At 51.3% G+C, this 141,396-nt stretch overlaps 3 protein-coding genes across 6 annotated transcripts; 2 read left to right on the top strand and 1 right to left on the bottom strand.

Moving 5' to 3' along the window:
• The first annotated feature begins 60,148 nt into the window (after positions 1-60,148).
• On the top strand, positions 60,149-61,213 carry XCR1 (X-C motif chemokine receptor 1). Its single transcript, XM_036266083.1, has one exon. The coding sequence runs from the start codon at positions 60,188-60,190 to the stop codon at positions 61,211-61,213; it is 1,026 nt and encodes a 341-aa protein (XP_036121976.1). The 5' UTR covers positions 60,149-60,187.
• A 6,569-nt stretch (positions 61,214-67,782) lies between these two features.
• On the top strand, positions 67,783-140,898 carry FYCO1 (FYVE and coiled-coil domain autophagy adaptor 1). Of its 3 annotated transcripts, none has more exons than XM_036266555.1 (18): positions 67,783-67,875; positions 78,071-78,186; positions 81,511-81,617; positions 83,033-83,158; positions 87,124-87,230; positions 89,329-89,472; positions 92,043-92,133; positions 93,049-95,451; positions 96,696-96,788; positions 97,511-97,629; positions 99,731-99,898; positions 103,538-103,687; positions 104,399-104,610; positions 106,883-107,027; positions 124,564-124,659; positions 132,431-132,641; positions 138,777-138,886; positions 140,655-140,898. In XM_036266555.1, exons 2-18 carry the CDS (start codon positions 78,132-78,134, stop codon positions 140,728-140,730), a joined length of 4,413 nt encoding a protein of 1,470 aa, XP_036122448.1. In that variant the 5' UTR covers positions 67,783-67,875; positions 78,071-78,131; the 3' UTR covers positions 140,731-140,898. The 3 variants fall into 3 exon arrangements, with proteins under 3 accessions (XP_036122448.1, XP_036122450.1, XP_036122449.1); XM_036266556.1 differs by lacking the exon at positions 67,783-67,875 and adding an exon at positions 77,515-77,572; XM_036266557.1 differs by lacking the exons at positions 104,399-104,610; positions 132,431-132,641; positions 138,777-138,886; positions 140,655-140,898 and having other exon boundaries at positions 124,564-124,652.
• Positions 113,590-119,695, bottom strand: CXCR6 (C-X-C motif chemokine receptor 6). Of its 2 annotated transcripts, none has more exons than XM_036266558.1 (3): positions 119,567-119,695; positions 118,345-118,480; positions 113,590-114,874 (listed from the first exon to the last, which is right to left on the bottom strand). In XM_036266558.1, exon 3 carries the CDS (start codon positions 114,851-114,853, stop codon positions 113,831-113,833), a length of 1,023 nt encoding a protein of 340 aa, XP_036122451.1. In that variant the 5' UTR covers positions 114,854-114,874; positions 118,345-118,480; positions 119,567-119,695; the 3' UTR covers positions 113,590-113,830. The 2 variants fall into 2 exon arrangements, with proteins under 2 accessions (XP_036122451.1, XP_036122453.1); XM_036266560.1 differs by having other exon boundaries at positions 118,349-118,480.
• Positions 140,899-141,396: the final 498 nt, after the last annotated feature.

Below are 141,396 nucleotides of genomic sequence, written 5' to 3'. Positions count from 1 at the left end.
TGCCCCTTAAAAAATAACTGCTCCTTCCCCTCCCACCCCACCGCACCCCCACCACCAGGCTCTCATCGAATCATGGGATCATACAGTATTTGTCTTTTTATGACTGGCTGGTTCACTCACGGTAACATCCACAAGGTTCATCCATGTAGTAGCATATGTCAGAATGTCCTTCCTTTTTAAGACTGAATAATATCCCGTTGTTTGTATATGACATCTTGCTTATTCATCAATGGATATTTGATTTGCTTTCACTCGTTAGCTTTGGGAATAATGCTGCTATGAATATGAATGTACAAATATCGCATTGAGACCCAGCTTTCAATGTTTTTGATACACACCCAGAAAGCATCAGCAGAACTTGGGGGTACTACTAACTTACAGGAACTCTGCAAGTCTCTGTTGCTGTCGGTCTCCCAGGAAAGCAGGAGACAGAGTCCCTGAAGGGGACCCGGAAGGGAAAAGGAGGGGTGCCAGTAAATTTCATCTACCCATTTAGTTGTCTATTCACCCATCCAAATGCCACTACCCACTCACACGTTCAGTCAGCCCCTCGTCTGGTATGAGCCCCCTGAGCCAGAGAGCAGGGATATGAAGACCACTGGGGAAAGGGCCTGCCACCCACACCTGCACCAGACCCGTCCATGTCCACAATGGGGCAGGAGCCACAGGCGGGGTCAGTTCAACCAGGGCACATGGGCTTGGTGAGGATGCTTGACCAAAGACTCGGGAGGCCAGCACCTAATCACTCTGTAGCTTTTGTTCAACCCGCACAGCATTTTGTCTGAGCTCTCGATTGAACAAATCTAAAACTCATTTGAAGAAACAGTCAGGCGAGACCATCTAAGCAAAGTGTTGTCCTGGGGGAGACATTGCCTACTTGTCTATTGACCCACAGGATAAACTATGAAATACAAGGATGTTATGCCCCCCCAAAAATGTATGTAACAAACTAAAAACTAGGACCAAGATGCCAGTGCCAACTCCCCTAATGTATAAGGGAACCTTACAAATCAATAGGAAAAGCCACTGGGATTTTCCTATCACATAATTATTCCATAGGCCCAATTATTTTTGAAAAATGAACAGAGATATAAACAGATAGGTCATAGAAGAAATGCAATAGCCATTAATATTACAATATCAACCACATTAGTAATCAAAGACATGCTAATGAAAATGAAATATTTCTTCTGCCTGTTAAGGTGTTAAAGAGATTTCATTACATTTCACTAAGGAAAACCCAGTGCAGGTAAGGATGCAGCAAAGCAGACACTGTCGATTATTTTTGATGGGAATAGAAACTAGTGCCACATTTCTGAAAAGCAATTTGGCACTAGGTATCAAGTTCGTCTGAAAAGCTCACCTGGCAATACTGCTTCTGGGCATCTCCACAGACGATAGTAAGAGTGCAATACCGCCGGCAAGTTCAGTGACGGGGAAGGGTTAACTAAGCATCGGTAAATGTGAGATAGGGCACGGACATGAACGGGTTTTAAAGATTTTTATTGGCATGTGAATATGCTTGTATTGTTAACATCAAATAAACAAGAAAATACATCAAATAACAACGAGGTAGCACCTCACACCTGTCAGAATGGCCGCCATCAACAAATCATCAAAGAAGTGTTGGCGAGGGTGTGGAGAAAAGGGGACTCTAGTGCACTGCTGGTGGGAATGCAGCCTGGTGCAGCCACCATGGAAAACAATGTGGTGTTAGCTCAAAAAATTAAAAATTGAACTGCCATTTGACCCAGTGATCCCACTTCTAGGAATATACCCTAAGAAGCCTGAAACACCAATCAGAAAGAATATATGTACCCCCATGTTTGTAGCAGCACTATTTACAATAGCTAAGTTCTGGAAACAGCCCAAATGTCCATCAGTAGACAAATGGATAAAAAAACAGTGGTACATATACACAATGGAGTACTATGCAGCTGTAAGAAAGAAAGATCTCTTATCCTTTGAGACGACATGGAGGGACCTGGAGAGTTTTATCCTAAGCAAAACAAGCCAAGCAGAAAAAGACAAATACCACATGATCTCACTTATATGTGGAATATAATGAACATAATAGTCTGAGGAATAGGGTAGACCCAGAGACGTAGAAGAAGGGTACAGACTGACAACCCTCAGAAGAGGGAGTGGTGGTGGGGGGAGGGGAGAGATAAACCACAGAACTTATATGCATATACAATAACCAATGGACATGGACAACAAAGCCGGGGATGGGGTGAGGGGGTTGGGGAGGAAGGTGTCAATGGGATAAAAAAGGAGAAACATCTGTAACAATAAATAAATAAATAAAAAGAAAATACAGAACTCGTCTGGTCCTTGTTTATAATAGATATGTAGAATACATAGATAGGAAGAGACTGTATCCCAAATTTCTATGGGATTATGTGTGTATCAATCAGGGTTTGATCAGAGAAATGACATATGATAGGCTAGGGTTACCAAACTGTGTGCCACGGCACCCCGGGGGCCACAGTAAATTCACAGGTGTGAATATTTCCAGTTTGTAAGGGCTAGACACTGATACCTGACATTTCTTGACATCCCGGGATGAGTGTGACAGTTCAGTTCCAATGTTCGATTGTACCCATTCCTTGCAGAGTTTCACAGCTTTGCAGAGGCGGGTGTGGGTGCGTGAGATAACGCAGTGTGGAACAGGAACTGAGGTGACAGTGTCCAGGGGACTCCAGTTCCAAAATAAGGCTGTGCCCAACAGGGGTGTGTATCCCACCGGCACGGATTCTTTTAACATCAAATATTATTTGTTCTTTCACTATATAAGTATTTCAAACAGCTGTATACAAACACACTTAGGTTGTTTAGTCCTAACCACTGAGTAAGTGGAGCGGTTTGGTGTTTCCTTTGGCCTCGGGGCGCTGAGGGAAGTCCTGAGACAGGGGCGCCTCTGGAACAGGGCTTGGTTAGCAGGGGCTGTATGCCCAGGTGGGCGCTGGCGGGTGAGTCCGTGCAGGCTGCCACCTGGCGCCCGGCATCGAGAGGGGCATCCCCACAGGTCAGACACCGGGCAGTCAGGGAGGAAAGCTAGATGTGTCACCAGCAAGGACAAAGTGGGACCTGTCAGGACGCACCACAGCGCATGTGGACAATTGGACCTCATGAAGACAAAGTACCTGGCCAGTGACCTGCAGGGGAAGCTGTTGCACACCTGGCCCAGGGCTCAGGAGCACCAGGGGCGCAATGGGACCTGCAGTGGCCGTGGGTCCAGGGCCCGCCCAGCTCCACCAAGAGGAGCCGGCAGGTGGACAACGGTGGGTGGAAGCCACCGCAGGGCCTGGCGCCTGCTGGCATCGACGGGGCACAACATTGCTGCGTCACTCTCACGAACGGCACACTGCTCATCTCTCCCGCGGACGCCCGCCTGGACCCCGAGGCCAGGGTTTCTGGGAGATGTCGGTCCAGCTTAACCAGACAGACGCTGGACAGAGCCACCACAAAGGGTGACGTTTATTTTCACCTGTGCACGCTTTCAGGGCCATCCTTTTTCTTTTTTTAAACAAACACATCCCAAGAAAATCTATTCTCTGTGAAAAGAAAGAAAGAGAGGGAAGAGGGAAGGGAGAAAGAGGGGGAAAGTTGAGGGGAGAGAGAGAGACACAGAGAAAGAGAAGATGAAAGTTATTTCTGAAAAGAACTAGTTAGGATGACATTTCAGAATGGGGGCTCGGTGTTGTGGACCCAGAAGCACGAGCCCCTCTGGGAACTGAAATGTTTGGTGGGATTTCCACGGTGTGCACGGGGAGCCCTGTGCCCGGGGTTGGGGACTGAGCCGGGAGACGGTCAACAGCAGAAGGCCACCCCAAAATGTTGAGTTTGAGTGTTCTATTTAGGAGGTGGCTCCCAGCACACGCTTTGAACGCTGGCTTTCTAAGACAGGGATTTAGATGCCAGAGACCCTGGGGAACATCAGTCCGAGCCTCACTCTTCATAGGAATAGAAAAGTGTAGTTAAAATAAGGGGAGTTATAAAGACTTGAGATAAAGGCCTTGTTGGGTAGTGCCAACTGCTCAGAACTACACAGTGCCACTGTCCCCTGGACCTCCTGCGGCTTCCTGGTCCCCCAGGCCTCTGCCTCTTTCTTCCTGGGGACAGTGTGCATCAGACTGGGTGGACTGCCACAGAGCTGTAACTGTGTATGAAGACTTCTGCCCCAGAGTGGCCCCTTGTTTTATTTTTACTTCTTACAGTTTTCCTGAAAAGGAAGTTTGAGTGCATTTTCTTTGAAACGGTACACTTCAGTGATTACCTTGCAGTGTCTTGATGCCCAAGACACCTTCAGGAAGCTGATACATTGTGGCCATTCGCACTCGACATAACGGGGGGTCTGTCAGGACAAGGACTGAGCCCTGCAGCATTTGCTGAATTCAGTACCTGGCTCCTGAGAAGGAGAAAGAAAAGAAGAAGTCACCTTCATGACTTAAAGGTCGAGTACGTGTCTGCAAAATTGCAGAAGTTCGGGCAGCTTCGTACTTCTGTTTTGTCAAAACTGGATTTTCTTTGTTTTCACCGGCGAGCAAGGCTGGTCGCTGTCCTGACAGTAAATAGAAGGGCATTGCTAAATGTGGCCCAGAAAGGCTACGTGGATGTTGCCCACAGCTGTGCCCGTTCTGAAAGAGAACCAGACACTTCCTGGAAGACCAGCATTCATTTAAATCAGTGAATAAAATAGACTGCTTCTTCCTGCTTTTGTATGTTGAGGGTAAAAGGGGGAACAAACAAGAAGCAAACAGAAAGCCCCAGGGGACTTGGCAAGTAGATTCGGTAACGATGTGCTGTGGCCGGCTTGTAGCAGTTCACGACATCATGTGATCTCTTCCTAACTCCATGACAAGACATGTGACATTGGTATCTTGAAATTGGACATGGTTAGAATATTTACACCAGAGAAATTGGCAGTGCTACAAATCAGGGCTGGGGTGTTTCTTTGTTTGTTTGTTTATATTTTGTTTTTTGCTTGTTTTGAGAGCCAGCAGTTAAACACTTATTACTCTTATCACTATGAACATTACAGAGGAATGTTTCATGATAAAATAGTATGTGTATGCAAAAGATCAACTTAGACCCTCACCTCACACTACACACAAAGATGAACTCAACACGAAATCAGACTTAGATGTAAGGGCTAAAACAAACTTTTAGAAGACGACACAGAAGAAAATCTTCAGATTTTGAGCTAGACCAAGATTTGCCAGGTGCAATACCAAGACCATGGTTCGTAAATGGGAAACAATGATAAAACAGACTTCATCAGAATTCAAAACTTTTGCCTTCCAAAGATACCATTAAGAAAGTGAAAAGACGAGAAATAGACCAGGAGTACACATTTGCAAAACACATATCGGATAAAAGACTTGTATCCAGAGTTCACAAGGAACTCATACAACCTAAATGTAGTCACAAGTAAGTAAGAGGAGGGTAGAAGGAGATGTGGCTGCTGAAGAAGGCGACGTGACAACAGAGCAGGGACTGGAGTGATGGGATCACAAGCCGAGGACTACATCAGCCCAGAGGTACTGAAAGAGACAAAGAACAGATTTTCCCCTGGAGCCGCCCGGAGGAACCAAGCCTGCCGGCACCTTGATTTTTAGCCTCATAAGATTCATTTCAGACTTCTGGCCTCCACAACTGCAAGAAAACAAATTTGGGCTGTTTTAAGTCACTTAATGTGTGTTAATTTGTTACAGCAACAATAAGGAACTAATACAGACACCAGGGTCCCAATTCCCATCCTTCCTGGAGCTGGTCATTCAATCACCATCCATCGCTTGACTCCGTTCTTATCCAGACACTTGATCCCAAGCTGTTCTCGTGGCATCTATTACTTTTAGTATTTGAAAATTTATTTCAAGAATGTCTTGACAACTGTTGAAGCAAATGTTGCAAGATTAGGGTCAAAACTCGCTCATGACTTTCAGTTCCACATCTGACCCCTTGGGAGGTTGGAAGACTCTTTGGGAGGTCACTTCAGTGTGGGAATATCCCCTGTGATAGGCGAACAGAAGGTCATCCAGCCCCTTTTGCACTCTTCGAGTAACTGGGAACTCGCGTTCTTCTACGAATTTACAGAGAGAGTGTGCTCTTGTTCTGTGCCAGCCAATCTCTAACTAGCCTGAGGCCCAAGAATAGACAACAGATGTTGAGAACAGAGAAGCATCCAAAAAAAAAAGACCAAGATCAGAATTGAGACCTTATTTTTAACCACTACACCTAGAAGAGTTGACCAGCTACTTAGTATGAAGGGGCTGCTGAGTTGTATGTGTAGCCATCATTGTATATATGCTGAAACTGGTTGTTAATTTAACCGGGAAGTAATTTATCCATTGCATTCCTTTGATTCTTCCCCAGTGTTGGAGGGGTGGGAAGGGGGGGGCAGAGTTCATTTGTTTTCTAAGCCCAGAGATAATCAGGTCTTTGCCGGCAATTTTCAAAAGAAGTGCCCCACGGTTGGTTATTATTGACCTAGTCATAAGGTAAGTCTTTTCCACTTACGATCTGGTCACAAAATAGTTTTTTCCCCTGAATTGCTTTCCATCAAAGATCTTACCATCTAGTTCTTATGCATGACTCATGTTGTAAGTATCAGAGCATGAATGTACTTTCTTTCCTATTCAAGCTCATCTTGTTAGTTTTAGTTCAGTGACCCAGTTTATCAAGATCCGTGGGCATCTTCATTCTTGCTGTTCGCCTTTGCTGCAGCCGCAATGACCACGTTCTCCGTCTCGGAACTGCCGAGTTCTAAATGCTTCATGGAACCTGATGCTGTCAGCCGTTATAACATCGGCACCGGAAGAAAACTAAAAATTTGAGCTGTATTCACTTTCTCTTCCTTGAGGAAGCCAAAGATCAGTGCAGCAGAGGTCAAAGTAGCACCAAGTTCCTTGGGCACCGTGGCTCGGGAGCTGCGGGTCCCGCGCAGAGGACCCTGGCGAGTGCTCGCCCGTGGGCACGGTGGTGTGCGAAGAGCAAAAGGCGGAGGGCTTCTGGGGGGCTCGCTACGAAAGGAAGAAAAGAAGGGCATCTGGGAGGGCAGAACGGGCACATCGGCAGGAAGACGGGGAGCGGTGACGCCAAGACTCCTTGAGGTCTCTTGTAACCTCTTCCACACGGTAACGTTATCTGCTCCGTTTTCAGGTCCTGCGGAGGGAAAGAGAGGAGGAGCCTGCCAAGGCCCTTTGCAGAGAGATCGGCTCCTGGAGGGGGGAAGCAGAAGCATGAAAGTGGATGTGGGCAAAATGCAAGGCAGTCGAGGGAGGAAGAGGGCATGTGGCTGCCCAGCTCAGCCCCTTGGGCAGAGCCATTCCTGCCCTGCACAGGGCGGGTGTTTCATCCTCGGAAGCAGGGGCAGCGGGATAGACTAGGAAGCAAAGGTCTCTACATTTTTGATGGCAGGCTGCTGGAGCAACAGTGCTGAGCAAGTCCCTCCAACAGAGGAGTATTGGTTTATCTATTATGACATAATAAATAAGAGTCTCAGTTCCACTTTTCTTAGCTGCATGACCGTGGACAACACTTCACCTTCCCTCCACCTTAGTTTCCTCTTCTGGGCAGTGGGTACTGGCCACTGTATTGACAACAGAGGGTGTGGCGCCTCGGGGAGGGCTCCCAGATCCTTGCTGCACAAGGGGCGCGGGAAGGAGCCCTCACTTCCAGGAAGCCCCGCGGAGCAGCGACAGGGAACATCAACATCTCCTCTGTGTTTTCTTGTGACTTCTTTCCAGCCAGGAAAATGTGATTCTGGTAACCCATGCTTGTTCCCTTTTCATTTTAACCACATTTTGTTATGAAACCAACATGCTGGCCATGATAAAGGGAACTTCCTGACAAGGAAAGAGAACATCCTCCTTCTGTGTTTATTTTGACACGTGCCAGCCTAGCAATGCATTTTATACACTTGAAGCCACTGTGCTCTGTTTTGTCCTCTGCTTTCTCACCTTTTCTAAAATGCGCACTGTTCCCTGTCCCGCCCCTCCACAGAGGACACTCAGGGTAGCGTGCGGACGTGACCCAGCGTGGCTTGAGGGACCCCTGCCTGTCCCTACCCCTGACACGTGGCTCCTGTGCTCCCCTCACCAGGCCACCAGGCCCTTTCTCAGATGTGGCCTTTCCCTCCCACAGATCCACGAGGCCCACGTGTTGAATGTCCCTCAGGGTGGCCTGAGCATCAGCTCCTGATCACCACCTCAGCCCCTCCCCAGACCAGACCGGTCACTCGCTGCTGGTTCCAAACAGCTGCCATCACTCTGTTTTGTAAACGGACTCACATGCCTGCCTCCCCCACTGGACTGTGATTTCCTCGGAGTTTCAATGTCCCCAGCACCAGGCACAGCACATGGAGGTACCCCCAAAAGTATGGGAGTGAATAAGGCAGATGTGAGGTTCAGTATCAGAACCCTTTTACCTTGATTTCACTTCTAAGGCGTGCTCACAACTCTCCTATTTCGAGAATCGTGACATCAGCCTGTGCTCCCTCACATCGTCCCCACCACACTGCACCCCTGATCTGACAGCTCCTTTTTGGATTCTCAGTCTGGTTTACCTTTAACAGAGATTCTTTGCTTGATCAAACTTTAATCCGGCTTCGGAGCCTTCTCCTGGGCCCATATGTGCATTCCTGTGTGAAATTCAGTTCTATCAAGAACCCTGCTGCCCTGGCCGGTTTGGCTCAGCGGTTAGAGCATCGGCCCGCAGACCAGAGAGACCCGGGTTCGGTTCCCACTAAGGGTATGTACCTCCGTTGCAGTTTGTCCCCTGCTCCGGTTGGGGTCGTGTGGGTGGCAGCCAGTCGATGTGTCTCTCTCACATCGATGTTTCTTTCTTTCTCCACCCCTCCCCCGCTCTATCTGAAGATAAATGCAAAAATGTCCTTGGGTGAGGATTAAAAAAAAAAGAACCCTGCTAAGTGGTTTTAGTAAGAGCCTCCACCCTCAGCATCTCATCGCCCTCGACAGCTGAGGGGGTTCCTCGGCCTCCACCACCCACACGCGCACCCCACTGCCCTGACCAGCCTCAGCGAGGACCCTGGCAGGCTGCTTTCGCCAGAACCACCCCATCGCCCGGCATTTCCTCTTAGTAATTTTCCATCACTCCACACCCGGTCCTTGGTTGTAAGTCCCCTCTTGCCCGCACTGCACTCAGAGCTGAGCCCAACCTCGCTGCCCCACCGCAAACGTCAGAGCGGCGGCCCGACCCTACTTTGACAGCGTGAATCCAGTGCTTTCCTGAGTGTTAGTTAGCAAACCGCTTTTTCTCTAACAAACGCCATCTCTCCCGGTGACTCGCTGTGTAAAAAGTGACTTGACCCTGCCCTGGCCGGGTTGGCTCAGCGGTTAGAGCAGTGGCCCACTGACCAAACGGTTGCACGTTCTATGCGGGTCAAGGGGATGTACCTCGGTTGCGGTTCGATCCCAGGCCCTGGTGGGGTCGGGGAGGCAACCAATCAATGTGTCTCTCTCACATTGATGTTTCTTTCTCTCTCCACCCCCCACACTATCTGAAAATCAATGAAAAAAATACCCTTGCAGGAGGAATAAAAATAAGAGACCTAACCCTTCCGCCTTTGAGTCTCGTGACCTCAACCCCTCTAGTCACCCACACTATAAACCTTGTCACATCCAGAATCTGCCTTACCAAGAAATCTCTAACTCAACATCTCCCTCTCTGACCACAACTTCCTACCATTCCTGCGCTCTCTCCCTCCTGGCTTTCACCCCGTCGAGCTCCGGCAGCCTGGACCCGCTGTCTTTTTAAATGATTGTCTTCAGCCCCATGCTGTCTCCGTTGAACTCCTCGTCCAACCAGATGCATGGTCACTGCCTCGGTCCATCCCTTTCCAATGCGCTCTGCACGCTGCCCTCCGACGTCTCTGCCACCAGGAACCCCAACCTGGGCTCTGTCTAGCAATCCCACTTCTATATTTAGCTCAGCCTTCTAGAGAAGTTCATCCAGATGTGAAGACTCCACAGATTCACGGTTTCCCACGTCCACCGGGCCCTCGGCAGCCAAGAGAGCGGACCTAGAATTAGGAAGCATGGGGTCAGGTCCCGGCTCTGCCATTTCGGGCCCTGAGATGTTTGCTTCTTCATCTCTGAAGGGCTTGGTTTCCTCGCCACCGGGTGGGAACCCAGAGCACGTGCCTCTCTGGAGCTTGGGGAGGACTGGAAGTGGCACACGGCACACTTGTCAATGGCGGCGACAGCAGGTGTGGTCACAGCTGATGGCCACCCTCCACACCTGAGCAAGCGGAGGTCCCTCTGAAACTCCTCACAGCTGTTCCGGGCCTTCACCTTCCTTCTCCAGCCCCTCCTCCCCCCTCCCGTGATCATTCACCACTCAGCGGGCCTGGGCGTGCTGTCTCGTTCTCGCGTGTCTGCACCCTCTGCCTGTTCTCATCTCCATTTCCAGGCTGCACCCTTCCCCTGCCCGAGGCGGATTCCCACCCTGGCCTTGGATCCTAGCCTGCCCACTGCCCCGGGCGCCGGCTTCCATCCGCAGATCCTTTGCTCTCCGGCACCGTCCACCCATTCCGTGGCCCCTTCCGTCCAGCAGCTAGTTCCGTGGCCCCTTCCGCCCAGCAGCTAGTTCCGTGGCCCCTTCCGTCCAGCAGCTAGTTCCGTGGCCCCTTCCGTCCAGCAGCTGAAAGCAAGCGCCCAGAGAGACTTCTACCTCTGTGGAGCTGAAGTCTGTGCGCTTTCCTGTTCCCTCCTCGGACACCAGTGAAAACTCGGGACATTCTACGTTGACAAACGTGAGAAGGCTGGGCAAGGTGGAGCGGAGACAGCTGGCTGCTGGTCCAGGGCTAGAGGAAAGGACGCGGTGGTGAGTTACCAGCTTTTCTTTTTGCCTAATATGTCCCCAGACTGGAGCTGAAGAAGCCAGCAGCTGGGAAACACCAGTGGGCAAGGGGAGAAAGGGTCCTGGCCACATGCTCCCTGACCCCCCACTGGGGAGGTGCCAGTGGAGGCCGAGCAGGGACTTTCGTCTCCACTGAGGGAAGGACCTCACACATATTCCTTAAGGATCAGTGGAGACCCTGGGCTTCTACCCCATCCGACAGGACCCAGGTGCCCCTCCCGGTCCCCACCATTCTGGCAAAGAAGTCTCCTTGCAGAGTCAGGACTTACACCATTGCCCAGGGGTAAGGAGGCCCACCCCATCCCCCATGTTGTCAGCAGAGGCCACCGGAACAGTGATGAGGCACCCCCCTCCCCCACCCCACCCCACCCCACCCCCACCCCCCCGGCGGGGAGGCTATCCGTGAGGGTGAGGCCAGGGAGCTGAAACTGCCCCTCTGCTGGCAGTAAGGAGCCACCCAGCCTCCTCCGGGATCAACAGAGGCCTGGGGAGGAGCCTGCGACTCTGCACTCCATGGTGGGAACCCCGGGGCGCCCTCCCCTGGCCAAAGCCAGTTCAAACAGAAGGTTTAAATAAGTCCTCAACTCTCATAACAATGTCCCAGACCTCCAGGTTTTAAAAGTCGTGATAAAATAGACACAAAATTGATCCTTTTACCATTTTTAAGTGTACAGTTCAGTGGCATTAAGTACATTCACAGTGTTGTGCCTCCATCACCAGCAGCATCTCCAGAACGTTTTCATCTTCTCCAACTGAAATTATGCCCATTAACCACTGCATGAAACATCGAAAAGTCCCCATTACCAGCCCCCCGTTAGGACTCTTCTACTTTCTAACTCTGTGAATTTGGCTATTCTAGGTACCCCACATGAGTGGTATCATATAGTGTTATCTTTTTGTGTTTGGCTTATTTCACTTAGTATAATGTCTTTAAGATTCATCCATGTTGTAGCATGCATCAGAATTTGTTTTTAATACTAAATAATATTCTATGGTATCTGTAGACCGCATTTTGTTTATCCATGCATCCAATGCTGGACTTTGGGCTGTTTCTGCCTTTGGCGATTGTAAACATGGGGCTATGAACATGGGTGTACAAGTATCTGTTTGAGGTCCTGCTTTCGATTCTTTTGGATATCTACCCGGAAGTGAAGTTACTAGGTCATATCCAAGTTCTGTTTAATGTTTTTGAGTTCTGTTAATGTTCTGTTTTCCCAGCAGCTGCACGATACGACATTCCCTCCAGCCATGCGTGAGGGTTCCAATTTTTCCACACCCTCCAAGACACCTGTTATTTTCTGGTTTTGGGATAATAACCATGGTGATGGGTGTGAGGTGGCATTCAATATGGGTTTAATTGAAATTTCCCCAAGGATTAGTGAAGCTGGGCATCTTTTCATGTGCTTATTGGCCATTTGTGTATCTTCTTTGGAGAAATGTCTATTCAAGTCTTTGGCCCACTTTTCATCAGTTTGTTATTGTTGAGTTTTAGGAAGTCTCTGTATATTCTGGATATCAATCCCTTATCAGATATGTGATTGGCAAACACTTTCCCATTATGTGGGTTGCCTTCTACTCTGTTGATAATGTCCTTAGATGGATAAAAGCTTTTAATTTTGATGAAATCTAATTTGTCATATTCAAGAAATCATTGCCAAATCCAATGTCATGAAGCTTTTCCCTTATGTTTTCTTCTAAGAGTTTTATAGTTTTAGTTCTTATATTTAGGTATTCGATCCATTTTGAGTTAATTTTTGTATATGGTATAAGGTAAGGTCCAATTTTACTCTTTTGCATGTGGATATTGGGTTTTCCAAACACAATTTATTGAAAAGACTGTCTTATCCTCTACTGAATGTTTGCTAGGGCTGTCATAACAAAATACCACGTTGTATTGCTTGAACAACAGAAATTTATTGTCTCACAATTCTAGAGGCAAGAATTCTGTTCAAGCACCAAGTTTCCTCTGATGTCTCTCTGTTTGACTTGCAGATGGCCCCCCTCTTGCTATCTCTTCACATGATCATCCCTCTGTGCACATGTTCCTCCACCCCCAATACCTTTCTCTTCTTAAAAGGACACCAATCATATTGGATTAAGGCCCCACCCTAAAGGCCTCATTTTAGATTAATTACCTCTTTAGAGACCGTCGTTCCAAATATGGTTGCATTCTGAGATACTGGGAGCGGGGACTTCAACATACGAATTTGGAGGGCACACAATTCAATCTATGACAAATGGTCTTGGCACTCTTGTTGAAAATCATTTGTGAGAGTTAATTCTAAGTTTTCTGTTCTGTTCACCTGATCTGTATGTCTATCTTTGTGCCATTACTATACTGTTTTCATGATCATAATTTGTAGTAAATTTTGAAATCAGGAAATGTGAAAGTTCCAACTTCATTCTTTCTTTTCGGGGGGGCTATTCTGGGTTCTTTGATATTTCATATGAATTTTAGGGTGAATTTTTCTAGTCTTCGAAAAATATCATTGGATTGTGATAGGGATTATATCTATGGATCACTTTGGGTAATATTGACATCTTAATAATATAAATTCTTCCAATCCATGAAAACGGCATATCTTTCCATTTATCTGTCTTCTTTAGTTTTTTTTTTTTCTGTAACATTTGTAGTTTTCATTGTACAAGTCTTTTGTCTACTTGGTTAAGTTTATTCCCAAGTACTTGATTCTTTTTGATGCTGTTCTAAAAGCAATTGTGTTCTTAATTTTCTTTTCAGGTTGTTCATTGTTAATGTATAGATGTGCAACTCATTTTGAGGTGTTGATTTTGTATCCTGCAACTTTGCTGAATTTATTTATTAGTTCTAAGTTTTTTTGTGTGTGGAGGGGATCTTTAGAGTTTTCTACATTTAATATCGTGTTATCTGTAAACAGAGATCATTTTACTTTTTCCTTTCCAATTGGGAAAGAGCCTGTCAACTGAGGCCATTTTTCTTGTTAACTCCATTTATGAAGAGGAACTGAAGCTACTCTGGTAATAAATTATTAGAGACTTTTCTGCGGGCTATGTGCTTCTTCCACATTTTGTGTTCTCATCAGCATGTGACCTTGTTCTGACTAAAGGAATCAGCTGAGATCAAATTATTCATTTATTTCAGCAAAAGAATGAGGAGGTAGCGTGCAGAGAGATGGACCTCTCATTCACCGCTGGCAGAGGTGCGTGGATACTGGCACCCTCTCTAGAGGGTATCTTTCTTTAACTGTATTTTAGATCTTAAAATTGTTCATGCCTGTTGACCCAGGAACTTTGTTTCTAGACATGATCTTAAAGAACTGATCAAGGGTATGTGTGCAAAAATTTTCAACGTTTTACCAACTTTCATATTGAAAAGTGAGAGACAGCTTAATTGCCTCACTGTAAGTGCCTGGCTAGATAAATTATGGTATATCCATGTGACAAACTGTTTGTGATTATTAAAAATTGTTTGAAAGAATTGGGATGATCTAGGGAAATACAATGCCATACTAAGTGAGAAAAATGATAAACAGCTTGATCTCGATTTCACCCCAAAAACCCAGAAGAAAATATTTCACATTGTAAGTGGTTATTGCTGGGTTGTTTTATTGTTTGGTGAAGTTTTGTTTTTATTTTTGCTGTAGTTCTCTACATTTTGGTTAGTAGCTCTGTATTTCTTTCTTAGTAGTTTTAATTTATTATGAAATATTTCAACTATTCAAAAATATAGAAAAAATGAGCAGATACGCATTGAGTCTCTACCTCACACCATGAAAAAGTAATCCAGATAAATTAATTCCAAATTAATTCCCATCGGTGGTACAAAAAATGAAAAGCAAAATGGAGGAACTTGGAAAAGAGAATGTAGAAGACCCTGTCTGATCTCAAGGGAGGGGAGGACTTTCTTTACCAAGACGTGTTATTTCAACATTCCTGTTCCACACGCCAGCCCAAAACTCAGCAGCTTAGAGCAGCGACCATCTTTCCCCGTTGATGATTCTGCAGGTCCGCACTTTGGGTTGGGCTTAGCAGGGCAGTTCTTAACGGTCTTTGCTGGGCTCATTCATGTAACTATGGCCGGCTGCCAGGTAGTGAGGGACGGACGGCTGGCTGGGTGGCAGGGGTGTCTGGGCCACACGTCCTGCATCCAGAAGGCTAGCTCGAGCTCACGTACCTGGCAGCCGGCAGAGTTCAAGGCCTCTGGGCACAAAGCTGCCACAGCCTTGCTTCCACTGAATTCCCCTGGCCAAGCAGGTCCTGAGACCCCGCAGGGTAGGGACAGATCCCTGCTCCCGTCAGAGAGCTGCGCAGACACGTCGAACAGACCAGGAATGCCTGGAAGGAAGCGATCGCGCATCTGTGCGATCGACCACAGGATATAGAATGCACAGACCATAAAGGAGAAGACTGAATACATTAAATGTCTGAATACATTAAAATGTAAAACTTCTGTATGAAGAAAGACACCTTAGATATGTATTACTTTTATAACCATAAAACAAAGTTGAAATAAAGATTTCAGGATACTGCACCAGGCCACATTACTTTTTGTTAAAAAACACGGAAGAAAATATCTATGTAAAAGTCTGAGCTTCCAAACTGGGGAAATGATTGGATCAATCATTTTGTAACAGCTGGATGCTTTCTCCTCAAACAGCCTTTCTCCTACATGGCCAAGCCCACCTGCTACATTGGAAAAGGAACGCCTCCCACAGAGACTCTCATTCCACATCTACACGAGAAGCAGCGCCTGTTTAAAATTGTGTGTCTTCATCTCAATTCTTCTCATTCCAGGAGTCAGTCGCCAAGATCTTGAAGTTCTCCTTTTCAAGAAGCAGAAAAATTGAGGAAATTGAGCTTTTCTGTCTTCAGGAGAGAGTGAGGGGTAAGAAGGGGCTGGGTCCAAGCACTGACTGAGGGGATTACATTTTTCTTTCTGAGTCAGTACTCAGGAGTCTGCCCTTCGCTTTGTGGGACTCTGGATGTACCCCAACACCAGCCCCTGCGGCCCCTGCGGCCCCTGCAAGGCCAGGCAGGAAGTGTGGGGTGAGACCATGCCGTGAGCACCCTAGCGGCTCCTGGCCCGTCACATGTGAACAGAGGGGCCAGGTTTCTCGGGACGTGATCACAGATGCACCTCTGAACAGCAACAAGCCTGCAGGATGTCAAATGACTAGAGAGCACATTTTCAGCTGTGAGAAGCAGCCCGGTTCCTTTCTGGCTTCTACCCTCAGAAGGAAGACCAGCGAGGGGGGAACAGAGAGCAAGTAAGCAGAGGGGCGCAGAATCCTCCGGTGCCTCGACTTCATCTGCCGCCTTCCTATTTACCCACCGCACCAGCCAGCATCCTGGAAAGAGCCGGGTTTAGGCTCAGAGACCTTTAAAGAACAAATGGGTAGTGAGTCACCTCTGCCTTTGAAGGACAAACGAAGGTGACAGCTGAGAGCTGATGTGATCTCTTTACCCAGCTTCCTGCCAAAGTGGCTGGAACACCAGTCACATGCCGTGCTCTCTGCTGGCCCAGCTCTGTGGGGGGAGGGGCGGCGTGGTGCCTGGTCCGTAGGGCAGGCTTGCTTACAGGGACCCTGTAGCGTGGCTAGGTAAGAAATAGGCGATTTCGCCTCTACAAGTGCTTAGCCGTGGGTCAAAGGGCCACGGGAAGGATTCACCAACACTCGGTTTCCCACCGACGTGCTCAGCAAAGGGGCGGGGAAAGGGTCTCTTTCCCTTTCAGCACCAGGAAAGTTCAGTGCTTTCATCTACCCTTCTCGTGGGTGATGGCAGGCACTAGGGCCTGGGCAGGCATGGGCCTCCCGCCCCCATTCTGGGCAGATTCCCCTGCAGCTACCTTGCAAACTTCCAGAAGGAAATGCCAGGGCAGCTGCAATGACCAATGTCTGACAGGAGGGCAATGTCTTCACAGCCTGGGAGATGGGACTGCTTTCCTGCAGGAGGGGCAGGTGCCCCTGGTTGGCTCGGAGGGGACATTTTATCAGGGAGCGTGGCAGAAGCTGTTCGGTGTCGTTCCTGTGAACTGCCCGGAGGTCTCTGCAGCGTCCACAGGCGCCGAGATGCCCCTGAGGGTAGTCAGCGCGCAGGAAGTGCCGGACCACGTGTGAAGCCGACTCTTGTCGCAGGTCTAGCCTGGGGGGACCACTGCATGGGCTCAGACTCCCCTTGGTGGGGCCCCTGTTTGACACCTAAGCCATCCCACCTCTGCGTGGAGTGCAGTCATTTCCCGAAATAGAAAATTGCGGACGTTTCCAAAGCTGCTTCTGCAAATGGCAGATGTTGCCTCTAGTACCCATCCCCCCACCTCAAAGCAGGGGTGGCATGGAGACAGCTGTGACCTGCGCAGGAGAAAACATTCTCTCTGGGAGACCAGGGGATCCCCCACTGTGATTTTGGAAGTCAGTCTATTGCACCCTGGAAACCCCTTCCCAGAAGTGACACAGCCTTGACAGCACAGACATGCAGAGAGAGACTCCAAGAGGACTAGGGCTGAAGAACAGGGGAGGTGTTCAGAAGCAACAGGAACCATCCGTCTGTCCCCCCCCCCCCCCCCTGTTAATTTTGTACCGTTTCAAGGCCCAATTCAAACAGCCCTTCACTGAAGTCTCCGGTGTAACTCCGCCCCCCCATCGTGTCCACCTCCCGGCACCCCCTGCCCAGAGCCTGGGTTTGCTGCTTCTATGGCAGCCTCATAGCAACTGAATAACTCAGTGATTGCAACACTGTAAACACAGTCTGACTTCAGAAGCAAGAAGTAGGCCTTCCAGAACATCTAAAAAAGCACCAAGAATAAAATTTTTTGTTTTAAAAAAGAACAAACCAAACTGAATGTATTGCTTTGTACATTTTCCTCTGTTCTAGAACATCCTTCTGGTGCTTTTGGACCACGGTTTATTTGAGGCAGTAGAACACAGTGGTTAAAAATGTGGGCTCTGGAATTGGACCGCCTGAGTTGAAATCCTAACTCGGTGACTTTCAGCCTCAGTCTCCTTATCTGTAAAATGGGTATAGCCCTGGCTAGTTTGTTGTGAATACAAATACACCTAAAGCACTTCCAACAGAGTCTGGCCCATATAAGCACTATATTAGCATCTGGCACATCCTTGATTGGTTCACAGTCCCCTGGAGCTGAGCATTCCTGCTCTAAGTATCACTGCGGTGACATCCATGGTTGTTATTTTTAGGATAAATGGAATTTCTGCACATTTTAAGGTTTTCTGTATATGTCAAATGGCTTTCTACTGATATGGAACCAGTTTTAAAATCACTAGTGCGTGTGACAGTGCCCAGTGACACTTGGAGGCAAAGGAAGACCTATCAGGTCACACCTAGTACTATTCTAGGTAGTATTTGACTCTAGCTCAAACCAAGACCCCATTTGGGCTAATACCTTTGTGTAAAGAGCGATTAAAAACAAGCAGAACCAAACAAAATAAAGCCAAAACAAACAGTTTTTTTCACTGAAAGTGGGAAATGCATGGGGGTTGTCTGTGCTTTTCAATATTAATTATATGAGGTGGAAGTCAAAACAGATGTCATGTTGTCACCCCCCCCCCCCAAAATACAAATCCAATAAACACCAGAGTTTTGTTGTTTTAAAACAGGCAAAAATACTCCAGTGGTCCTCAATCTAAGGAAGGAACAAATGTCACAATATATACTGCTTTGCAAAGTGCTGTCAACGCAGAATTAGAACATTCCTGATGCCGCTGAGTGGTCACCCCTGGCAGCAGAGTGGCAGCAATGGGTGGGGAGCAGGAGGAAATGGGTCAGAAGCTGAGTGGACAGATTGTGAAAAGCATGACTTCAATCCCCAATTTTCAGGAAGCAGAGGGAATAAGCAGTTTCTAGAGTAGAAACCCTCCTACCAACATATTGAGGATAAACATAAACTCACAAAGAAGCAAGAACAAAGAAGAAAATAAGCATTGTTTGCTCTCTCTCCCCTCACTGGTAACACTAATTAATATGAATATATATGTTTTACACCATTGAAATCATGTGATACATACAATTTTATATCCTTTTATCAGAGTATTAAATCATAGAAATTATCCCCATATCATTAAAAATTGTCCACAAACATAACTTTTAAGAACTATATGGTATTTGTAGGCAATACTATAATTTATTTATTTCTTTATTGCTAGATATTTCCCCCAATTTTTCAATATTATAAATAATACATCAATAAAACCACTGTGTTTTCTCGAGATATACTTCTCTCTTAACTTTTCCTTGTAAACAGCCAGAAGTAACTGTGGCAGATTTTTAAAAAGAGAAAAACCATCCATGTTGTCATAAAAATAGAGGTTAATGGGCTGGTAAAATGCAAAAATATTATATCACATTATTAGAATATAATGTTACCCACAAACTTGAGGATATTTGAAGCATTTAATGATTTCCCAAATTACTTACAATGAATATATGTTACTCTATAACCAAGAATATAACAAAAAGTGGCTAGAAAAAAATATATAGAAAGTGTCCAGCCAGTGTTGCTCAGTGGTTGAGCATCAGCCCATGCACCAAGAGGTCACCAGTTCGATTCCCAGCCAGGACACATGCTGTGTTGTGGGCCCGATCCCCAGTGGGGGGCATGCAAGAGGTGGCCAATCGATGTTCTAGCTCACTGATGTTTCTATCTCTCTCTCCCTCTCCCTTCCTCTCTCTCTAAAATCAATAAAGGAAAAAATAAGTAACATAAAAATAAAACCAACCAATAAGTATGATTTTGTCCAGTCGATGGGATCTAAGAAAAGAAGACTCGCTCGGCCTTGACATTGGCACATTTTCCTCTACAGATCTCAACGTAACACCTGCTTCTGTAGAGAGTAAGAGTCACATCGTCTTTGTACTTTAAATACAGCTTGTTTGTCGGCTTTCAGTGATCAGACCTGGCTTACTGCCAGAACGCGGGGGACGAACCCACTAAAGAGAACGTAGGAGCCACGAACCTTGGCAACAGGAGATGCAGCTCAGAGATACAGCTGAGAGAGCGTGAGGAGCAGAGGGGGGAGCAGGGGGAAGCAAAGGGTTACTCATTTTCTATCTTATCTTAGAGGGGAACCAAGACTTACTACCAACAATTAATGGGTCAGTAAACAGATTGAATTTTATGTAAAATCATAAGGTTAACCATCAGAAGAAATAAAAACACACAACTGTCCATGATTTGGAGGTGGGAGAAGGGGATCAATAAGTGAATACGTTTATCACAGCTAAAAGTCATCGACGGCGCTTAGAGCTGATAACTGAAGGTGTAGGTGTAGTAGGCTACGGAGCAGTATCAAGGTAAATCCCAGAAAGTGAAACCATCAAGTGAAGATACCTGTTAGGAGGAAAAGGAGGAGAGGAGATGGGAAGAAGACTTCCTTTTTATGGCTTTCTATAGGGTTTTCATTTTTATTTCCAGACAATTACATTTTAATAATTAAAAAGCAAAATAAGAAAAACACTCAAGGATTTGAAAATAACAGATACACATCAGGTCAAAAAGATAGAGTAGGTCATTTTTTCCCCCGTATTTTCTATACAATATGTAATGTGGTACTTCTTTTCATAATGGAGAAATTCATGAAGAAAAGAGAGAAATAATGAATGCATTGTTTTTATCACAGAACGGTTAGAAGTTGTAGGACATGAGGATGACAAGGCAAAGAAATGTATCTAAAACATCTGTGGGATGATTCTACAGTGGTCCAGGCGGCCAGGCTATCTGTGTGATCCCGGGTGAATCACTTGGTCCCTCTGGACTTCAGTTTCCACCTCTGAGCACAGAGGAGTTGCCTTTAGAAGCTCTCAGGCCCAGCTGAGCTCCAAGGGCCCATGCATGTCCCGCAGCCGTGAGCATTGCCATGGAGACCAGTGACCCAGGCAGTCTTGACTACAAAAGGGCTGGGTCCTCTTTTCCATTGTTGGGGGGCTTATTTCTGCTTGAAATTTGAACCTGTGAGGTGCTGCAGACCTCGTGTTCTTCCAACAGGATTGCGACTGTTTGCGCCCCAGCAAGTTGAGTCCTAGCCCTGGGGCGTGCTTGGGAAAAGGCCGAAGTCCTTGCAGTGAGGACCCCGGACGTACCCCAGGCCCAAACCCTCGAAGAAAGCTGTCATCACTTAGGTTGTCACTGTTGTGCAAGAAAAGCAGGAAATGTGTTTAAAGACAAAACCACAATAAAACTGCCACGTCAGACCGGGAGGTCTTCTAGATAACCCAGGGAAGCCACACACCACCGGGGCCCAGCTAGGACCCAATCCCGCTGCCTGCCACGTTCGACATCTCTCCGTGTCTCGGCCATTTCATCCAAAATGCAGTTCTGCCTCCTGTAGGTTATTGACAACAGCAGCCACACAGAAACGAGAATAGAAAGCTTGCGGTGAGCTCATGCAACAAGCGGAAATTCACTTGCTTTCTGTAGCACAGTGTCTGAAACTGTTGGGTCAAGGTATGCACACCGAGGGGCAGTCACTGAGGAGTGTCCGCGGGTCTTGAGGAGAGTCGCTGCCGTCGCCATGGGAAGCGTGGTCCCCAGAGCAGCAGCAGCAGCCCGGGGAGCTTTCACATGTGTAGAAGTTTAGGCCCCAAACAGAGCTGCTAATTAAGAGACTGCCTTTTCCCCAAATCTTCAGGCGACACATTTGGGCGATCGAGTTTGAGAGCGAATGGTATACAAGACCTATGAAGTCCGCACACCTACCCACATCAAAAATGAGGGTGTCACTGTGCACCAGATCAAGTCCCTGAGCCCACAAAACTCTCCAAGGAAGATGTTGTTGTTGCTATTGTTGCCGTTACTATTATCATTACGCCTATGTACCAATGAGGAAACACAGGTTAACTTCCACAGTTAGGTGCCAGGGGCTTGGAGAGAAGGCTTAAAGGAGTTAGAAACTTGCCCAAGGTCAGGGGTAGTCAAGGGCAGAAGTGGGATTTGAAACATGATCTCTTTGAGCCCAGGCTCCTGTTCCTCGACATTACTTTCCGTCACCTAGCTGGCGTTGAATGTTTTCAAGGGATTTGTTCGAAACATTGAATCCACTTGATAGCATGTCAAGAACCATGGTCCTTAGGAGCTTCTGGGTAGATGTGGATGATCTGGGAGGGGCCCTCCTCAGAGTGTTGTACCAGAGAGTGTGGCCCTTCTAGGCAAGCGAGTCTGAGTCACAGAGGCACTGGGTGTAGCAACCAGCCCCAGAAACAAGCCTAGAAACGTCTGTGTTTAAAAACAGAAGGCCAAGCCTTCCTGGAAGGATGGCCTATTTTATACCTTAAGGTTTCACAATGACTGTAGGGACCTTTCACCTACCTCCTCTGAGCTAAACACCATCATCTGCCCTTTGACACTCTTGGGTCTAGAGACAGAGGGGAGAGGGTGAAGGCATATGCAGCTGACAGGAACCTTGATTTTTAAGAACCCAGGCCCCAGGACAACCCTGGTCAAGGCTTCCTGAGCCCCTCATGATATGACTTGGGGACATGAGGGTTTTCTAAAAAGTCATGCATGCTTTCCTGGATGCAGGGGAGGAAGAAGCGGGAGAACCCAACAGGGAGTTTCTCAGCAGTCTATTCTTCAGCCCCGTTTTCTTGGTGACCCCACATGGAATTCATCTTTTCTGTTTGCCAGAATTAGATTTCGCTGCGAACAACAGGGATGATGATGATGATGATGATGATGATGACGACGACAGCTTAATTCAATGCTCCTCAAACCATCACGTGCACAGAAATCGCCTGTGAATCTTGTTGAGGTACAGATTCTGATTCAGAAGGTCTGGGGCAGGCCCTGAGGTTCAGCGTTTCTAACAAGCTCCGAGCGAGGGGTGCCCGTGTGCTGGACCACAACGCACACTGAGCAGTGAGGTCTTCAACAAGACGGAAGCTGGGGGCTGGCCCTCCAGGCCCTCCAGCACCCAGCAGCATCGGACGCTCCAGCTCAGAGCTGTCTGCTCCTCCTCTTCAGCACGTGGCTTCCATCCTCAAGATCACCTTGCAATGCAAGATGCATCCTGGAGACCCAGCCTGCTGAGCTGTGCTCCAAGCCGGCAGCAAGAGGTGCGAGTTGCGTCCCTGCTAGCCAAACCAGCTCCGCTGAAAGATTTTCCTTGTGGACCATACTTTGTCCCTTGGCCACCCCTATACTGCAAAGAAACTAAAAATGGGGTCTCTTTTCCTAAAGAAGGAGGGGAGAATAGGGGGCTGAGGAGAAATTAGGATGTCTGCCCATCTCTCCATCCTGCTTGTCATCATTTGGAAACCTTAAGGCAAAGGAACGCAACCTTGACAGCCCCTTTTCCAGAAGTTCCTCTGGGGAGGAAGAAGCCGGGCTCCACTGTGCACAGTCTCGGTGGCTGTGAGCCATGGGTAGGAGCTCATGCCACTGACACCCGGTCTTACCCATTCCTGGGTCCTTCTCCTGCTTCGAACAGAACCTGCAGTGCTCACACCTGCCAGAATCATCAGATGTGGCTGCAGCCAATCCCTCGATGCCTCCGGTATTTTTTTCTTCGCCCAGTGCCCCTTTGGCTGAAACTGCCTGGCATACAGCCCCCAATTCACCTACCCACCCACCTAGCGAAAGCAGTTCTTGGATGACTTTTGGGTAGGGGTGACCACGGAGGGGATCAGGAGTAGGCACCCTACTACAAACTGCTAGTGGTTTACAACGTAGTCTAATGCAAAAGGGAACGGACACAGCCAAGGTGACGGCATTAACTAAGCCAATCAGAGCCCCTCACCAGGGAATTCAACATGAAGCTATAGCACAGAAAGAGTCAGGCATGTGGCTGAGGCTGAGTCAGATTAAGGGTGCCACAAACTCCCATTGTTGATGTCCCAGCTCTCAACACCTCTGAACTTGGAATATCCAACCTGGTGTTTTCGTCCTGCTTGTTATGTAGGAACTCCACGGGTTTTTCAGACGAGCACAGCTGACATTCCTTTCTGTTCATTTAGTAGAAATGATTTGTGACATCGTATGATGTATATAGCCAATGCTGTGCAAGTTCCTGGTTTTGAAGCCTGCCCTGCCATAGTCTATGTCCATTTCTGGCTGACACGGCCCTTCCCATGGCCCTCTACCCAGGGAAGCAGTGATAAACTATTCTCTGTGCAAAGGTGGTCACTGGTTGGCCAAGGGAGCCCAACCATAGGCTTTCCCGTTGAGGCGCTGGCTTGCGCGTTCCTAAATGTAACGGTGGCTCAGCTGCTCTCAGACCCCAGTCACATGGTTAAAACAGATCTGTGTTTACTTTTCTCTCCTGTTGACATCTAAGCTAGTATGGCAGCTCTATTCTGCAAAGGTGTCAGGGGCCCAGGCTCTTTCTATCTTGTTGCTCTTCCAACTCTATAGTGTTGTCCTCATCTGTACTTTCCAAGACGGCTCACAGCATATCCACATTCCAGTAGGAAAGGAAAAAGGACCCCAGAGGATGCCCTGGCCGGTTTGGCTCAGCGGTTAGAGCATCGGCCTGTGGTCCTGAGAGACCCGGGTTCGGTTCCCGCTAAGGGCGCGTACCTCGGTTGCAGTTTGTCCCCGGCCCTGGTCGGTTGTGTGGGTGGCAGCCACACGATGTGTCCCTTTCACATCGATGTTTCTCTCTCTCTCTCTCTGTTCCTCTCCGCCCCCCCCCAACTCTACCTGAACAAAAAATGGAAAAATGTCCTCGGGTGAGGATAAAAAAAAAAAAAAAAGGACCCTGGAGGACATGCCCCTTCCCTTTAAAAGCATAGCCTGGGAGTTGCACAGATAACTTACACTTGTATCCCACTGGCTGAAATGTGAACACATGGCTTCACCCAGGTACAAGGAAGCCTGGGAGATGTTAGTCCTATTCTAAGCAGCTGTGTGCCTAGCTAAAAATCCAGGGTTATATTACATGCTCATCTAAAAATCTGGGCTTATACAGGGTGGGGCAAAAGTAAATTTACAGTTGTGAGTACGTGAAACAGTTTAATCTTGTATTATTATTTATTAATTATTGTATGTATTTCCATGCGAACAACCATAAACCTACTTTCCCCCCACCCTACATTATGTGCCTCAAAGTTCTATTATTTTGAGAGAATGACTAGGAGGGGACATCTCCAGTCTCTGCTGGTCAGACCAGCTCCCTCGAGAATCTGGGGCTAGAGAAACCAGAGATGATTGTTTCTTGAGAGGAAGAGGAGGAGGAAGAGGGGGACATGCAGAAAGAGTCATAGTCATGAGGCCCATGAGAGAATTCGAGAACACGGAGAGGCCCCAAACCGCATGGGACACCAAACAGCTCCCACTCCTGCTCTCCGGGGGGCTGTCCTCTTGGTAAACCCCCTTCTCTTAAAGAGCACGAGGCACTCGGAGGTCTTTGCCGCACATCCAGGGCACTCCGTCCTGCAGGAGGTGAGGTTCGAGCAATGTTTTAGCAGTGGTCCCATTCTCCAGATGAGGAAACTAAACCCTAGGTGCTTCATCATCTGTCCTCAGGCAAAGAAGAAAAAAAATGCATGAGAATCTGCTACTCACAGCCCCCGGATCAGAGGTGGAAAGCAGCCATCGGTACATGATGCTCTCTGGCTTCCTCTGCGTGGAAGCTGCAGATCGAGACCTCGAGGGTCCTGTTTGCCAAGATCACAAGCTCAGGGTAAGTCAGCCATATGATACAGCAACGGATGAGCTGTGAAGCTGGGTGTTCATGTGGGCACTGAGCACCCGACGCACAGGCCTCACCGAGATCCCATCGGTGTGAGGCCTTCCCTGGAGACCACTGTCCAGTTAACCACACTGCACATGGGGGGCCTTGGGACAGTAGGAAAGGAGAGAGGGGTCGGGACCTGGGACCCAGCTAGCACCAGGGGGATAGGATCAGCCTCAGGGTCTGGGGGAGGACGTCCTTCCCAGAAGGCGGAAGTGCTCCTAAAGAGGAGGGATGGCTAGTATGATACCTTCCTTGCCTGACATTATACCCTTCAAAAATGGGAAACCCAAATCACTGGTCAGGCCTTGATTGATTGCAAGGCGCACGATCTGGCTGTGGGCAAGCCCGGAGGTGTGCGCAACCTGCCACTCTGAGAGTGGGCCTCCCGGCCACGCCGGCCACCGCCAGCTGCACCGGAACGCTGCGGCCTCGAGGTCAGGATTCAGACGAGCTGGCAGCACGGGGAGGGCACCGTGGGTGATCACGGTCTGCAGCAGCCCCAGGGCCCCTGCAGCACAGGGCTCCGGGAAGCAGTGAAAGTTTCGTCCTGCTCAGCAACGCCTGACTGTAGATGGTGGAAAAATTAATGAGAAACTTAACCAGCTTGAGCAAAAGGGGAATCTGTGGGCTGCCTAACCAAACCACACAAAGTACAGCACCGGGACCCGGGGACGACCAGGCTCAGAGATTCAGCTGTCGCCAAGGCTTCCTTCCCAGTATGGGCTGCTATGAAAATCACCGTAGACTGGATGGTTTCAACAGCAAGCATTTATTCCTCCCAGCCCTGGAGGTCGAGAAGTCTCAGATCAAGAAACTGGCATGTTCAGTTCTTGGTGAGCGCCAGCTTCCTGGCTTGTAGAAAGCCACCTTCTCACTGTCTCACATGACCTCTTCTCCGTGCAAGTGCACAGGGGAGAGTGGGCTCTGCTGTCTCTTCCTCTTCTATAGGTGTGCTCATCCCATCACAGGGCCCTCTTGACCTCATCCCAACCTAATTACCTCCCAAAGGCCCCACCTCCTAATATAGTCAGATCGGGGTTAGGACTTCAGCAAATGAAGTTGATGATGGGGTGGGGGGCACAAGCATTCAGTCCACAACAACTTACGTCTCTGATTCTCTTTGCCCATTGGATTCATTCTCACAATTTAGCTTTCCCCCACAAAGGTATGATGTGTGCAGCTTTGGACCTAAATACTAGTGAGGAGAGAGAGTGTCCTCACCAACTCTGGGTTGAGAACATCTCCAGGAAATCTCTTGATTGGCTTTGCAAGCCACCTGCCCATGCCTGGACAGTCACTTTGGCCAAAAGGATGAGACCACTATGACTGGCCCAGGCAGGTCACTGATGGTTGGAATGGGGAAGCAGCAGCTTGACCCCAAAATGAGGAGTGCTGTTGAAGGCCCGCCCAACCCCAAATGCCCACGCAAAGGGAGCTGGGCAGGGATGGAGTGGGGCTGAGCTGCGCCCACAGTGGGTGCAGCTGTTGGTGAATCTGTGTGGGGTGCCCGGGGTGCCTACAAATAATTCAGGGGACTTACTTCACGAGGGGGTGCAAACCATGGAATAACATCTTGTAAGCCAAAGGAATGCTGTTTATTAGTATTAATATAGAGATTGGGGTGTTCTGATACTCTGATATCTACAATCGACTTTTAAATACTTCAATACTGTTAAGTGTGATCTAAGTGTAAGTGGTTCCTTTTAATCCATACCCCAGAGGGTACCAGTTACCCTAACCATGGCGACTCCAGGGTGGTCATTAGAGAGTAATCAGAAGGCCATTTATGACCCAGCGATCCCTCTTCTGGTATCTACCCCAAAGTTCTGAAAACACGTATTCATAGAGACACATGTAGCCTGCGTTTGTTTTAGCATTATTCATAGCGGCCAAGACAGGGAGACAACCAAAGTTCCTTCGACAGATGACTGGATAAAGAAGATGCGGTCCAGCCCTGGCCGGTTTGGCTCAGCGGTTAGAGCGTCAGCCTGCGGTCCACAGAGACCCGGGTTCGGTTCCCGCTAAGGGCATGTACCTTGGCTGCAGTTTGTCCCCGGCCCTGGTTGGGTCGTGTGGGTGGCAGCCACTCGATGTGTCCCTTTCACATTGATGTTTCTAAACTCTCTTCCTCTCTCTCCTTCCCGCTCTATCTGAGTGAAAAATGGAAAAATGTCCTCGGGTGAGGATTAAAAAAAAAACAAAAAAACAAAGAAGATGCGGTCCAGTGATCCCACTTCTAGGAATATACCCTAAGAAGCATAAAACACCAATCAGAAAGAATATATGTACCCCCATGTTTGTAGCAGCACTATTTACAATCGCTAAGAGCTGGAAACAGCCCAAGTGTCCATCAGTAGACGAATGGATCAAAAAGCTGTGGTACATATACACAATGGAGTACTATGCAGCGGTAAGAAAGAAAGATCTCTTATCCTTTGAGACTACGTGGAGGGACCTTGAAAGTATCATCCTAAGTGAAACAAGCCAAACAGAGAAAAACAAGTTTCATATGATCTCACTTATTTGTGGAATATAATGAACATAACAGTCTGAGGAATGGGGTAGTCCCAGAGATGCGGAAGCGAGGTACAGACTGACAATCCCCTAAAGAGGGGGGTGGGGGGGGAGAGATAAACCACAGAACTTATATGCATGTATGCATGAACAGTGGACATGGACAACAGTCTGGGGAAAGGGCAGGGAGGGTGGGGGAGGGGGAATCAGTGGGGGAAAAAGGAGAAACATCTGTAACAAAAATTAATTAATAAAATAAATAAATAATAATAAAAAAAAGAAGATGCGGTCCATATGTACAACGGAACACTACTCAGCCACATGAAAATATAAAATACTGCCATTTGTGACAACATGGCTGGATCTTGAGAATATCAAGCAAAATAAGTCTGGTGGAAAAAGTCAAGAACCATATGATTTCACTCTTATATGGGATAGAACACTGAAAGCAACAAATGAACAAACAAGACAAACAAAAACGTATAGACACAGACAACAGTATGGTGGTTACCAGAGGGCAAGGGGGTGGGGTAGAAGAAGGTAAAAGGGGTCACATATGTGGTGAAGGAGGAGACTTGACCTTGGGTGGTGGACACACAATGCAATATACAGATAATGCATCATAGAATTGCACCCTAGAAACCTATATAACCTTATTAACCACTGTCATCCCAAAAAATTTAATAAAATGTTTAAAAAGACGGCCATAGCCCGAGGGGCTCCCTCAAGTACTTCAGCTGTCTTTACCCCTGATCAGCACCAGAGGTCTTGTTAACTAGCAAGTGCCGGAGAGAGAGGGTTTCGCTGGTGAAACATGGAGAAACTCCGCAACCCATTCAAACAGGGTATTAGACTCTCGTGAGCCTTCCTCCTTCCCTAGTTTTTGTTTTTTTCTCTTTCTTTCTTTCTTTCTTTCTTTCTTTCTTTCTTTCTTTCTTTCTTTCTTTCTTTCTTTCTTTCTTTCTTTCTTTCCTCGCCTGAGGACCCCCCCCCCATTTTTGTTCAGATACAGTGGGAAGGGGAGAGAGGATGAGAGAGAGAGAAACATCGACGTGCCTCCCGCACGACCCCAACCAGGGCAGGGTCGGATCGCAGCCGAGGTACGTGCCCTTGGACAGAATTGAACCCGTGACTCACTGGTCCGTGGGCCAGTGCTCTAACCGCTGGGCCAGACTGGCCAGGGCCCTCCTCCTCTCTTAAGGACGATGCCCACGGCCTGCGTCCAGCTGCTGATTCCGGAGAACGTGGGCCAACCTGAGTCTGCCCGGGTGGTGCGCCGATCCCACCAGCAGTCTTACCACTTCTGCTTCGAGTGAAACTCTCTCCCGTGCGCAGAGCGCCTGAAGAACAGTCGGACAAGCTCAGCGAGGGTGGACTGGCTGTGCCTACTTGCTCATAAGTTTGGCGGAAGAATCCAGCCCGAGACTCGCCTGTGTGGACGGAACCTGGAGCACGCGGCAGGGAGGAGCTGGCCTGGCCTCCCGTCACTAGTGGGCGCTGCTGGTAGAAACCACAAGCAGCCTCACGGTTCTACGTGCCCAAACTGGGGGTAGGCGGTGCCCTTGCAAGCCCAGGACTCACCAGTGTTCCTCAGAAAGATCTGTCGCCCATCAGGTCTCGGGGTTCCAGTTGTGGCAGGAACACAACCCCTAAGATGGGTGGAAGGGTATTGGGTACAGGGCAAGACGCACTTAGAGAGACTGAGGAATGAGCAGGGGTCCATGAGGGAGAGAGGAGGAGACCCAAGAAACGAGGCGGAGGCCCAGCAGCCAGAACTGGAGTATGACCTCGAGACCTGAGCACTTGAGGGGCCACCATGAATGTGAACCAGAGTCTGGGGTGCAGCCCCTTGGAGACCTGGCCGAAGGCAGCTTGAGGGTGACGTTGGCTGCGGGAAAAGGAGGCTGTAGAGAGGGAGCCAGACGGGGTCTGGCAGCCCTCCTCCGTCGCAGTGACCACTGGGCCACCAGCAAAGTGCAGACATTGGAACTCGTGATCCCTCCCTCTGTCGACAGCCTCCGGCCGCCAGCCTTTCTTTGCACTGACCAGCGTCTTAAAGCGGATTGCAAAGGCCGTGCAGAAACGTCTCTGTCGCTGCCGGCAGGGAAGGGGCTTTGAGAAGAAAGGGGCTTGGAGAAGCCACTGCTCAGATGGTAGAAAGGGAGTTTCCAGCCTCAGCTTTGAGTTCCTCCCACGTTTTCTGCAGAAAGAAGGGGCTTCTCTGGAACACAGAGGAGGAGGCCTGGAGGGCTGGGTGCCGAGGGCCAAAGGCCAGGGGAGAGAGGAGACGGATGCCCCAGCCCAGAGGAAGCCGCTGGACATGTGTGTGAGGTGGACGCAGTTCCGTGGCCCCGGCTCGCCGCCCCTGAAATCTGCAGCAGGTTGCCCTCCGCTCCTCGACACCCAACCTCCTGCCCCCAATTTAGTCTCCTGTAACCACACAGTTCCTTCTGGTTAATTACCAGCAGCTGCTGTTAGTTCAAGGCGGTGCAAGTCACCTACCCCTCCGCCTTTAACCTCACTCCAGGTCACCAGAAGAGCAAGTCTCAGAATGACATTTGTCAGCAAGCAGGTGATCCTTTCGAGTACAAGGGGATGGTCTGAGGCCACAGAAAGGTGGTGAGGATGAAAAGTGGCTTCGGGCAGAGACAAACACACCTTAGTGAGAAGCTATGTCAATGGCTGTCTGTATACTTACACACACACACCTATTACTTCATTTAAAATCTTACTGGAGGCAGGGCTACTTCGCCTGGGACCCCACTCACCAAGCAGCAGGGGGAAATAGGAGAAGACATGGACAACCTACAAAGGAGACTCGTGCACCGTGAAATGTGAACTATTCTGTTCTGCAAAGGTGTAGATATTGAAGGTGTAAATATGGGCTGTTGTACCTCCCACACCGAGTTGGGAGGTGTCCCCGAGGTGTCCACCAGGAAGGTCTACAAGGAGCCGCTCTCAAGAAGACACAAAGGGAGTGTGGGAGGGGCAGGCGTCATCTGTCCAGCCGCAGGGCAGGGTGCCTGGTGTCTACCTGGCACAACACACTTGAACCAGGTGAGCATCCGGCGCTGGGGTCCAGCCAGCCACACACCCAGAGGGGCAGAACTCGGACTCACCAAGAGGACCCCAGCAGCAGTACCCTCCCGAGTTCAGGAAGACGGCTGGGGCGGAAGGGCACTGAGGACTACAGTAGGTTAAAAGTCCGTAGCCACTGGAGTGGAATTTTGGAGGAGGAGACGACCCAGCACTGTGCAGAAACTGAGGGTAATGGAAAGGACTGAGCCCACGACAGGTAGAGGTGGGGGACAGAGAGCGAGAGAAAGGCGCAGTTATTAGAAACCACACTCGGTCAGGGCACACTGGCCACCCCTGAAGCTTAGGCCTGGAATGTGGAGCTAACTCTCTTTCAATGCCCCCTCCCAGCCTCAGGGCTAATCCCAGCAATAGAAGGAGTATTTGAATTAGGAGGCATTCGGCTGCGAGTAACCGGAAACTGAACTACTGTGGCTTCAACAGTAAGGAGATCACGGACTCACAAATGGGAAGGTCAGCGGAGCAGGCCTGCGGCTGACCGAGTCCAGTGGCCCCAGTTCCGTTCTCCAGTGACTCTCTTGGCTCGGGCTGTCGTGGGATGGTGGCTTCATCTGCAGGCTTCGTCCTGCTGTGCTGGCCTCGGGCGTGGTCAGAGCGGCACGGCAGGGTCAGCTCCCTTCGGGGCTCATGCGCCACGTGGGCAGGACAGACAGCTGCCCAGAACCACTCTGTAATCGCTGCTGCTGCCCTGACCGGCGGTGTGAGCTGGGGGAAGCCACTTCCACTCTCGAGGCCTCAGATTTTTCATCTTCTAACAAAGTGATTAATCTCGAGAACCTTTAAAAGGTGATCTTGGACACTATGAAATGAGATGTTCATGGATTACTCAGTGCAGGCCTTCAAGTGTGGGAAACAATTCTAGTCCTTTGTGGAAGATGATACTTCCCAGAGATGGCCCAGCAACCTACCCTCCCACGCGCCCATCTACAGTGGGACCTGGCCACGCTGCTGTCAGAAAACCGAGTCTAATGCTCATCCCCTTGAATCTGGGCTACCTGCTGACTCGCCTGTACCCAGGGGGCCATAGCAGCGTATGACTAATAAACTATGGAGAAGCCACACTGACAGCCTTTTCCGAAGGCCACGCAGATTCCAACTGCTTCTCTCAGAACCCAAGCCGCAGGAGAATCCAGCACCATGCAAGAAACCCAGCTACTTGAGACCACCCTGCTGGAGTGGCCGTGTGTGGGTGCGCGCGTGGACAACTCAGCTGGCTTCCAGCCCACGGCCAACACCCGCCCCCAGCAGTGAGCGTGCGCCACCTTGGACCTCCAGCCCAGGCTGACCTCCCGAGGGTCGGAACCTCAGCTGACATCACATTGCAGCTCCGCGAGAGATTGCACAGGTGAGCGTCCAGCCGAGCCTGCCCAGAATTCCTAACCCAGAACATCGTGAGCAGAAGCAAACCTTTGCTACTGGACGCCCCTATGTTTCAGAGTGATTTGTTCTGCATCAGTGATCACCAGACTCTTTCTAGAGAGGTGTGGGCAAGCGGGAAACGGGAAAAATTCAGACTCAGCTTGGAGAAGTTCTTTCTGATAGTTGCAAAACATTGAAAATATTTGCAATCCTTGTGGTGGCTCCTTGTGGGGGGAAGTTTCTTTGCAGAATGACCTAGGGGTGTGTTGCCGGGAGGTAATAGCAGTGGGCCTTCACATTTATGCAGCCCTTTGGAGTTTGGGAAGGACAAACGAACTCCTTTGCATGTCAGAACCAAGGGCTAGGTGACAATTCTGTCTCCATCTTTACTCAACCCCTCCTGCAATACCCGAGTCTGTGACCCACCTGTTTGTCTTAGAGAGAATCCTGATGGATGAACAAAACCTCCCTCCAGGGGGCACCCATGTGTAGTGGGCACAATGCCAGCCAGCTTCCTAATTGTCTCCACATTGTACCTTCACATGGGGACAGCAAATAGGGCTGGAGGCCTCTGAGCTACAGTGTCCCAGGTGGCCCCCCCTGTCCTCTGATGGTCCCAGGATCCAGCCTAGCAGCCCTTGCACAGCTGTTTGTAGCAGCTGCTGTCTTGACTCAGCAGGTGCCTTTCTCGGTTAGTGGTTTCTCTTGAAGAAGTGGTACAAACAAAACTTACGACGGCTCTGTGAGGGGACCAGGCCAATGTTATCAACGCTGTTCTGGCAGCCAGCCTTCCAGACGGCCCCAAGACTCGTACCTCCAGGTGTTCACGTCCGCCAAAAGGTTGACAAATAAGATAGAGCTTAACTTTAGAGGCTGTCGTGTGACTTCTGTCTTGGCCTCTCTGATTGCTCACCTGGGGGAGGCCAGCTACCGCTCCAGGGGGACTCTCAAGCATTCCCATGGAGAGACTCCTGCCCACCACCACGTGAGTGAGCTGTCTTGAGAGCAGATCCTGCGGACGACTGCAGGCAGTAGACACTTTGACCTTATCTCATGAAAGACCATGAGCCGAAACCTTGCAACTGAGTCACTCCTGAATCCTGGCCAAGAGAACAGTGCGAGATAACGAATGCTTATTGTTTAAGCTACCAAGCTTGGAAGGAATTTTTAAAAGAGTAACAGGTAATTCATCTGTCCATTGTACCAGTGAGACATTGAGGCTCAGAGACGTACAGTGACTAGCCCAAAGTCACACAGCCAGACCCAGGAAGAGAGCCCTCATTGGTGACTGCTGACCCATCCAGCATGGGTTCTCTTAGCACGTGGCTCAGGAGTTCTCTAATCTGGCTCCAGAGGGAGAGGTGAGGCTGCAGGCACAGGGCAGGGACTGCCCACGCAACCCGGCCAAACTCAGGGCCTAGACCCACACCGGGCATCCAGGGCTAGGGAAGGTGGCTGAGACTCTTGACACCCAGTCTATGACAAGGAGAAACAAGCCAGCATCCAGACCTTCTCACCTGGGCAGATCCACACACACACAGGCTCACACGTGTTCTGGGCCTCAGCCCCCACCACCAGGAAACCACCCCTGAGCCCTGGATGCCGCAGTTCCTCTGGGTGGGGAGGCTCATGCTTAAGATCCCTGACTGCGACCCAGGGTCTGGCCTGGCCTCCCGGTAGCCACACTGCTGACTCATGCGTTTGCTTTAGAGAAGTCACCCCAGTGAGGGGCGCTTTCAGTTCCCATGTGACTCACTGGCCATGTGATTACCGCTCACCCCGCTCGGTGGCCCGCAGCTACGTGAGCTCTCTGCATGACCATGCGTGGTGGTCACACATGGGGCAAGTCTACCCAGCTATTTCCTCATCCTTCCTGCTGGATGGGACTTACTCCAGCAAGAGCTACTGACCCTCCCCACCCCCTCCTCAAGACTAGGAATGGGCACATCAGGAGGGGGGTCAAGACGAGAGGTCCGCAGCGGCTGCTTGCCCTCAGGGCTCAAGTCCAGCCTCAGCACCGTGGAGGCAGCCCCAGATGAGCGGGAAGCAGAGAGGTGCTCACGCGGACAGAGGAGCGGCGGAGAGCAGCCCTTGGCTCTGCAGACTGAGGAAGGAAACAGGGAGAAACCAGAGGTGGTGACACTTCTTGATAAAGGACCTTAACAGCCCAGCAGAGGGTCGTGTGCCTATGACCTGTGTGGCATGCAAGGACCTCCATAATGGAAGAGAGGAAAACAGGGTATAGGGCCCCTGATTCTCATCTGAACTGAAGGTTTTATCACTTGGATGACCTTGGGAAAGTTGTTGGCCAATCTGGGCCTCAGTTTTTCATGCATCAAGCCAAGCAAATGGTGTTCAAACTGGGTTCCCTGGAGCCCTAGGGTTCTGCAGACCACCTTAGAGTTTGCCATCGAGAGGGTTAGCCTCTGAACCAGTGCTGGCAGCAGAACTATAAAGTGAGTCACACATGCAATGGTAAATTTTTTAGTAGTCACATTTTAAAACATCTAAAAATAAATAGGTAAAATCAATTTTAATAGTATCGTTCAACATGTATTCAATTTATTACGTTAAGATAGTTAACCTTCTACTTTGTGTACTAAATCTTCAATATTTGGTGTATAATTTGTACTTCAGCACATCTCAATCCCGACCAGCACTCAAAGCCAGTTGTGTACCTACCTGTGAAAAGGAGGAATCAAGGCTTTAACGGGAGAAGATCTCCCCCTGGTGGACAAAGCGTGAAAGTACAGGAGAGACCGCGCCAAATACCGGAAAGCTCAGAGGAGACCCGTGAGCCTGGGGCACAGGTGGCTCAGTCCAGCCAGAGGGTAAAGGCAGGGGAAGGAGCGCGACAGGAGAGGTCATACATTCATTTGGCTTCCTCCAGCATCATGGGGTTTTCGTGACATCTAGACAACGTCACAATTCCTTGATTCAATGATCGTGTATAAGGTCAGCATCATAGGTAGTGAAGGCCTTTGGAGAGAGCACATGCGAGTCTGCGACGCAGGTCAAGGCCAAAATCCCAGGGGACTTGGGAGTGAGGACTGGTGGCAGACTCCCTGCTGGGAAGAGAGTGGAGGTGGGCTGCTCCCCCAGGCTTCAGAGGATGGGGCATAGACAAGGTGTGCTCAGCAGGGAAGACCAATCCAGACGACAATACAGGCTGCAGAACAATCGCCTCGGTCAAGGCAAAGGGTCAGAGGCATTCAGGGGGCAGGACAGCAGAGCTGGTTAGGAATAGAGTCGGGAGCCAGCTGGCTGCTTCCTGGCTGTGACTTTGGACAACGCACTTACCTCCTGTGCCTCCGATTTCTCCTCTGTGGAATGAAGATGACAGCAATACCTGCTCCTTGTGTTGGCAGAGTGATGAGTTGTGTTTGTGATAACAATAGATTCTTGTCCTGGCCGGTTTGGCTCAGCGGTTAGAGCATCGGCCTGTGGTCCTGAAAGACCCTGGTTCGGTTCCCGCTAAGGACACGTACCTCGGTTGCAGTTTGTCCCCGGCCCTGGTCGGTCGTGCGGGTGGCAGCCACTCGATGTGTTCCTCTCACATCGATCTCTCTCTCTCTCTCTCTGTTCCTCTCTCTCCCTCCTACTCTACCTGAACAAAAAATGGAAAAATGTCCTCGGGTGAGGATAAAAAAACAAACAAACAAACAAACAAAAAACAATAGATTCTTTATTTCCTAACAACGCATGTCAACTGCTGGGAATAGAGGTAAGAGCGTGCCATGGATGAGCTATTATAATTATAGGAATTTCTTTAGAAGGGCAATATATTCTGGGAGTGAGTCCTAACACAGGAGTCAGCCTTTTCCCCAGTGCATCGAGGTTCATGTGCAATTATATGAGACATCTGACTATTCTCTACTTAAAAATGTCCACATTCTCTCAATAGAGGGCAGTGGCCCACAGCGTATCTCTCTAGTTTCTGCAAACCGAAACTGACAGGAAGGCCAGCTTCCAGACCTGGCGGGGACATTCAGGGCCTCTTCCCCCCGAAAGTGTGAGCTTATCAGGATTCACAATTCTGTCCTTTAACTTTGATGCCAATGAACTCAATGGTCTTCTCATTTACAATAATAATACTGACAACAGTGGCTGCGGTTTGTTGAGCCACTGCTAAGAGGCAGTCACTGACCAACATCCCATCGAATCCGCTGACGTCTGCGACACCAGTGTCTCCTATTTTATAGCGGAGGATGCTGAGGCTCACGTGTCATCCAAATTTGCCTAGATTGCAGGATCACCTGGAGAAATTGTCTTACATACAGAATCCGAGCCCCTGGGCAGCGGGCCTCAATCTTGCCGGGCCTGGAACCATTTGGGTGAGGAGATGTGGCAGGGGGACTTTTTTTAAAAACTCCTGGCCGTCCAGGTCCACGGTCCAGGTCAATTAAACCGGAACCTCTGGCTGTGAGACCCAGACATCCGTGTTTTCGAACTTCCCAAGTGATTTAGTGCGCAGCCCAGACGGAACACCACCTTCTGAAGACGGCGATCTGGTTCCTAAACCCGGCCAGTCCTCGGGGTCATGCCTGGAACCTCTTTGCTAGCTGCCTCGGGGCACAGAATGGAATGAAACGTTCTCCTCACTATGGCCTGCTGCCATCATTGGTGGCCCGTGCCAAGCCCTCCTTCTCTTCATTCTATTGTTTTTCTTCTTCGTCACTCATTCCCAGCCCCTCGCGCTCCCAGGCACTTCTCCCTCCGGTGCATTCATGTCTGTTCTGCTGGTCCACGTTCCACGAGGAATAAACATCTTTGCCATCAAGTATCATTTGGAGCGTTTTTTTTATTCGGCATGATCTTTCTGAGCCACACCCGTGTCGCTGTAGTACACGTATTTCCGAGTTCTGCTGTCTTGCTCCTTGTGCCTGTACCATCATTTTATGGGTGCGTTCCCTGGTGACAAGTTGTCCCCAGGCTTTGCCATCAGCAGCCAAGCTGGCCTGAGCATTTCTCACTGTGTCCCGATGGCCGCACCGAGCTTCCCTGGGGAAGCAGCCCAAGCGTGGGGCTGCTGGGCCAGAGCGTATTTCCGCCTTAGCTCGTCCCAGCTTGTCCTCCAGAAGGGACACCAATTCGCTGCCCACAGCCTTGCCTCGAGGGTCCTCACTTTCCCCAAGCTTGTCAGCCCTGGACATGACCTGACTTTCTAATTCTTGCCAAACACGCGCGTAAAAAGTGACACCTGGTAGCTTTAATTTGCAGACACCTACCTGCTCACTATTGAAATGGCCTCTGTCATAGGTCATTCCAGGCTTGAATGCAAAGGGAAGTTTCCAGCCGAGAGCTAGAAACACGACAGTCTGGCTCTGAGCCACCTGCTTTCCCACCCGGTCCTCGGCTCTCCCGCAGCCGCAGCCCCGGGGCTCAGAGGGTCAGGTGACTGACCCCTCGGTTGTCCAGCCAGCCCAGCCCGTTGCCTCGGGAAGAAATGGCCTCTCCGCCCCCCCACGAGAAAGGGGTTCAGACGCAGTGGTGTGATTTTCTGTTCTGTTTCTTTCATCAGCTTTACTGAGGTACATGCATAATGCAGTGCGATGAACTGTGACCAGTGTAACCACCGCCACTCAAGAGGCAAACACACCTGACACCCCTGAAGTCTCCCCTGTGAGTCCCCACCTTCCCAGATGCCCGCCCATCCAGGGACCACTGACCTGCTCTCTGAGTGCTGTTAGCTTGGCCTTCTCCTGCGTTCCTATCACTGTGGATTCGATTGGTCCTTCCCAGGTCTCCCAAAGTGTGTTGGGAATCCTACTCTGTTTCTCGGGGTAGTCTGTGAGACTCCTCCCCCTGCCCCCTCCCCTGTGTTTGCAGTTGGTCCCTTTCCATGGCTGACTCCCTTGCACCGCCAGCCGCACCACTCTTCTCTTGCTGCTGGAGATGTGGTTGTTTCCAGTTGGGGGTGTGTTACAAGCAGAGCTGCTACAGACCTCTGGGTGCAGGTCTCTGTGCGGAGATCAGGGCCAGGACCAGGTGGAGGCACCTAGGTGGCAACATTTAAGGAGGCGCTCAACTCTCAGGTTCAGGAAAGCACCGGCTCTGCACCTCCAGGGGCCTGAGAGTGAGTCCTCCTTAAACGTCACACCCTGCACTGCTGCTGGCCTCCCGTCCTGGAACCAGTGCCGGACAAGCTGTGACTGCGAACTACGTGTTCACGGGCAGAGCCAGAGCCCGCGTTTCCAGAAGTATAAGCTGGAGACCCTCTTGCAGCCTGGACCACTGTGCTGAGCTCAGGACACTGCCCCTCCCGCACCTACTGCCCCGGAATTGGGCTGGGGGCTGGGATCCGCCTATTTCATACAACATGAGTGATACTTAAGTACACAAAATTGTAAAACCACTGAGGCGATGGGAGAATTGTTGAAGCTTTTTGAGCTGAACAATAGCAGGATCATAGCTTTTTTAAAAAAAATTTTTTTTTCTTTAATGAGTTTAGAGAGAGAGGAAGGGAGAGGGAGAGATAAAAACATCGACCCCTCGCCCTCTTACAGGAAAAAAAAAAATCGATGAGAGAGAATATCGATTGGTCGCCTCCTGCATGCCCCCCTCGGGGGATTTGGCCCACAACCTGGGCATGTGCCCTGACCCAGAATCGAACAAGCAACCTCTTGGTGCACAGGTCGATGCTCAACCACTGAGCTACGGCAGCTGGGCAGGATCATAGCTTTTTTGTTTGTTTTTGTTTGTTTAACTTTGCAATAATTGCAGATTTACAGAAAGTTGAAAAAAAGAGCTTAGAGAACTACTCTTCACCCCTTTTCCTCCAGGGGTTGCATCTTGAGTAACTGGAGTGCATGCCAGGACCAGGACTTGGACATTGGTACAGTGCGTGTGCACAACAGTGTGGATGGTTCTGTTTGTTTAATCACATGTGTAGGTTCCTGGAACCACCACCTCAGGCGAGATGCAGAGTAATCGTCACCTGCTGCCTACACAGTGACACCTGCCCCCACCATCCAAGCCCCTGGTAACCGCGGACCTGCTTTATCTCACCGATTTTGTCATTTCGAGAATGTTATGTAAATGACATTGCACACTATGTGACCTTTCAGACTGCATTTGGGGGGGGGGGGGCAATCGCAAAATCCCTGAGTAGTAGCCCCAGTATGGAATTTAGCCATTTACCCATTAAGGGACATTTGGGTTGCTTCCAGGTTGGAGCTATAAACAACAAGTATAGTTAGTTTTTTAAATTTTTTTCTTTTTTTTAAATTTGATTTGATTTTTAAAATTCTATTTTATTTTTTTATCCTCATCCGAGGACATTTTTCCATTCTTGTTCAGATAGAGTGGAAGAAAGAGAGAAAGAGAGAGAAACATTGACGTGAAAGGGACACATCCCTGCCTCCCACAAGGCCCCAACCAGGGCCCCGCGACGAATCGCAACTGAGGTAGGTGCCCTTGACCAGAATCGAACCCGTGGCTCATTGATCCGCAGGCCGATGTGATGCTCTAGCCGCTGAGCAAAACCGGCCAGGGCCAACATGTATAGTTTTTTGTAAAAGCATGACTTTTTAGTTCTCTGTCATAAATACCCAGCAGTGCCATTGCGGGGTCATACAGCCTGTTTTGCTTTTATTTTTTTATTTTTATTATTATTATTATTTTTATCCTCACCCAAGGACATTTTTCCATTTTTTGTTCAGATAGAGTGGGAGGGGGAGAGAGAGAGAAACATCGACGTGAACGGGACACATCGAGTGGCTGCCACCCACACAACCCAACCAGGGCCGGGGACAAACTGCAGCCGAAGTACGCGCCCTTAGTGGGAACCGAACCCGGGTCTCTCTGGACCACAGGCTGACGCTCTAACCACTGAACCAAACCGGCCAGGGCCTGTTCTGCTTTTTAGAGGGCTGCACACCCTTCCCCAGGATGGCTACGCCGGGGTCCATTCCCAGCAGCAGCATGCGCCAGGTGAAGCCCCCCCCACGTCCTTCCAGGACTAGGTATTGCCACTTCTTTTCATTTCAGCTACTCTAATAGCTACGGGGTGGCATCTACCATAGTCTTAAGTTGTATTCCCCTCCTGGCTAGTGATGCTGGGTGTCTTTCCATGAGCGTGTTTGCCATCTGTATGTGCGCTTTGATGAAATGTCTCTCCAAGTCCTTTGCCCATTTTTAACTGAATTGTTTGGGGTCTTTTATGGTTGGATTTTGAGGAACATGTATATATTCTAGACATAGGTCCTTTGTCTGACATGTGATTTGTAATGATTTTCTCCCCGTCTGCAGTTTATCTTAACCAGGTCTTTTGAAGAGCAAGTTGTTGAGGTTGATGAAGGCTAAGTTCCCATCTTGTCTGTGTCATGCTCTTGGTGTAAGGTCTAAGAACTCTTCACCAAGTTTTAGGTCCCTAAATTTTCTTCTCTAGTTTTATAGTTTTACATATACATGTATATCTTTGATGCATTTTGAGTTAACTTGTGTATAAGGTCCAAGATTTAGGTTGGAGTTTTTTGTTTTTGTTCTTGCCAGTGAATACCCAATGTCTTTAGCAGCATTTGTTGAAAAGATTATTCTTCCTCCACTGGATTGCTTTTACACCTTTGTCAGAAATCCGTCGGCCACAGTGCACAGGGCAACTTCTGGGTTTTTTTTAAAATTTATTTTTTATCCTTGCCCGAGGACATTTTTCCATATTTTGTTCGGATAGAATGGGAGGAAGAGAGAGAGAGAGAAACATCGACATGAAAGGGACACATCAAGTGGTTGCCACCCGCACAACCCAACCTGGGCTGGGGACAAACTGCAACCGAGGTACATGCCCTTAGTGGAAACCGAACCCGGATCTCTCTGGTCCACAGGCTGACGCTCTTAACTGCTAAGCCAAACTGGCCAGGGCAACTTCTGGGTATTTATTCTCCTCCAGGAATCTCTGTGGCTATCCCTTTACCAATACCACACGGACTTGGTTGCTACTGCTACATAATAAATCCTGAAATAGGATCGAGTGGTTCCTCCCATTTCTCTCTTCTTTTTCAAAATGTTTTTGCTTTTCTAGTTTCTTTGTCTTTCCATATAAGTTTTAGAATAAATCTATCCATGCCTACAGAAATTCCTGGGGGAATTCTGATAGGAATTGCATTATAACTATATGTCACTTTGGGGAGAATTGACGTTTTTACTACGATGAATCTTCCAACCCATGAAAATGGTGTGTTTCTCCATTTATGTAGATGTCCTTTAGTTTATTTCATCAATATTTTGTCGTATTCAGCATACCTGTTTTGTACATGTTTTGGCGATTTACGCACAAGTATTTCTTTTTTGAGAGAAAGATTATAAATGATATTGTACATTAATGTTGCATTCCACATTTTTATTGCTAATACATAGAAACACAGTTGATTTTTACATGTTGTTCTTGTATCTGCAGCTTTGCTAAATCCACTTACTGTTCTAGGAATTGTTTTAGTTTTAGTTTTTGTTGTTTTTAAATACTCTGTGATATTTTCTATGTAGACCATTATGTCAGCTCCAACAGGGACTTTTTTATTTCTTCCTTTCTAATCAGTACCCTCCCCACCTTTACACTGTCTAGGACTTCCAGCACTATATAGAACGAGAGTGATAACAACGGACTGAAAGGGTTAGTAGTGTTTTAAAGCAGCGGTTCTCAACCTGTGGGTCGCCACCCCTCTGGGGGTCGAATGACCCTTTCACAGAAGTCGCCTAAGACCATTGGAAAATACATATTTCCGATGGCGATTCATAACAGTAGCAAAATTACAGTTATGAAGTAGCAACAAAAATAATTTTATGGTTGGGTGGGGGTCACCACAACATGAGGAACTGTATTAGAGGGTCACGGCACTGGGAAGGTTGAGAACCACTGTTTTAAAGGGTAAAGGTAAAAGTTTGCAAAAGGCAGAAACTGTGAAAATTGTGTTCTTGCATGACCTTTGCTCAGCCTTTTGTTAAGTACAGATAAGGTTTATCTGGATTGTCCCTAAGGCAGTGGATAACCCAGCAGATGCCTGACGAGGTACCAGACCAGCCCTACTGCAAGGTGGACGATGGGCCAGATAAAGTACATCAGCAGAAACTGCCAGAAGCTGAAAGTAGGGGATATAACCGACACCCCAACAGTTATTCGAGGCTGAACCCTTCTCGGCTCAACCCAGGTGTATGCAATAAGGCCATTGGCCTTGTGCTGTGGATGTGATCTCTCTCCAGCTCACACCTTTTACAGACATCCTTGACTTGTTCTCAATTTTATGGTGAAACATTCGTTCTTTCACCATTAATATGACATTAGTTGTAAGGTTAAAATTTTTTTTTTCCTTTATTGATTTTTAAAGAGAGAGGAAGTGAGAGGGAGAGAGAGATGGAAACATTGATGAGCCCTGCTGGCCAGTTTGCTTAGTGGTTAGAGCGTCAGCCCGCGGAACAATGAGTCGCGGGTTCGATTCCAGTCAAGGGCACGTACCTTGGTTGCGATTCATCCCGGGCCCTGGTCGGGTCATACGGGAGGCAACCAGTCGATGTGGCTCTATCACACCAATGTTTCTTTCTGCCTCTCTCTCTCCCTCCCTCCCCTCCCACTCCATCTGATAATAAGTATTCATTGGATGAGGAATAAAAGAACAAACAAAACATCAATGAGAGAGAACATCTATTAGCCACCTCCTGCATGCCCCCCATGGGGATCGGGCCCACAACCTGGGCATGTGCCCTGACTGGAAATCAAACCGGCGACCTCTTGGTGCATGGGTCGACGCTCAACCACTGAGCTACACCAGCCGGACTAGTTGTAGGTTTTTAAATAGATATTCTTTTTTTTTTTTTTTTTTTTATCCTCACCCGAGGATATTTTTCCATTTTTTGTACAGATAGAGTGGGAGGGAGAGAGAGGAAGGGAGAGAGAGAGAAACATCGATGTGAAGGGACACATCGAGTGGCTGCCACCCGCACGACCAACCAGGGCCGGGGACAAACTGCAACCGAAGTACGTGCCCTTAGTGGGAACCGAACCCGGGTCTCTCCGGACCGCAGGCCGACGCTCTAACCGCTGAGCCAAACTGGCCAGGGCTAAATAGATATTCTTTATCCAGTTGAGGAAGTTCCCCATCCCTGGTTTTTCTGAGAATTTTTATCATAAATGAGTGTTGAATTCTGTCAAGGGCTTTTTCTGTATCAATTAATGTGATCATGTGATTTTTCTTCTTTGGCCTTTCAATACAATAATTTACATTGATTGTCTTGGAGTATTGGCAAGCCCTGCATCTCTGTGATAAACCCCATAAGCTATTTGCTAATACTTTGTTAAGAATTTTTTCTGTGTATACTTGTGAGGGACATTGGTCTGTAGTTATATTCATTTTTTACTGTCTTTGTCTGGTTTTGATATCAGGGTACTACTAGTCTCACAACATGAATTGGGAAGTGCTCTCTCTTCTGTCCTCTCAAAGGATTGTGTAGAATATACGTTAACTCTTCTTTATTTATTTTTTAATTTCATTTTTAATTTTATTTTTGTTACAGATGTTTCTCCTTTTTTTCCCCATTGACACCTCCACCCCCACCCCGTCCCCGGCTTTGTTGTCCATGTCCATTGGTTATGCGTACATGCATATAAATTCTGTGGTTTATCTCTTTCCTCCCCCACCACCCCCTTGTTAACCTTCTTTAAACATCTGAAAGACTTCTCCAGTCAAATTATCAGCATCTAGAGATTTCTTGCTGGGGAATTTCAAAGTATGACTTTAGTTTCCTTAACAGTTATCAGGCTAATCAAGTTATTTCATATTACGTGAGCCACGGCAGTGTATGTTTTCTGAAGAATTTACCCACTTCCTCTAAGCCGCAGGGTTGTTTGTAGGATTTGACTGTTCTTTTCCGATGGCTGCAGATCTGTAGTGCTGTCTTCTATCTTATTCCTGAGATTAGTCACTTGTGTCTTTCTCTTCTTTGCCATTCTTTCTAGAGTGTTATCACTTCTATTAATATTTTCAAAAACATACATTTCTGGTCTCTTTTCGCAGTTGTTTTTGTTTTCAAGTTTATTATTTCCACTCTTATCTTTATGTTTTCCTTCCTTCTACTTACTTTGGATTTATTTTGCTTTTTTCCCCTATGTTCATAAAATAGGAGCTTAGGTACTTATGGGAGACATTTTCTCTTTTCTTTTATTTATTTATTATTATTATTATTTTTTTAATGACATTTTCCATTTTATTTGTTTACTGGGACTCCCGAGGACATTTTTTCCATTTTTTGTTCAGATAGAGTGGGAGGGAGAAAGAGGAAGAGACAGAGAGAAACATCGACGTGAAAGGGACACATCGAGTGTTCGCCACCCTCACGACCAACCAGGGCCGGGGACAAACTGCAACCGAGGCACATGCCCCTAGCGGGAACCGAACCTGGGTCTTTCTGGACCGCAGGCCAATGCTCCAACTGCTGAACCAAACTGACCAGGGCTTCTCTTTTCTAATGTAAGCATTTAGTGCTATAAATTTCCCTCTCAGCACTGCTTTAACTATTTCCCTCAAAGTGTGATGTGTTGTAATTTTTATTTCATTCAATATATTTTTTATTCCCCTAGAGACTTTTTTGATGCTTGGATTATTTAAAAGTATGCTATCCAGTTTTCAATAATTCACATGGTGAAGATTTTCGGGCACAGTAAGTTGGTTTACTATTTTATTATATATTTTTTCAGCTGTTGATTTCATAGTGAAGATGTGCAACAAAGAGAACCACATCTTTTGTAATTGAAGAAGCCTGGAACTTTGTGAGCCAACTTTGTTGACATGGAAACATATATGAAACCACACACACATACGTATGCACACATGGCATTCTTATACCCACACAACTGGCAGAGCTCAAACTTGTATTTTGAAAAAACACGGCTGATGGTAGACACCATGGTAAACAAGAAACAGGAAAAGGAAGAAAGAAAGTATCAGGTCAGCACTGCATCTCTAAAAAAATTAAGACAAACCAGAAACCTCCAGGGGAAACATCAGAGTTTGTGCCGACAGTAGACAAGCTGTGTTTCTTGTAGGTCAGCATCACCTGCCTCCAAGCCAATGTCCTCACCTCCTCCCACCTTCACTGTCCCCATCATAACAAGGTCAATCGCTCATTCTGCTTTGCAAATTTGAAAAGAATGAAAGACACTACATTTCATACAACAATGGAATGGAATGGAAATTCCAGGAACTAGAGATGTATCAAATAGAAAGGAAGGTATGTCCTGCAAAACAGTTCAGTGTGTGATAGATGATAATAACTCCCTTCTCAGAGGGCATGTGCTGAGGAGCAGTCATATTCTATTTATGTTTATGTCCAGTATATATAAACATACACATATGCTTATAAAGTCTTTCCCTGTTCATCTGAGAACCATTTCTGTCTCCAGGTTTTATGGCTTCATTTCTCACACTTAAACTGTATAGTATAGCTTTTTTAAAAAAAATATTTTTTCTTTACTGATTTTAGAGAGAAGAAGGGAGAGGGAGAGAGAGATAGAAACATCAATGAGAAAGATTATCGATTGGCACCTCCTGTATGCCCCCCACCGGGGATTAGGCCCACAGCCTGGGCATGTGCCCTGACCGGGAATCAGCGACCTCTCGGTGTATGAGTCGATGCTCAACCACTGAGCCACACCAGCTGGGAACACATAGTGTAGCTTCGTAATGCATTTACTCATCTGGCAGTGCCTAGGGTCACTCAGCAGCTGAGCCATAGAATAGGATCTTTGGGCTCTAGTTTCAAAGGTAGAGTGAGGAAAGGAACTCTATCTTCCCCACTTAAACTAAGGCACCCAGTCAGTTTACACCAGGGCTTTGCAACCTCGGCACTATTGCCATTTTGGTAATTTTCTTTCATGGGAGTTTGTCCTGTTGGGCTCTGTCCTTGGCCTCTACCTGCTAGACGTCATTAGCTTTCCCCCAATTGTAATAACCAGAAATTCCCACAGACACTGCAAAATTGCCCCCAACGAGACCCACCTGTTTAGACATATGCCTCCTCCCTTCCTGCTCTGGAGGCTGTGAAAGCCACGATGCCCGGAGCCATAGCAGCCATCTTGCAATCATGAGGATGATACGACAGAGGTGCTGCGGCTACGGAGATAGAAAGGGCCGTGGCTCTTGGTGACAGTGCCGAGCTGCTGCACCAGCCCTAGCATTTTCTTCCTAAGGGAAATCCGCAGCCTCCCACTGCTGAAGCCACTGTAGGCATGTCACCTGCAGCCAAGGGCATCCGAGTGAATTCGCGGATCACCTTGTTCCTCGGCGTAGAGCCCTTCACTAGTTCTCACTCAGGATGAATGTCACACTCATTAGCTTAGCACCCAAAGGCCTTGGCCTCCCTCTCTCAGTCCCCCTTTTTGAGCCATAATTGGAGTCCTTTGAACAGCCCCAATGTCCACGTTTGCTGGTCTTCTCCTGTTGTCTGCCTGCTCACTTCTACTCACCTTCCAGACTGGGCCATGTCATCTCCCTGGAAGTTTCCCCTGAATCTCCGTGTGTGGTTTTGGAATACGGACCACAGATCGTTTAACATTCCTCTAACTGAGAGAGATCGCATGTTTTCTTGGGCGGGGGGGGAGGGAGGGGCTCACCCATGCCTCTGCAGCTTCTTGTACTCTGAGCACAAGGCAGAACTGACTAATCCAGGGAGTGTTAATCTCTGGCAGACAAGGTGACCTCTGTGGTAAGGATGTGCAGTGCATGAGCTGAGCTGGCCAGGACAGAAGGCTCCGGGAAACCCAACCAAACCAACCAGCTGAGGCTGCTCCTCTCTCTCTCTCTCTCTCTCTCTCTCTCTCTCTCTCTCTCTCTCTTTCAGATAGAACGGGAGGGAGAGAGGGAGGAAGAGAGAGAGAAACATCAACGTGAAAGAGACACATTAAGTAAGACTCCAACCGGGGCCGGGGACAAACCGCAACCAAGGTATGCCCTTAGTGGGAACCGAACCCAGGACTCTCTGGTCCGCAGGCCGATGCTCTAACCCCTTAGCCAAACCAGCCAGGGCGTCATCTTTCCAGCCTCAAACCCTGACAGTCCTGCCTCTTACACATGCACTTCATCTACTCTGAATCACTGGCGGCCCACAGTGTGCACTACAGCATGCATTCCAGCACCTGTAGCTCATCCTTCAGAATGGTCTTTGACATCACCTCCTCCAGGAAGCCTTCCTTGCCTCTCCCTGGCAGGGAGCCCAGAGCCAGTCTCTCCTTTTTTTTTTTTTTTTATCCTCACCCGAGGATATTTTTCCATTTTTTGTACAGATAGAGTGGGAGGGAGAGAGAGGAAGGGAGAGAGAGAGAGAAACATCGACGTGAAGGGACACATCGAGTGGCTGCCACCCTCACGACCAACCAGGGCCGGGGACAAACTGCAACCGAAGTACGTGCCCTTAGCAGGAATCGAACCTGGGTCTCTCCGGACCGCAGGCCGACGCCAGAGCCAGTCTCTCATGTCACACTCACTGAGCTACATCCTCGTCACCCATTTCTACATCTGAGAGCCTAGAGCATCTCAGAGGCAAGGAACATGATGTATTCCTTTCTGAGCCCGCTGCACCTAAAATGATACCGGGCCTGACATAACCTATTCAGTGCGGCGGATGCTGTAATGATCTGCGATTCATATCAGGAAACTGAGGCACCAAAATTACATGGGCACTGAATGCTGAAGTCTGGGTTTGAACCCCAGCAGCCTAATTCCAGAGCCCCTGGTGTTAAATTCCCACTGCCTGACTTTCTCCTCCTGAACTACCCAGACGCCTGTTACAAAGGCCGAGGCCCAGGCCCCCGGAAGAGCTATTTCTCTAGGTCTGGGTAGGGCCTGGGAAATGCCATTCATCATGGCCCCACGTAACAGCGTGTCCACACCAACTTCCCGCTAAGAAACGACAGCTTCCCCAAGAGCATAAGGAGAGCTCTTCAAGGCTCTTCCAGGTCCCGCCAAAGCGCAAACACATCCTGTACTTACTCTCCCCAAATTTTTGTTCTCTCTGGCAGGAATGCTGTCTCCTCCGCCACCCCCAAGCAGTGGAGGGAGTAGAGAAGGCCCTCCCTGTTCAGGATGAGCTGGTACATGCCCCGTGCCCCAGGGATCCCCACAAGCCCCTTCCAGAGGCCCGGAGCAGGCCAAGAGGCCTCAAGCTTCTCAGCTGTCTGTTAGTGGTTGGTGCTACCAGAAACGTGCACAGGCTCCTTCCAGAACTCTCCACGTTTGAGAGCACACCACCAGGGTTCAGGCCTTCACACTGCAAACCGGGGCTGCCCTCCGCAGCTCCTCCCAGAGGGTCCCGATGACTCCAGCGGGCGTTGCTCTGCCTGGCACACGTGCCACCTGGGAAGCAAGGCGACCCCAGCTCTCCGTGTGAAAACCCTCTGACCAGACCCACGCGTGGGCGGTGGGCAGAGCCTGCCCCTACGGGAGAGGCCTCTCCCCGGGCTCAGTGGGTTTGCTGCCACCCAAGGTTGAAGGGCAGCCGGACGAAGATTTGGCAGGTGGCCCAGAACAACTCAGCTGTCACTTGGGGGATTTCCCGGCTGTGCTGCAAGTGGAAGCTAACTAGAGAGGCCACCTGCCGTCAAGCCACATCAAAGGAAAGTTGCTGGAGAGGTAACAGAACTCTGCTGGGGATCGCTTCCTGGGGTGTCGAGAGGCTGGAGGCAGGAGGAGTGGGGCTGGGGATTTCCCCCAAAGCAATATTGCACGTTCTGCTGTGGACCGAGACACCCAAATAGGGAGGCTGACAATGAGCACCATTTTAAGATTTCTCATCATTTTTTGACTCAAGAAGTTGAGCGGGGCGCCTCTGGGTAATCTTTTTTCATGTAGTATCCGCGGAGGTCCCTTGGTGCTGCGAGCTGGTGAGTGGGCCGCTCCGAGCCGGCTCCCTTCGTGGGTCTGGCTGCGGCAGAGGGGGCGGGACAGCTGGGGCCAGACGCCTCCATGTGGTCCCACCCACACGCGGCCTCGTGAACGTGAACCTCCAAAGCTGTGGTTCAGGGCTGCCCCCGAGCATCCCACGGATCCGGCTGAGGGCTGTAGGCCTTCTTAGGACCTAGAAGTCCCAGAGTGTCACTTGCACTGAATTCTGTTGGTAAGCTAGTCACCAAGACCAGCTCACATTCAAGAAGAGAAGAGTCGCCCTGGCCGGTTTGGCTCAGTGGTTAGAGCATCGGCCTGTGGTCCAGAGAGACCCAGGTTCGGTTCCCGCTAAGGGCACGTACCTCGGTTGCAGTTTGTCCCCGGCCCTGGTTGGGTCGTGGGGGTGGCAACCACTCGCTGTGTCCCTTTCACGTTGATGTTTCTCTCTCTCTCTTCCTCTCTCTCCCTCCCGCTCTGTCTGGACAAAAAATGGGAAAATGTCCTAGAGTAGAGTTAACAGTAAAAAACTCATTAATTTCCACCCTGGCCCGTTTGGCTCAGCGGTTGGAGCGTTGGCCTGCGGACCAGAGAGTCCCCGGTTTGGTTCCCGCTAAGGGCACATACAAAAAAAACCCCAAAAAACTGGTTAATTCTCCTACATGAGAAGAGAGCTAGAAAACACTTGCTAGGTTCACTGCGTGGACTTTTTACTTCACACATTCGCTGAGTTCCTAGTATGTGCCAGGCACTGGAGAGAGAGCAGAGAACAAGACAGAACATGGTCCCTGCCCTCACGGAGACTGTACTCTAGACAACAGTCTTACAGATAGTTGCAGTGTCTGGCATATTGTCAGTGCTCAGCACACGCCGCCGCTGGCATTATGATTGTTCAGTAAATCACTGTTGAATTCAAAGTTTGCTGTAAGCAGAGCCACTTTGAGGCATGGCAAGGCACCAAAGAACACACTCAACAAAGAGCCCGCCGGGTTCAGAAGGGTGAAGGTTAAGCCCAGGAGGAAGAGGCACGAGCGAGGGGAGTGTGACCAGGAGCTCTTTCAGGCAGAGGAGACAGGCGTGTGGCCAGGGCGGTGGGCGAGGGGAGCGTGCGCTGAGTGGGGCGGACGGGGATGGACCACCCTTAGCTCTGATGGTGTCTTACGTTCATCCCGCCACGTCCACCTTCTCCACCCTGCCCTATGCTACCCTGAGCAGGCTGTAGCCACAGGCTCCCTGCCTCCTTGCTGGTGCCAGTGGAAGGTACCAGCAGGAGTTTGGGCAGAATAAGAAACAGGTTGGAGTCTTTATTCCCCTGGGTCCCTTTACTGCTGGGTTAGGGGTGAAAGTGCCTCATTCCCCAGCCAAAAGCCACGTCCCATGTCAGGCAGCCCTCCTGGGCTGAAGGTCACACCGGCCTCTTCAGTGGCTCTCTCCTGCACACTGGTAGGTGGGGGTACTTCCCCATTGCTCCTTGCATTCCCCACGCCCAGACCAATGGCCCCAGCTGCCTCCGCCATGCACACCGAGGCCGCTTGCCACTCCCCCCCCCCGCGCTCCCTGCTGCTTGTAGCCAGTGACTGAATTCGGCAGGGTTTAGAGCCCTTTCTTTGCTGCTGGAACCAAAATCCCCCTGTGCTCTCTAGTCTTGAGGTCTTGGTTCCACAGTGAGGAATGCTTCCACCAGGAGACACAGCGAGGATCCCGCTGGACCAGAAGTCAGCCTGCAACCGGGACCCTCGGGGCTCCCCTAGCCTCCGAATCGACAGGCAGAGAAGGAGGGGTTACTGCACTGGCTGGAGGGATTGTGACTACCAAGTGAAATGACCTGCCATTGCACAACAGAAGTAAGAAAGAATACGTCTGGAATACAGGTGAGTCCTTGGTTGTCTCTCAGTACCCCCTGCTGAAATGCTAATGGTCCAGGTTTTAGAAATGAAGGTTTGAATTGCCCATCAGTCAAAGAACCATGACCAGCTCAAGTACTTGCTGAGGGCAACAAGAATACGGAATGAATATGAAAGAAGGTAGCTGTGACCATGTGACCAGATGCGGGAATGAGAACTGTAACTGTGATGAGTTTCTCTTTCTTATTTTGTCATGAATATGTCTATAAACATATGTATTAAGCAAATAAACTTTTTTCCCTCTCTTGTCCTTTAACATAAGATATATTAATTACAAATAACTTTACATTATGTATTCAAGTTACCAGATATCCAGGAAAAGAATGAATATTATCCAAGAACTTTGCAACCTATCTGGGGAGAGGGTTAGCACATGTTCGATTGTATACAAGATACTTGTATCACATTAGGTACAAGTATGACTTTGTTGTTGTAAATGTGTGTATACATGTTATTATAAATGTATCTATAAATGTGTATGTATACTATTAACGTATATATTTATAATTTATATTATATATAAATATATTAATTGATAGTATGTATAAATACACAATTTATAAATATGTATTTGTAAATGTATCTAAATATCATCTATCTGTATGTAGGAATATATACACATATATACATATTTTTTTTTTTTCCCATTCTATTGGTTCTGTTTCTCTGGTAGAATCCTGACTTACACATATCTAAATAAAGTTGAACAAAAAGAAATCTTGGAGGCTACAGTGGTCACGGATGGTTGGACCTTGGCCAAGCGAAAGTGCAAAGTGACCGGGCACCCTTCCTCCTTTTCACTAGAAATGGGAAACGTAAGCTGCGCATCACATGGAAGTGAAAGTGAGAGTCCTGCACCTCTCTGCCCCCAAAGCTGGGAATCGGAGAACTGACGTCTCCCTCCCCAGATCAGTTAGCGAATTCGGTGTGCAGAGGCCGAGATCGGTGGCGCTGAACCCAGACACTGTCGGGAAATAACAGGCCTGAGTGTGGGTGCCCTGCTCTCTCCAAGCGAGCAGTCCTGCCCACTGGGAGGACTCCCTCCGCTGCTGTCCTTGAGGGATGTCCCAGAAAGAAGCTGCAGATCCTCTCCCGCTGGCCACTCTGGGCTGCTATCTGCAGGACATGTAGAACCATCTACAAGCCAGACAGGAGTTTTTCTCCCCCTCGTTCAGCTGGACAAAGGGAGCCTCTCGCGAGGTCACAGTGTGTGGGCTGGAAGGGGGGGCAGAGCAGGGAGAGTAGGGGCCCTGGCATGTGGGCCACCTCCTCGGGCCAGGGCTTGCTTGGTTCTAGCTCAGGCATAATGCCCCATTTGATGACGCTTGCAAGCCCCACAGAGGTGGAAGGGTCGCTTCTCCTGGCTACGTAGGGGGTTCAGCATACCCCCAGCATCCTTGGGATCTTCCCGTATGTTCCCGTTGCAATTTCCAGGATCTTTTTTTCTCACTTCAGTAGAAGACACCCTGCAAGGCTGTGGATTTGATTTGCATTATGAGTCGGCCACTGCAGGTTGAGAGGTGGTTTGGTTTGCAGAAATCTCAGCCTGGTGGCTACAGGAGATAAGATTTCTTTTTTTTTTTTTTTTTTTTATCCTCACCCGAGGACACTTTTGCATTCATCTTCAGATACAGCAGTGGGGAGAGGAGGGGGAGAAAGAGAGAGAAACATCAATGTGAGAGAGACACATTGACTGGTTGCCACCCACATGACCCCAACTGGGGCTGGGGACAAACTGCAACTGAGGTACGTGCACTTAGCGAGAACTGAACCCGAAACTCTCTGGTCCGCAGGCCGACGCTCTAACCGCTGAGCCAAACCGGCCAGGGTGCCTTTGTAAGCATTTGATTAAGAGCACACATTGGCAATATTTTACATATCTCTACTGCCTCATCACATTAAGATAACAAACTTTTTACCCAGAAGTTTCCTCATGACCCTTTATATTCGAACCCTCTCCACCCTCAACCCAGGCAACCACAGATCTGATTTCTGTCACTGTAGATTAGTTTGCATTTTTTACAACTTAATGTAAATAGAATCACCCGTATATCCTCTTTCTTACTTCCTTCACTCAGCATTATTTTGAGATTCATTCAAGTTGTAGTGTGTATTAATAGTCTGCTCCTTTTGCCTGGCCGGTGTGGCTTAATGGATTGAGCATCGTCCCATGGACTGAGAGGTCCCGGTTCAATACCTGGTCAGGGCACATACCCAGGTTGCAGGCTCGATCCCCAGTGGGGGGGTGCAGGAGGCAGCTGATTGATGTTTCTCACATCGATGTTTCTAACTCTCTCCCACTTCTTCTCTCTCTAAAACATCAATACAAACATATTTTTATTTTTTTGTTAATCCTCACCTGAGGATATTTTTCCATTGCTTCTTCGATAGAGTAGAAGGGAGAGAACATCAATGTGAGAGAGACACATCAACTGGTTGCCTCCTGCATGCACCCTGACCAGGGCCGGGGATTAAACCCGCAACCCAGGTACATGCCCTTTACCGGGAATCAAACCCAAGACCCTTTGGTTCACGGACCCAACACTCTAACCTCTGAGCCAAACCAGCCAGGGCTAAAAACATATTTTTTTAAAAAGTGTATACACTGTACGTCGTATATAGTGTATAAGGTATTTTTTGTAATTTCCAAGAAATGCAAGCAACCAAGATGTTCTTCAATAAGTGAAAGGATTTTTTAAAAATCTGTGGTACCTCCATAAAATGGAACTCTCTCTCTCTCTATAAAACATTTTGCAATATTTGGCACCCTTTCATGATTAAAGAAAAACCACTCAACAAACTAGGAATAGAAAGGGTTTTCTTCCATCTGATAAGAGGCATATATTAAAAACCCGCAGCTAACAACACAGTTAACAGAGAAAGAGTGCACGCTTTCCCCATGGTCAGGAACAAGACGAGGATGTCCACGCTCACACTCCTGTTCAGCCCTGAGCTGGAGCTTTCTACCCGCGCAATTAGGGAGGAAAAAAAATGACACCAGGCTGGAAAGGAAGAACTAAAACTATCTCTATGTGCGCATGACAAGATTTTATAGAAAAGCCTAGAGTGGTAAAAAAAACAACAACAACTATTAAAGCTAATAAATGAGTTCAGCAAAGATGCAGAATACAAGATCAATATATAAAAATTAGTTGTATCTTTATACTCTATTAGTGAACAATCTGAAAATGAAAGTAAGACAACTATTTCATTTATAATAGCATAAAATTCAATATTAGGAATAAATTTGAGCAAGGAAGTGTGAAATCTGTATACCAAAAACCACAAAACACCATGGGGAAAAAATGAAAGAATACCTAATATTCATGAATTGAAAAACTAAATATTGTGAAGATAGCAATACTCCCTAAATTGATGTTCAGGTTCAATGCAATACCTATTAAAATTCCTTTTTCATTTCTTGATGGTGTCCTTTGACCCACAACAGTTTTATAGTTTTAGTTCTCACAGTTGGGACTGTGATCCATTGGGAGTTAATGTTTGCGTCTCACATGAGGCAGGAGTCCAGATGTATTCTTTGGTATCTCGTTGTCCCTGCACCATTTGCTAAAACGGCTAATCTTGTACTGAATGACCTTGAAACCTTTGTTGAAGCCATTTGCAACCATATTCCATTTATCTATATTTACCATCTTAAATAGAAGAAAGAACAAAGTTCCAGGACGCATACTTCCTGATTTCAAAACTTACTATAAAGTTACAGTAATCAAAACAGCGTAATGCTGGCCTAAAACAATAATGAAATATAATTAAGAGTTCAGAGTTAAAACTAAAAAACTCTGAGCAGGAAACATAGGTACAAATCTTTGTGACCTTGGGTTAGACAACAGTTTTTTTAATATGACACCAAAACCACAAAAGACAAAAACAATTTATATGGTGGGGGAGAGAGAAACCACAGAACTTATAAGCATGTGTGCATGAACAATGGACATGGACAACAAAGCCGGGGACAGGGCAGGGAGGGAGGGGGAGGGGGGAATCAGTGGGGGGAAAAGGAGAAACATCTGTAACAAAAATTAATTAATAAAAAAAACAATTTATAAATGTATCTTTGTCAAAATGAAAAACTTTTGTGAGTGACAGGACAGTATCAAGTAATTTTTAAAAAAACCACAGAATGGGAACAGTTATTTGCAAATCACATATCTTGTAAGAGATTAGTGTCCAGAATACATAAATAACTCTTACAATTTAATAATAAAAATCCAAATAAAACAAATTTTAGAAAGGCAACAGTTATGCATAGCTATTTCCCCCCGCAAAATACCCAAATGACCAATTAATCAGTTTCTAAATGACATGGGAAGATACTCAACATTGTTATTCATTAAGGAAATGCAAATATAAATCATAATGAGTCACCATTTCATACCCTGCATGTTTTTTAAAGGAAGGAACTAATTAGTGTTGGTAAACATGTAGAGAAATTGAATCCTGGTAGCAAAGTAAAATTGTTCAGCTCTGTGGAAAACAGTTTGTCAATTCCTCAAAGAGTTAAACATAGAGTTACCATACAATCCAGAAAGTTCACTCCTGGGTGTATATCCAAGACAGTTAAAAATATATGTCCCCATAAAACATGTACATTAACATTCAGAGCAGCGCTATTCATAGTAGCCAAAAAGTAGAAACAACTCAAATGTCCTTCAACTGATGAATGGGTAAAAGAATTGTGATTTAACCATTTAAGGGAATTATTCAACCATATTATTTAATCAATTCCTTAACCATGAAAAGGAATGAAGTATTGACACATGCCACACCATGGATGAACCTTCAAAAGATTGTGCTAAGTGAAAGAAGCCAGACTCAAGAGGTCACATCTTGTATGATTCCATTTACATGAAATGTCCAGAAGAGACAAAATCATAAGGACAGAAAGTAAATCAGTGGTTACCAGGGAATGGAGGGAGGTGGGAGCGGGACTATTACTAACAAGGGTGGGATTTCTCTGGGGGGCGATGGAAATGTTCTGAAATTGGATAGTAGTGATGATTGTACATTGTAAATATTCTAAAAACTTCTGAATTCTACAATTTAAAATAGCAAGTTTTATGTTACATGAATTTTATCTTAATTTAAAATAACCATAATTATATATAATTTACATCAATCAAATAATTTTTGATAAAATAAAAATACAATTTAAAAAATACGTTATCCTTTAACATCCCTTCTAACTCTAAACTTGCCTGAATCTACCCTTGGTGGAACCCAGGGCTCAGACGACTCCTACTCTGTCGACCCCGCCTGCCTGTGGAGACATTGGGTAACCGGCTCTTCTCTGTGTGACCAGTGCTACAGTCAAGGTCTAACATGAGGTCCTGGGTGGTAGGTAGCAAGGGGGTTGGAGATAGGTCCAACCAGGAAGTCTGGTGGTGGGAAGAGAAGGGATTAATGAAGACTCCATCCGCCAGTCTGCGCCACAGTTCCCTCTCCTTTCTCCAGCCTATTGGGCAGGGTAGGTGTTTCAGTTTCTTTGAGCAAAATACGAGAAGGACCATTTCTGCCTCGAGACGCATGTAAAGACGTGTAGATATAGGTGAGTTCCTTTTAAACTTATGTTTTCCTCTAATTTTAATAGCTTATGCCAGGAATTCTTAGACCTTGGTGGCCAGCAGAACCACCTGAAGAGCTAGTAAATGTGCAGATTCCTGAGCCCTAGCTCCTGAGGTTTTGATTCCATAGGTCTGGAGATTCCCCCAAACCTGCAATGCTAAAAATCTGGTCAGTGGGTGGTACTCGGAGCTGAACTGTTTTGTATAACACTTTCCTTTTCTTCATGCTAAAGAAAGTAGAGGGGTTTGTTGGTTATAAGTCTTCATGTAAGGTGTTGTTGTTAGGGGCAGTTAAATAATTTAGAACTGTGTTTCTCAATTCAAACTATATTGTGGACCAGAAAGGTAAGTTTGCTCTCTTAGGGTTGAGGGGCCCAAGGAACTGGGGAGGGAGAGCAATGACCGGCAAAGGGAACCAAACTAGAATGCAACTCAGAGTGGTTTGGGGTCTGGCAACATTCTCCTTTGTATCCCCAAGGCCTTCCAGGCCCAGACAGTGAGTACCTCTGAAATTTTGAGCAAATGAATGAATCATCAACAAAGTGGAGTGATTTTTGTAGATGCCCAATATCCCCATTATTTTTCATTTGCTGAGAGTTTATGTAACGAATGGGTATTGAGTTGTGTCCGATGTTCTTCTGCATTTATCAAAAAGGAGCATGCAGTTTTGTCATTATTCTGTTAATATGGTGACTTAAATTAACTGATTTTTCAAATATTAAGCCATCTCATATTTCTTGGATAAACCACTTGGTCATGGTGTATTATCCCTTTTAAAAATATTGCAGGATTTGATTTGCTAATATTTGGTCAAAGGTTTTGTTTCTACGTTCATGAGGGATTTTGGTCTGTAGTTTTTTTTCTTCATTGCAATATTTTTGTCTGGCTTTTGTATCAGGATTGCGCTGGCCTCATAAAATGGGTTGGGAAGTATTCCATCTTATTTTTCAGATAGTTTGTATAAGATTAGTGTCATTTCTTCCGTAAATGTTTGACAAAATTCACTAGAAAAATGATGTACTTCTGGAGTTTTCTTTGTGGGAAAGTTTTATTTTTATTATTTTTATTGTGAATCCTCATCCAAGGATATTTTTCTACTGATTGATTTTTAGATAGAGTGGAAGAGAGGGACAGGAGGAGCGAGAGAAAAACATCGATGTGAGAGAGACACATTGATTGGTTGCTCCCACACGACCCCAACCGGGGCTGGGGATTGAACCTGCAACCCAGGCATGTGCCCTCGATCGGGAATGGAACCCTCGACCCTTTGGTCCATGGGCTGATGCTCTAACCACCGAGCCAAACTGGTGAGGGTGGAAAGATTTTTTATAGTTAACTAAATTTCTCTAATAAATGCAGGACATTTCAGTTTGCCATATCATTTCAGATTGGTTTTAGTAAATTGAATTATTTAAGTGTTTTCCATTTCATTTAAGTTGTTGAATTTAAGATAAAATTAATATAATATTTCTTTGTTATTATTTTAAAGTCCGTAAGACCTGTGGCAATAACCATTCTTTTAGACCTGCTGTTGATGGTTTCTGTTCTTTTTTTGTTTTTGATCTAGCTAGAGTCTTATTACCTTTACAAATATTTTTCAAACAACCAGTTTTGTACATTTTCTCTCTTTTTTATTTTCTATTTCTTTATTTCTTCTTTATCTTTATTATTTCCTTTCTTCGACTTATTTTGGGTTTAAATTGTTCCTCTCCAGTTTCTGAGTCACCACTTTTAGATCATTGATTTTAAACATTTCTTCTTTCTAATTATAAAGTATTTAAAGCTATAAAATTTTCTCTAAGCACTGCTTTAGTTGCATCCAATGAATTTTGATATGTACTACTTTCATTATTGTTCAGTTCAAAATATTTTACAATTTGCCTTGTGATTTCTTTGACTCATGGATTCTTTAGAAGTATGTTTTTGTACTTCCAAATTATTGAGGTTTTTCTAGCCATCTTCTTGTTAATAGATTTTCTAATTTTGAGTCTTTTATGTAATTTTCTTCCTCCCTTTCATTTATTATGAATATTTTTTCTTTTATTCCCTTGAGTATTGTTATAATAGTTGCATTTTCATCCTATTTGCAAATTCTGCATCTAGGTTGTGTCAGGGGCAGTTTCTTGATTGTCATTTTTCTGAGTATGAGCCATATTTTCCTATTTCTTCATGTGCTGAGTAATTTTCTATTGTATCCTGAACATCGTGAAAGTTGTGTTCAGGAGACTGAATTCTGTTTTATTCTTTTGATAAGTATTGATCGTTTATATGTTGCTTGCTTCTGTAGCAGACAACTGACTTGGCTGGCTCAGACTCTAAACTCTGCCTCCCCTGAGGCGGGCAGCGGCTGGAATCTCGGTTCAGTTCCTTCCGCTCTCACTAGTACACTCATGGCGCAGAAGTCAGCTAGACATCTGCACGGCAGAGACACACACGTTTGAGGCTCTTGCTCTCCAGTCCTTTCCTAAGAGAAACATTTGCTCCGTGTCATCTATTCTTGGACCTGTTCCAGGAGGCAGCAAGGTTTTTCCAACAATTCTGCCATCAAGACTTCTACATTTTAAGGGACAAAGGAAAGGAGGGAAAAAGAAAGGAAGGGAGAGAAGGAGGGAGGGAGGGAGGCAGACATAGTAAATGCTCACTAGGTATTTATTAAATTAATGAGGGAGTGACTGGGATCGTTTTATAAATGAGGACCTAAAGTGCAAAAAGATCCAATAGCTTGCCCAGGAACACAGGAAGGGGGCCCAATTTTGATCTCAGGTCTTCGAATCCAGTTTCACTTCTTTAGTCTACACCTAAGACTCAATACTGATCTTCAAGGAGAAAAAGGACTTCCAACAGAAAGTAAATCAATGCATTGTTTCTTTCGTCAAGAAAATCCTGGTAATGCCCTGGCCAGGTGGCTTAGTTGGTTGGAGCATCATCCTGTGCCCCAGAAGGTTGAGGTTTAGTTCATGATCAGGTCACATACCTAGGTTGTGGGTTTGATCCCCAGTCAGGGCACATATGGGAGGCAATAAATTGACGTATCTCTCTCACATTGATGTTTCTCTCTTTCACTCTCTCTCTCTCCCCTCCCTCCCTCTCTAAAATCAATTTTTGTAAAAATCCTGCTGAGAAAAAACTGCTAACCAAACCAAAGAGTATGATTAATGACTGTCTTCTGGTGAAAGTTCCTAATCTCATTATAAATAATTCACCAACTGGTCGCTGATTCATGGACCACACATTTTTGTAACATGAATTCGCTTGAACTCTAGCCTAACCACATGGCCTTAAACTACACGTCCGATATCGTTTCAGATGCGCTCAATGTCTAGATGGAGCCCTCAGGCACCCCAGAGTCCACCACCCATCTTGATTATGATTATAAGAGCTTTATGTGTGAGAACCCAACCTTCACCTTCGCTTCCTTCAGCATCACCATCCTGTACTCCCTGGTGTTCCTCCTCAGCCTGCTGGGCAACAGCCTGGTGTTGTGGGTCCTGGTGAAATACGAGAGCCTGGAGTCTCTCACCAATGTCTTCATCCTCAACCTGTGCCTCTCAGACCTGGTGTTCTCCTTCTTGTTGCCTCTGTGGGCCCTGGTGTACCACTGGGGCTGGGTGCTGGGAGACTTCTTCTGCAAGCTCTTCAACATGATCTTCTGCATCAGCCTCTACAGCAGCATCTTATTCCTGACCATCATGACCATCCACCGCTACCTGTCCGTGGTGAGCCCCCTCTCATCTCTGAGAGTCCACACCTTCCGGTGCCGTGTGTTGGTGACCGCAGCTGTGTGGGCGGCCAGCATCCTGTCCTCCATCCCCGATACCATCTTCCACAAGGTGTTTCATCATCCAGAACCTTCATCAGAACCTTCGCAATGTGATTATTCAGAACTCAAGTGGTACCTCGCCTCAGTCTACCAGCACATCGTCTTCTTCCTGCTCTCCATGGGGATCATCCTGTTCTGCTATGTGGAGATTCTCAGGACCCTGTTCCGCTCGAGGTCCAAGCGGCACCACCGGACAGTCAGGCTCATCCTCACCATTGTGCTGGCACACTTCATCAGCTGGGCGCCCTACAACCTCGTCCTGTTCCTGCAGACGCTGCTGAAACTTGACATCATCCAGGGCTGTGTGTTCCACTGGCAGCTGGATTACGCCTTGGTCATCTGCCGCGACTTCGCCTTCTCCCACTGCTGCTTCAACCCCGTGCTCTACGTCTTCGTCGGGGTCAAGTTCCGCAGACACCTCAAGAGGCTGCTCCGGCACTTCTGGCTCTGCCGAGCACAGGCACCCAGCTCCTCCCCGGTGCCTCCCTCCCCGGGCTCCTTCCTCTATGAGGGCGCCTCCTTCTACTGAAAGGGAGTTTGGTGCCGCAGGTTGAAATGGGCAGAAGAGCTGGAGTGGGAGCGAAGAGAAGAGTACGAGAAAGAGCATTGCAGAAGGCACAACACTGGGGGTGGAGGCGAGAGACATACATTGCACCAGGAGGTCCTCATGGCCTCTCTTCGCAGACACGTGGCTCCCTGCCACTGAGGAGAACATTTCGTGGGTTCTGAGTTTATTATTCGTTCCTTCATGTAGACATGGATTTCTCATCATTGCTTAGTTCAGAAGGTTCTAAAACATGAAAGGATTCCCAGAAAGGAGCAGCCTTCAAGACCTGATGAGGGGCTGAAACTCACGTGTGATAACTGTGCAAATGCAGGCTGCTGGCTGCAGGGGTGTCCCAGCTGCCTTTGGAGAGTGTTGGTTCTGTATTCCTCATGACGACTGGAGGAGACTGTCTGCCGAACAAAAATAACCACATCCGCGCCCTGGCCGGGTAGCTCTGTGGGTTGGAGCATCATCCATGCACCAAAAGGGTTGTGGTTCGATTCCCAGTCAGGGCACATACCTAAGGTTCCGGGTTCAATCCCCAGTCAGGGTGCATATGGGAGGCAACTGATCAATGTTTCTCTCACATCAACATTTCTCTCTCTTTCTCTCTCTCTCCCTGCCTCTCTCTCTAAAAAAAATCAGCAAAAGCCTGTCCTCCAGTGAGGATTTTTTAAAAATTCCTTAAAAAGAAAGAAGTAACCAGCCCAGCCGGTGTGGCTTAGTACACTGAGTGTTGTCCCATGAACCAAGAGGTCACTGGTTCGATTTCTGCTCAGGGCACATGCCCAGGTTGTGGGCTCGATCCCCAGTGAGGCACATGCAGGAGGCAGCCGGTCGATGTTCTCTCTCATCGATGTTTATCTCCCTCTCTCCCTCTCCCTTCCTCTCACTCTAAAAATCAATAAAAACATATTTAAAAAAGAAAGAGAGAAAGAGAGGGAGGAAGGAAGGAAGGAAGGAAGGAAGGAAGGAAGGAAGGAAGGAAGGAAGGAAGGAAGGGAAAGAAAGAAAAAGCAACCACATTCTCCAATAAGCATAGTCAGAATGAAATCTGGATTCTAAAAACCCACAGCTGGACTGGAGGTGTGTTCTACATCATAATTCCAGTTCCTAGCACGTGGCTGGCACCTGCATATTTAGGCCATAGATCTTTTATGGGAAAAGAATGAATGCAGTGAGTGCTGCCTGCTGCATGGAGCATTTGGAGGATATAAAGATGAACAAGGTACAGTCGGTACCCTCCAGGTGCCAAGAGTCCAGCTCTGAAGGCCCAGACTTCCACCCACCTTGGTGAAGGCACCCAACGTGAAGATTCCTCCAACGTCTCCTTCTCTCCAGGTGGCTGTTGAGCTGACACTCCAGATTCATCACTTTCCACCTGAAATGTTCTCCTCCTTCTTGGTCAACAGCACCAGCACCCCTCCCCACAAGTCACTGGCTCTCTTTGAGCCCTGCACTTCCTTTCCCTCCTGTCCCATGGCCCGGTCCTATTGACCCCGCCTCCCCAGTGTCTCTCAGCATTGTTCTCGCCATTGCATGCCCATGGATTCAACCCCAATGACCTTGCTTCCTCAGCATCTTCCTGCTGCTCATCTCGTTCCCCACCAGTGTCCTCTGCCTTGAAACCAGGAGGCTGCTCAAAATGCTTAGTGGCTCCTTATTACATATAAATAAACCCAAACACCTTAGTGAATCCTTCAAGGCCCCTACAATTCAGTGCCAAGTGACTTTTCCATTCTATTCCACCTGAAGCCCCCACCCCCACCAGCTTGGGATCCAATGACAAAAGAACCCTGGCCCTTTTCCAGGCCTCTGGCATGCTGTCACCTGGGCCTGGGACACGTGTCCTTCTGCTCCCTAATCTACAAGCCCCAGCTGCAAGGCCAGCTCCTTCAGGAACCCCTCCCCAGTCTTTAGGTCAGGAGAGCACTCTCCCGGTTGTCCCCTTGAAAACATTACTGGTCACTTTCCACCAAGTGTCCTAGTTACACATGTGCATGTCTTATCTCCCTGCCCCATCAGACTGCAAACTGCCTGAGGGCAGGATCTTGGTCCTGCACCCTGCCAAGCATGAAACTGGCACTCTGTCACTGTGTACTGAGTGGGAGCAAAAAATGACAGCCATTATTATTCTCCTAATTTATGCTTTTTGGGGAGCTGGGCCATGGGGCACTTTCTACCTTCCTTGCCCCAAGCTGTGTCTTTATAGATATTAACCTGTCTTCCCTAGCCTACACTCAGAGTACATGGCTTAATCTTCTCTGTGGCAATGACTATAGTTGACCTTGCCTTTTAGTTGATTGTACACATGCTTGCCTCTTACACAGTCCATCACTTCACATCCAAGGACATAGATAAAAGCCACCCTCCAAATCTTCCCATACCATACAACCCTGGTCCCAATCTGTGAACCTGATTCGGCTCTGGAATGAGGCCTTTGGAAAAGCTTCCCAGGTGATTCTGACATGCACCCTACTCAGAAACATTGGTTACAACTCCTTGAAAATGGTAAATCCAGAATCTTCCACAGTTCCTTGAGCAGGACTTTGCACAGAGTCACTGTGGCACTCAATATATGCTTGTTGAATGAAGTAGCTACTAATACAGCCCTTGGCTGGAGCCTAGAGAGCTTATAAGGCATTTCCTCCTTCAGTTCCAGCTGTAGTTTCAATGATCTAGTTGTCATTGGGTGGCCTTTGGAGGACTTTGACCTTGCTGGGGAAGGGTGAGGGTCTAGTTTTAAGAATTAGGTCAGTAGCACCTGCCGGAGAGGGCTGGGTGGTGCCCCAGTGAAGGGACTGGCTAACCAATAGGTGGGGCCATCACTCCCCACAGATGGAAGAGACAGCAAAAGGAAGGAGACAATGAAATGGTTTCAGGGTCAGAACTAAGCCTATGGGCTTCTGTCAGGCTAATAATTTGGCACCCCCTCGAACTGACAATATTTAACTTTTGTTCAACTTTTATTTAGATGGCAGGCTGAGCCCCAGGAGCAGAAGGACAGAGAGGATTCCAGCTCATACCCCCACTTGGCCAACCAAAGCCCTGCGGGTTTTGAGCCCACTCTTCTTGGAAGGCAGTTTTAAGGGAGTCTTGTATCACCCTTTGGGAGGCCTCGATCTGCCCCGGTTGGTTTGGCTCAGAGGTTAGAGCATCGGTCCGCGGACCAGAGAGTCCTGGGTTCAGTTCCCATTAGGGGCACGTACCTCGGTTGCAATGTCTCTCTGGCCCCAGTTGGGGTCATGTGAGTGGCAACCACTTGATGTGTCTCTCTCACATCAATGTTTCTCTCTCTCTTCCTCCCTCTCTCCCTCACGCTCTATCTGAAGATAAATGCGAAAATGTCCTTGGGTGTGAATAGGAAAAAAAAGACCAGAGAGGCTCCATCCACCTTCTCCTTACCCCATGCCATTCCTTCAAATCCCAACAGACGTATCCAAGTATTTCTTTCAACACATACAGTCATATCCTTAGGAACACTTCATTAAATACAATCATGTCTATCTCTTTACATTTCTAGTGATGTTTTGGCTCTCCCAATAGACTAGCTCTTTTTGGTCTGCGGGTTAATGCTCTAACCACTGAGCCAAACTGGCCAGGGCCAGACTAGCTCTTAAAGTGATCTTTAACCAAGAGTCTTCTCCTAATCCAACTCCTTGGGGATCCAAAGAAAGAGGCATTGAGACAGAGAGGTATACATGGGAAGATAGAGGGAAACCCTATCAAAAGGGAGTGTGGTCGAGACCAGGGACCACACTCGACATTCTCTGACCACCTGCTTCTTTGGCCACAACCTCTGCTTTCCCCTCCCTCCACCCACTGAAACCACTGTTCAACCTCAGCTGGATTCTTGTGGGCCTGCCCCTCCCCCATCAGTTGACATATGATGTCCTGGACACAGGCTGCAGACCTGCCACACCCAGAACATAGAAATCCCTAGCGGTACCCAAGGAAGGTCCTCTTCACAGCATTTCCATCTCCACACTCTCTTCAACAAAATCAGGAGGAGAGGAACCTTGCTGATCTCCAGTTGGGAACATGCCTCCGCGCCCTGGGCAGCCCCAGACCTCAGATTCCCCCAACCAGAGCGGAAGTTCCTCGAGAATACAATCTGTGTTGCATATCTAGAACCTTCGTTGGTGCCCTGCAATATTTGTGGTTGGCTGAGTAAGTGGATAGGAGACCATCTTTTTTTGTTTGTTTTTTCTACTTTCACTTTCTCTTCTGACACTTGCTTATATTACATCTTCTGGTCAACTCCAGGTACTGCCCATGGACTTCCCATGAATTCTTCCCTAGAACCTGCCACCCCAGACATCACCTGATTTGTTGAACTCCTGATGGCTTTCATTTGTGAAAGCTGTCTGTGATGGGACAAAGAGACCCCCAAGTATGGAAAGCCCAGTAGGAAAGATTCCCAAAGTAAACTGGCTAAGAAGCCTCTTGGCATTTGAGCCCTGGACCCAGACCCCAAAACTCACCCACTGTGACCCTGGGTCTCTCAGAGACACAGTGTCATATGTAAAACCGTATAAATGTCAACAACACTGACTCTACCCACAGGTGTGCGTGAAGTCATATGTGTAAAAGTGCTTGTTTTGTAAATCATTCAGCGCAGACTAATACGAATTACTATTGCAATCATCTCATAAAAACAGAAAGAATCATTGTATCATATGCACAAATAAATTTCTACCCAAGATTATTATATAAGATTCCTAAAAGTTCTCTGATTATGGGGGGGGGGGCTGTGTTAGGATTTGGGGTGAAGGAGGGACACAAAAGAAGGATTGGAGATAAAGTGTGGAACAGCCCTGTGTGGGTCAGGATGGTGAGATTCTGGCTCCATTTAGGCCTTAGGCAAAATGGTCCAAGGCCAAGTCTGTCTTGAGAGCTCTGCAGCTCAGTTTTCTGTCCCTATCTCTCCTCTGGCCTAACACCCAAGTCTTCTGTTCCCAAGTCCAGGGATTTTTTTCTTTCTCATGATCCACTTGAATCCAAACAAGGACCTTCCAGAGATCAGCCCTCCAACCAGAAGGAATGACACTATACTGTTTTCTGCTGGGAATTTCAAGCATCCTGAAAATTTGGAGAGAGACACCTTGCAGGATTGGGCAGAAGCTGGAGAAAGGGAAGTGGGGCTATCCTAACTATTCACCAAGTTATTCTGAGTACAGAGCTCCCCTCTCCACCATGGAGCCAGCCCAGATTTTAGGTGTGAGGTTGTTGCAGTCTCCTCCCACACAACCTCCTTGGGCCCCACAAAAGGAAGTGTGGCCAGAGGGCAGGCTGAAGTATTCTATAACAGTATTATTGAGAATTTTCTTCCTGACAGCCATTTATTTAAAGGTTATCTCTTGGTAGCAAAGACAAGAGTTTTTCTAAGGAGCCCTTTTCAGTTTCTTCAGCCTCTCACATGTAGTTGATTTCCTTTATTCTGAGTGTCCAGAGCCAGGTTTGTGTGTGTGTGTGTGGGGGGGGGGGGGGGACTTTATTTTTATAATCAGAAGAAAAAAAGAAAAGATTTTTGTTGCACAGTCTTGGGCAAGGGAATACTTAATGCCTCCGTAGGTTTGCCTTGAGAATTTGGATGCTTAAGTAGTGGAAAAGGCACTGAATTAGGAGTCTGAAGATCAGGATTTTAGTCCCAGCTGTGCCATTAGCTGGTTGGGTATGGTTCTGCCAATAGTAATGATGATGATAATAGTGGCAGCGGTGGTGGTGGTGATGATGATGAAAGATGATGGCCATGACCGACCATCCAGTTAACCACACCCAGGTATACCATAGTATGTAATCTGCAGTGTTCCCGGGACTCAAGAGTCTTTGAATCAAGAAGAAAATGAAATGATTTTGTTGTTACTCTTGCAAAATACACACTATAGAAGATATAAATGTATACAGACATTATTAATAAGTGCATTTTGTTCTGTTGAGTCCAGCCTGTGCAACTTATCAATAGAAAATATAACTTGTAAACAGGGCTGAGAGTAGGGCAGGAGTTAGGAGGTAGTTCATTTATTAATGCGGGTTTTGAGCACTCACTCTAAGTAGACTCCTGTGTTAGGAAGTGAGGGAGACCAAAAGACAGGATATGAGACCCAGCAATATATTACGTTCTTTTATTTAGTCCAACGTATCAAAATCATTATCAATTCAACATGTAATCAATATAAAAATGATAATATTAATTTTACATTCTTTTTTTATACCAAGTCTTTGGAATTCAGATGTATTTTGCATTTACAACACAGGCACAATTCAACTCAAACTAGCCACATTTCAAATTCCAAAAGTCACACACGCACAGCGTTGCTTTCGAGAAATATCCCAGACCCGTGGTTTGCGGGCACACTTGCCCCTGAAGATGGCAAGGGTTAACCTACCGCCTGAGGCCTGGAAGGACAGTAGGAGATGCCAACCTCAGCTCTGCGGAGCATGCCGGGAGTTGTAGTCTGCGCCCAGCTGCCCCGGGGTCCGATGGGCATTGTAGGCCTCGGGCTTGTGGAGCATGCCGGGAAATGTAGTCCGCACCCGCCTGTGGCGGGTATGCGTATCATGGCCGTCTACTCCGCGCTCCCGCAGGCTTCCGCTTGGCCCCAGAAAGTTTCGGTTCTGCCCAGCGGTGGACCTACTAGCGCGTAAGTGCCACCTGGGGACCGGCCGGACTCTGGGGGCGCCCAGGCTGCTCTCGGCCCCGGAGCGGAAAACTTCCTTCCAGTCGCAGCTTGTCACCTGTTGCCCTTCTCATCCCCGCCCCTCCCGGGTCTCGCACAGAGCCCGCCCGAGCCCGAGCCCAGCGGGCCTGGGAAGTTCCCAAGGCGGGTGAACTGACCCTGGAGCCCAGGCTGCTCCGGTGACCAGTCAGAAGGACAGACCCAACACCAACTGCGACGGCCGTGGGGCCACAGAGGAACCCACCTTGTGGTGGTCCCAGAACAGCCAGGGATGTGTCAGGCACAGGACAGGTCCCCAGGTTCCCGCCTGCCTCGTCCAAGAGGCCGCTGACCTTCAGCTAGTTCCCGCCCCGCCGGGCCAGGAGAGCTCAGACCTGCACTTCGAGAGGCTCCACTGAAGCCCTGGTGTCTCCCCTCCTCCCGTGGGGTGTTGGCGGGCTCCTCCCGGGACACCCTCGGGTCCCCAGCCACCGCTCAGGTGGGGTCTCAGGATAGTCCCGGCCGTCCTAGCCCAACCACCAGCGGGTCTGTGGATTGTCACTGGTGTGGCCGCTCTGGACTTGAGCTGGGGTCCACTTTAATCAGAACCTAGGCTGGGGATGCAAGAGGGTGGTTAATTTTAGCATTATTATTTTTTTATAAGAAATCATGTGTGGTTGACATATTAACCACGTGGCTCCCTGTTAACACATCTGATGCGCCTTGTCAGTCTTCAGTCCCTGTCGTCTGCCCACTCCGGAAAAGGAAATAGAGTGCTTAGTGAAACCGCCTGCATTGGCCGCAGCCTCTCTGCCCCTCGGGGTGGCTTAACCAGCCGTTTCCTTTTCTGACGGAGAAATGGGTCAGGGCTCTGAGAGCAGAGGATCAGGCCTTAATCTGCTCGCTGCCCTGGAGCCTCACTGTCCCTGCAGCAAGCTTAATTTCCCTGCCATCGGCCAATGCGGATGCCAGGCGATGCGGCCTGGCAGACTGTCACCTTGAGGCTTTCTGCTTTCAGTGGCTCTCACCTTCCGAAGTGGGCCCAGGTGGGCACCTGACCCCCCGCCTTCTGTGGCAGGAACTGCTCATACATGATTGAATGCCCTGTACCAGTTCTGGGCCGTTGTTACCGTTACCGGAAAGGGGGCCTGGCCCAAGTGGGTCTGCCTAGGGTCGGGCCAGTAGTGTGTGGGTTCTTGACTTCGTGCAGGAAGAGTTTCACAACACGAGTCCAGGTGAATTTTAAAGGATGTTTATTAAAGCTGGGGACAGTGAAACAAGCAAGGGCTGGGGACGTGAGTCCAGGCTGGTCCGCTTTGGTTCCCTGGGAAGTCAGAGAAAACGGGTCTTGGGTTTTGCCTGGGATGAACTGCCACTGCCCACTGCTGCCCTGGTTGTAAGCCTCGTGGAGTCCCTTGGAGTGGAGGAGATGCATACGGGGAGGAAGAAGCAGGGTGGGGATAGGGCGCTGGGGCATGGTCCCGGGAGAGTGCACCCTGGGACATTTGTTTTGAGGGGTTTCACAGGCTGAGAGTTTAGGGGAGGTCTTAGGGAAGGGTTTCAGTAGAATACTCATCAGTTTTATGCCGATGTACCAAAATGAGATTTTTTTCCTCTTAACTTCATCTGTCCTTGGATTTGGTTGGCAAACGGCACTCATTGGATTTCTGCTGTCTACCTGAGTAGGGTAATTTAAGCTGTTTACCCTCTGCTTGGACCATTTACTCTAAAGTTCCCTAGTTTAGGGAAGATAGGACTTACTAGATGGCTGCAGACTGCTTGGCATCTAGATTTTCTAGCTGTCTGCAAACTACTGTTTAACTATCTGGTCTCAGTTTCCCTGTTCCACTGGTCCTGGTTACTGGCCTGTCTCATCACCCCGGAAAGCAGAGTTCATTGTCTCAGAGATGGGCCGTGTGGCCTTTGATTACAAGGATCTGAAAGGGCTCCTGCTTTAGGACACGGATTTTCTGCTTCATTTAGTTTTTAAATTGTTTTCAGTATTTTATTAGAAAAATAGTTAAGCACACAGAATCATTGAAAGACCTGTTAGATTCACAATTAATATGTTGATGATTTTTGTGCTTTAGAGTCAATTCTCTAGCTGCTCCTTGGATGGTCTTTGCTCCTTGTGGCTGGTTTCAGGGCACCAGCATGGGTTCAGGAGCCACGTTTATAGCCTGGACCTTTTGGGGCAGGATGGCTCCCACGGATGTTAGTGATGAGAGGAACCACTTAGAGCAGATGTCAGGGAAGAAAAATGATCCTCTCCCCTTCCAGATTCTTCTGGTTGGATAATCAAATCAACACGAGACAAATGAGCAGAAGAGAAACAAATTCAGGTTGGACAACAGATACGTGGGAGAGTCCCAGGAAAACTGCGTGACTCACCAAAATGGTAGAAGCCCTCACCTCAAATACCACCTTCAGCTAGAGACAAAGCGTACGTTGGGGGCGGAGGGTCAGTTATAGGAGGTTACCGGAAAGCACGGAAACCAGGGTAAGGTCGTTATGCAGATTTAAGCCGGAGCCTTCGCCGTGGAAAGTAAAAGCAGGCCGGTAACAGGAGGGGGAAACACCCTTACAAATGGAGATTTCCCTGACAAATGTGAATGTCCTTGCACAAAGGGCAACTGCTAGGCTTGCAGTGCTTCTCCCACAGCTGCTGTTTCTTAAAATGAACTAGCCTAACACAATCAGTGTCCCAACGAGGCATACTTTGGAGTAGCAAACTCAGCTGCCCTTCCTTCCAGCAAGACTGGAGCCGCTGGTGACTTTCCCCGCGTTGGCCACCGGGCCGTGGACTCTGGCACCTCCAGCACACAGTCAGCACTCACGGTGGTCTTCCTCCCCCTCTTGGCTGAAGGTTCTCTGGTGATTCCAAGGACAACTTGGGTGACTCAAGACCAGAGTGCCTTTAAACCTGGGGCAGAGAAGCATATTAGTAGCTGCGGGCTCATGGTGAAAAGCACTGGAGGTAGGAGCTCGGAGCCTGGAGCCTCGTGCGCTGGAGCAGCCCCAGTCGGCAGAGTAGGTGAGGTTCATAGCCAGTGCCTCGTAACCAACCCGCAGCTGCCTGTGGGCAGAGATGATGGAGTTCGGCCTTGTCAGCATCTCCTCACCTAGTTGGCTGGATGTCATTGTCTTGCTCCGAAGATAAACAATATTTTCTATTTGTAATCTCAGTGCCAGGTTTTGTTTCGTTGTTTTTAGTTCTTGATTGGTATACGAGCCTCTGCTTGAACAACTAGGTAAACCAGTAGGATGGGTATTGAACTCTTTCCCTGAGTCTGTGTTCTTGCTGTTCTTAGATGTGTCACTGCCCTGTCCCCGTAATAACGAGCTTCACCCGCAGAGCGCATGGGCTCCATGGCTCTTGGAAGATGAGATGGCAGAGATGGGATGAGTTTTGCAGGAGGCCTCTTCCCCTCTTACATTGAGGTCATGCAAACTGATGCTTGTGGTGACCACCAGTGGTCCTTCCTGTTTATGCAGCTCTCCCTGGCGTTTGAAAGACACCAAGTGGCTGTTTCTAGCTGGACCAGATCCTGTTTTCAGGGACGAGGATGTGTACATCAGTGTAGTTCTGAGGACGGACTTAAGGAGAACCTGTGGTCTGATTATGGTACTGTGACCCTGTGGCCGGTTCAGGGACCCAAGAGTTGCTTTGACCAAACCACAGGAGGGGTTAAGTAGTACAGCCTCAGCCTGGGACAGAAAACTGTTAGGGAAGACCTTGCAATTTAAAAGAAAAACCTGAAGCAGAAAAAGCCTTCCAAGCAAGTCATTAGCATGTAGGAGGGACAGGCCAAGCGAACATGTAAGATGTCCAGCATGGGCTGGACAACCGAGCCAGAGGTGGGGACCGTTTAATGTGGAGCTGGAAGGAATTTCCTCAGGCTGAACCTGGAGCCCCAGGTGCCTTGTCCAGGGCATCTGCAGCCGTGGTCAGCGAGGGGCACTTAGCAGGAGCCTTGGCCATTGAGAATGTCTGTTCTTCTCTTTCCCCACTCCTCTGTAAGGGAAGGTAAAGGGTAACCTCCCCACACTGTAACAAGCAAACAAACAAACGAAAAAACCACCACCGTTACCCTAAACACACAAGGTAGGGAGGTCCAGTAACTACCCTGGGACAAATAGGTTTGCTAAAATTGCCTGAAAATAGTTTGGTGAGCCGAACATACCATTCTCACCCAGTCAGCATGATCTTGATTGCCTTATTAGATGCATGATAGGTAATGGAAATTTCACATGACTATTCTGATTTCAACTTCAAATACGGTCTAACTTGGCAAGACTCGGCTACAACTGGTAAAGGAGAAGGCCTTTCCCTTGCCTACTGCCGCAGCTCCCACAGTCCTGGGTCTTGCTTGCCTCTCCTATCTGCCAGCGTAGCCCCACTCCCACCCCGGCCACACCCAGGTCGCTGCTCTTCTCACCCTAGGAGCACAGCAGAACTCAGATCCATCAATCCCTTCTAACCCACCCTTGCAGCCTTCCTGTTTGATGGCTCCAGACCCGCACTCCCAGGACGAGGAAGGAAAGGGCCTTGGGGAGCATGGGAGAGCCGCAGGTGGTGGTCCTGCCGCGCCTGTTGACCTGGACGGGGTGGAGGAGGCTTCTGGGTAAGGCTGTCTCGGGCTCAGAGCTGTAGCGCACTCTCCTGTGGACACATTTAATCCACGCAATCCCCACATTACATAATTCCATTCATTCTCAGAGTAATAACTATAGTATTGCCACAATAATGATGATATAATGTCTGCAGTTAATGACTTTTTAAATATCAACATAAAAATATTTCATGCTCAATAAAGGAAAATCGAGAAATAGAATTTTTTGCATTTACCCATGTTTCCCTCCATTGAAGGATAATCATCATTATTTACATGTTGGTACACTTCTAGTACATTTTTATGCCTAAAGTTTAATTTGGCCACGGAGTAAGAGTCAGTGGTTTCGTTTTGTTTAATTAATTCATTCATCCAACAGGTAATATATTGAGGGCCCTCTGTGTGTCAGAACTGCGCTAGGTGCCGGGGGAAATAATGAATAAATAATGAATAGCTATGGAGACAAGTGGGAAAGAAAGATTAAGTAAGAAATTACTGTCCCGGCAAATGGCCACAAGAGTGGAAGCGAGGCGAGAGCCCCTGCAGTGGGGCTTGGAATCAGGAGCGCAGTGTATAGTTTGCTGCCTCTGTGTTCACCTGTTTCATCACAGTGCTTCTCAGGCCTCAGGTGACCTCTCTTATTTGTCCATAAGCTTATTGGGGTGTGTGCTGTCTGCTTCTGTCCCCTAGAGCTGAGTGAGTTCCTTGAAGGCCAGGCCCGCCTCTTAGCAGCGGTGCCCAGCAAAGCCGCCTGGCTGGCAGGAGGTTTGTCAGCACACACGGTGACCTGCTGACTTCCTCAAGGCCATGTTTAGTGGTACAGCACATCCCGTCAGATTCAGTTCATAATTCAGCACTGGCCAGCCTGACTCCCAGGGCTGTTCTCACACCTGTGTGGGGTTTGTGCTGTTTAGGGGCAGGGCAAGGTGCACCATCTTGGCCTCATTTGTTTGTGCAGCTGTTCCAGAAACTGCCCAGATGCTTTTCCTGGCTTTTCAGTGGTACTGCAGCCCAAGTCCCAGTGGGTAGCCCCTCCTGGGAGCAGCTGCCCACCTTCCAAGAACAGAGACAGCTGCCCCAGGCCTAGAAGCAGCACCTCCCATCCACAGGTTCCCTTCACCCTGCTCTCCTGGGTCAGTGGACAGGAGTTGGGGCTGGTTGTTTGTGTGTTCCAGGGCAGGTGACCAAGGAACCTGAAATTGTTCATGGGAAGCAAGGGGGGCAAGAGAAGGTTCAAGAAGTGATGACAAAGTCTCAAGTCTTCATTCCCTTGAAGAGAAAGAAGACTGCCAGCAAGGAGTGCCGGGAAAGATGACCCAGGCATACAGTTGGTCAACATTTTAATTATAGGTCTAAGGGGTGTGGTTGCCTAATGAGCCTTTGCTCACGTGTGCTGCAATGTCCGCCTCTGAGCTGGCCCCTGACAGACTGCTGGGCACTCTCCCAGGCTCCTTGAAGCTCCGGTGAGGGCAGCCTGCCTGCCCACCAGCCGATGCGGTGCCGAGCCAGCAGCACCGCGGGCCCTCACAGCCGCAGGTACCAGTCTGGTGCGCCTCTGTCCGTGGGTGGTGCTGGACAGATGCCGCTGGGGGTGCTGAGCCAGGGCAAGCGGTGGGCTCTTCCAGAAAGGCTTTCTGCTTTGACTGATCTGAACTTGTTGACATCCTTTCTGGTCTGGATGGGATTTACAGCCGGTATGTTCCACCTTGTTTGAGAGCGGGAGGAGCCCCGCTGTACGGTGCCCTCTCTGGGTCAGTTCTTAGTTATTGTGTTGTTATTACCAGTACTTGCTCTTGAACAAGTAGGACACATTTTTGAAGGCAGGGCAAGGCTGTCTTTCATGCCCCAAACCTCCTCCTCCCCTTCTGGTTCTTCTTTCCTGCTGTGGCTTCTCAGATGCTGTATTGCTCCTGCCAGAACCCATTTCCAGGCAACATGAATATTAGTCATTTGCACTGTAGTGTAAATAAGTTTATGTGAGTCAGTCTTTGTATTGTGATTTGGGACTAAGCTGCTGTGCCTACTGTTTAAGGCATTTAGGGCTTCTGGGCAGGTATAGGAGGGATTTTCAAGGTGGGGGAAGATCCTTTACCTCTAAAATAATACCTAGGCCATGACTAGCTATTCAGGCAGTGACCCCAGATAATAATAATTTTAAAAAATGCATTTAGTCCCTTGTCCTGTTTCAGAAGATTAGATGTTCAGTTGTTGGCAAGAGAACCCAGTGTTCTCCCAAGTAGTCAGTGTCAGAATGGAATTGGATTGTGGGACACCCGGTTGTCTCAGAACTGGCTCCGGTGTGGGAAAAAGCCACACATTTGATGTCAGAAGTGTTGTGGATGAAAAAAAAAAAAAAATGCTTTATCCGTCAACCAAAGGGCAAAGTTATCTAGAGACACAGAAAGCTGGCCATGGTGTGGAGAGACAGTCCCTTTCTGTGTCTTTCATTGGCTAATAGTGACTAAGGAAGAGGGAGGTCAGAGTGCTAAGCCTCGTTCGTCCTTTCCAAGTCCACGGAAACAGCATCCCGTTGGTGACCGTGTCATGTCTTCCGAGGAAGCTCTGACTATCCTGAAACCTTCCGACCCCCAGCCTTGGTAGGAAGCCCACGGCGACCTCCAGGCCCCGCAGCGTTTCTTAGGGCCCATTACCTTAGCAGTGACCCAGGCCATTGGCGGAAGCAGCTGTGCAGCTGGCACAGCGCACCCCTGGCCTGGGGACTTGGCTCCAGCTGAGCACCCTCGTGGGGCCAGGCGGAGAAGGCCTCCTGGGCTCGGGCCCACACGAGGGCAGCTTCACCACGGCACCAGGAAGACTTGAAGGAGCATGTCTGTGTCTGTTCAGGCTCCTGATGCCAAGATGCCAGTTTGGTTTGCAGATGTCGTGTCCTCATGCCACTCCGAAGAGGGCTGGTTTCTAGGAAATCCAGCTGGTTGTATAGTTCATGCATTGTCCTGAACAGAGCCTGCCAGCTTAACTCCGTCTGTTGTCAGGCCCTTCCCAGCGCCACCCTCTCCCACTCACAAGCCTCGCCCCTACTTCAAGTAGAACACACAGACCCAGTAGGCTTCCTTTGTGGACTCATGGGTATTAGTCATCTTCCTCCGAAAGTCCTTCTCTGTGTTGGCAACAGTCAAAAAGAGGGACACCTGGAGAGAAACAGGGTTTCCGGACCCTCCTCCCTGGCACCCTCTCCACCTCCTGTTCATTTTCATCCTGGCCCCCCTCAGCTGCTGTCAGGGTCCACCACCCTCTCCCTTCCCAAAGCAGAATCAACTTCCCCTTCCTTGGGTCCCACTGCCGCTTTCTGTATTCATCACAGTGCTGCTGGTTTTGTTGAGTTAGAATTTACGGTATGTGACTTCTGACAGCCCAAAATATGTTTGTCAAATATTTACAGCCAGTTCACATTCACCACAATCGAGGTGGGACAGAATTGCCCCTGAGAACTTCTGCGCCCTCTTGCAGTCACAGCTCTCTTCACCCCAGCCCCTGGCAGCCACTGACCTGGTTCCCCCAGGGCTTCGCCCTTGCGAGAATATGCACACGGATGGGAGAGGGTGCAGCCTTTTCAGTCCGGCTCCTTTCGCTCAGCATAAGGCATTTGCTGTGTGTATCAGTGGTCCATTCCTTTCCACTGCTGAGCACCCATAACTTTTTATCCATGTATCTGCGTGGCTGACTCTGTATCCCCAGCCCACAGAGGAGGCACAGGACGGGGTGCGGGGCCAGGGCAGCTGTGCGCTGACAGTGACGGTCCTTGATCCTCTCTGCCTCGCCAGGAGGGCCGAAGTGTCTGCCTGGGCAGCAGAGCCCCTGCAGAAGTCTGGCCCAGCCTGGGCTCCAGCTCTCCAGGGTCCTGGCTACTCCCTGCTCAGGCTCTTGTTCAGCAGGCGACCTGGAGAGACGCCCAGGGCTGGGTGGGCTGGCTTCTTGTAGTCCACTTCCACCCTCAGCTTGGTGTTTGTGGTGGGCAGGGTGCCAGCACTTGCTGGGGGCTTTGGTGGGTTCTCTGTGGATCCCCAGGCCCTCCGTGCCTTGAATTACTGGGGGTGTGTACAGGTAGGTCCTGTCTCCTCCCCCTAGGCCCGAGAAGCCATCTTTGGGCCTTGTTTTCACTGAGTCACAGCTGCCGAGGCTCGTTAGTTAAAAATAGGCTGGGCATGTGCACCCTGTGACAGGCCTCCCCACCCCAGGCCGACACTGGCGTGCTTATGTAAATATTTGGAGGAGCTTGAGGTTGGGGATCATTCCTGTTCCAGGATATTCTTGCTTTGACTCCTGGAACAGTAAGGGGAGGGTGGCGGTGGGGAAGTGAGGGCCAGCACATGTTAGAAACACTCGGGGTAGCACCATTATTTGGGAGGTGGCTGGAGTTCAGGGTGGGTCCTAGGAGCCCCTGGAGGCGGTTGGTCATTTGCTGTGGTGACAGTTGCTCAACTATAAATCCAGAGTTTGACACCAGACTGACCAGCGTTGTTCAAACCACAGTTCCACTCCTTGCTGGCCCATGGTCTTGGACACATTTCAGGACTTCTCTGAGTGCCAGCTTCTGCCTTGTACGTTATCTGCCCGCTGGGGTGATTGTGGGCATTAGAACGATCACGTGTGTGAAGCGCCCAACAGGGCCCAGCACAGCAAAGGCCGTCGTTTAGTGGCAGCTTCTGCTGTGGGCACCTCTAGTCTTGCCAACTGCTTTGCCAGCAAACATCCCACCTTTGCATGGGACATCTGAGGAAAGAATTCGAGTTTTTGAAAGAAGGACACAGGTGTGTCCAAATGCATGTCCAGGACTCTGTCCAGGGTGGCTCATATCTCCTCATCTTTGTTGGCTTCAGCCACTACAGTGTCCTTGAATCACACCAGCAACTGCCCAAGTAGGGCTAGTAACTAGGGACTCACCAGCCGCAGGAGGACAGTAACCGATCTTAAAATAGAAGTGTCCCTTGACTGGTTCCGAGGGCTGTGCAGGCCCTTGCCGAAAGGCCCGGCAGAGCTGGACGGGGGCATCTGGAGCTGCAGGCCTCCCGAGAGGCAGGCCAGGCCTTCCTTGGTGCAGACGCCTGAGGGTATGTGTCCTGTCGCCCGCTGCTCCTGGCCAGAAGTTGCTGAGCAGCCCTCAGAGAAAGCGAGCCTGGGAGGATGTGGGGAGATAGGGATCTGGTGGTGGCCCCCCAGAGGCTTAGCCAGCCAGCGAACTCGGTGGGGTTGGACTGGTTCTGGCCTTGGTTTTGGGGGTGCGGGGCGCCACTGGGGGTGTTTGTGAAGGTGGAAAGTGAAGCAGTGCCATCAAGAGGGGGGTTAGGAGAGGAACTCAAAGAATAGGCCAGGCTATTTGGCTGATCTTGTTTCTTTTAAAGGCCCCCAAACGGGTCGTGTGTCTGAATAGAAGGGTGTCAGCAGCCAACCAGGGAATGCCCCCCGAGCAAGGCCCACCCAGAAAGGTCGAACCCTTCCCGTGGCAGGAAGATGCCCAGACGGGGCAACCTGTGCCCAGAGCACCATTCCCATGTCGTCTTCCCCTTGTGTCTGGGACTGCGTCTTCCATGCTCCTCCTTCCCGTGCAGGCGCCACCGTGGAGTCTGACTGCCGCTGACTGGACCCAGGCGGGCGGCCCGCAGCCTCGCCATGGCTGCCACCGGCGCGGAGAGCCAGCTCCAGAGGATCATCCGGGATTTGCAAGGTACAGCCGCGCACAGCGCGCTGGCTGGAGGGAGCAGGGCTGGGCTTTTGCTGCTGCCTGTTGAAGTTCAGCCCTTTCGTCTGTGTCCACACCGGGGACCATTGGTGCCCTCAGGACACATCATATTGAAATATTCGGGGCTCAGATGGCCATCCTGTGTGGCTGGGAGACCACACTTTGTACACAAAATCAAATACTCCTTTCGGGGCCTGGGTCTGATTTCTGTGTGTGTGTTCTTGGCTGGATCATGGATCTCTGGGCTCTGATGGAGTGGGGAATATTCTCCTTCCTCCAGAGCAGGAAGACCAGATACCTGTCTTTCTTGTTTTGCTGTCTTGCCTTCTTGTGGTGCACAGACAGTCTATTCTGCGCAAACTCCAGTTGTGGGCCTGCTGCCTCCTGGGCATCGCAGGCGCAGCCTTGCCCAGTACAGAGACCCCTGCGCAGGCCCCTCCCCGAGAGGCGCGGCAGGCAGCCTGGGTGCGAGAGCAATGGGGCTGCTTAGGCTGCTGGCTGCGTCTCGGACCCCAGTGCTGCTTTTCAGGTGATGGCCCAAAGGCCAGAGTTTTGGCAGGCTTTCCAGCCCCTGCAGGCCCCCAGGGCTGGGCTTGTAGGTCTCTGGAGCCTCAGTACATTTGATACACGGTCTGCAGCTTACCACTTCCTCCATGTTGCGGAGACCACAGTGACACTCTGCCGACAGATTTTCAGCCCAGGTTCCTAACTGCTCAGACAGGGTTGGCCAACTTCAGTCTCTCCTACACAGGGTCATCGGGCTCGTGGCAGCCGTAGTACAGTCCTCATTCTGAAGGTCACAGTCCATGAGATAAAAATCACTTTCTTGGGCCTGCATCCTATTTATTTGGCTCGTTGGGCCTCCGCTAGCTAGTAATTACATGACGTCCCACATGTGCCAGGCACCCTCCTACCATGTCTTGGGAATAATAACTCACTGAGTCCTCATGTTTGGGTCTGTGAAGTAGGAACCATTATTATTCCCATTTTGCAGATGTGGAAACAGACACAGAAAGGTCCAGTGACTTGCCCAAGGTCATATGTCCAGTTGAGCAGAGCCTGGGCTTGCACACACAAGTGGTGCTCTTCCCCACACCAGTCCACTCCCAGCTGAAATGTAAACGCTTTTTTAAAACAATACACACGCAGAGAAAGTGAAATGCCAATGTCTGTAAATCTGAGTTTGCCACCAGCCTTGAGTGTTTCTCTACCAGTTAGGCAGTCTTCTCCGTCCAGGTCTGGTTTGGGAGGAAGACAGGAGGCTTGGCAGAGCTCCTGATGCAGGGAGGAGACGGGCATTCGCATTTGTTCAGTAGCCTTTTCCAGGTACTGGCCGCTGGTTGTCCCCAGCATCCCAACACTGACTTACTGTCCCATACCCAGCCCACAGCACTTCAGTGGGAACTCTTAAAGGGCACCACCTTCTCGAGACCTTTTGCATCTGTGGTCACTGTCTTAATAAGCATCCAGCAGATTGATGGCATCTGCCGTGAGTGGCACATCCTTAACTGAGGTGTCCTGTGCAGTGCACGGCCTCCGCTCTGCAGGGCAGCCCACTCATCCTGGTGACAGCAGGCTTTGGTATCAGGCAGGCGGGGACAGCTCGTGACTCCACCTTTTAACTAGAGAGGATGTCCAGCAAGTCCCTCACCTTTCCAAATGCAGTTGCCTCCTTCCTGTGCCAGGGAGGTTTGGTGCCGCCGCCCACTTCTCAAGAGTGCTGGCAGGGCACGTATGTGACTCATGTCAAGTGGAGAGTCCTAAGTAATGCATTTGGATTATCAGAGATCAGTGCTAAAATCTTGACACTTCTTTGCAAAAAAGGCTCTTTCAAAATGTCAGGAGTTCCCAGGTCAGGTTGTGAGCATTGACTCGGCCTGCGAGGGGAGAAGGAAGGCCTTCTCCGGCCCCCAGCTCTCAGTGCTAGCCACAGCAGACACCTCCGCCGGGCACGACGGGGCCACAGCCACGGACAAGGTTCCGTCCCAGAGCCTGTCTTCGCCCTTAGCCGACCTTGGCCCGGGGGTCAGCTCAGGCTCAGGACTGGGCAGACCTGCTCTGTGGCCCTGGTGCTGCAGAGCAGGGCCTGGGGCTCCTTTTCTTTTAGGGATTGTCAGAGCATGTTCTAGCGTCTCAGCTGGGGACATTTTTCTAAGTTTAAACCAAACCCAGCTTCTCTTGGTCCCTCTGCCTCAGCGGAGTCTGTGAGTGAGGGGCCAAGGCGGCGCCCCCTCCTCAGCACCGGGAGGTCGGTTGTCTCAGAAGTCAAGAGGTGCACTGTGGGTAGGAAGGCCCTGGGCTTTCCTGGGGAAACAGGTCCCGGTCTCAGCGGTGCTGCTCGCCACCCATGTGCTGTGGCCGGTGCTCTGGCCTCTGCGGCTCCTGTCTGTGCAGTTCTGCCTTGTTCATTTTCCACACTTTTTTTTTTTTTTTTTTTTATCCTCACCTGAGGATATTTTTCCATTTTTTGTACAGATAGAGTGGGAGGGAGAGAGAGGAAGGGAGAGAGGGAGAGAAACATCGACGTGAAGGGACACATCGAGCGGCTGCCACCCACACGACCAACCAGGGCCAGGGACAAACTGCAACCGGAAGTACGTGCCCTTAGCGGGAACCGAACCCAGGTCTCTCCGGACCGCAGGCCGACGCTCTAACCGCTGAGCCAAACTGGCCAGGGCTCATTTTCCACACTTTAACAGCTCTGAAGTTGGGATCGTCTTAGAATCAGTTGCATCTTAGATTTGTGGAAATAAGGCAATTCCTGCCTCACGGCGCTGTATTACATGAGAAAGACTTGTGGAGACCCAGGCCCTCGTAGGCAAAAGAAGCAGGTAGTGTTGTCGTTCTTGGAGTGTTGCCATCACTGTGTGCACACTCTGGGTCTTCTGGAAGTCTGGACGTCGCTGTTCTGAGCAGCGAGCTGGTAGTGCAGCACCAGACACATGGCCAGAACAAAGGGACGGGCTTTCTGGAAGTCAGCATCGGGGCTGCTCAGTGACTCATCCACACACGAACACGTGGGGACCAGACACTGCATGCGCATCATTCATGTCAAGCCTCCATGGCGGGCCTGCAGGGATGACCCAGAAATGTGCCCACCTAGCGAATTGTTGCAAAGTACCTGTGGGCTCTTGGGACACCTTAGTGCTTCCTACTTAGCCTTTCGTCCCGTGGATGTGGACACAGCACTCGCGTTTCCAAGGTGCTTCGCCATCGTTGACACTGCCTCCTCGTGCCCCCGGGTGGTTCTGCTTCTCTCTCTGAGATCAGTCTGCACCTGGTGACATGTTTCTGTTTGTTGTCTTAAAGATGCTGTGACAGAACTAAGCAAAGAATTTAAGGAAGCCGGGGAGCCCATCACAGATGACAGCACCAGCTTGCATAAATTTTCTTACAAACTTGAGTATCTCCTTCAAGTAAGTGTTGATTTCTGCTGTGTTGTCTTGTTTCCCTCATGGGTGACTCATCAGCATTCAGAATGTAGTCCAGAAGGCCAGCCTGGTCAGACCGAAGGTCAGAGCAGTCCTCACCAAGAGCTCGGGCCTCCAAGTGCCATCCTCTGGGGAATCGTGGTGTTGCCCCTTCAGATGATTTTGGGAATCCAAAACATTCTTTAGAGATTCAGGTCAACTTCAGGCAGGTACAAGGTCCCTGCACTGCAGGGATCTTCGTTTGGGGGCAGTCACATTTCCTTTGAAAGTGTGGTGAAAGCTCTGGACTCTCTCCCCAGACAGACATGCATGTGTGTACACAGCCAATCACATTTTCCAGGAGCACGGGGCCCTCGGAAGACTCCCCAGAGGCCAGCTTTAGAGACTGCCTGCTCAAGGTGTGGTCCATAGACCAGCAGCAGCAGCACCTGGGAGCAGGCTTGACATGTATTCTTGGTTCCCACTCTGATCCCCGAATCAGGATCTCTGAGGTCAGCCCAGGACATTTTCTTTTAACACCCTCACAGCATAGTGGTTGGGTCTGCGCGGTTCATGTGCGTAGGTCTGGAGAACTCTGCAGATGTGGGAAAGGCAGGCGACTACAAAGGAAGGAAGTGGACCGAAACGTTAACAGAAGTCAGTATCAGGCATTATAATGTTTTTTCTTTTCTTTCTGTTTCATCCAGATTTCCTAATGTATATGCATGTCTTCTATAGCCAGAAAAACTGCTATAAAATATTATGTTACAGAAAGATACGCCTATGCATTTGAACACCATTCGTTTGCAAAGTCATTCCCACCGAGGTGTACAGGATGAGATGCCCCCAATGTGTTGAAGGGCCCACCCATCACGTGCCTTTTCAACTGGTTCTCTCTTTTACATTGTGAAGATATTTATGGACCTTTATTTTCTCATGTAGCCCATTTTGATTTTGGATTCTAAAGGACTCATAGCTGACACTTGAATTTATTGTATGTATATTAAAACATTGACACTTGAGTAACTGGGATGAAATGTCACTAACTCATTTCCCTAAGTTGAGACATGGTTAACACACCTCATGTTGGCCAGAAGACTTTTCACTTGTATTTCTTTATCAAAGTTGTTAATAGCAACTTTGGTGGTCTTCCACCCACCCAGCTCTATGCACAGAGGTCCCTTCGAGAGATAAATCTTTTCAGGGGGCACTTCTATTGAGCTAGTTACTTATTCCTAGCCTCAGATTCCTTATCTGTAAATTGGGGATTTAAACACCTTATTTGACAATAAATACAAATAATGCCAGTAAAGGGCCTTGCCCAGTGCCAGGCAACTAAGAAGCTCTTGTTATTATTTTATCATTTAATGAAATGAGCGGCAGTGGGTTTGGACCACCTCTCTGTCCCTTTCCCTACCCAGTTCGATCAGAAAGAGAAGGCCACCCTCTTGGGCAACAAGAAGGACTACTGGGATTACTTCTGTGCCTGCCTTGCCAAGGTGAAAGGAGCCAACGATGGGATCCGATTCGTTAAGTCTATTTCGGAGGTAAGCAGTGGCCAAGGACCCCAGTCTTCCTCTCGTTGGCTTTAAGCATCTCTTTACAGAGACTTAGCTGCAGACAGTCAAGTGAGGAAGTGGGTTTTCTGGGTGGCAGAGAAGTGAGACATCCGTCCAGGTACACTCAGCGCCCACTGTCAGTGCAGGACAGCCACCGCCGAGTTCACCCTGCCGGGCTCTGCTGTTTGGTTTGGACCAACACGCTACCTAACACGGGGAGCTGTTCACACTTGGTCTGCCCATCGGAGGTATATAGCACCTTTTAAAAATACCAGTTTTGCCCTGACCTGTTTGGCTCAGCAGTTAGAGCGTCGGCCTGCGGTCCAGAAAGACCCGGGTTCAGTTCCTGCTAAGGGCATGTACCTCGGTTGCAGTTTGTCCCGGGCCCTGGTTGGGTCATGCGGGTGGCAGCCACTCAATGTGTCCCTTTTACGTCAATGTTTCTCTCTCTCTCTTCCTCTCCCTCCCTCCCACTCTATCTGAACAAAAAATGGAAAAATGTCCTCAGGTGAGGATAAAAAAATATATATATATATATCAGTTTCTTAGATGAAATTCTTAATGTTTGCCAGGCTGTTTTTCCAGAAACCTTGGATTTGAAGTGAAGAGAGTGATGTGGGATCTTAAGAGACGTGAAATGTTGGTGTGCAAGCAGCTCCCACGTTAAGTCCTGAGCCCGAGCAGAATGCCGTGGCTTCGCTGTTTCTCAGATCTCCGAAACAGCCTCCCCCCCTCTTTCTTTCAGCCCCCCCCCCCACTCCTGGTGAATCTCTTTTTCTCTCGTAGGCCTAGTCCATCAAGGAGTAGAGAACTTTACACATTAGGGAGCAAGTAACCCCCTAGATTTAGAGCAGGGGCCTAGAGGGTTTAACATGTCATCTTTTCAGTCTCGTCTGTAAGTTGAAAGACACGTTGAGAGTCAGCAGCCATGCTTCTTGGCTGGCCTCCAGCCAAGTCCACGGAGTCAGGTGCTCCGGGAAGAATGTATTTCCTACCCTGGAGCCAGGTGGGTTTCTTCTTATAGAGAATGACAGTTCGATACGCTGACACTGAGGGCTGGGCATTTTCCACCAGCTGCACCTCTGACATCTGAGACAATGAGGCTAGATCCTGACTGGAGGAGTGTGTTCTGCCGATTTCTTTACTGTCCGCGGAGCGCAGACAGTCTTGTGAGGTGTCGCCTGGTGGGACGCTCAGGTCCAGGATGTGGAGCGGTGTTCAAGGCGTCACAGATCTGGAGGGGTGCCCGTTGCTGCCCTCCTCTCTGTAACCTAGAGGTCTCCGGGCCGCTCGGCAACTAAAGCCTTCAACTGAAGACTTCCAGCAGCTGGAGTCTGGAAACAAATTTAATTTAATCCTCATTGCCCAGCGTTATAAAATGATTACACTTACTTTTTAGCTAGTTCTCATTCTTTTCTCACAATGTAGCCCAACCTTTCAAGGCCAGGGAGTGTCTTCTGGAAGCAAAAGCATTCACTGCTGCACGGACACGCTTGGCCTGCGGTGGGTGGCAGAGGCTCCACGTCCCGTAGGGGCCAGTCGTCTCATCTGTTGAAGACTCTGCTTTCTGGGGCACCACTGGGCGGAATGGCGGGGATGTCAGTAGGCAGGATGGGCTCTGGCTGCTTGGGTTGACCTCCACCGACAATTAGGTGCCGTCCAGGCCAACAGGCCAGAGGGTAAAAGCGAAGGGATAAGAAGCGTTGCAGGCCCCTGCAGCCCCTCGGGGGTGGAGGCAGCCATTTGGACTAAAGCTGTCCGAGGCTCTAATCAGGCACTTCCAGAGGTTCAGAATGGGCTCCGCCTGGACTGCGTGCGTCTGTCCACACGGGGCAGAAGCAGAACCCAGGGGCAGCTTGACGTCAGGCTCTTGGCACAGGGCCTGCTGGAAGCAGGATCCGCTCCGCTGGGCCTGCAGACTTCCTGTCCTTTGCCGCCATTGTATCGCTTCCTGGTATTGTGCGTGTGAGTTCTGATTAAATGCTGAAAAAATTCAGGAATCAGGTAATGAAAGCGGACCCATGATCTCAAAAAACAGAAAATGGAAAGTTTTTTCATTTGTAGTACAGAGGAACTACTGTTCTCTACTCTAAAGGATGTTTAAAAAGACCTCTTAAAATAAATTGCTCCATATATATATTAAAATACAGTTACTAGGCCTGATTAAAACTATAGACTCACCTGTTTTCCATTAAAAGTAAATGTCCTAAATGCTGTCCCAGGGGCCATTTTGCTGATAAAGCCACTCCCTTGAGAACCCACAGACATGGGCTGTTCTGGGAGCTTCCTACTCAGCTCCGAGGGGCCGTATATGGGTGTGTGACACATGCCCCCCTGCACGACGCCGGGCTCGGCCGCGCCCGGCCGCCTGTGTCCTAGTGGTCACCCCGGACACTGTTCTCACCTCGCTCCTCAGTGGCAAAGCGTTTGGACGCGCGATGCCGGCGAGGCTCCCCCGGGGAGTCTGCCGAGATGGACTGTCTAGACGCGCCGTGATGGCTTTCGTGAAGGCAGTGGTCAGGCTGCCACCACCTCCACCCCTGGACATCCTGACTTGGCCACAGACCCACAAACTCACGGAAAGTCTTACATCCTTGGTAATTCTAGAGGTTTCACACCTTTTCATTTTTTATTGATTTTTAGGGAGAGAGAGAGAGAGAAACATCAATGAAAGTAACATCAACTGGCCGCCTCCTGCATGCCCCCCACTGGGGATTAACCCACAACCTGGGCATGTGCCCTGGCCGGGAATCGAACCAGCGACCTCCTGGTGCATGGGTCGACGCTCAACCACTGAGCCACACCGGCCGGGCACACCTTTTTATTTTTTAAAACTACTTTATGTTGTGAGTCAGTCGTATATCATTTCCTTGAGTCAGGAGTAAGAAGACGTATAGCTTTGAGCTACAAGGTGCTTGATCCTCTGGGGCTGAAACACTGGCGATATGAATCCTGATTTGCAAACTGGTCTCATGTATCTTCTGTGGCTGTCCCTTTGGTCCCATCTCTCTTGGTGGCTGTGTGTCCGCAGCTGGCAGAGCCTGACCAGCATATCCCCTCTCCACAGCAAGCTGCCAGAAGCCAGAAGCCATGTTCCTGCATGGTGGGGAGGTTTCGCCGGCAGGCTTGTGTTCCGGGCCTCCATCCACCTCAGACTCCGGGAAATAGAGCCACGCTCATTTGTCCACTACCCCAGTGCGACTGGGCCACCTGGAGACACCCCTGCCCTCACCCCTGGGCACCTTCTGACTAAGTGCAGTGAGTCAGTGTAGCTGCAGAGAGACCCACCAGGAGATTGCTGACGATACATGCACATGATTGATGGTTTCATGAGGACACAGAGGAGGCAGCTGTACGTCCATCAGAACGTCCTAAAAGCCCCTTACACACCTCTGCCTTTTGCCCTCCTCTCTCCCCCTCCACAAGGGTTCCAGCCAAGTCCGTTAGGCTTCTTCCCCAGCACCTCTTTTCCCAATACCCCCGAACAGCCCAGACATCAGCCACACTGAGACCAGCTCTCGCTCAAGCTCACTTCTGGTGTGAGAAGCCCTTTATCCACTGCCAAGTTTTGTTCTGAATGTTCCAAGTTAAGTCATGCCGTTTCTTCTGCGAATTAGTGCAGAGGTTCTGGTGGAGTAGAGGAGGGACAGTGACGTTCCAGCCGAATCCACGCGTGTTGGAGAGCCTCCGTGAACATCCTTTCTCAACACGGCTGGAGTCCATAGGTGGTTCTTGGACGGAGGCCTGGAAGAAGGCAACCCGCCTCAGGCCTCGCTCTTTGGGTGACATTATCAAGTGTTTTGCGTCCTTTGGGGGCCATAAGTGAAGCGAACAGAGAGGGTAGGATTGGGCGCCACTTCCTGCCCCGTGTGTGTTTTCTGCAGACCGGCGATGGGCGCAGGTGTGTGTTAAGACTTAGGCTAACAGTTCTTCATGTCTGTGTGACCTTCCAGCTCCGAACGTCTCTGGGGAAAGGAAGAGCATTTATTCGCTACTCCTTGGTGCACCAGAGGCTGGCAGACACCCTGCAGCAGTGCTTCATGAACACCAAAGTGACCAGGTAAATGCACGACAGTGCCGAGTTGGCCCCCACGCCATTCACGAATGAGCTGAAGTCCCCTGGTTAACGCCACGGCAGTCGCAGCTGCAGTGCCTCTCTGTGTCGCACCCTGGCACAAGCAGGGCCCGTCCACACCTGTCATCTTCTCCCCATCCCTCCCACAGTCCTCGACACGCGTGGGCCAGGAGCACTGAGGGTTGACAGGTGAGGAAATGAGGCTCAGGGAGGTGCTCAGTGCCGAGTCTGTCGAGAGGCAGGTGCGGGGTCCAGGTCGCCAGGGAGTTTTCCCTGGGGGATGGCATGTCCTTGGTGTTGGCACTCATGAGTGGACACACCCCACTGGTCACCAGTGTGTTGCAGCCTTGGATTCTCGGCAGAATCACCTGTGGGGTTTTGAACACCACTGAGCCTGGGTCTCACTGAGTTAACAACTGCCAGGCGTGTCTGAGCTCCCTGGAGATTGTGAAGGGCCCACTTCGGGCCTTTGTGGCACTCGTGCTGAAGCCTGGTGGGGGAGGGGACGGTGCGGTGAGTGTCAGACCAGGAGCTGCAGATCTTTGGGTTGCCCAGCACCCCTTTCCTAGCTCTGCCTCCCCTCTCCCTGGGCAGCGTTCTCAACCTGTGGGTCACGACCCCTTCGGGGGTGGAACGACCCTTTCATAGGGGTCGCCTAAGACATAACAGTAGCAAAATCACAGTTATGAAGTAGCAACGAAAATAATTTAATGGTTGGGGGTCCCCACAACATGAAGAACTGTGTTAAAGGGTCGCGGCATCAGGAAGGTTGAGAACACCTGCCCTCGTGAGCGTTCCTCCAGCTAATCAAAGTAATCATAGCTAAATTTTTTTTTCTGCTTTTTTTTTCTGGTACGTGCCCCTAGCAGGAACCGAACCTGGGATTCTGGTCCACAGGCCGATGCTCCAACCACTGAGCCAAACCAGCCAGGGCTTTTCTGCTTTTTAAAAATCTTCATTGTTCAGAGTATTACAGATGTCCTCCTTTCCCCCATTGTCCCCTTCACTTGCTTCCCCCCGCCCCAGGCCCTCACCGCCCTCTGTGTCCATGAGCAGCGCATGCACGCTCTGCTTAATCTCTTCCCACCCCTTCTCCCACTGCTGCGTTTTTAAAAAAAGAACTGCTGGGGGCAAATACTTTGTTTCTGTTTGGTGCCTTTAAGATTGATTTGCATAAAGGTACTTCTCCCACATGGGACGTGTGAGGGGCTTTGTGAATTCATGTGAGTTGATGAAAGAACCTTCACACATTGATTTCAGGTTCTTCTGTTCTGGACGTTTGGGGAAAACCATCAACAGTTCAGAGGCATCAGCCAAGGGGCCCTTCACACTCATCAGTGTTGTCCTTGTAAACTCTCCCTGCTCTGGGGGTGTGAACTGCCAACACCTCAGTGCAGGTCTTTTGTTCTTTGTCTTTCAAACGGTGTCAGGGCGGAAGTTAGCCTGAGTTCCATGTCCTGTATTGAATTCTCCAGAAGGAATAGGAGATGAAGTTATCTTTCAAAAAGGAAGTATTCTTTCCCCTACTACTACCCTTTCTTGGCAAGTAATTGAAATGAAAGGGTTCTCGTATCCTTTTTGGGGAATAGATATGATAGAAATAATAACAGTATCTGGTTCCTCCCAGCGGTTTCCGTGAAGAGGAGCAAGCTGACCGAGAGCTATGAGCTCCTGTGGTGAAAGTCAAACTGGGGTGGGTGCGTGTGTCTGTCTGTCTGTCTCTGTTCCCTTTACTGACCTCAGTTAGAACTGGAGGAGGCAGAGCCATGCTGAGAGTGATTAAACTCACTCTTTCTTGCCCTGCCGGTGTGGCTCAGTGGATTGAGTGTTGTCCCGTGGACTGAGAGGTCCTGGTTCGATTCCCGGTCAGGGCTCATGCCCGGGTTTCGGGCTCGATTCCCAGTGTGGGGTGTCCAGGAGGCAGCCAATGGATGTAGCTCTTACAGTGATGTTTCCATCTCTCTCTGCCTTCCTCTCTCTCTCTAAAAAAAAAATCAATAAAAACATACTTAAAATAATAATAAGAAACTCTTTCCTTACCTGTATTAGCCTTGTAATCATACCTTGCTATGCTTCCCTGCAGCGACTGGTACTATGCAAGAAGCCCCTTTCTGAAGCCGAGGCTGAGCTCTGACATTGTGGGCCACCTCTACGAGCTGACCGACATCCAGTTTGACCTGGCAGCGAGGGGCTATGACCTAGACGCTGCCTGGCCGACGTTTGCCAGGTATGGTGAAGAATCACTTGGTTTAAAAGACGGCGGGCAGGGTGTTTGGAGCTTTGCAGATCGCCACCAGTCTACTCAAAGCACTTTTGTTTGCTCAGTGAATGCTAAGCTTTCGACTCTTAGCGCTTGTGCATTTTACAGACTTGGTTGAATTGTGACTCACAATGACATCTGAAGGCTGCGACCTTAAGTTAACCTAACTGGCCAGGCGGTATGGGTGGAAATGCGTATGCAAAACCCAAGGTGTTTAAATGTGTTAAGGGACTTGTGTGCAGGTGTGGGGAGGAGCAGGCGGACTTTTCTCCACTTGTGTTCTTAGGGGCTGTTCTGGAGGCTTCCAGGCAGTAAGAGGGCGGGAAAGCTACAGCTTGTCCGTGTCAGGGTCCCCGAAAGGCTGCGGAGTTTTCATGTTTACAGCAGTGTGGCACTCAACACGTCCCCCAGCCGAATCCTCACAGCTGCCCCAGGAGGGAGGGGCGGAGGACACAGGCTCAGAGAGGAGCCACTGGCCCAAGGTCACGCAGCTGGGGGGCAGCAGGGCTGGGGCAGCAGGCTCACTCACATCCAGCATCTTTGTTTCACTCTCTGTTAATAAGGCTTTTTAAATGTCAAATTTCCTATTTTGTACTAGGATATGCTTTCTGTGTAGAGAACAGTACTGAGTATAATGATCCCCCACGTACCAACCACCAGGATTTAATAGCTAACATTTTGCCATATTTACTTCACTCATCCCTTTCTCCACACTTAGTGATTTAGACGTTATTTCAGACTTAGAGAACAGCCACGGGAGTATACAGAGTACTCATCTGTCCTTCACCCTGGCTCCCCAGTGGTCATGTTTTACCACAGTGCTCTGTCCTCTTCTCTTGTTGGTTTATTTCCTGAGCCGTCGGAGAGGAAGGCACCGGTTCGATCTTCCGACAGTGTCATTGCGTATTTCCCAAGGGCAAGGATATAACCTCAGTTCGATGATTAAAATCAGGCAACTCCCCTCAGTACAACGCTACTATCTAATTCACAGACTTCATTTAAATACTAAGAATGACCCCAATAACGTCCTATATCACGTGGTGCAGTTCAGCATCGTGTCTCTAACGTGGAGCAGCCCTCTCGCACTTGGAAGTGTCTCCGCTTCTGTGTTTCATCGCATACACAGTTTCGAGAAGTACACATCGGGTATTCTGTAAAATGTTCCTTAATTGGAGTTTGCCTGGTGTTTCCTCATTCGATTCAGGGTGAGCAGTTAGGGCAGGAACACCTCAGGTGGCATGTCCTTCTCAGCGCATTCTGTCTGGGGACACGTGGTGTTGGTTGGTTTCATTACAAGCCTGTTAGCCACAATCGTTTTGCTGAGGCCGAGTTTCTGCTAAACAGACTGTTTCTCCCATTGTGGTTAAAATGCTTTGAGATTAGGTTATCTTCTTTCTCTTAATCTCTCGCCTGTTAGTTTTAGAGTCCATCGATAATTCAAGCAAGAATTACTTCACTATGCATGTATCCATAACTGATACACACTCACACACAGTTTTATATATTTATCTATTTATTTTTTAATCCTCACCCGAGGACATTTTTTCATTTTTTGTTCAGATAGAGTGGGAGGGAGGGAGAGGAAGAGAGAGAGAGAAAGAGAAAGAAACATCGACGTGAAAGGGACACATCGAGTGGCTGCCACCCACACGACCCTTCCAGGGCCGGGGACAAACTGCAACCGAGATACGTGCCCTTAGCGGGAACCGAACCCAGGTCTCTCTGGACCACAGGCCGACGCTCTAACCACTGAGCCAAACCGGCCAGGGCACATTTGGCCCTTTCTGAGAAAAGATTGCCAACCCACGGCGTGGAATCTTCCTCTGTGTGAATAGACACAGTTTGCCTGTTGCCCCCGTGACACAGGGCCAGGCCGCTTTCCCCCCCATCACAGACAGTGCTGCCAAGAACACCCCCAGGCCTCGTCTGTGACCCTCCAGGGTAGATGCCGAGAGGTGGAATTGCTGGGCTGTGGAGACCGACAAGTTTTAAAATGCAATAATTGTAGGTTAAGAAGAAGATTCTGCTTAAGTAAAAATGTGTTTAGTTTGCACTCTTCCAACTAAACGGGAATTACCATGCCAGTCTGTGGTTCTCGGTCGTTAAACAGAACTTTCTGCGCCGCGGGAGCATTCTGTATCCACACTGTCCAGTGCAGCGACCTGAGCTAGGAGCAGGCCTGTGGCGGGCTGACCGTGAGCCCCCAAGCACAGCGTGACCTTTGTTTACCACGTGGACGGCTCCTTGTTCCTCATTAGCAGGCAGACTGGCAGGCACCAAAAGTTCAGGAAAATTTAAAACAAAAATTGGGAAACACGATGTTCACTTTGTTCTTTGTTGGCACTGGGAAGAAAGCTATCATGTTTCAACTTTAGCAGTGGAGACTGTTTGCTACAGACCAACGTAAAGGTGCTCTCTGGCGGAAACGTGGGTTTTGCCTTCTTATACCCTGTCTGGGAGGACATGGCCATCGCTTCCCATGAGTGTGTGTGTGCACTTCCTGCTCTGATCCAGGCATGTCTGTTCTGGCCCCGCAGGAGGACACTGGCCCCCGGCTCTTCTGCTTACATTTGGAAGCCCCCAAGCCGCAGCTCCAGCATGAGCAGCTTGGTGAGCAGCTACCTGCAGGTAATGCCAGGAAGGCTGGGAACGTCCTCACTAGTGTCAGCGAGGGTGTGACCTCGCCCTCGCAGCTCAGGGCGATGCTCTCCAACACCTGTTGTTCCAACCAGAGCACAAACCCTGTCAGACCCACTATTTTCTAGAGGCCAGGTTTTTATGACCAAATAGAACTTAGGCCTCTTAAAAAGTAAATTCCTATAAAAGCTTTTATTTGAAAAGCAGCAATTTAACATTGTGGGTAAAAGCGGCAGAGTCAAATCCCGACTCCTGCCTGCCAGCGGTGTGCCCAGGAGGACAGCTGATCCTCCGGAAGCACCAGCTCGTCCATCCACACGGTGGGGACGTAACAGTCACTGCAGTGTCTGGTGGTTGTGGGACTGAATGAGGGAGCACCTGTACCCTACTCAGGCCGGTCGTGTTATCTTGGTTGGTTTTGTTAGAAATGTGAATGAGTCATAGCTGTATATAGTTTTGTGGGAAAGAACACTGAAATTTATCAACAAAACAAAATTAAAACAATCAATATAAGCAGCTTTAAGAGTCGAAAATTGACTAACTCTTTACCCTATTTTGTGGTCTAATCACAGCAGGAGTTGTGGGTAAGTGCAATGGTGAACAGTAGTTTACATATAACGTCAGTTATTTAGCAGCCAGCGTCATCATGTTATCATAGCTACTGGAGGCTGAATGGGAAATACTGGTCCTGAGTCTCGGGCGCTCACGTGTGTGGCATTGGTCTTCGGGCTGTGCTCTGACAGATGCTGTGGGGGCGGGGTCTCCTCCTCTGAATAGCTCGATGGACTAACCTTCGGTCATGTAATTGCTATGTCTTTACTTCTGTCCTCATTAAAGCTTTTCCAAAGAGCTCTGTAGCTTCATCCCAAAGCCACTTGTTTTGTTTGTCTCTCCCCCCAACCCCAGACTCAGGAAATGGCCCCCAGCTTTGACCTGAACAGCCCATTGAACAGCGAGGCACTGGAGGGCTTCGATGAGATGCGGGTGGAGCTGGACCAGCTGGAGGTGCGGGAGAAGCAGCTGCAGGAGCGCCTGCAGCAGCTGGACAGAGAGAACCAGGAGCTGAGGGCAGCTGTCACCTCGCAGGGAGAGCAGCTCCAGCTGGAGAGGGAAAGGGGTCGCTCTGCAGCCGAGGACAAGGTTCGCCTCACTTGCGTGATGGCTGAGCTGCAGAAGCAATGGGAAGTCACCCAGGCCACACAGAGCACCGTGAAGGAGCTGCAGCAGTGCCTGCAGGCCCTGGAGCTGGGTGCCGTGGAAAAGGAGGGAGAGGACCACTCAGCCCTGCAACGGCTGGAGTCCATGCTGCAGCACCTGGCGCAGGAGCTGGAGGCCACACGAGACTCACTGGACAGCAAGAACCAGCTCTTAGCTAATGTCCCCAATCCATCGGGCACAGTTGAGCAGAAGGCCGATGTGGCACTGGACACAAAGGGGCAGCAAGAGCTCATCCCCAATGCCTCAGCCCTGCAGATCCAGGAGCTGGGGGAGAAGCTTCAAGCCCTAGAACGGGAGAACACCCAGGTCCAGGAGCTCAATAGGCAGCAGAGCACTAAGCTGGAGCAGCTGGCCAAGGAGCTGCAACTGAAGGAGGAGGCGAGGGCTGGCCTGGAGCGCCTCGTGCAGGAGACGGCCTCACTCCAGGAGGAGCTGTCCGGGAAGAGGCAGGAGGCAACCCAGCTCCAGCGACAGCTGAGCACCATGGAGGGAGAGCTGGCAGAGGTGAGGCAAGAGGAGCAGCGGCAGCGCCAGGAGAAGGAGCTGCTGCAGCGGGAGGCCAGGTCCCTGATGCGGCAGCTGCAGCTCCTGGAGACCCAGCTGGCCCAGGTGAGCCAGCGTGTGAGTGACCTGGAGGAGCAGAAGAAGCAGCTCATCCAGGACAAAGACCACCTCAACGAGAAGGTGGGGATGCTGGAGCGGCTTGCTGGGGAGCTAGGCCCAGGCCTGCCCGTGGCAGGTGAGAAGAGAGAGGCCCTGGTCCCGCAGGACTCCCCCCTGCAACAGGCCTTGGAGACACCGGAGGAGCAGACAGGCCCGCAGGAGGGACCGATGGATGATTCCAAGAAGCAAGGGGGTGAGCGGGAGGAGGAGCTGCAGCAGGCCAACAGGGAGCTGGAGAAGGAGCTGCAGAGTATGGTTGCCCGCAACCAGCGCCTGGAGGACAAGCTGCGGGCTCTGCAGGCTGATTACCAGGCACTGCAGCGGAGGGAGGCAGCCATCCAGAGCTCCCTGGCCTCCCTGGAGTCTAAGCAAGCCAGCATCCGGCAGATGGGTGACCAGATGGAGGCTAGCCTCCTGGCTGTGGTGAAGGCCAAGCAGACCATGAGGACCCAAATGGCAGAGAAGCAGGCTGCCCTGCAGAGCAAGGAAGCCGAGTGCCAGCAGCTGCGGGAGCAGATGGAGCAGTGCCGGCAGCTGACAGAGGCTCGGGATGGAGAGCTCAAGGCTTTGGAGAGCCAGTGCCAGCAGCAGACCCAGCTGATTAAGACCCTCACAGCAGAAAAGGGCCAGCAGGGTCCCAGCCCACCTCCAGAAAATACATCCCAGGAGCTAGCGGCCCAGCTGGCCCTATCTCAGGCGCAGCTGGAGGTCCATCATGGGGAGGCTCAGCGAGCACAGTCCGAGGTGGTGGACCTCCGGGCCAAGCTGCAGACAGCCCTGGGTGACCAAGAGAAGGTGCAGAGCCAGCTGAGCATGACTGAGGCAGCTCTGCAGGAGCACAAGGCCCTTGTGCAGCAGCTGAAGGAGCAGAATGAAGCCCTCAACAGGGCCCATGTCCAGGAGCTGCTGGAGTGCTCGGAGCAGGAAGGGGCCCTGCAGGAGGAGAGGGCCCATGAGGCCTGTCTGAGGATGGAGGAACTCCAGGCCCTGCAGGAGGAGCTGTCCCAGGCCAAATGCAGCTCCCAGGAATCCCAGCTGGAGCATGCTGAGCTGCAGGAGCAGCTGCACCGGGCCAACACGGACACAGCCGAGCTCGGCATCCAGGTCTGCGCACTGACCGCAGAGAAAGAGCGAATGGACGGGGTGTTGGCTTGCACCGTTCAGGAGCTCCAGGATGCCAAAGAGGCAGCTGCAAGGGAGCGAGAGGGCCTGGAACACCAGGTGGAGGCGCTGCAGCGAGAGAAGGAGAGCTTGCAGGAGAAGCTGAAGGTGGCCGAGGAGGCAGCTAGCTCACTGCCTGGCCTGCAGGCCCAGCTGGCCCAGGCTGAGCAGCGGGCCCAGAGCCTTCAGGAGACTGCACACCAGGAGCTTGACACCCTCAAGTTCCAGCTGAGCACTGAGATCATGGACTACCAGAGTAAACTGAAGGTAATCACAGCCTTGGCCATCAGGCTGCACCTGTCTCCTGCAGCAGGACCTGGTGGGTTCTTGAGGGGATAGGATGCACCTTCAGTCACATGGCACATGAGGGTCCAAGAATGTCCTGAGGGCCCAGGCAAACATAGTCCCATCCCGCCGTCATAGCTCATAGCATCCTCTCTGCAGGAACATGCCAGGGGCAGAACACTGGGGAGTGATGCCTTAGCCCGGAAGTCTAAACTCAAGGCCATTGCAGACAAATTTGGCCCACACAGAATTATTTGTTTTTATCCTCACCTGAGGACATTTTTGCATTTATCTTCAGTTGGAGCGGGAGGGAGGGGAAGGAAGAGATAGAGAAACATCAATGTGAGAGTCACATCGAGTGGTTTCCACCCACACCACCCCAACCACAGCCGGGAACAAACCGCAACCGAGGCACGTGCCCCTAGCGGGAACTGAACCTGGGTCTCTCTGGTCCGCAGGCTGACGCTCTTAACCGCTGAAGCAGACCGACCAGGGTGATGTTTTTTTTTTGTTTTAATTAAAAGAGCAGGATGTTTACAAATTCAGTTCGGTGCTCCTTTTGAAATCTTGAAAGATCTTCAAGCCTGTGCCCCATCCCCAATGTTGCAGCAGTCGCAGGAGCTGAGTGGGGCTGCCCACATTAAAGGGGACACGCCTCCTCTGTATTTTCCTTGCAATTCTTTATGGAGTTACCTAGCCCTTTGAGGCATGTGAGTTTGCGACTCCTGCTGTAGTCTCTGTAACCTACCTCAAAATGCCAGCAGCTTCTGGGCCTCGAGTCCTGTGTCTGGCTTTTCGGTCCCTTCAAGGGGCCATTCTGGTAGCAGGTGCAGTTGGGAGAACTGACTCAGTTATCACAGGGCCCTTGGAATAGGTGAGAACAGTGGTTACCATGTGCCTTTGATGCTGCACAAAGGAAAGGGGTTGAGTGAGGACAGCTTTGGTTTCCATGCTCATCCCTTGTCTGTATCCAGGGCTGCACACTCTCAGACCACTGCTGACCCTCTGCTCTTAGGCTGCTATCGCACTGCTTCCGCAGATGTGCCTCCTGCCTGTCACCCATCCCCGCAGCCTCATGTGGCCAAGGCCACTGTTTCCCTTGCAGAACTGAAATTCTAAGTTTGGGGGGAAGAGAGAGGTAGCTAGTTTTTACCCTTTTTGGGGATGTGGCTGAGGGAGGCTCAGAGCAAGGACCCACATCTGCATCCCTTTCTCACCCTCTCCAGGTTGCCACTGCAGAGTGCGGGAGCCTCCGGGGCCAGCTCGAGGACCAAGGCTGGCAGCTGCAGGCGGCCAAGGAGACCGTGCGGAAGCTGGAGGTAGGCCCGGCCCAGGGGCATGCGCCCCGGAGCCCTGATCAGCAGCTGGCCACCTGGGTGGGAAAGACCGGTGTGGTGGCCTCTGCCTGGTCATTTCTGCTCTCAGTGTGTGGACTTGCCAGGGGCGAGGGCATCTGGTTTGGTTTCACTGGACCACTGAGGGGCTCCCTGTAGGACTTCCAGTTCCCAAGCTGAAGCTGTTATTGGTCACTTTTGCAGACACCCTGAGTTTGTATCAAGGTCCTTTTTCATTTCCTGGACACCTGGCGGGAGCTGCCAAGTGTGTTCTTCACCCAGCCTTATGGACAGGGAATAAGTTGTCCTTCGTCGTCCCTGCAGACGCCCTCTGGGTCAGTGATTCTGAACTAAGCAGGAACAGGGCAGTACTGAAACCACCAGCTTCAGGGCCATGACTTTTTAAACTGAATCCTGCTCGCTGCCACCCCCTCCCACTCCCCCTCGAGATCCTGATACCTGCTGCCCCCCCCCCAACCACCACAACCAGTTGCAATTGATGCTTAAGGGACATCATTACAAATGAGAGTGTGTCACACTCCACAACTACAGAACAAAGGTTCTCGGCCTCTTGACCTTGGAAACAAACAAAAGTCCTTCCAGTTAGAAGTGACCCAGCCAGATGGGGTAGAGAGCACAACAGTCTCCTCATGGTGTCTGACATGCTTTTGCAAGCTGAGTGTCTCCTCCCTGGTGTCCTGTGCCAGGCTGCCCAGGCAGATATGGGAGATAAGCTGAGCCATACCAGCAGCCACCTCTCGGAGTGCCAGGCCGCCATGCTGAGGAAGGACGAGGAGGGGGCCGCCCTGCGCAAGCACTTGGCCAGGTTAGTGACACAGCCTCCCACGCAGCCAGTGGCAGTCTTCAGAGAAGGGCGTGTTGGGTGCAGTCATCTAGAAAGTCAGCCACTCATCGGAAGTTAGAGAAGTTCTTTTTCAAGAAAAGCCACAGCCCCAGAAGGGCTGGTACCCGAAACATGCCACCGAGAACCTGGCTGGCTGCCTGTCGCGGCCCAGTAGGCAACGGGGCCTTTCTCCTCACTCCACGTTCTTATCTCTGGCACAGCGGATTTCAACCCAGGAATGTCATGCTTTGCAAAAACTAACAGGAAGAAGTTGGGATATAATAATGGTAATAAAAGCAGGAAACACGTAATGCCTGAAATGGAGCAGGCACCGTTTTTAAATATTGTGCATCTAGTTGCCCATTTAATCCTCCCAATAGTCTGATGAGGATGGTATTATTTACCCCCATTGTATAGATGGGGAAAATGAGGCTCAGAAGAGTTAAGTGACCTTCCCAGGGTCAGACAGTATGTAAGCAATGGTAGGAGGATTAGAACCCAGACCATTTGGCTCCAGAGTGTGTTTTCTCAACAACTGCCCTAAAAAGTATACAGACAGACAGTTTTGTGTTCTGTCTTACTGTAGGGTCCTGGTGTGTGTGTGTGTGCGTGTGTGTGTGTGCGCGCGTGTGTGCGCGTGTGTGTGCGCGTGTGCGTGTTTCCCCGCTATGGAGCTGGCTTGAGCTCTCCTCTCTCAAGCTGGTCCTGAGCGGGTGAGTGTGCTAGGGACCCGGGCCGGCTTGTGTTCCTGCAGCCTGTCTGGTGCTGTGAGAGCACATCATGCTGTCACCCTGGGGTTTCTTTTTAATCTTATGGTTTGGGCCTCTGTGTGGCCAGCCCCCAGGCCTTGTCTTCAGGCTTGGGGCCACCTGAAGTGTGAACACAAGCCCACATCTGGTGATGAACCAAGATAGTTAGTTGTACAGGGGCCTGATTGAAACAGGAGATGCTAGGACCGAATGGCATGTGTGTCCCCCACAAAGGCAGGCACCCAGACTGTGTCAAGGGTTTTATTTTTCTACCCACCCCTCCTCCAACCCTCCTTGGAGGCCTGGGCCCCAGCCCACAGGAGAGCCTGAGCTTGTCGGGCGGTCAGTGGCCTGGATGTGCATTTCTTCTCTCTGACTCCTGCCTGCCGTGAGCCAGGCTATGTTCACTGGCGGTTTAAACAGAACTTCCTCAGTTGGTGATGTGTTTTTTAAAATGCTGTAACAGTGGCTGTTTGTGAGATTTCAGAGCCATTGTTTTAGCTGCTCCAAATTGCTTAATCCTTTAGCCCAGGATTGGATTTTATGTTGCTCATTGTGTGAAGAAACCATGGCAGCGTGTGTGTACCCATGAGATCAGTGGGCAGAGTCTAGTAAATAACCAGCTGACAACATTGTACTGGACTTGAAAAGGCTGGGAGGGATACCATTTAGTCCATCTCTGCAGAGCCCTGTGTGTACTGGAGCTTTACAAACGTCTTGCTGGGCTCGGGGGTTCATAGAGCATCTTTGGAAAACCACTCCTGAGGGGATAGCCGAGCTGAAAGAGGGGCGCACGGCCGGGCAGCAGCTCAGCTCAGCCAGCTCCCTCCGCTGAGCTGTCAGGAGCACACACGGCCGTGCGGATGGAGGGCCTGCCGTGTGCCTGACGTGTGCCTGGCACCAGGCCCCGAGTGTAGACTCACAGAGACACGTGGAAGACTGCCCTCCGTGTGGTCACCTCCAGGAGCCTGTGCCCCTCTCTCTTTTCTATCCTGACTCCTTTTACTTTTGCAAATACTCTCCATTGCTAACCCCCGAGCCTTGCTCTGTGGGCTCCTTTTAAAACCTCTGTCCCTGCCCAGGGTTCAGTTCAACCTGGGGTGCTCCCGATGCCCCTTGCATCTGTGTGGGTTGTGGTGAAGAGTGGTGTGTGAGAGGGGTCTTCGGGGCGAGAGGAGTGCACCACCTGCGAGCAGGAAGTAGCGAGAGGCCCCTTCCCTGTGGGGGGGAGGCTGGGAGAGAGCGGGACCCCTCAGTAGAGGCCTTGTGAGCCCAGAGGCACAGGGGAAGCTGGCAGGAGTGGGCAGTCAGGAAACTCACCACTCTTCCTCCAGGACCCAGGAGGAGCTTGAAAAAGCCATGACACAAATCCAAGAGTATTGCAGCAAACTCTGCCAGGAGGTGACAGACCGGGAGAAGAATGACCAGAAGATGCTGGCTGACCTCGATGACCTGAATAGAACCAAGAAGTACCTGGAGGAACGGCTGATAGAGCTGCTGAGGTGAGTGTACGGGTAGGGGTCAGCAGGTGCCCAGGTTCACCCCCAAGCTTGGTGTTTCTTTAAGAAATGCAAATGTTCTTTAAGGGACTCTTCATGGGAAATGGCCCTCCCCCCTTTGCCCCTCCCCCACCTCCACTCACATACAGGTTCTGCTCAGGTGCTTGGCAGCCTTGTAAGAGTGGATTTCAGTGTCCCACCGGTGCTCCCCGGGTTTGCGTTTCCATGTTGCTGTGTAATCATTTTCAGAATCTGTGCTTCGCCACAAGAGCGGTGGTACTGCCTCACGGAACCTCCTGCCCTTGCCCCTGCCCTCTTTTCTGAGCCCCGCCTCCTTCCCATCGCTCTCCCAGGGCTGGAGCAGATATCAGGGCCAGCGCAGGTGCGAGGCAGCCTGAGGGGGCCTGGAGACACCGGCCAGCGCAGGTGTGAGGCAGCCAGTGGGGGCCTGGAGACACTGGCCAGCGCAGGTGTGAGGCAGCCCGCGGGGGCCTGGAGACACCGGCCAGCGCAGGTGCGAGGCAGCCCACGGGGGGCCTGGAGACACCGGCCAGCGCAGGTGCGAGGCAGGTGTGAGGCAGCCAGTGGGGGCCTGGAGACACCGGCCAGCGAAGGTGTGAGGCAGCCAGTGGGGGCCTGGAGACACCGGCCAGCGCAGGTGAGAGGCAGCCAGTGGGGGCCTGGAGACACCGGCCAGCGCAGGTGAGAGGCAGCCCGCGGGGGCCTGGAGACACCGGCCAGCGCAGGTGTGAGGCAGCCCGCGGGTGCCTGGAGATACCAGCCAGCTCAGGTGCGAGGCAGCCCACAGGGGCCTGGAGACACCGGCCAGCACAGGTGTGAGGCAGCCAGTGGGGGCCTGGAGACACCGGCCAGCGCAGGTGCGAGGCAGGTGCGAGGCAGCTCGCGGGGGCCTGGAGACACCGGCCAGCGCAGGTGCGAGGCAGGTGCGAGGCAGCTCGCGGGGGCCTGGAGACACCGGCCAGCACAGGTGTGAGGCAGCCCGCAGGGGCCTGGAGACACTGGCCAGCGCAGGTGCGAGGCAGCCCGCGGGGGGCCTGGAGACACCGGCCAGCGCAGGTGCGAGGCAGGTGCGAGGCAGCCCACGGGGGCCTGGAGACACTGGCCAGCGCAGGTGCGAGGCAGGTGCGAGGCAGCCCTCGGGGGCCTGGAGACACCGGCCAGCGCAGGTGCGAGGCAGGTGTGAGGCAGCCCTCGGGGGCCTGGAGACACCGGCCAGCTCAGGTGCGAGGCAGCCCGCGGGGGCCTGGAGACCCGGAGGCACAGCGAGCCCCTCTGCCAGCCGCCACACAGGCCTCGAGCCCAGAGCTACCGCCTTAATCCTTAGAAGGGGAAATCCTGATTTTTTTATGTGAAATTGCTCTCTGTTTTTTAAGTGCTTAACTTTTTATTCATTTTTTTTAAATATTGTTGTTAATCCTCACCCGAGGATATTTTTTTCCATTCATTTTTAGAGAGAGTGGAAGGGAGGGAGAGAGGGATATATATATATATATATATATAGAGAGAGAGAGAGAGAGAGAGAGATTGATTTCTTCCTGCACATGCCCCCTTCTGGGGCCAGGGATTGAACCTGCAATCTGAACGTGCCCTTGACCGGGAATCGAACTCGCAACCCTTCGGTCCTCGGGCCGATGCTCTAACTGCTGAGCACACTGGCCAAGGCAAAACTGTCTTAACTTTTAAACACTGGCAAAAATTTTTTTTAAACACGTTAAAATTTTAAAACTTTTTCTGACAAAATTTTCAAATACACAAACAACACAGCGAGGCACACCCTGCGCACCTGTGCCCAGCTTCACTTCACTACCCGAGGCCCGTCCCGTCCCGCCTCACTTCCTCCCACCCCCACTCCTAGCTCATTCCGAAGCTGCTCCCAGATACCACGTCCTCCCCCAGGGTTTCAGTCTGCATCGCTCTCATTTTGAACGACCACATGTCATCACCACACTTAAAATGAACTGTGTTCCTAATATCACGTTTCTAGTCAGTGTCAGTTTTTTTTTCAGTTGCCTTACAGTGTTTCCTAAGCAGGATCTAAATGAGATCCATACTTTGCATGGTGATATTTTTCTTAGCTCCCTTTAGTCTGTGGGTTTCCCCACCCTCTCTTCTTAACATTTTTTCTTTTTTACTTCAGAAAAATCCAGGTCGTTCATCTGGTAGTTCCCATGGCCTGGAGCTTGCTGATTGCACCCCATGGTGACATCGGCTTGTTCTCCAGCCCTGGATCTCCTGTAGAGGGGTGGTTGAGCAGCTCTCGGCCCTGCTGCACACTGGGACCTCAGGGGGCTACTGAGAAAATGCTGTGTCTAGGCCCCGGACCTCCCACAGCGGGCCAGAGTCTCGCTCACAATGCTCCACAGCCTTGGCCTGTAGTTCTGGGCTGCCGAGAGCCGCGTCGCTCTGACTAGCCCTTTCGTGGAGTGTTAGTAGCCATGGGTAAGCACTGTTAGACCGGATGATTTATTTGGGGTTGCAGGACGGTGATATGAGATTATAGCTGCAGTGGAATTTGAAACCTTTGCCTACGTGTCATCAGTTTCCAGATGTGGACTCGGGGCCTTGGTGGCCCCTGAGCACAGACATCCCCCAGGTCCGCAGCGCCCCCATTCCCAGGGTGGGCGCCTGGCTTCCTGGGACAGCACGCACGGGCTGCGGACCGGCGGGAGAGGTGCTGGCCCAAGGAAGAGCTCCTACTTCCTGACAATGTCATGTGTGCTCAGAACCAATCAGAGTTCCATTCTGGCGTTTGGATTCGGGGGAATGTCTGGGGTTGATGTGAGTCCCTGGCTAGTGGTGGAGCCACCTTCCCTCAGGACCTGCGTGGCTCTGGTGCTGGTCATTAGGGCTGAGGTGCTGCTGGGCCACATTAACCCTAGGATGGTGGCGGGGGTTCCATCTAGGAAAGATTAAAACCTTCCCGTGTCAGAAGCCACGAGCCCCCGAAAGTGGCCATTAGAAGCAATAGGAAGTCTGTACACACCTTCCCCAGTGTACCAGGTATGTCCGGACCCTGCCAGACCTTTCTGAAAAGCCTCCTGCTGCTTTCACACTTGCCTCCTGGAGTGACTACTAGGTCTTGGGGGACAGGGGGTGATGAACATCCCAGCAGATTTTCAGGCCGGGACATCTTTGATCTCTGCCATGATTAGCTGTTACTTGAACCATAAACCATGCAAACGTCCAGGCCCCAAGTACATTTTAAGATTTGAGTGGGCGCACATCGTGGTCCTTGGGCTCGGCACACAGGCTGTCCAGTCATCCTGACAGCTCGTGTAGCTTAAGCGCCCAGTGGCCTTAGGCACGGTCATTTGGATGCCCGCACTGCGAGTCACCCTTGTCCACACTGGCCACTGCAGTTGGCAGAGCCGTTTCTGGACACCCCAGGTCGCCTCTGTGCCTTCATGTGTGGCGCCAGTTAAGGCCTGCGTATTGGGCGCGTCCTACTGCGTCTGGGACTGATGGTGACAGGAGACCTAGAGTAGGGTGCGCTTCCGAGATAAAGGTGGATGTTCCTTCTCTGACTTGGGGAATTTGGAGTCAGTCTTGAAATGAATCAGGAATAATTCTCTTGTCTTTATGGAAATCCTTCCATTCTTTCCTGACGTGGCGTCGTCGCAGGGACAAGGACGCTCTCTGGCAGAAGTCAGATGCCCTGGAATTCCAGCAGAAGCTAAGTGCGGAGGAGAGGTGGCTCGGGGACTCGGAGGCCAACCACTGCTTCGACTGCAAGCGCGAGTTCAGCTGGATGGTGCGGCGGCACCACTGCAGGTCAGCGGGCCCGGCCCGGGCAGGGCCCAGTGCCGAGCGGACGGCTGTGGCAGGCGCTGGCATGAGGCCGGCTGCCTCCAGAGAGCAGAGCTTCTGGGCTGGACCTGGGCAAGGAGGGTGCATTAGGCAGAGTCATAGCAGGACACTCGGGGAAGAGTGTTTAATACAGATGTGTGGGTGGAGGTAAGGGACCCACGGGGATGTGGGCACCCAGAGACTAGCAGCCTGGACCCCTCGGCTTGCAGAGACCAGAGGGCAGTGGTAGTACTGGATCCCAAGGAGAGCGGGGGCTGAGGCTTCACTGGAGGAACACAGACACAGAACCCTAAAACCCAAAGACTGGTCGGCACAGATGAGTCTCAGAGTGTGGCCAGAGCAGGGGGAACACGATGGCCCAGGCCCTGAGGGTCTGTTGTCTCTCAGGGCCTCAGCCACACCCAATCCCTGTGTCGGGGAAGGTGGTCTCGGCCACACACTTGATTCCCCGGCCTCCCACGGCCGTAGGAAATACACCTTCTCCCCCCTGAGCTCACCAGGAAGGCTTTATTGGAGTCTCAGCAAGTGGGCCTTACGGCTGCTCTCTGAGGAGGGACAGAGCCGGGTGACGAGCAGTGTGGCGGCCAGAGCCCAGCACAGAGCCCCATCCTGGGTCTGAGCAGGTGACGTGAGGCCCAGGCACCGTCCTCACAGCCCGCGCTTGTCTGGTCCCAGGATATGTGGCCGCATCTTCTGTTACTACTGCTGTAACAACTACGTCGTGACCAAGCAGGGGGGCAAGAAGGAGCGCTGCTGCCGAGCCTGCTTCCAGAAGCTCAGTGAGGGCCCCGGCTCGCCGGACAGCAGCAGCTCGGGCACCAGCCGGGGGCAGCCCAGCCCCACCCTGTCCCCAGCCCATGCTGGGCTGCAGGCCACCGGAGGCCCAGGTAGGCTCCTGCTGCTGCCCTCGGTGTTCCCGGGGTGCCCCCGCGACACCGCTACGCCATCTTGACTAGTTAGCTCACAGCTCAGTGCAGTGTTTTCCAAACCTGGGTGTTGAAAAGGTGCTAAAAACGGAGTGCCACCAGTTTGAGACTTTCTTTTTGATGTAATTAGGATTGAAGGAGAATTGAAACGGGAATAACTTTCTCCTGCTATGAGTCAGGGTTGTGAGCATGAGGTCTGTGTCCCTGTTACCGCTCACGGACTACCAGTGGACCGTTGCCCACACTTGGGAGAGGCTGTCTCCCACAGCCTCGGCCCACTTCCCACCCTCTCCCAGGGTAACCGAGGGCCAGGCGTCGTGTCTGGAAACGACACGTCCTTCAGTCTTCTGTGGCTCACATTCTCTCAGTGGCCCAGGAGACGTGTTCTCCTTCCTGTCCTCTCACTTGGCACAGGAAGAAGAAGCGGGACTTGGTGGCAGCTGCTCCTGCTCTGAGCACGGCCTAGCTGGCCAGCCCAGGCTGCCCTCTTGGGGCCTGGCCCGCGGTGAAATGCAGAGGCAGAGCTGACATGGCGAGGGCAGAGGGGCTCCTGCTCTGCTCCCTGGGGACCCCTCTTTGGCATCTACCTGGATCCGGGCCAGCCGTCCAGGGCCTTTTGTTTAACTGGATCATAAGGAGGTTGGCAGGGCCCATTACCCACATTGGGTACAAAGGCCTGCTCCGGGCGGGGGGTGTGCTTTGCACAGCTTAGTGTGCACATCTTTGCTCATTTAAAATGTTTTAAATTAATTGACTTGAGAGTCCTTTATGTATTCTGGATACAAGTTATTTACAGATGTGTGTTTTTAAAATATTTTCTCCCAATCTATAGCTGGTCTTTTTCTTTCAAAGAGCAAAAGTTTATCATTTTGATGAAGTCTAGTCTACCCAATTTTTTCTCATGGATCGATTTTGTTTTTTTTTCTGTGTGTATCATATGTATCTTTGCTTAACCCAAGGACTCAAAGAATTTTTGGTTTTCCCTAGAAGTTTTATAGTTTTAGGTTGCACATTTGGGTCTCTGATCTATTTTGAGTTTATTTTTGTGTATGGTACATACTCTTAATAGAAATTCTCTTTCTTTCTTTCTTTCTTTCTTTCTTTCTTTCTTTCTTTCTTTCACATGATTGTCTAATTATTTCATTACCATTTTTTGGAAAGTATTTTCTTGTCCTATAGAATTGCCTTTGCATCTTTGTCAGAAATCAGTTGGGTCTTCCAGTCCATGAACATAGTATAGCTCTCTGTTCTTTATGGTCTTTTTTGATTTCTCTCAGTGGACATCAGTGTGGGACCCTGAAGCTCTTTTGTGTCTGGGCCTGTACAAAGAAACCGACCCCTGGCCCCCTTTTCAGCCGGTGCCTCCACCCTTTCGTTATGCAGACTTCAGACGAGAGGAAGAACGACCCTTCTGAAGTGTGTCCCACCCCAGTAGCATGTGTCAGGGCCAGCAGGGAACTTGTAGCTCATAGGAACTGGAGTCTCGTGCTCTGATCGCTGGCGAGTGTTCCGGCGACAGCCGAAGGGCCACTGCACCGCAGTGCTGAGGGCACGTGTTTCGATTTCTGACGTTTCCTGTCTCTTTTTCGGTTTATCTGCCTTCTTCCCTCCCTCCCTGTCGTTCTCTTTTCTTCTTTCTTCCACCTCAGACCTGCCATTAATTTTCCATGAGTGTTTGTGGGTGGGCATTGCCTGCGGCGTCCTTCCTGCTGCGGCGCCGCCAAGCTGAGCACAGGTTCCCGGGGCAGACACAGTGGTCTCCCCGCCCCACCCCGTGGATTGGTGTGAAGAGCAGGTCAGACGGAATCCCGCTTTCCAAAGGCAGGGATGGTAGTGTCTCACGGAGCAAGGATTCAGGAGCACAGAAGTGTGTTTACTTCTCTGTTAGCGTCTTTCCTGATACGGTTTTGATGTTTTTTTCCTTCTGACCAAGGGGCCTCAGTGACTGTAAGATCTTGAAACCTCTCTAAGCCCCCAACTAAAAGGGCTTAAGAGAAATCTCTTAATTTGAGCGTTCGGTTTCCTCTGTAGCCCCATCCTGCTTTTCGGACACGTCCCAACAGCCATTTCTCACACATCTGGACAGGGCAGCCGTCGGCTGGGTGGGCACTTACCGTGTGTCCTGGTGGCTCGTCCTGCGTGGCTGTACCCCTCCCTCCCCCGTGGCTCGCTCCCCATCCTGTGCGTAACCGTGTGTGTTTCTCTTCTCTCCTGATCTGCCTCCGCGGTCCAGGCGCAAACGCAGACCTCAGGTCGCCAGACGACACCATGTTCGACATCATCACAGACGAGGAGCTGTGCCAGATACAGGAGTCCGGCTCCTCCTCGCCTGAAACACCCACTGAAGCGGACTCTCTCGACCCAAACGTGGCCGAACAGTGAGTAGACAGCTCCGTTTCCAGAGAGCTCATTAAGTGCCTGGCCCTTGTGCTTTCCTGTCGAAGATCCAGGGCGGTTGGAAGGAGGACTGGCCACCTCTGCCTTAGGGAAGGTGCCTCAGAACAGTGCCGGGGAGGGAGGGCCCTCCAGGAGCACCAGCGCTTGGGAGTGGCAGAGGCTTCCGGGAAGGCAGTGGTCCCCCGAGCTCGGCATCAAGGCCCTTCTGGCTTGGACAGCTCCGCTGATCTGCTGCACTGCCATGCAGAGTGCCACAGTTGGGCGGCTCACACGCCAGAGATCCGTTTCCCACTGTTCTGTAGACTGCAGTCCGGATCAAGGGTTGGCAGTGTTTCTTCGGGGCCTCTGCCCTTGGCTCGCAGCCCACGCTGCGCCTCTTCACGCCGTGTCAGCACCTGTGCCCGGGTGTCTGCGTCCAGCCTCCTCGCACACACGGGTGCCCTCGGACTGGACGAGGGCCCGCCCTGATGGTCTCATTTTAACTAGCCTCTGTAAGGCCGGAACTCCAGATACAGTCGCCTCTGACATCCAGGGCTTAGGACACCAGCATGAATTTGAGGGGGACACACTTCAGCCCATTGGACAGCCCCGCTGTGCTCCCTCAGCCGTGCTCAGCCACGTGCTGCTCTTTAAATCCCGTCCATGCTGGGCCCCCCGTCAGGCTGTGGGGCCAAGAGCCCCTGGGCCCAGTGCTCTGAAAGCAGTGAGCGCAGACCCGCCCTCTTCGGAGCAGGGCGACTCCCCTCAGCCAGCCTGTGCCAGTGCCTCCTGCTTGTGCTCAGGGAGCCGGCCCCAGACCGTCCTGATGGTGCAGATGACAGCTGGGGACCCGCAGGCGTCCCTTAGTGCTTATTGTCCGTGGCCTCCTCAGGGTTCTGGGCTACCTGTGTTCCAACACGGAGAGCTTTGCCAATTTTTAAATATACGCAGTAACTGCACCAAGTGCCACCATATTCAACGTCAAGAGTCTGTGTCGTGGGGCCCGTGGGAAAAGGTCCGTCCCCCATGGCAGCCGGCCTGGTGTTTCCCGGCCTCTGGAGTCGGGCTTACATGCAGTTTCCACGGCAAAGCTCTAGAAGGAATCGGATGGCTCCCAGGTCCAGGTGTTTCTTGACATACTTGCCGTGCGGTTAGGGAGTCTTTGACACTCTCGCCGACTGAGATTGAAATCTCTGCTCCTCTCTTTCTGCCAGAATTGAGAGGTGGATTTCTGCCACGCGGCAGGTGGTGTGTTTCCTCCGTGGGCCTCTCGACGCAGGGGAGTTGAGGCTCGGGTGGACCTGTGTTCTCTTACTGGAGAGGGCCTGCACCACCAGGTGTGGCCGCATGGGGAGAGCCGACCTCATCACACACCCAGAAAGCTCCTGCTCACTGTGGCTTCTGTGACTTGGGGCCTTTTTTTTTTCCTTCTGGAGACACCCCCAGCTCAGAATTCTTCCCTGACGGCAGCAGCCTGCACGTCCCCCCAACCCTAGGGTACTACGTCCCTCTCTGCTGTCATCACCTGGCATCTCTTTGCTGGCAGGGCCTGACTCCAGCCAGGTGGTGGTCAGGTGAGCAGGACCGAGCTCCGAGGCCGGGAAGGGCAGCCTTTGGCTGCGGCCCACGTGGGAAAGGGACCCCGCAGCCCTCTTTCCCGCGCCTTCCCCCTTCCCAGCAGGAACAAAGCTGCAGGTGTCTGACCTCCGACAGGGTGTGCGTTTCGGTCCCGGGAAATCAGGAAGTGTCCCAGGGAAGGAGCTGTCAGTGCGCTGGCCCGTGGCCCTCGGGGCGGGTCCGCAGCGCAGACCCGAGCCTGACGGGCAGGACCTGCCGTCCCGAGTTTTCATAAGAAGCCAGCCGTCCACGTCGGTCAAGGGCCTGCCTCGTCACACACCCTCTTGGCATGTTACCTAGAGGTAGACCCAAGCATCTCTCGTGGCTTTTTCTTATATTCTCCCCAAGTTTAAAACCAGTCTAAACCAGCAGGGGGCTGGGAAAATAGAGGGGTAGAGAGTCCAGGATGTGTCTGAGCATCCCTGACAGGAAGCTTAGAGAAGATCAGCAGGTCCAGAGGCGGAAGCGGTCCAGGAGGGACTGAACACTGGGTGAGGGTCGCGGGAAAGAGGCTGCTTGGGACTGTGTGGCTGCAGGTGACCGTCGAGCACGGTCCCCGTGCCGGCAGCTTTGACACGTGGCCTCGCTGGGTGATGACCCCATTCCACTCCAGCTGAAGGTGCCGAAGCCTCCCCAGGCCAGGTAGCTTGTCCTAGGCATTGGCTGTGTCAGAACCCGGCCGCCCCCGTCCACGTGACGAGGACAGCTCTCTTGGCCGGTCCCCCTTTCCCCATCTGCACATCAAAGCCCTGCCCACCTCCTGCCCCTGGCCGTGCCTTCCCACACATGCACATGAAGTCGTCTGTCTTGCCCTTCCTGTGAGTGAGGGACAGGAAGAGGTCCCCAAGCCAGACCGTCAGGGAGACCTGGCTGATGCCGCAGACTCCGAGCGCCCTTCGAGCCAGCAGCCTCCCGCACGCAGCACAGAGCTCGGGGGTGGCATGAGGCAGGGGCACAGCCCTCTCCTCGGGCGGAACGCCCCAGTCCTGGCTGTGTACGCTGCTCCGCCACCAGCCCCTCCGTCCCCACGGGCTGTTGTCGGGGCGGGGCTGGGCAGAGAAGGAGAGAGCTGCGGGCCTTGGGCCCCTTGGCCTGCCCAGCCTGCACGCTGCCCTGGCTTCCTGGAGGGCTGGTGCCCTGAACCGGCACCTGGTCCGGTCCTGATCTGCTGCCTCCAGGTTCCGGGGCTCTGGGCCTGTGCCCCGACTCGCCTCCCTTCCCTGTCCAGGAGAGGCAGCCTGCATCTGGGAGCCTCCCGTGGGGGTGCACAGCCGGTGTCGCGTTTGCCTGCATGGTGTGTGTAGGACTGACCTGCGTGTCCGCTGCTGTGTGCCCAGCACCTGGCACCGAGCAGCCCACTTGTTTTCTCCGAGGAAAATCACTCCCAGAGCCCAGACGATGCTGAGTTTAAACTCACCCACAGAGCATCATTGCTGGTAATTGTTTTAGAACTAATGCTTCGTGGTCAGATGCTTGGGGGAACCGTGGTGGGTTTGTCACCAGCCAGGTGATTTCATGCCGTGTGTCTCAGAAACAAAATAAGAACAGGATATGGTGATGATGGTTAAGGCTGGAAAACCACGTTGCGCTTGGGTTAACTCAGCATCTCTGCTTCCGGATGAGTGGAGCTGGCAGGCACCTGGGGCCCTTCGGCGGCTTGAACCCTCTCTCACCAACACTTGGGGGCAGAGAGAGAGTCTTCCCTGGGTGGGCTTCCTCTCTGCAGCAAGGTGTTGGCAGTGCCCGTGAATCATGGACCGGGCATGTGGAGAGGGGCGCTGCCTTGGAGGGCGGGGGGGGGGGGGGGGGGACAAAAGCTAGCGTGGTGCCTGCCTGCCCTGGGCCTCATGGTCTTGGCTCCGCCTCTACCCCCAGTAGAGGCGGCCTCAGGCTTGTCTCTCCTACAGCACCATCCCCTCAGTCCAGAATGCGCATGATCACCTGGGCTTCTCTCAGGGAGCCTCTGAAACCAGGGCCACCTGTGTTCACACGGGGCCCTGCGTCCATCTGTGGTCTCTGCGTCCATCTGTGGTCTCTGCCAGGTGTGGGAAGCATGGTCGGGGAAGAGCACTTTCTCTAACCCCGGACCCTGAGGCCACACCCAGGGCAGACTGGACTCCCCGGGGCCACGCTCCTCTGGCCCTGCCCCCCGTGCTGTGCTGGTGTGAGTGAGTGAGGGAGCACCGAGGGGGAGACTGGACTCCCCGGGGCCCACGCCCCTCTGGCCCTGCCCCCCGGCCTGTGCCGTGCTGTGCTGGTGTGAGTGAGCCAGGGAGCACCGAGGGGGAGACTGGACTCCCCGGGGCCCACGCCCCTCTGGCCCTGCCCCCCGGCCTCTGCCGTGCTGTGCTGGTGTGTGTGAGCGAGGGAGCACCGAGGGGGGAAGAGCAGGTCTGAGGTTGGGGACTCAGACTGCACGGCTGTTGTGTGGATGGAATGAAGTCGGGACGCAAAGCCCTGTGGCCTGGGTGGGCTGTGCCAGTGTCTGTGCCAGTAATGAATGGCATGTACCCAGGGGAGGAACTGGAAAGTCATCTACTCCTAGGTGTGACAGGGAAGGGCCCAAAGACTGTAGGACCAATGAGTGACTGATGAGGCGGAAGGTGAAGGGACATTCAGCTGCTGTGCTATTCTTGGGGACAGATGGGCAGGGTTCTCAAGCCGCAGAAGAGCCTGGGGTGGGTACAGTCTGGCAGGTGCCTGGTCTCATTTCACTCAGCCAGGCAGGTACCTGGCCGAGGAGGAGCCAGCGGCCCCAGCCGCCACCCCTCTTGCCGTGGCCTGGCAGCCCCAGCTCGGCCTTCGGCGTAAGCGTCGAGCCTCCAGGCGCCCCTGGAGTGGTGGGAGAATAGGCCGGGGAGCCGAGTGCTTCCCCGAAAGGCACAAGGCGGAGCTGCCACCGAGCCAGTGTCGGAGTGACCCAGAGCCCTGCCTTCCCGTCCCCAGACCACTCCCTCCATGGGAACCTGGGAGATGCTGCAGGGCCCGGGCCGGCTCTTCTCTCCTTTATCCGGTGCGGGCCTGGGCCGGAGAGCTCGACAGAAGGCAAGTGCAGGGGAGAGGACAGGGACGCCCCGTCGAAGCCACTCCGAAGAAGACAGGCCGGCCTTGCCAGCAGGAGAGGAGCAGGCTTGTTTGAGGACGGGCGCTGGCCCGCGTGCCCGCGCAGGGAAGAGACTCCTTGTGGGCTTAGACGCTTCGGTGAAACAGGGTGAATTACGTGGCCCTGCAAGGCCCGACCTCTCGGCTGGGCCAGCGTGCGTGTGGCCTGCTGTGCCTCCCTGGAGGGCACGGAGCAAGCCTGCCACACCTCACCACTCGGCCAGCTTCCATCTCGTGGTGTTCGTTCTTTGTTGTTGTTTTAAATTTATTGGGGTGACATCGGTTAATGAGATTATATGCTTCAAGTGTACGGCTGCGTAATACAGCATCTGTATATCACATGTGTGCTCATCCCCCAAAGTCTCTCCTGTGCTCATGTATTGACCCCCTTACCCTCTTCAACCCTCCCATGCCTGCCCCCCCCTCGGGAACCACCATACTGTTGTCTGTGTCAGTGAACTTTTTTGTTTGTTTCTTTTGTTCATTCATTTGTTGCTTTCTGTTTTATATCCCACATCATGAGTGAATTCATGATTCTTGTCCTTTTCCATGTGACTTATTTTGCTTAGCATGGTACTCTCAGGATCCGTCCATGCTGTCGCAAATGTCAGTATTTCATCTTTTCTCCTGGCTAAGTAGTACTGCTAGTTCTTGTGAGAAAGAGCAAGAACTCCTGCAGCTTTGGGGCCCTCCAACCCATGAGTGCAAACTGCTAGGCACTTCGTATGCGTGGTGTCAGGCCCGCACGCCGGCCCTGAGAGGTCAGCAGTATCAGGTTCCATGTTTCACCAAAACAAAAGAGGTGAAGAGATTACCAGCTGGTCTTACCAACTAGTGAGGAACAGAGCTGCAGCTCAACTCCGGTTTATCTGAACCTCAAAACCACATGATCTAGCCAGTTCTGGCCTATGTAGCTGTTGTCAGCTGGTCCTCCGTAAGCTGTGAGTGATTCGTGACTCATGAACCAAAGAGGCAACTTTCAGCCTATTGAGCAGATAGCTAGGGTCTAATAGACACGCACAGTGTCTGACATTTAAAACTCTGCCACACTATGGAGGTTAAACGAATGCACCTCACATTTCGGGCAGGACATTGCAAACCACAGACAAGGAGCTGAGGGTTTTCATTGGTCTATTCTACCTCCTCGGTAGAAAGTTTGCAATTGTAACTTATTTCTTGTGCTCTGGCCCATAAGTAATTTCCCGACAAGTTCCAGGCATTAAAGTAGAAGCTGCCTAAGGGATCCAAGTGGTTTGGAGACTTTTAAAACGTTTTATTTCTTAGTTAGGAAAATCATACACTGTTTGATATGTGTGTAGAAATGAGAATTATATATACATAAAGGGTGTGTGTGTGTGTGTGTGAGAGAGAGAGAGAGAGAGAGAGGGGAGGGGGGGGGCATAGGATAACTCAGTTTTAAAATGAGCAGACCCACCAAAGACTCCAGTTTAGAAAGACTTCTTTGATTCATGATATTCTCAGACTCGGCTGTGCGGCTTTCTAGCATTTTCTGGAATTCTCGACCGACTACTTATTTGGGCCCATTCACATTCCCTGCTGCCAGTCTTCCAGGATGAATCACAGGGAACAGCAGCATCCACCTGTGTAGAAGTCAAGCCAAAGGGGAGGCGGAAGCTGACCTCGTTTGCGAGGGGCCTGGTGAGGGGTCCGAGCCGTAGGGCCGGCACTTGTTTTCATGGCTGCGTCATCACGGCTGCGTCCCAGTTGCCCAGAGAATCTTCCATGGCACCTGCTGTCAGCCGTGCTCCCTCTTCACCCTCAGTCTGTCTCAGTGAAGGGGGACCCAAGGGCTCTAGTCCCACGTCATTTTCCTGGTGTCGGAACTGTTGGGGTGGAAGAGGAAATCCCTACAGGTCTCCACTGCCCTTCGAGCTTTAGGCTCGTGTGCTCAAGGAGCCGACAGGTGTGTGCATGCCTGAGAAGAAGCATTCCACACCAGCTGCAGCGTTGGGTTCCTTCCCCACGAAAATGCACAAGCGATAGACAAAGCCTTCCTGGCCGCAGCAGCGGACACAGCTGCCTGTGCTCCCGCAGGCCCCTGAGCAGCCTCTCCACGCCTGCCAGGCTACAGCTGGACCATGCTGGTGGCCTCCGCGTTCTGGGAGGCGGAGCACGTCTTGGAAAAGTCCTCTAGAGACTTCTGCCGGCTCGAGATTCCCAGGTAAGGGAGGCAGCCAATGTCTTTCCCAAGTTTCCAGAAGTTCTTCCGAAACTTCAGGCTAACGAAGGCATAGAGCACAGGGTTCAGGCAGGTCCGCAGGTAGGCAATGGCCTCCGTCACCATGGTGGCAGAGCTGAAGCTGGTCATGGCGTGGTACTCCCAGCTCGTGCTGCCTACGAGCTTCACAAGGTTGTAGGGCGTCTGGGTCAGCAGGAACACAGCCAGCACCAGGAAGATGATCTTGAGGGACTTGTGGTTCTGGAAGCCTCGGGCATGAAGCAGGGTCTTGATTATGACTGAGTAGCAGACAATCATGATGAACAGTGGCAGGAAGAACCCCAGAGTCATCTGGGTGGCAAGAACCACGGTGGAAATCACCTCGGAGTAACCACAGACACAGAAGTCTAAACAGTTGACATGGCCGTAGATGATCTGCGGCAAGGAAATCAGCAGGGAGACCACCCACGTGGACACGCAGACGGCCTTGCCCCAGCTCATCCACTTGGCCTTCTGGTTATAGGCTTTTGTGGCCCGAACCACCGCAATGAAGCGGTCCACAGTGATGCAGATGAGAATGAGCATGGACGTGTAGAAGTTCAAAGTATAGATGCCCAGCAGGATTTGGCACATGATCTTGCCAAAGACCCATTCATGGGTGACTGTGTAGGCCCAGAAGGGCAGAGTGCAGACAAACACCAGGTCAGCCAGAGGCAAGTTCATCAGGAACACGTCTGTCAGGCTCTTCTGCTTCTGGTAGAAGATGTATATGACCAACACCAGGGAGTTCCCCACCAGGCCACAGATGAACACGGTCAGGTACATGCAGGGCAGAAAGAGCTTCTTGAACTGCAGGAAGTTTTCGTGCTCTTGCCTGTTGTTGTTGGAAATGTTGAGCGCATGATCTCCGTAATAGTTGTAGTCATCCATAGTGTCTGTTCTGATGAACACCTGTGAGTCAAAGCACAGAATTCTATTTGGGCTGAGGCTTCACACCTCCTGTCTTCCCACTGTCCTGTCGCCCACATTGAGGGGCAAATAATCAAGTCCTAAGCCCACCACTGTTCAGCTCCGTGCCAGCACAGTCTGGTTCGCTGGAGAGAGGCAGTTCAATGGGGAAATGGCTCAGATGGGACAAGGAATTCTTCCTTAGTCCTAAAATTCTCATGATCTCACTCACGTGGGAGACCACACACATTCCATAAATCCTGTGCTGACTTTGACATCAAAGGGCACCTGTGTGATGGGCACAGTGCCCTCTGGAAGGGCAGCACAGCAGGGCCTGTCTGCACCTGCCATCCTGTGCCCCATCTGCTCTGAAGTGGACCCCTGAACCGCTTGTGGAAACTGAGGCACATGTCCCCTCCCGGGGCCCACCGTCAGGGAGACTGGACACCGGGAGGTGTATGAGGGATGGCCAGGACTCTTCTGCCTGGGTGGCCCAACCCTCCTGCCTTTTCTTGCTCTAACTGCATAGGTTTTAAAAGATAACTGATAGAAAAACAAGGCACAGAAAAGCACGTGGCTGCCCAGCACTTTGGCTGAGCGGGTCCCCTGAGCAGGGACTGGGGAGTTCTCCTGGCACCCCAACCCCAACTTTTCCCTTTATCACCTGTCACAGTCATGGCCACCATCAGAGCCTCCTGAAAAATTCTTGACCTTCAGGCATCTCTTAAGAGGTAGGTTTCCCCAGAAAGGAACATGGCTTTAGCTTTTATGACCAGCAGTTTAGGCTGAGGGGTCTCCTGTAACAGACGGAAGACCTGGTAGAAACGGGATGCCAGCTGGGAGGGTGGCCAGAGTCCGGTGGTCAGCCTTGCAGTGAGGCTGTAGCAAAGCCCAAATAGTTGCCCTTTTTGCCTGGGGCTCCTAGCCCTTCAAAGCCTCTACTTCCTTTGACCCTCTCTTTGCCCTTTGACCCCGCTGAAGACCACAGGCAGGGCATAGAGGTGATGTAACCCGTGGCGTGGGCACGGGCACCTGCAGCAGCCTTGACCTTGGAGTGCCAGGCCATTGCCTACAGCTTCGCACACACTGTGGCTCATTTCCAGGGACCTGGCGCCATACCCTGCTGGAACCTCAAGAAGGTGTTTTTTGTTGTAGTTTTTTAACTAAAGCACAGATATTCTTATTGCACATTTCAGAGTAGGAAGGAGACAGGTGTTTGGATTAGCAAAGTCAAAATAACAACCGGCCAGACAAGGGCATGAAAAGGAGACATCGTGTCTCCTCTCTGGTCTGCGCGGAGGCTGCTCCTGGCTGGAGCTGGCAGCAGCCCCGGTGCCGCCCTTGGCCTGTCCCGGGAGCAAGCACCCTTCTCTGTGCGGAGGCTGCCCCTGGCTGGAGCTGGCAGCAGCCCTGGTGCTGCCCTCGGCCTGTCCCGGGAGCAAGCACCCTTCTCTGCGCGGAGGCTGCCCCTGGCTGGAGCTGGCAGCAGCCCTGGTGCCGCCCTCGGCCTGTCCCGGGAGCAAGCACCCTTCTCTGCGCGGAGGCTGCCCCTGGCTGGAGCTGGCAGCAGCCCCGGTGCCACCCTCGGCCTGTCCCGGGAGCAAGCACCCTTCTCTGCGCGGAGGCTGCTCCCGGCTGGAGCTGGCAGCAGCCCCGGTGCCACCCTCGGCCTGTCCCGGGAGCAAGCACCCTTCTCTGCGCGGAGGCTGCTCCTGGCTGGAGCTGGCAGCAGCCCCGGTGCCGCCCTCGGCCTGTCCCGGGAGCAAGCACCCTTCTCTGCGCGGAGGCTGCCCCTGGCTGGAGCTGGCAGCAGCCCTGGTGCTGCCCTCGGCCTGTCCCGGGAGCAAGCACCCTTCTCTGCGCGGAGGACCTTGCCTTTGGGCGGGAGACCACAAAATGTCAGCCCTCTGGAGGATAGGCCAGCCCTGGGCTGCTGGGTAGGTGGGTCACATGAAGGTGGTGCTGCTGCTGCTGCACGTGGGGACAAAACTTGTTTTCTCATTGTTTAGAACGTGACAGGCAGCTTTGCTCTCCTGAGAGTGATGTCAGCTTACTCTTGAGTTTTTGTTTAACCCTCCTGTTACGGCTGCGGCTGGACCCTTACCTAACTAACATCGCACAGCTCCTCACGGGCCGTGCAGATTCATCTGGTAATTAGTGAACTTCAAGAGTGTGTGTACCAGATTGGGACTTCACAGTCTGAGCAGAGTATAAAAATTACTTTCCCACCCTGGCTGGTTTGGCTCAGCAGTTAGATGTCGGTCCATGGACCAGAGTCGCAGGTTCCATTCCAGTCAAGGGCACGTACCTCGGATGCGGTTCTATCCCTGGCCCTGGTTGGAGTCGTGCGAGAGGCAACCAATGAGTGTGTCCCTCTCCCATCGATGTTTCTCTCTCTCTCTCCTTCCCTCTCTCCCTCCCACTCTATCTGAAAATCAGTGGAAAAATATTTTCAGGTGAGGATTAAAAAAAAATTACTTTCCCTTCTAGAAATGTAAAAACCATGCACTTCTATCACCAAAGTTCTATGCTGATTTCTGAAAATTTAAAAAATAAATCTCTGGCCGGTTTGGCTCAATGGTTGGAGCATCGGCCTATGGACCAGAGAGTCTCGGGTTCGGTTCCCGCTAGGGGCACGTACCCAAAAAATGATAATAATTAAATAAATAAATAAAAACAAAACACTTTGGAAATAGTGTGTCTGATAAAAAAAAATAAGTGAATTGTAATTCAGATGAAATAGAGTGTAAGTAACATTTAGAAAGTGCTTTTAGCATTTTGGAAAATGTGATACATTTAAATTGCGTGCGAGAGAGGAGCCCAAAAGGAGCACAGCTGTCGCTGTCACAGCGACGGGGTCGGTCACGGCTCTTCACCTTGGTTCATGAACCCCTCCCTTGGAGAGTCTCAGAGAGGCCACAGACCTTTTCTCAGAAATCTGTGTCCATACACCTGCAATTCTGAGTGTTCACGCTCCCTTTGACTGCCACACACTCGACAACTCTCGTTAAGAATCCACAATGAGCCATAGGCTTTTGACTATATTTTTTTTAAACAGAAAAATGACCAAGTTTTATCAGCAGTTCACTCTGGCTGGTGAAATTAGGGGTGACTTATTTCCCTTATATTTTCCAAAATTTCTATAGTGCTAAACCATATTCTGAGAGAGCAGCCTGTCTCATTACATGCGAAAGAAACAGACAAGGTCATTCGGTGAACACACAGTGACTGTCTTACGTCCCGGGACGTCTGATCGTGCCGCTGCTCCCCAGGTCCCTGAGCTCACAAGCACGGACGGGTGCCAGGCCCGCGAAGCCGTCTGCACAGTCCTCCAAATCTCAGCCGCAGCGGCAGGATGGGGTTGAACCTAGAACAGTTGTGCTCTAAAGCCTGGGCACTTCGCACCAGCCTGCTGCAGGCAGGAATCCGAGAGCCCTGTCCTGAACCCATGAAAAGGAAGACAAATGACTCACCCACCAAGGTGCCTTGTCAGTTTGTTCCAGACGTGAGCTTTGCTCCGCAGCAGTCTGTCTGCCTCTCTGTGATGTGGTCCATGTTTCCGCTGAAGAGTTTTGAAGAACTCTCGGTGATTGGAGGAGACCAACCCATCTGCAGATCAGAACCCACATGACCAGCCTGCACCCATGTAATTTTGGGTCAAAGATAGGAAGCTGTGGCTCTTAGAATACCCTGCCCCCTGGCTGGTGATGGACTCGTCTGCCAGGACCTGAGAGGGCTTCTATTCGTAAACCGAAGGGGAGCAGTAAGCAGGTCTGACTCTGGCAGTCCACCGAAGATAGCATTTGTTCCTTAGAATTAGTTCATTCACTGGTCACGCGTCTCTTTGGAACAGTTTGGGTCTGGACCAATGCAAAGTCCACACTCTGGACTGGGTTCTGTGTATCTGTGCATTTCCAACACCGTAGCCACTAGTTCTCAGCCCTGCGGAGTAGGTATCCCATTTTATAGATGGGAACACCAAGGACCATAGTCGAAATAGCCCCGTGTGCACAAAGCTAATACGGGCACTTCCAGGATACAAACCCAGCTCCCTGTCATTGCCAGACCAGTGAACCGGGTGGCTTCTAGGTGATGGCAGGTCTGCCGGGGCCTGATGCAGCCCCGCCCTAAGCCCACTCCACTTGGGCCCCTGGGCAGGCGGTGCTCACCCGCCTGCTATCCTGGCTACATCATCCGCTTTCCTTCTGCTGCCCTCTGTTCCTGGAAGTCCCTAGATACTAAACTCCTGGATTGCGTTATACTTCTAGTCGTTCTCCATGGTCCAGAATAGCTGACACTTCTGGGAAGTAGCACTTGGAGGGCAGGAATTGGAGGAATGTCTGCCTGGGTCACGTTCCCCAGTGCCTCCCCTCCGTGGAAGGGATTCTGGGTAAAGATGTGGACTCCATTTCTTCTTCCCCAGAAGAAAGCTACCCTCTTGCTCAGTCACCAGGCCTCCCGTCCAGCCTGCCTCCCCCAAGGCTGGTGCTCTCTGCCCCGCCTGCTGGGCAAACCCTTCCTGTGCTCTTCCTAAGAGCAGGTCCTCGGGCACGGGGAGCAGGGACCCAAAGCAGCCCCGGGTCTCTAGAGAGAAAATACTCCTAGGATCTGGGCCCTGGGCTGGATGCTTCCATGTACAGTCATCTAGTCCTAGTCACAGATGAATAAACAGATTGGAGACATTAGCTCACTTACCCAAGAACACATCTGTCCCCAGGAGTCACCCAGGATCTTACTCGCTGTTCCCCGTACTCTGAGTATGCAGCACTCCCAGGAGCCCTGGTAAAAGACTGAAGATGGCTCGTGGATTTTCAAGTCTTTCGAATGAACTAGTTCAGGCTTTTCCCACCGAACTGGTACAAATAAATGATGTGTTCCTGAGGGCAGGAACCGCGATGCTGTGTGGAGTGTGCACCTCACTGATGAAGGGATGGGGTGGTGCGGGGACCTACAGATGAAAAAGCAGATGAATAGGCTAAACCAAATACTGGAGTGGAGGGGCCAAAGGCCCCACACTTCCGAGAGACACCTGTGGGGACACTTCAGAGTGGGCCGGCCCGACACTTTAGAAGCTTAAAGCTTCAAGAGAGGAGCTTTTTTCAGAGGTAAGCCAACCATGTCCGTGAGGACCAGTTCACGAGCCATATCTCACACAGGAGCACACTCTTCTCACTTAGGATCACTGGTTCTCGGTGGGGAAAGGAGGTCCCGACCTGCTGCCCCTCGCAGCCGTGCGTGCGTGTGGGGCGTGGGGCGTGTTTGAGAGCATGGCTGCGTTTTCACGCCTGCCCTGCACAGGAGGTTCTCCGGTGAAGACCTTGCCGCTAAGTTGGAGGAATGGAGCCCCTCGCAGTGTGGGGCCCAGGTCTGTGCGTCAGTCACTCCCCAGTGCCTGTTGTTAGCTGCCCGTGTGTAGTGCTCATTGTTTCCAGGGACTCGCTCTTCTTGGAAGTGCAATTCTGAACTACTTCGGGGCAAGTACCCCGTCGTGCGTCTTGGATTTCCCCTGGAAAATGCAGGCGTTTCCTCCCCTGGGGTGGGGGGTTCAAGGGCAATGGCAGCTAGGCCTGCTGCGCGTTTCCCTGGGAGACGGGGACCGACTGCTCCCTTTTCCCGAGCACCTGCCACCCAGCCCGAGCTCCTTGGGGTGTGAGGCGGACGAGGCAGAAGAGGCTCACTGTGAGACTGGGTGACAGGGCTGTGCAGCGTGAGTCAGAAGATCCAAGGAACTGGGCCTCACACCGCAGGCTGCAAGGGAGTCGGGTGTGGTTTGCTCAGCGGCGCCCCCAGGTGTTGGCTGTGAGAATGGGCTGCAGGTTTGCATGTGTCCGACCATAGTTACCAAGTCATCAGAAATCAAAAGATTACAAGTGCCCTTCTTCACTTGGGTTTTAGGCAGAAAGAAACTGATGACTAAAAGAAAAACTACTAGGAATTTACTTTAATAGTAAAATAAAAGGATACCCCTGATCCACAGTGAATGTGGTCTACACAACGAGCAGCCCACCCTTCTAACGCAGGCTGTTGAACAGAGCCTCTGCAGTGACGGGCATGTCCTGTGCCCTGCTGCCCGGCACGGTGGCCACTAGCCCATGTGGCTCCTGAGCACTTGAAGTGTGGCTACTGCAACCAAGGGGCCAGATTTGGGGTTTTAAAAAATTGTTTTTTGTTTTTTTTGATACGTGTCCCTAGCGGGAACCAAACCCGGGACTCTCTGGTCTACAGGCTGATGCTCCAACCGCTGAGCCAAACCGGCCAGGGCTTAAAAATTTTTTTTGATGAATTTGAGTTTTGATAGCCACATTAGGCTAGTGGCTACTGTGCTGGACAGTGCAGGTGTAAGCCAAAGAGCTTTGCAATTCACAGGAAACTTTTCACAGAGACAGGCTGAGCTGGGGGGCTGTAGGACTGTAATCGGCCAGAGCCCCACTCCTGACGGCTGGGCCTGGCCATGCAGAGTAGATGGACCCCCTGAGGAGGATTGTCAGCAAGATACTCAGGCTATCGGGCCTCCTGGGCGTCTGTCCTGCCTTGGCCAATCCGAACAAGCCGGGAATCCGCCCTGCAGAGTCCAAGTTGGACAGCAGTTCAATCAGAAGAGGCATTTTGACTTGTGAGGGAAAAGGCTGTAGGTTACAACTGCAGGAACCAAGCCGGAGGACCCCACCCATGCGTGACCCCTTATCCAGGCCAGCATAAACCCTGGACTGTATGGCTGGGGCCTTCTCTGCACCCAGTTTGTCTGTGGTCACCACTTGCTTCTTATTTGGCTCCAAATTGGAGCCTTGGTCATGTCCTCCTTTGTGGGCATTTGAAACAGAAAACCACCTTAGCCTGAGGCACATACTCTAAACACTTACTGAGCACAGGCTGTGTGCAGAGCAGGTGCCCAGATGACCACCCTCAGGGTGGAGCATGTTGACATAGGTGTGTGTGCCTCAAGACGGGTTCAGCTGGACTGGGCATAGGCTCAGGGACGGACACAGCAGGCAAGTGTGACATGCACCATCCGCGTGAGGCCACCACAGCTAGCAGTGAGCTCCTGTGGCCGAGCATGGGAGGACGGCCACTTGTGGCCAGAGTTTGACAACAGAAGGAAATGGGTCTGGTTGGAGACAGGCTGCCCCCTAGTGGCTCTGCCTTTGCTCCCTGTCATTCTCATACATGTTTAAATCCTTTGACATCTGACACAGTGCTTGGACATTTTCTACTGCATCCCACAGTAAGGACACATTTCACATGACTACCTGGGTGTGGACGTGTATAGACTTACAATCAAGAGCCTCATGAAACAATGCTTACCCTCACCACATACATTGATCATTCCTATTCTATTTTTCTAATGTTGGCCATAACTTAGTTGATTCACAACTTACTAAATGGGTCATGACCCACAGTTTGAAAATTATTGAAAAGACAGCCTGCCCCTAATCATTCCCTTGCAGACTGTACCGCCCACCCAGGCATACGCCCACCTCACCCCAGCCCCCCTCCGCCCCTCCCCACCTCGCTCAGCCCCTCGTGCAGGGCCTCAGCCAGGACCAGCAGGGGGCTGAGGGACCGCCTCTGGGAATCATTACTTGCAGGCCGTTGGAGGTTGTCTTGTCATGGTCACAGAGGGGCAGGTGCAGGCAGAAGGAAGAGTAGGTAAGGACACTTTTATCCTAAATGCAAGAAGATTGGGAGAGCCAGCTGCAGTTTTCAGAGTTTGTTTCATCATATATTAGTTGTCCTTTTGTTTACGGTGTTTCCACTTTGGACAAGGATAAAAGCAAATGAAACGAGGTCGGCCTACTGGCCTGGGGCCCGTCTCCTCTCCCCTGGACCTGTCTCGAGCTGCTGCTTGCACTGACCTTCTGTGGTTCTGCTTGTCCCAGGGTGAGGGAGCAAGAAGAGGGTTGCAGGGAGGAGGTCGGCGGGAGCACTGGGCCGGGGAGGAAAAGGAACAAGTGACCGGGCTTGCCTTTGGTGGCAGCAGGCCCTTTGGACATGTTCTTGTTGCACCTTCCCAAGGGGGAGCAGAGAAGGCCAAGCAGACTGAGTGAAATGCCTTTTCCAAGTCCTCTAAAACGTACAGCCTTTTCGAGCCAGCAGAACCTGGAACCCATGTGGTTCCATCTCCTCACAGCTGGAGAGAAGAAAACCCCACCCAGGAGCTATGCCCTCTCTGCCCTCTGGAGCCACCTTGAGCTCCACTTGCAGGCAGCGCCCCCAGCAGGGCAGGGTGTTTGTGAAGACCGGCTGTTCTACGTCATGGGCAGAGACAGCCCCAGCTGGCACCTGGGCGCTAGTGGGTGTCTGATTATCTAGGCAGCCCTGGAGGCTCCCGGTGCCACCGTCACCACGCCCACACATCAGCACCCTCGGAGCAGAGGCCCACATCCAGCGGCCTCCGCACACCAGCAGTAGCAGCCAGGAGCCAGGCCGGAAGTGGGCTGGTGGGAGCAGGCTAACGTCAGGCTGTCCAAGTCTGCTGGGTCCGAGCTCGGACTTCCCAAGAGGACGGCGCCCCGGTGCAGTGCCTCCTCCAGCACAGGAGACTTTCTGAGTTGGCAGCCAATAGTCTGACTCTGTGTCGGAGAAAATCCCATTAGAGCGAAGGTGGCCGCAGTGTATCCCCGGGTGTGAATCTGCCATGTCCCGTGTGACTTCGGGTCTTCCTCCTGCGAGGATCTGTTCCTGAGTCTTCTCTTGACTTTGTCAGTAGGAGTGAAAAATGCTCCGTGGTCAGCCCTGGTCGGTTTGGCTCAGCAGTTAGAGCATCAGCCTGCGGGCCAAATGGTCACAGGTTCAATGCCCAGGCAAGGGTATAGTCCTGTGTTGCTGGTCGATCCCTAGCCCCGTTTAGGGTTAGGCCGGAGGCAACCAATCAGTGTGCCTCTCACATTAATGTTTCTCTCTCTCTGTCCCTCCCCCACTTCCACTCCACCAAATACTCAGTGGAGAAATATCTTCAGGTGAGGATTAACAAACAAACAAAAATGTTATGTGGTCAAATAAATATAGAAATACTAGAGTTGACATTTAACTGATGACTGCGGCGGGCTTCTCAGAGCCTTGAATGTCCTGTGACATGTAAAGGGTGCTGACTTCCTAAGGGAGCATGCGCTGCTCCCCTCCCCTGGGGCCAGTGCCCCACCACGCCGCCTGGGGACCACAGGGTGACCGACTGCCAGTCGCCTCACATCTGGCTCTCTGCACAGCGGGCGGTGGGTCGGGAGGGAAGGTGATGTAGTTTCGGTCTGACCCCTTCGTCATGCTCTGGCCCACGGCCTCCCTCTGGCCCACACCGCTGTCTGCCCCATCAGCTCCGGGTGCCTGTTCTTGTTCCCAGAGATGGGCCAGAGCAGGCTCCTCTAGTCACTGGTGCTGGAAGGCAGGATCAGTGGAGCTGCTGACCCGTCCTGTGGCTGTCACTCTGCGGGTGTGGGTGAGGGGGTGGTCCACTTCTGTTATGGTCGTCCTGTCCCCACACCCAAGGGGAAGACGTCAGGGAAGTCACTGCTGCCCTCTTGTCCTCTCCCGGCTGGTGGCCCTCTGCCCACAGCAGGCTGGGCTCCCACAGTCTCCGGGACTGAAGGACCCCCACGGGGTCTGAGACTGGCTTTGTGACGCCAAGACCACGGGCCTCGGGAGGTGGGACCCTGTGTTCTAAGAGCTAAATGGCTGTGTTCTTGTTTGTGCCATCTCAGGGACACCACATCAAACTCACTGACGCCTGAGGACACCGAAGACACGACCTTGGGGCAGGATGCTGAAATCTGCTTGCTGAAGTCCGGAGAACTGATGTAAGTGCCGGGTCCCCGCACGGGGCTTCCCCGGGCATTGCATTTGGGCAGAGGAGCCTGGCCTGTCCGGTGCCAGGGCTGGAAAGCACCCCGCAGGCTCGACTTGGCACCGGTGGTGGCTGTCGGTTCGAGCCTTTTTTAGGTATAATTTATATACAGTGAAACCCCCTTCCTAGTGCGCAGTGCTGGACTTTGACGATAACACAGTGTAACAATCACCAGTCATGCTGCTCAGCCACACCCAGCCGGCCAGCAGCTCACACGGTCGCGGGGCCTCCGCCCAACCAGTCCTGCTCCCCGTTCTGCCAACGGGGAGGCCGAGGTCTGGAAGAGGAAAGTGATGGTCCGCCCCCAGGCGACCACCCCATGAAGATACAGACCAGGTGCACACCCCGGAAGTACCCCTCACACGCAGTCCTCCCCACAGCTCTGCCTGCCTTCTTCCGTTTTCAAGTCACTTGTTTTCTCGTTGCAAGAGCAGTATGTTTTCCTTGTAGAAAGTTAGGAAAGTAGAGATAAGTAGATCGCATTGGCATGTAGCTTTCCAGTCTTTGTAGACATATATACATAATTTTTAATGTAAATACTGTACACTGTATTTTGCAGGGTGGTTCTTTTAATCCTCACCCGAGGATATTGTTCCATTTATCTTCACACAGAGTGGGAGGGAGGGGAAAGAGAGAAACGCATTGACTGGTTGCCTCCTGCATGACCCGGACCAGAACCGCAATCGAGGTACATGCCCTTGACTGGAATCGAACCCGTGACTCTTTGGTCCGCAGGTCGATGCTCTAACCACTGAGCCGAACCAACCAGGGCTTTGCAGTCTTTTTAAACTTAATGTTGCGAGAGTATCGCCCACAGCATTCTCTCTCCCGGGTTCTGTCCGCTGGCTGCAGGACTGCATCGCGCTCACTGACGAGAGCCAGTCACTCATTCCCCTGCCTTTGTGCAGCTCCTCCCGTGCGCCAGGCACTGCTCGGAGTTCTCAGAGTACATCAGCGAACAGCAGAAATGTTGTTAGTGTGTAGTCCAGGAGGGCTTGGCCAACCTTAAACAGGAGTACATGAGTAAATGTGATAGTGTGTTACAAGGTAGTGCTTGCTATTGGAGAGAAACAAAGAGTCGGATAAGAGGCCAGGGGAACTTGCAGTTTTAGATAGAGTGACACTAAGAAGGTAAGACTTGAAGGATTGCCATGCAGATACATGAGGGAACAGCATTCAGGCAGCGGAAGCAACCAGTGCAAAGGCCCTGGGGCAGGGTGGTATCTGGCATGTTCAAGGGATAGGGTAAAGGTCAGGGTGGCTGAAGCAGAGAGCACAGGAGACCTAGTCAGAGAGGGAATGGCGGGTCCACGTCACATCAGACCTTGTTGCCATTGTTAGGACTTTGGTTTTTAATCTGAAGGAAATGGGAGCCCCCAAATTAGGTTTGGAACAGAAGAGTGGCTTAATCTAATTTACATTTGAAAAAGGATCACTCTGGTTGCCATGTGGAGCGTGACTTTGGAGGGTCAAGGGCAGAGTAGGGAGACCAGTGGAATTGACATTTATGATGTGAGTCCTGTGGACAGGAGGCTTTTATTTAAGTTTATATTTGAGCCGATAGCAAATCCTTGATTTGTTTTTATTAGCACTTCCTCTGGGAAGACCGAGTATTGTTCTTTACTGAACATATAGTGTCTAGCACAGTTAAAAAGACTAAATTCACAATCCAAATAACAATGCAAGGGAAGAATTCTGGAACATAACATTATAAGCTGACCCGCCTTGGTGGGGATTCCATCCGTCAGCGACTGCGCACGTGGTGCTGTGCGGACGGTTCACGTTACCGGAAAGGCCTCGCCCACAGGGACCCTCTCTGCCCTCTCAGTCTCTGAAAAACGTAAATACTGCAAAAGGCCTTTTATACCACAATTAGAAATAAAGCTTAATGCATGAGGACATGTTTCATGGAGTTAAATTTTCACAAAGGTAATGACTCAGATCAGAACTGTTCTTTAGAGTATTTGAGTTTTTTAATCGTTGATTAGTTTTCTCATTAGCAGCTTTGGGGGGTGTTTCCATCCATCCCCACAGCTTTGGAGGCAGACAGAACTCTCAGCACCACCACTTGCTGTGCAGTCTTGGGCACATTACCTAACCTCTCTGAGCTTTAGTTTCCACCCCTGTGGTAAAGAGGATAGAAATATATTTTCTCCAGAAGAGGCGCAGTAGAGATGAGGCTGGCCCCAGCCCACAACACTCCTAGGTTGTAGCCCCAAGTTAACATGCTGCCTCTGGAGTTGCTTGGTGCAGGAGGGGGTGCCACTCAGTCAAGACAGGCAGCGCCAGGGGGACTTCCCCATTCACGTCAAGTTCATCCTCTCGTGTCAGCTCCACACTGCGGGGAGGCAGGCATGGCTGTCTCTGTTCGCGTACGAGGGGACTGAGGCTTAAGAGGGGGTCAGCCCTGCAGCAGTAGGAGTGAGGCAGGCACTAGAACCCAGGTCCCTCTGGCCCCACACCTCATTCTTCACATCACATCTGGGCCTGCTGAGGGCGCTGCAGGCAGAGGAACTCGGTCACTAAACCCGCCACACTCCTGGAAGAGGCTTTCATCCACCTGGTGACAGTTCGAGCCAGGAACAAGGCCCCGAGAAGCCTTTTCCCCAAAGCCAGCATACCAGCCTGTGTTAAAGAGAGTCTAGGAGGGGATCCAAGAAGCGGTAGAGTAGGTGGAAATTGCACTCACCTCCTTCCAGGACCACACTAGAATTACAGCTAAACTATGGAATGCTTCACCTGAATAATCAGCTGAAGACAAGCTGAGCTTAAGTCGTTCTTTTAATCCTCACCCAAGGATATTTTTCCATTGATTTTCAGGTAGAGTTGGGGGGGGGGGGGCGGAGAAAGATTGATGTGAGAGAGACACATTGATTGGTTGCCTCCTGTACAACCCCTACCAGGACCAGGGATCAAACCGCAACCAAGTACGTGCCCTTGACTGGAATCAAACCCACAACTCTTTGGTCCACGGGCCGATGCTCTAACTGCTGAGTCACACTGGCCAGGGCTGGACATAGGTCTTCTGGCCAAGGATTAACAGAAGGAGCCACGTGGAGACTGGTAGGGACGGCAGACCCAGAAAGGGCTGGCCCACTCCTGCGGGCAGGGTTGAGATCCCGGGGGGATATCACAGCTGCTGAGGTTCCTGAAGCAGGGGTCTCAGCCCCGCACCAGGTTCCCCATCTGGCCGTGAAAACCAGTGGCGATGCCGTTCTCCAAGGGCAGACGGGATTCTGCTAGAGACTAAGGCGCCCTCTTCAGTATCAAGCACTCACCCTGGGCTCCGGAGGAAGGCGGGTGCAGGGCCTAGATCCTGTGAGGAGAGACGGGGCTTCTGGCTCTGGGGCGAAAGCCGGAGGGGCAGCCGCCAGGGCCCCCGTCCCGAGACTGTCGCATCGCAGATGCTGTCTTTCTGGGGCCGAGCCCGCCACACAGCAAGGGGACATGCAGCGGCCCCACCCTCTGGGCTTCCTCCTGCCCCGCGTGCGCAGCAGGTCACCGCCTGCAGAACAGTCAGCGACCTGGGCCCCGAGTGTAGAGGTCCGGCAGACTTAGGGGCTGTCAGTGACTGAGTTGTGTGGCTCTGGGGTGGGGGCCATTCTCCCCTTTTCCCCCAGGCCTGACCAGCACCTGCCCCTCACGGGAGAGGCAGAACCTGGGACATACTGGGTTTCGTGGCTCCAGGATGGGGCCTGTTTCTCCCTGCACCCCCAGCCTTTGCAGAGCCCTCCCTTCACACAGACAAATCTTAGTCCGTTTGTGCCCAATAAACTCCACTGACTTCACCCTGATGACTCCCCGTGACCTGCCCCACCACAGAGGCAGCCAGCAGATGCAGCTAGCCTTGCTCTACCCTGGGACTTGTGGTGAAGTAGCCTCAGACCCAGCACTGACCCAAGTTTGAACCTGTATCAGTCTGGTAGTCACCACTCACCCCTACCTGGTGACTCACCGAGAGCTCAGGCGGTTCGAGTACTGCCAGAGGCCCTTCCAGTGACTGAGCCACAGGCAGGCAGCCGGAGGCAGAGGCAGATCTGGGAATGCCCGCACCCTTTGCTGACGCCCCCGGGCTCATGAAAGGCAGCCTTGGTGTACAGCTTGGTCCTTCCTGCACACATCCAGGCCCAGCAGAGGCAGCCACTAACTGCGGCTTGTTTTATAGCTCCAAGCAGGTTGCCCAGGGCCACAGGCAACATCTGACATTGGCCTGCACCAGAGTCTCTCTCTAGAGGCACCAGGACCAACACACCCAGTGGCCAGCTTCAGACACCAGAGCAGGACCCAGTGAGCTCCACATGGGCACCTCCAAGGGCTGGCTCATCAGGCAGCAGGCCTGCCGAGGTGGACTCTGCCCGTGTGGTCAGCCCTGCACAGCAGCTTGTGCACGCGGTCAGGTTGGCCTCACAGTCAGCTAGCCTGATGGGCTTCTTTAAGAAGAAGAAGAGGGGGTGGGGGAGAGGAACATATGCCCGGCTAGTGTGGCTCAGTGGATTGAGCATCGTCCCATGGACTGAGAGGTCCCGGTTCGATTCCCGGTCAGGGCCCCTGCCCGGGTTGTGAGCTCGATCCCTGGTATGGGGCGTGCAGGAGGTGCTGATCAATGTTTCTTTCTCACGTTGATGTTTCTATCCCTCCCTTCTTCTCTCTCTAAGAAAATCAATAAGCACATATGTTTGGAAAAAAAAAAAAAAGGAACATAGTTAGAAGGAATAAAATGGCAATAAATACCATCATATCAATAATCACTTTAAGTGTAAATGGTTTAAATGCTTCAATCAGAAGGCTAAGGTATCTGAGTGGATAAGAAAACAAGACCCATATGTATGCTGTCTGCAAGAGACCCACCTCAGAACAAAAGACACACACAGACTAAAAGTAAAAGGATAAAAAAGGTATTTCATGCAAATGAGGGAAAATGAAAAGCCAGGTAGGAATACTTACACCAGAGAAAATATACTTTAAAACAAGGGCTATACAGGTTGTGGGCCCGATCCCCAGTGGGGGCATGCAGGAGGCAGCCAGTTGATGTCCTCTATCATCAATGCTTCTTTCTCTCTCCCTCTCACTTCCTCTCTCTCTAAAATTCAATAAAGAAAAAAAATTTTAAAAAAAACAAAACAAGGGCCATAATAAGAGACAAAGAAGGACACTACACAATGATAAAGGAATTAATCAAACAAGAGGATATAACCCTTGTAAACATTTATGCACCTAACATAGAAGCACCTACATATATAAAGTAACTCTTGATGAACATAAAGGGAGAGATTGACAGTGATACAGTCACAGTAGGGGATTTTAACACCTTGTTGACATCAGTGGATAGAGCTTCCAGACAGAAAATCAACAAGGAAACAGTGGTTTTAAAAGACACACTAGATCAGATGGATTTGTTATCATTAGAGCATTTTACTCCAAAGCAGCAGAATATACATTTTTAAGTGCACAAATTTAAGAAGATTGAAATCATATCAAGCATTTCTCTGACCATAATGGTATGAAACTAGAAATGAATCACAAGAAAACTGAAGAACACAAGACACTTGGAGGCTAAATGACATGGGAGAAGGCAAGACAGTACCCTGGGGTACAGACAGTCTGTGCAATAAACTGTGTTGGGAAAACTGGACAGATACGTGCAAAATGAAACTAGACCACCTTTTTACACCATATGCAAGAGTAAACTCAAAATGGGTTAAAGACTTCAATGTAAGTCTTGATTCCATAAAAGTCCTAGAAGAAAATATAGGCAGTAAAATCTCAGACTTTTCTCTGAATATTTTTTTCTGATATATTTCCTTGGGCGAGGAAAACAATAAACAAATGGGACTACATCAGTCAAAAGTTTTTACACAACAAAGGAAACCATCAACAAGATGAAAAGAAGCCACCAAATGGGAGAACATATTTGCCAGTGATACATCTGATAAGGCATTAATATCCAACATTTATAAAGAACTTACACAACTCAGCACCAAAAAACCAAACCATTCAATTAAAAATGGGCAAAGAGCCCTGGCCGGTTTGGCTCAGCGGTTAGAGCGTCGGCCTGCGGTCCTGAGAGACCCGGGTTCGGTTCCCGCTAAGGGCACGTACCTTGGTTGCAGTTTGTCCCCGGCCCTGGTCGGTTGTGCGGGTGGCAGCCACTCGATGTGTCCCTTTCACATCGATGTTTCTCTCTCTCTCTCTGTTCCTCTCTCTCCCTCCCACTCTACCTGAACAAAAAATGGAAAAATGTCCTCAGGTGAGGATTAAAAAAAATAATAATAAAATAAAAATGGGCAAAGAACCTGAATAGACACTTCTCCAAAGAGGACAAACAACACATGGCCAATAAAAATACAAAAAGTTGTTCAACATCACTAATCATAAGAGAAATGCAGATTAAAACCACAAGGAGATACCTCTTGTACCTGTCAGAATGGCTGTCATCACTAAATCAACAAACAAGTGGCGAGGATGTGGAGAAAGGGGAACCCCCTCGTGCACTGTTGGTGGGAATATAGATTCCACTATGGAAAACAGTGTGAATTTCCTCAAAAAATTAAAAATGGGACCGCCTTATGACCCAGTGCTTCCACTTCTGGGTATATATCCAAAGAAACCCAAACCACTAATTCAAAAGAATATATGCACCCCTATGTCCACTCCAGTGTTATTTACAATAGCCAAGATCCGGAAATAGCCCAAGTGCCCATCAATAGATGAGTGGGTAAAAAAGCTGTGGTACATTTACACAATGGAATATTAGTCAGCCATAGAAAAGAATGAAATCGCACCATTTGCAACAGCATCAGTGGACCTAGAGGGTATTACGCTAAGTGAAACAAGTCAGTCAGAGACAAACACTGCCCTGGCCAGGTGGCTCAAACAATCAAATCAGAAACAAGCTCCGATACAGAGCACAGGAGAGGGGCTTGGGGGGCTGGGTGAAGAAAGTGAGGGGTTGAGAGTACAGATTGGCAGCTGCAGAGTGGTCACAGGGATGTGAAGTACAGCGTAGGGAGCATAGTCACTAATATCGTAATAACTATGGTGCCAGGTGGTTCTGGAAACATCAGGGGAACACTACGTAAAGCATATGATCCTCTAACCACTATGCCGTACACCTGAAACTAACCCAACCAAGATAATATTCAATGCAAACTGTAATAGAAAAATCTAAAAAATAAGAATTCCATTGGAAGAAGAGAGAGAGGGAGTGTGGGGTAATTGCATGCAAGACAAGTCAGGGTGCCCTCTTAGAATCTTGCAACAGACTCCAGATTTGCCCTGAAGAGGGACAACCGAAAGGGCGGGAGGTTGCTAAGGAGGGTGTGCTTTCAGCTGGTGGTCATGACAGGGCAGGGACTGGAGAGGGGACCGCTGAGCAGCAGGGTGGCCACCGGAGGACTGCGGAGGCTGAGGCCTCCGTATCCGCGCCCTGTCCTGGCCGGGGCTCGTGGGAACCACCGCAGCTCACGCCAGCAGGGCTTGTCTGTGTTTTTACCTGTGTCCCCAGTGCCTGGAACTATGCCGGCACAAAGAAAGCGTTCAGGAAACATCTGCTGGCATGAGCTACTCATCGGGTTTTCTCCCCAAATTAAGCATGTGGTCAAGGTTACCCAGGATCCTCCTAGGAGCCTCGGATCACTGGCCGCCTCTGAGCCACAGACAACCTGACCAGCAAAGATGACTTTTGCCCACTTTGACCAGGTCCCTCTCTGCACATATTGTTTTAGGATAAAATTACCCTTCACAGTGGACGAAATCGCCAGCTTCGGGGAGGGCAGCAGGGAGCTGTTTGTGAGGTCCAGTACCTACAGCCTCATCCCCATCACCGTGGCCGAGGCAGGCCTCACCATCAGCTGGGTCTTCTCCTCCGACCCCAAGAGCATCTCCTTCAGCGTGGTCTTCCGAGAGGCCGAGGACACACCACTGGATCAGTGTAAGGTAAGGCCAGCCCCCTGCTGGTGGCATTGCTCACACATCAGGACACCTGGCCAGGCCCTGCAGGGCCGTGGCTGTTCTGCCCTCTGCTGGGCAGGCCTTGCTTGGAATGTTCTGGGCCCCCGCTGTGAGAGGGGCCGAGGGACACCAGGCTGGGCGAGCCCTCTGGGCCGCATCACAGAGCAGGCAGAGCACCTGGGCGCGTCCGCTCGGGGACAGAAAGACCTGGACGCTCAGTAGAGTGAGCATCACATGCCTGAAGGCCACTCCTTCGTCAGACAGCTTCAGTCTGTCCCCAGAGAGGCTAGTGGTGGAAACTTTGAGGGAGACAGGCGTGTGGCTCTGGCTAAGAGTTAGTTTTGAACGGCTGTGCAGGCCAGAGCGGCCTTCCGTGGGAGGCACCAGCTCCAGGGCCTCTGCTTCCGGTGTCAGCGGAGGGCGTGCGGCAGCTCACCTCAGGACCAGCCACTGTGTCACTGCGTTCGGTGGCTGTGAATCTCGATGCCGGATACCAGTTCCTAACCTCCTGAGACTCCTAAGCTTGGAGTGTTGATGATGGCCTGGGCCGGTGTCCTCGACCAGGGCCACAGTCCTCAACCTGGGCTGCACGTCAGAAACACCTCTGTAGGAGGGTGAGGGGACCTGGGCAGTGTTTTTAAACCTGCTGCCGAGGCCCCACCCAGACCACTGAGTGAGAATCTCGGGCTGGCAGGGCACAGACATCACGATTCCAGGGAGCGGCCAAGGTTGAGAACCGCAGGGCTGAAGCCAGGGGGGCAGCCCGAGTGCAGAAGTTGGGGTGGAATCCGGGGCACAGGCAGGGCACAGGACGCGTGGTGGCCGATGAGGGAGGCGTGAGGAAGAGGTCGAATCCCCTCCTGCACCGCCGCAGGGGAGGGCTCGGGATAGCGGTGAGCTGGTAGGGCTGCTCGGAAACCCAAGTCCATCTGAATCGCCAGCGGAGGGAACGGTGGGAACAGTCACACGTGCTGGGCGGGAGCTCGGTGGCCCAGGCCTTATATGGTCACCCATATCTCCATTTTCCAAAGTGACAAGAATCAGGATAGAGAAGAGCAATCCGAGGTGTCCCGAGGGTGTCAGGGTGAGGTGGGAGGGCCCCGAGCTGAAGGCCCTCCAGGCCGGGCTGGGTGGGCACACGGCAGGCCGCGGCCAGCACCCACGGGCAGGGAGGTCCGCATCTGGGGTGGCTCTTCCCCACCCTGCCCTGCGGTTTCGAGGATTGCGCTGTCGTGTCTGTGCTCTTCAGAGCCCCTCCTGAAGTGCCCTTCTGGCCTCCCTGAGTTGGCCTTGCCTCCTGGGTCTCGCGTCCGTTCTCCTCTGAACACTGCTCGGCCCTCTTGTCCTTCCGAGGGCTGATAACCACACCGCCTGCCTCGCTCTGGGGCCCTTCCTTCCCGAGAGGTTGCAAACCCTCAGCCTGCAGGCCTTGGGGCGTGTGGTCCGAGAGTGGACTCAGGGCCACCTGCCGACGGTGCAGGGGACGGCGGCATCTCGCCAGCTTGCAGTAGGACGTAGACGCCGAGCGACTTGCCTGGCCGGCGAGTTGAGCAGCAGTGAAACCAGCGTGTGTATCTGCTCTGCCCCGGCCTGCCTCACAGCCAGGAGCCACCCAGTGCCCTGCTGGGCACCTTCCTGTTCCCAAGACCCACCGAGCACCTACGCTGTGTCCGAGAGGGGAAGGGCGAGAGGGAGGAAGGTGACGGAGGCAGGTGTCCAGGCCTTCGACGTTGCGCCCGCCCACACGTGGCTGAGCTGTGGGTCTCTCCCCTTGCTCAGTCACTCGCCTGCCAAATCCTCGTGGCCCTGGGACGTCTGTGTGGCTCCTACCAGGAATCGGGAGCTTGGGGACCTGGAAGAGTTGTCCTCATCTCTGGCTTCCAGGTGCCTTCGGGGGTTATGACCACCATTGTCTTCCCCACAGTGGACGCCAGGGGGCAGGAGAAGCCCATCTACTGGGGGAGAGCCCGGCGCTCAGGTGCTCCTCTGCCCTCACAGGCCCGGCTCACCAGCCAGCTGCAGGCAGAGGTGGTTGGTTGTTTCTTCCTGAGGTCCCCAAACAGATGTCAGCCTGGGGAACCTCCTTCCAGCTCACATCCAGCATCTGTCCTGGGGACTCCCCATGCGATCCCTGACCGCCTGGGTCTCACAGGAAACCATGGGATCGGTGTGACCATGGAGGTCCGGACACGGGGCTGTGCCGCGTACTTGCCTTCTGTTCTGCTCTGAACGGCTCTGTGGGGCCCGCTAGGGACAGAGAGAAGGGACAAGTGGGGTCTGCCCTTGAGGAGCTCACGACAGAATCAGAGAGCCTAGTACACAGGTAACTGGCTCCGCGTGGTGAGTGTCATAACCGGGTGGGCGCTGTGGGGTCGCCTGGGGCCAGTGATCGGGCAGGAGACCCCGGGCCGCGTGGTGAGTGTCATAACCGGGTGGGCGCTGTGGGGTCGCCTGGGGCCAGTGATCGGGCAGGAGACCCCGGGCCAAACCAAAAGCAGCATGTGGGGCGTGGGTCAGAGGAGAAGGGTCCAGGAGGAGGAGCAGCGCGGCAGAAGGCCAGCCCCGTCTCGGTGGCACCTGTCCGACACCCCCACCTGGGTCACCCCGTCCAGCGTGACTTCCTCCGCACCGTGACGCCGAGCCCAGAGGTCGTGAGTTTGGGGAGGCACCCGATAGAAGAAGGGGAGCACCGAAGCCTTGAGCCTGCCACGTGCAGGGCGCAGGCCCTGCTCCCTGGGCAGGGGACCCGCGTCGGGCCAGGGACGCTCGGGGGCCTGCCTGGGGCTGCGAGCAAGGACCTTTTAAACAGCTGTATTGAGATATAGTCCATCCATTTAAAATGTACAATTCATTGTTTTTTAGTATATTCACAGAGTTATACAACTACCACCACTGTCTACTCTTAGATCATTTCATCATACCCCAAATGCTTGGGCCCGGTAGCAGTCACCCACTCCGCCCAGCGACCGCCAGCCTACTCTCTTTCGTTATGGGCTGACCTGTTCTGGACACTGTGCGAGTGGAATCTGCAGTATGAGGCCTTGGTGACTGGTGTCTCCACTTGGCAGGGAGCCTTGCTTTGTGCCAGGACCCAAGCCCCTGGAGCCAGAGAGATCAGTACACCAGCTTGGACTATTTTACAGGCACAGCGCCTACTTTGGGGCATGGTCTCCCCGGCAGGGGGCCAGTGGGAGGTGTCCCCAGGGATCACAGCGCAGCCTGTGCCCCTGGTGCGTGCCAGTCGTCCTCCCGTCACCTCCGCTGCACGCTGACACCAGAGCTGTTAGTCATCTCCCCGGACATCCTGGGCCATCGACTGATGTAAAATAATGCGAGAATTTTACGGAGTTTGACCATGGTCGGAAATCAGCAGCTGAAATGAACAAAAGTCTCTAGAACAGGATGTTTGAAAGAAATGAAGAGTATTATTAAATACTTCCGAGGACCCGTCTCAACGAGCTCTTGGTTGTTGCTTTGTAAGCAAGGCGGTGGCCGTGAAGGGCGCACAGGTGTCCCGGGTGCGCAGCGCCTTTCTCCAGCGCTGCCTCCTGCCTGTGCTTGCGGGGGTGTCTCGAGCAGGCTCAGAGTCGTAGGTCCCGGGCCACGGAGACAGGCCCACCCACTCGGCTCCCCAGGCTTCAGCCCGTGGACTGAGATGTTATTGAGCATCAGTGGAACTTACAAGATAATGTGCAGAAGTGGCCACAGAGCTCACGCACAGTAGGTCCTCATGCATCTTCGTCCCCCCAGGCGAATGCCCTGTGGAGTGGGGACAGCACACCCTGTGCTCCCCTGCCTTGCCTGCGGGCTCCCTTCTGATTTCTCTTCGGCTGTTGTGTTGTTTAGAAGTATGATTTAGTTTCCAAATATTTGGGGATTTTGCAGAGATCTGCTATTTATTTTTAACTTAATTCCATTGTCAGAAAAACATATTTTGTATAACTTGAATCCATATAAATGTAATTGTTTTTTTCTGTTTTTTTTTTATCCTCACCCGAGGACATTTTTTATCTTTTGTTCAGGTAGAGTGGGAGGGAGAGAGAGGAAGAGAGAGAGAGAAACATCGACATGAAAGGGACACATCGAGTGGCTGCCACCCGCACGACCAACCAGGGCCGGGGATAAACTGCAACCGAGGTACATGCCCTTAGCGGGAACCGAACCCTGGTCTCTCTGGACCGCAGGCCGACACTCTAACCGCTGAGCCAAACCGGCCAGGGCTGTAATTGTTTTTTTTTTAACAGTCTGGTCTACCTGGTGACTGTTCCAAGTGCACTTGAAAAGACTGTATTCTGCTGTTGTTGGGTGGAGTGTTCTGTGATGATCAATTAGATTAAGTTAGTTGATAGTATTGTTCAAGTCTTCTATTTCCTTATTAAAAAAACAAAAAACAAAACAGACATTGATGTGAGAGAGAGAAATATCAATTGGTTGCCTCCTCTACACACCCCGACCAGGGATCAAACCCGCAACTTTTCAGTGTTCAGGATGACCCTCCAGCCCCCTGAGCCACACCAGCCAGGGCCTGTTTCCTCACTGAGTTTCTTTCTCCTTATTCCCTCGCTTATTGAGAGATATGAAACTATTCCATTATAATTGAGAATTCATTTTACTTCTCCTCGTAACTCGACCGTTTTTTGCTTCGTTTGCGCTGAAGCTCTGTCATCAGGAGCGTAAATGTGCAGGATTGTTATGTCCGCTTGGGGAACTGACATCTTTATCTTTACGAAATTACCCCGGTCATATTCTTTGATATAATATATGCTTTGATATCAATATAGTCGATCCAGCTTTCTTTTGGTTAGTGCTAGCACAGCGCATCTTTGTACATCCTTGTACTTTTAGCCTGTTTGTATCTTTACATTTAAATTGCATTTCTCGTCCGGCTGGTGTGGCTCAGTGGTTGAGCGTCGACCCTGCACCAGGAGGTCGCCAGTTAAATTCCTGGTCAGGGCACATGCCCAGGTTGTGGGCCCGTCCCCAGTGGGGGGCATGCAGGAGGCGGCTAGTTGATGTTCTCTCTCATCAATGTTTCTCTCTCTCTTCTTCTCCCTTCCTCTCTCTATAAAATCAATAAAGGAAAAAAAATTTTTTTTAATGATTCCTTTAAAAATAAATAAATAAATAAATAAATTCCATTTCTTATAGGCTTGATGGGGTTGGGTCTTACTTTTATCCAACCTGATAATCTCTGTCTTTTTTTTTATTTATTTATTTATTTATTTATTTATTTATTTATTTATTTATTTTATCCTCACCCGAGGATGTTTTTCCATTTTTTGTGCAGATAGAATGGGAGGGAGAGAGAGGAAGAGAGAGAGAGAGAAACATCGACATGAAAGGTACACATCGAGTGGCTGCCACCCGCACGACCAACCAGGGCTGGGGACAAACTGCAACCGAAGTACGTGCCCTTAGTGGGAACCGAACCCGGGTCTCTCCGGACCGCAGGCCGACGCTCTAACCGCTGAGCCAAACTGGCCAGGGCTAATCTCTGCATTTTAATTGCGATGTTTAGACTATTTACATTGAATGTGATTATTGATAAGGTTGGAGTGAGTATTGCGTCTTCCTGCTTGTTTGCTGTTTGCCTGTCTGGTGGTTCCCTTTCCTCCCAAGGCAGGAACTCAGACAGTGGTCAGGCTCACCTCGTCCCTGCAGAGATCACTGCCTCCGTCGCCTAATGTCCAGTCTGTTGAAAACTGCTGTTTTGTATAAGACGGGGGCCCACAGGAAACAGCCAGACAGACGGATGTCACCTAGAATAAGCCCCCGCTTCCTGAAGCCAGAAGGGCTGCTTCTCTGGATGGTGGGGCACCCTGGCACTGGCCACGGTCAGAGAAGGCTGGGCTCCGCTCCTTGGGGGTGTTGACCAGTTCATGATCCTGGGTGAAACTCATTCCTACCCTCACTACAAGTTGTCAGCAAACCCACAGCATGTGGGTCACCTCACCCTCCTGGGGGCGCATCTCAGCCCCCACCCAGCTCAGCTTTGCCCTCAGACACGGCACTCAGCCTCCCTGGGTCTGTTTCCTCCCCCAAAATAAAGGGTCTTTCGAGAGGATGCATGGGGCCCTGTTGGCCTCTTTGATGGTTTTTCTTCTCTGCTCTTCCTCCCAGGTCCTCATTCCCACGACGCGGTGCAACTCCCACAAGGAGAACATCCAGGGCCAGCTCAAGGTCCGCACGCCAGGCATCTACATGCTCATCTTCGACAACACCTTTTCCAGGTAGGGGCCTCCTCAGCTTCTGGTCATCCACCTGCCACCTGGTCTCAAGGACAGAAGTGGCCGTTAAAAATCAAATATTTAATTATCATTAATTTCTTACTACTAGTTCTTTGATGTTAGACCCCTCTACTACGGTGTTGGAATGTGTTATCGATTTTATAACACACAAGCTAATAGTTCCAGTCTGACTACATGGCAGGTGGCTCTCACCCCTCCACACCTACTGGCTCACCTGGGCCCCATCCCCTGTGTAGGGACCATCTTCTCCTCATGTCACTGCTAAGGGACTGAGGACTGGAGGGGTAAGAGTGACACTCTCAAGTCACACAGCGAGTGACAGAGCCAGCTGAACACCGTGGCTTGGCTTCCGGCTCGGACTCAGCCGGCTCGCTCTCCTGCCTCTCTCTGACGTCGGGTCCCACGGCCCAGCCACAGAAGGCTCAGGAGATCCGGTGGGAGGGTCCGGCGGGCGCGTGGACGGGCCGCCGAAGGAGCAGGGGACGGAAGGGTGGACACAAGCAGGACGAGGGCTGTGCGGTGAGGCCTGGCCCCTGGCCCTCCTCGTCAGGGAGCAGGGCCCGGGGGAAGCACTGCGAAGCGCCCGGTCCGGGCGTAGGGCTTGGGCAGGAGGATGGGCCTGTAGCGAGATGAGGCTGAGCCCAGCCAAGGAAGGAAGTGGGAGAGAGGACAGCAAGGGTGAGCCCCTGCCATAAGCCGGGGCTCATGAGACATGACGGGAGCTTGGGGTTACTGTCCCTGTCCCTTTGATGTCTTCTGACTTCAGCATAACCCTTCATTGCGGCTGCCTCTCATGAGACCTGCCCGATCAGCATCCGGCCACGTCTCTGAGTGGCGCCCAAGCTAGTGGCCACATCCCCCCACGTGGGCACCTTCCAGCCCACTTGGGTGTTCAGCAGAATAACCTGATGGAGCACTCGGGGGGAAGCTGTGCCATCCCCTCACCACCTCCAGCCTTGGACTCCCAGGGCTTGTGGCCAAGGGCATCCAGCAAAGGAGGGGTAGGAGGATGAGATTCCCATACTCCCCCGTGGACGTGAACGTGAGCACACCTCCAGTTAGCAGGACGCCGGGGCCCAGGTCCAGCAGGTCCAGAGAGCTGCCTGCAGGGTGGGCGGGGTCGGCCAGGCACGGGCCCTGCTTGCTCCCTCTGGCCGGATGCGCCCCCCTTCCCAACTGGCACCGAGCACTGCTACCACTCACTGCCCCCGCTGCGGGCGACGGAGCGGCCGAGGAGGCATGTCGAGGGCAGAGCGCAGTTCCCAGCCCCAAGCGGCTCCCAGCTGTCCTCAGAGGTGGCCGAAGTGCAGCTGAGACAAACCCTGCCTTTGCCTGTGGAGTCCGTCTCCAAGGGAGGCAGGATGGACCCGGTGCACAGTCAGAAGGAAGTCCCTACTCACCTCCCCTCCCAGCACCTGCTCCGTCCGCTCCCCCCGTGGAGTACGGCCCACCAGGCTCCCGAGACCCCAGGCCCTTTCGGAGCAGCAGGGGTGGGGGTGCACAGCGTGGGACCAGCGGGCGTTTCTGCACCCAGCCCCAGGAAAGTCCACGCCATGTCCCAAGGCCCCTGATTCTTTGCACAGACAGGACTCAGCTGGACAGACAGGAAATGGGATGAGAGACCCAGATATCTGAGCAGAGGTCTCCCCAGAGGGTTCTCTGTGCCCACCAGCACCCACACCAACGCGGCAGCTCAGCCTTGACCTCTCGGCTCTCGGGGGACACCTTCCATTTCCATTTGTTTCCTCAGGTTTGTCTCCAAAAAAGTGTTTTACCACTTGACTGTCGACCGGCCTGTGATCTACGATGGAAGTGATTTCCTGTAGCCTTGAGCACCTGGATTTTAATAGTTTCACTTCACCCACAGGAAACACTACTGTTCTCACCTGTCACATAAAACACTAAAACAAAACCAACAACAGAACAACCCAGCCAGCCAAGGCTGGTCCATGCTGCAGCCCGAGCGCACCCCAGAGCCCCAAGCACACCCTGGAGCCCCGAGCGCCCCCTGCAGCCCTGAGCGCACCCCAGAGCCCCGAGCGCACCCTGGAGCCCCGAGTACACCCTGGAGCCCCGCGCGCCCCCTGCAGCCCTGAGCGCCCCCTGCAGCCCTGAGCGCACCCCAGAGCCCCGAGCGCACCCTGGAGCCCCGCGCGCCCCCTGCAGCCCTGAGCGTACCCCAGAGCCCCGAGCGCACCCTGGAGCCCCGAGCACACCCTGGAGCCCCGAGCCCTGGAGCCCCGAGCGCACCCTGCAGCCCCGAGCGCACCCCAGAGCCCCGAGCGCACCCTGCAGCCCCAAGCGCACCCCAGAGCCCCGAGCGCACCCTGCAGCCCCGAACGCACCCCAGAGCCCCGAGCGCACCCTGCAGCCCCGAGCGCACCCCAGAGCCCCGAGCGCACCCTGCAGCCCCGAGCGCACCCTGCAGCCCCGAACGCACCCCAGAGCCCCGAGCGCACCCTGCAGCCTTGAGTGTACCCCAGAGCCCCGAG

This window comes from Molossus molossus, unplaced genomic scaffold (genome assembly GCF_014108415.1).
Source record: "Molossus molossus isolate mMolMol1 unplaced genomic scaffold, mMolMol1.p scaffold_m16_p_18, whole genome shotgun sequence".
In the NCBI taxonomy this organism is placed as follows: domain Eukaryota; kingdom Metazoa; phylum Chordata; class Mammalia; order Chiroptera; family Molossidae; genus Molossus; species Molossus molossus.
Note: the sequence above shows the minus strand (reverse complement) of the source record. Positions and strands in the feature narration are given on the sequence as shown.

Bases quoted from the DNA above. Each gene is read 5' to 3' on its own strand.
- CXCR6 (XM_036266558.1), bottom strand. From the start codon at position 114,853: ATGGATGACTACAACTATTACGGAGATCATGCGCTCAACATTTCCAAC.
- FYCO1 (XM_036266555.1), top strand. From the start codon at position 78,132: ATGGCTGCCACCGGCGCGGAGAGCCAGCTCCAGAGGATCATCCGGGAT. The intron at 95,452-96,695 runs GTAATCACAGCC...CACCCTCTCCAG, and splicing joins ACTACCAGAGTAAACTGAAG to GTTGCCACTGCAGAGTGCGG. The intron at 132,642-138,776 runs GTAAGGCCAGCC...TCTTCCTCCCAG, and splicing joins CACCACTGGATCAGTGTAAG to GTCCTCATTCCCACGACGCG.
- XCR1 (XM_036266083.1), top strand. From the start codon at position 60,188: ATGGAGCCCTCAGGCACCCCAGAGTCCACCACCCATCTTGATTATGAT.